Source organism: Tetrao urogallus (genome assembly GCF_951394365.1).
Source record: "Tetrao urogallus genome assembly, chromosome: Z".
Lineage (NCBI taxonomy): Eukaryota > Metazoa > Chordata > Aves > Galliformes > Phasianidae > Tetrao > Tetrao urogallus.
In genome coordinates, this window is record NC_136816.1 from 2,192,786 (window position 1) to 2,336,964 (window position 144,179).

General features: G+C 42.0%; 1 protein-coding gene across 1 annotated transcript; it reads right to left on the reverse strand.

Moving 5' to 3' along the window:
• Positions 1 to 11,121: 11,121 nt before the first annotated feature.
• On the reverse strand, positions 11,122 to 71,267 carry SEMA6A (semaphorin 6A; the record flags this gene model as incomplete). The annotated part of the gene is made up of 19 exons (XM_079548592.1): positions 11,122 to 12,311; positions 33,909 to 34,073; positions 40,834 to 40,884; positions 41,030 to 41,050; positions 42,554 to 42,612; positions 44,475 to 44,555; positions 44,649 to 44,789; positions 45,479 to 45,655; positions 47,122 to 47,277; positions 49,928 to 50,059; positions 53,190 to 53,407; positions 54,287 to 54,375; positions 55,365 to 55,484; positions 58,039 to 58,129; positions 60,220 to 60,321; positions 61,147 to 61,209; positions 63,137 to 63,197; positions 68,561 to 68,678; positions 71,168 to 71,267. 19 exons carry the CDS (start codon positions 71,265 to 71,267, stop codon positions 11,122 to 11,124), a joined length of 3,135 nt encoding a protein of 1,044 aa, XP_079404718.1.
• Between the last annotated feature and the right edge of the window lie 72,912 nt (positions 71,268 to 144,179).

Below are 144,179 nucleotides of genomic sequence, written 5' to 3' on the forward strand. Positions count from 1 at the left end.
CTAGTGCTAGCCCCCCAGGCAGGAGGCAGCTGGATGCCTGCAGTTCTCCAGCCTCTATGGAAAAAAGGAAAAACTTTGCTGGCTCTGTGGGTTTTTCTCTTTGGCACAATTTGGAAACAAATCACTCATAATTTTTACTGTTGTAAATGTTATGGGTTTTTTTTTTTTTTTTTTTTCCCTTTATGTGAGGCAACCTCTAATTAGTTGCATGAGTAAGACCATTCTGTCTCTTAAATGACTTAAATTCCAGCCTCATAAAGTTTGTTTGTTTGTTTGTTTGTGGAAAGAGAGACATTTTTAGTCCCATCAAGTCCTACCCTCCTGCTCCCCTACAGCATCGCTTCCTTTGTGATCGGTTCTGCTGGACGCCTGCACGCTTCACATCTCAGGGGTAGGTGGCACTGCCACCTGTATCCAAGCCCTGGAGGCAATGGTGGTCCCTGAGGGGCACCCAAGAAGCCCTTGGCTCTCCTGACAGAGCCACATGCAGCTACCATAGGACCAAAGGACTGCTTTGCACCAGATTCCTCCACCACTAGAAAACGTCGTTTTTGAAGGGCCTAGGAGAGGAGGGGGAAGGACTGGTGATGGTCAACCCTTGAGCAACAAACTTCAAGAAAAAATACTGCTGAGAACCACTTGCTGTACCAAGAACCGACTGTACGCAGTTAATTTGCAGTCCAGCCTCAAGCTGAGCATTTTTGTTTGCTCTTGCTGTATGGTTCTTTTTCTGTTGCTGGTGGCTGTGGGTGGAAATGCAGGGGTGAAGGGCTGAGACCTCTCCCTTGGGCACATGGTCTCCCTCTCTTGCTCTCAGACTTGGATGGGCTTTTCCTTTGTTCTGCTTCCACCCTGAGGGAAGGGACACATTTTGTTCCTTTTGCTTGAGACCAGACTTACATGCAGGCTTGCCCTACTTGGAAATTCTTCACAAAAGACCATTCTTTTCCTTTGAAAACCCTTTTTTCCTCTGCCCTCTGATGCTGCAGATTCTAGGACTGCACCTTCCCTCTGAGCTGCTCATTAAACCAGGCACTGAGGAGGAAAGGGCAGCTCCTCATGGACATCAGTGACGGGCAGACTGCACTCCTGTGGCTGCCCTTGTCCCCATGATCTGCAGGTGGCTGGCAATAAGCTGGCTTCAGTCCTCATTTTGCCTGCTCACAAAATGGGCCATTCAGCCAATTCTCCTGTACCACTACCACCAGCACTGAGGACCACAGACTTCAAGGCAGGTACTACAACAAGAGTTAAACTCTTGTTTTGCAGAGCTGGCCCAACAGGCAGATTCCTCACCCCATGAGGTTGCAAGTGAAGGTCCCAAGTGCCAAATCCTGTCAGTGATGACTCTAGTGTTACAGGGTGCTAAAGGCTGTGAAGGCATCATATCTGAGTGCTGCCTGGGTGACTGGTAATGTCCAGCGGCCTTTCCCCTGTTTTGTAGGAATCAGAAATGGCCATGTAGACCTTTATGGTGGGGTCTGTCCTTTCTCTGGTATCTCCTGCTTTAAATTCAACAGGATGAAGTCACAGAATCCAAAGACATGTACACTGTTGGTCTTAGGCCAATTATTAGTGGGCTTCTTGGCACTGTAGCTAGTAGTTTGATCTCCACATAGACTTATTTTGCTTACTTTTGTTGAAAAACTACAACAAAGAATTTTGAATTGCATTTGTTATGCAGAACGCCATGTTCATTTAAAATCAAATAATCTGGACACTCTTCGATCTTCTACCAGTCAGCCTAATGCACTTCACATTTCAAGTATTAGGGAAGGCATTTTAATCCTGCTAGAAGATCAGAGCCAGTGCACAGGCTGCATCCTGCCACAGGATGCAGCAGATCCCATTCCTCCATCCTCAGTGCTTCCAACACGCTGGTGAGGACAGCCAATGAGTGTCACTGGGAAGCCAGTGCAGCCATGCAGGGCAAGTGGCACATCTTCAAGGATGATGGGAGTGCAGTCCTGCAGCTCTGCTGGGCAGCTCCTGGTAGATTCCATCCTGGAATGAGGGCTGTTCTCTTGCAGGAACTGTGGCTGTCTACCGTAGGTTGGTTTGAGGAAAGCCCAGTTTCCATGTAGTTAGGAAGCTTTATTTAGGAGGAACCTGCACAGAACAGCAGCTGTTTGGGCCCAATTTTACAGCCAGGAGTTCAGTAAACCATGCCAGGAGTTCAGAAACCATGCCTAAAAGGTCAGTGCTCTCTGAGATCAGTGCCCTGTTATGCTGCTGACAGGAATGCATGCCGAGGTGCTCTGTTCTCTGCCCAAACACTCTGCCATATCTAGTTCCCTAAAGTCCAAATTTCTGCAGTGGCAGCAAATGTTGACCCTTAATTTGCCAGCTGCTTGGGCTCTGCTGGCCTTAATAAGGCAAGCTGACATCTGAAGAGGTAAGACTTTTTTCCCCTGTTGGCTAATGGCAAGATATGTCAGAGACCATTTCCAGGACCCAGGCATGTAACTGCGTGTGCTCCATTTTACCACTGTTCCCAGCCCTGCTATCAGGACAAAGGAGGAGGGAAGGCAGCAGTGAGAGCAGCCTGGCTGCTCAGTGCTGCAGCTCAGCTTGCTCCTTAGAGATAACCTCTAGCTAGCTGGGGACAGCTAAGGAGACCCAGGATAGCTGCTGTGGCTGACATTCTTCTGGGTCTTTTTAGCCTGGCCTTCCAGAAGCACACCCATCCAGGACCAGCATCAGCACCACTGGGTGCTCCTTCCCTCTGTATCGTGTAGTACACAGATGAGAAAAAAATGTTGGGGTAGGCACAGGGACTGTCTGAAGACTGAAATTTGGCTTTGCGGACTCAGAATTGTTGCTTTTCTCCTCCTTAGAGTCTTGGTTTGGATCAACATTTTTCTTTTCTGTTTAGAGAAAACATTTGATTATCAGAGAGAAAAACGTCCTTGAGATTGTGGGTTGCTGTAGTATGGAGCTGTGCTATTCTTGTCGCCACCATCAAAAGGTGAAGTTGGCCAGCAGTACCAAACACCAGAAGAGAAGCGCACACACGAACACACATGTCTTTGAACTTCTACAAAGGGATGGAGTGTTACATTTTGCAGTGTTTCCTAGGAAACTAGTTTAGTGTAAAATGAACTCTTTGTCTCCCCTTCGCAAAATTGTTTGAACCACCGTATCTCACAAAAGGCTGCTTCGCTCGCCATAGAAGGAGCATTACAAAAAGCTCAATCTGCAGTTTTCTGCACCAACAGAGGCAGTGCTTTTTTCAGCAGCCTGAATACTTCAGCTTGTATTTGTCGAGAATTGATAAGATTATGTCATCATTTCTAAAACCAAAGAAATAAAATCTTGTTCTCTTTTATCTTTTTTTTTTTTCTTTCTCTTTTTTTCTCACATTTTTTTTTTCCTGCAGTGCTGAGTGTCTTTCTCTACACAGCAAGGCAACGTTAAGAAAAGATCAGAGAGGGCCTTTACACTGCACGTTGGCAGAGGTGAATGCATGCCTCATTTTTTCTGCCTTGACTGAAGAAGAGGCTGGACCAGCGTCCCCACAAGCTTGCCCTGTGCCCCTGGCCAGGGTGAGGCAGAGCTTCCAGAGAGCAAGCTGGCAACTTGCCCCTGTCAGATCCCCTCCCCCAAACCCAGCGCACAGCCTCCCCTCTTCCTTCTATGACGGGTGTGCAGTGGGGCACACAGCTGCTGGCTCCCTGTGCCCCCTTGCACCTTGCTTCACAGTGAGTTTGGTCCCTCACACAGTCCTTGTCATCTGTTGTCAGAATTTCCTGTCATAGCTGCTCTTTTCCTCCCCCCCTTGCTGTACTGCAGGGTTCAGCTCAATGGCTGATGTGCTTTTACTCCAGCCTGCTAGATTTTTCTTCGTCTTAATATATTATTTATGATGCTATTATTCCTTGCAGCGGACTGCCAGCCACATTCTGCCTACAGTTGCTGCCCTTCCAAAAGCATCACGGCCAGCAAAAGAAAACACTGATCTAATTGAATTAACAGTGGTGCTGTTAGCCTTAATAGAGTTTGTCATGAAACGCTAAACAGATGTGACAATGATCTTGGTTAGTCATATTTTTGTCCCTGCTCCCAGACACGGTAACTGTTAGCCAGATCAGTGGGGAGGTTAATTCTCCTTTGCTGATCTGTAACTGTGCTTACCTGGACATGTGGTAACCGCTTTGGACCGATGGTTGAAATAAGCCAAAGCCTTGAGCACCAGAAAGTTTTACATTCTGATTATAAACTTGGCTAATTAAAACAAGACGCAGATGGAACTGCCACCGAGCAATTTTCACCTCAGTTACTCTGACTCCAATTATAGCCTTTCCCTACCAGCTTACGCTGTTTAAATTACAAAGTCAGGGGACAGACGACTATTTACCTGTTTCTATTCGTGCAAGGAAGTCTAACACATCGTTTTTCTGCACAATGCATGTGATGATGGTTTCAGGGCTTATTCTGAAAACAAAAGCATCTCCATTCCTTAAAAAAAAAAAAAAAAAAAGGGGGGGGGGGGGAAGTAATAAAAAGACCACTTGGAGACTCGTTAGCAGGCACACACATTAGCGGGAAGCATATGCATATTACTTGCACAATGTGTTCCTCTAACACTTGTTGGTTAGAGCAGGTGCCGTACTTCTGGGAAATTAACTTTAATTGGATAAACAGTAGAAAACTGGCGTTCGCTAAGCAGGTCCAACACACTGTTTTAGCTTATTATTTTCTTTAGATATTCAGAAAAGTTTGATGATGCTCCCTTGGTGGCTTTTGCTTCTTCCCAGAGCAGACTGCATTCACAGGGTGGGGCTGGATGAACAAGCTGCCAAGAATGGGTGAGCTTTGTTTGGTCCTGCTGTAATGCAGGTGGGGTAGACACGAATGCTGGCTGGGCTCCTCTGCATTGCTCTAAATGAGATTTGCAAGCAAGCTGTGAAGTAGGAATCTATGGAGGGGAGCTCTGCGGAAAGGGACCTGGGTGTCCTGGTGGATGACAGGTTGGCCATGAGCCAGCAGTGTGCCCTTGTAGCCAAAAAGGCCAATGGCTTACTGGGGTGCATTAAAAAGAGCGTGGCCAGCAGGTCAAGGGAGGTGATCCTCCCCCTCTACTCTGCCCTGGTGAGGCCTCATCTGGAGCACTGCGTCCAGTTCTGGGCTCCCCAGAACAAAACAGACAGGGATCTCTTGGAAAGAGTCCAGCGGAGGGCCACCAAGATGGTGAAGGGCCTGGAGCATCTCTGCTATGGGGAAAGGCTGAGTGAACTGGGTCTGTTCAGCCTTGAGAAGAGAAGACTGAGAGGGGACCTGATCCAGGTCTATAAATATCTAAGGTGTGGGGGGCAGAATGGCGAGGCCAGACTGTTTTCAGTGGTGAGTGGAGACAGGACAAGGGGAAACGGCCGGAAACTGCAGCATAGGAAGTTCCGCACAAACATGCGCAAGAACTTTTGTACAGTGAGGTGACGGAGCACTGGAACAGGCTGCCAGGGAGGTGGTGGAGTCTCCTGCTCTGGAGATGTTCAAGACCTGCCTGGATGCTGACCTGTGCGACCTGCTGTAGGGAACCTGCTTTGGCAGGGGGTTGGACTCGATGAGCTCTGGAGGTCCCTTCCAACCCCTACAATTCTGTGATTCTGTGATTCTGTGATCTACATCCAGCCCTGGAAGAGAGTGCAGAGCAATCCTGCCCTGGCTGACTTTGTGACAAGATGAATGAACTGGAGTCACACCCCAGATTTGGACCTATTGGCCAAACTGCTGTATTTTCCCCAGTGTTGGTGCATCACTGTTGTGGCACCACTTTGCATGTAAAATCATTCGTTCTGCTGGTGAATTCTGCCGCTGAACTGCCCGTGCTTTTTGTGGGTTAGAAGCAGGGCTCTGCCTACTCCTTTTCACCTGAGGATCTTTCAGTTGCAGAATATTCCCTGCTATTGAAGCTATGATGGAGCAGGACTTGCAGAGTTGTCTTTGAAATTACACTCTGGAGCAGTGTAAAATAAAGTGTGGGAGAGTGGGGAGGAGGAACAGGATTTCTTTACGTTGACCTATTGCTTTTGAGTAATTCAGCCAGGCTACATTTTGTGTAAAAAGATTTTTTCAAATTAAAGCTGATTGTAAAGGAATTTCTATGCACCCTCAATTAGATGCTAAATGAGATCAAGATGAGTACCATTACTGTGATGAATATAGTGACATTAGCCTGTTTGAATTGCTCGAAGCACACCTGCTCCTCCTGGCTATTTTCCTCTTTGACCAAGCCAAACACAGTGAATTTCTGTGGAGTAGTACGAGTAGCTCCTTCAGGGGATGGATCTCAGCATCCATTTAATGCAGGGGCTTTTCTCCCCTGCAGAAAGCCACAGCACTGGATAATCTGGAGTGCTGTTGACACCTCTTCCCTGGAAGAGCTGTTGGTGCTCAGCAGAGGGATCCATCCTTGGCAGCATCGTGCTGCTTTGCAGGCCATAGCCCCAGTGGGGCAGTGGGATCTGACACCCTGTGTCCCTTCCTTCATCCCTGTCCTGCATTCCTTCCTTCATGTCTGTGTTTTAACATGACTTCCCTCTCACCAGATGCAGGGGGATGAGCTTTGCAAGAAAGCCAGCCAGTGCCACTGCTGGAGGCTGACTTGGTCACTCCCATTAAGTCTGGCATGATCTATGGGAATAACTGAGACCATCTGGCAATGAAGCAGACAGCTGGTGAGCACCTTCAGCAGGACCAGGGAGTACTGAGCTTAGAAAAACAACAAAAAAAAGGAACTGGGAACAACAAAGCATCAATCAAAATGTTATAGAATAACATTAATAGTAGTACAGAGGTATTGTCACTGCTTGGGTGATGTGTTTCAGAACTAGCTGGACAAAGTAATATCAAAGGGGCCAGCTGTGGGCTGAAGAGCACCTGGAGAGCTTTCCCTTTCCTGTGTGGAGCACTCAAGCCTCATGCACGCCTGCGGAACGCTGTGAGGCAGATGCAGTGTCCTTGGTCTCCAGATTAGGGTCCATTGCTGTGGGAACATCAACCCCACGTGCCTCTGCATGCTAGCATGCCTGGACACCTCTGCTGGAAGGAAAGCTAAACCTGAGGTGAAAATAGAGATGTCTGTGGGTGAAGCACTGAAAAATTTTGGTGAGTCTTGGCTCTGGCTCCTCTCTGCTGCCCCAAGGCTACCAAATGGTACTGCCTTGTGACTGCTGAGTATCAGGGGAGAGAATGGGAGATGGAGCTTTCAAAGGCCTCCTGATTTCCACTGATGAGAGAGAGTGCCAAGGCTTTGTGAGATCTCTTTTTAGATTCATGGTCTCCTGCTCCACAAGCAATGCTACTACTTCACCACCTTCTGCTAAGCCTGCGTCACACCATCTGCAGTGTGAGATGGGTGAAGGCATTTATGAGCAAGGAGCGCCCTGGTCATGCAGCAAAGCCGGTGTGCAACCTACAGAGTACAGGGGGTAAATTTTTCAATCCAATCCCTTGTTTCTAGGTGATCACAGAAAGCTTGTGTCACAAAACAAAATCATGAAGGCCAGCCACTGTCAGAGCTGAATGTTCAGCTGCGGTGTGTAAGCAGTCCACACACGCACAAAATCAGCTCAGAGAATAGAGGTATGTTTTAATCACTGCCAGCACTAGAGAGATAGTATGCACTTTTGTAATTTATCTGTTTACTAACATCTTGCAGACTTAAAGTCTCAGGCAACATCCTCTAAATTAGGCCTACAAAGTGCAATAGATCTATGCCTGCTAGAAGAAAACACAGGCTCTCCCGTTATTAATGTGCAAAATCTGGAGATGAAGTCACATCTATAGGATGATCTATTTTGGTGAGCCACGTGTGCTTAAATCCCTGCCTTGATCTGTTAAACCACCAAGTCTGCCATAAATATTTGATGATGAACAAGCTAATAAAATGTGGAATATCAACAGAGGGAGAGCAAATGTGTGATTCAATTTTTAATTACCACCACTTTACTGTAAAGACAAGTTATTTTCTGTTAGAGACTGAAAACAACAGTTTTCTTGCTTGATTTTAACAAAAACGATGGATCCTCACTGAAACAAAGGAACTAGGGCACAAGAAATAAGGTAGAACAGTCTGGTTTTATTACCATAAGTAATCAAGAACTTTTGTTTCCCCTTTTCTTCATCTTCTTTCCTTCCTTCTCTTTTTTTTTTTCTTTGCCTTTTAATTTTCTTTTCTTTTCTTTCCTTTTTTTTTTTTTTTTTTTTTTTTTTTTCCTTTTTCTTTTTTACAACGTACATTAAGGTGTGAATCTGATGTTACGGGGATGTGGAAATGAAGGGAAACCGGTGACATCACAATACTCTACAACTTTACAGCAAATGAGAGTCTGAATCTGTTGCATCTACCAGTGTATAGCAAGGGTGGAAAGCAAAGGCACACATAGGCTTATGAACCCCTCGAAAGAAAGGGTGAAGCAGGAGAATGAGAACAGAAAATCCATTGAGTACAAAGCGGGCATTTCAAGGTCAAACGAGCAGCGGATGCAATGTATGTTACAAAGGCAGATCGCCATACGAGCTGTTGCTGTGATTATTCATTTCTGTGTTTTGACAGAAGACTCTGCCAAGTCATAGCAATGGACCTGTGCATTTTGGTACTCGGGGGGATGGGGAGGGGGGGGGGTTTGGAGCCTGGTGAAAAGGCTGTGAGTCGGTTCTTTCCAAAAATGACCTTGCTACCTATGGTTTTTAAAGTTCTTCTTTTCTGTTTGCTTTTATTAAATCAACAACATTGCTTTGGATACAGATCTACCTAATCCAGTCTGCATAGTTCACTAAAGGTGAACAGGTGTCGTAAAAGAAACCATGATGAAATGAAATCACATGCAAGCACCCTTGTTACACACTTTGGTCTAAACAATTCAGACTTTATATATACCATCTATAAGCTAACGGACTTGAAATCTGTCTTTTCAGTCATTCAGAAACAAAACCAAAATCCTGGAAAGCAAATTGAAGTATAAAATTTTAAAAAACAAATTGAAACAGAAACAACCACCTTACTCAAACATACTGTTCAGTAGATATAGATATATATATATATAAAAAGCTTAGAAGCGATCCCCATCGTTTGTCTACAGTATGTTGACACAGTTATCGTAACAAATTTAAAACACATCTACTTTTTTTTTTTTTTTTTTCCTTTTTTTTTTCTTTTTGCATAAACTGAAAGAGTGGAAAAGGGACTTACACGCCTGCGCGCGCACACACACACGCACACGCCTGTGCGCGCGCACACTCCCACGTAGCTACATGCACAGTCGCACCAAAGAAACAAAGGAAAAAAAAAAAACAAACAAAAATGTGTGGGTTTTTTTTTTTTTGTGGTTTTTTTTTTTTTTTTTTTTTTTTTTTTTTTTTTTTTTTTTTTTTTCCCCAGGGGAGTACATGCAGCATCCTTCCGGAGCAGCAGGTCGCTGCAGCAGGAGTCTGCCCACCCGGCTTAGCTCCGCATGCCCGGCGCGATGCAGGATATGCTGCCGGGCTGCTTGCAGGCACGGCCCCTCTTGCCCCGGTGCCTGTCTGCAGATGGATGACAACGCTGTCCCCAAGGACAAGGTGTTGGTGTCTCCTCTGCTGCCACGAGAGCGGTCGCTGGGCGGGGGGAGGCACGGAGCTGCAAGGCAGCGCGGACGGAGAGTGCTCTGGGGAGAGGGCTTGGCACGGCTGGAAAGTGGAACCGACCCAGAGGGGATGGCACTGGCTTGGTCTAGCAACGGTTGTGGGGTGATGCTGATAGCCGCCGCATTCTTCTTCGAATGCCTTGCTCCAGTTCTCGAGCGGGCGCGGAGGAGGGAGGACCAATAAATATTTGCATTACTCCGAGGGGAAAAAGAAAAAGGTTTTTTACATACTACAGCTCACAATTATACACAACTGAGGGTGTAAGGCACAAATTTACATGTGGAAGAAAACAGGCTATTCACAGATATATTCCCACGAAAAACCCGTGTGATAAGACCATAATTTATGCATGGTAACAGCCGGCATATTAATTAGTTCACACTGTTTGAGGATTTCGTTTGCCGTCTCACATGCAAGGTGAAATGAGATGGCAATTCACAAGCTGGTGCCGTCACGGAAAGAATTAGCTACTGACAAAGCTATGTTGATAGCAATGGCGCACAAATGTGCAGCTTTTAAAGAGTTTCTCTTGCAGTTGCGTTACAAGTTATGAACCTGTGGTATTTGTTTGTCGCTGTCTTAGGTCAGAGGCCAAGCCAGCTAATTAGCTGAGAGATTTAAATAGATATCCCCGTTTTTTTTCAGCTAATCAGGCAGTCCAGGCACAAAGTTCAGAATTCCAGCTCCAACTTAATTAACTCAGTGAATTTATTGGAAAAATAAAAGTTTTAATTACTCCAGTTAACGGGTTTCACGTTAAATAGGTATAACTTTCAAGGTACTTCTCTGAAGAACTGCTCACAGGATGATATGCCGAAGTCATTTCCTTAGGAAAAACAAAAGTTGAACAATAAATAAGAGGAGTTACTTGCGTTAACAGTCACGTTACTCATTAAAAGAGAAAGGTAGCAGAAATCTATGACATAGTTTGCCCAGCACGGCATTATAACTGCTGTAACCAAATGGCTGTAACACTGATGGGCATTTCACAGTACCTGCATTTAGTAAACTTCTGCCATTGTTAAGTCAGAGTTAGCTTTATCAATGGATTCTTTTTTCTTTCTTTTTTTTCTTTTTCCTTTTTCTTTTTTTTTTTTTTTCTTCCTATTTTTATTTTGTTTTTAATTACTGGTTTTGCTTTCCAGAGCACTCTTTCCCAGTTCAGGAATGCACTGTGCAGTTTGAGGGGGAGGGGAGGGGTGAAATGTCACAGTCATCTTTCACCTGTGTGCTTTTGGCTCAATGTTTGTGATGGAGAGCTAGTCCTTTGAGCAAAGAACTGAAGGGCTGTGGGGGCGAGTCCTGCGATTGCAAACCTTCAACCATAGGTCATATGGCTCGGGTTAAAAAAATATTCCACTTTTCCCAGAGAGCAGAAACAAACACGTCCTCAGCTTGCAACAACCATCTTCTCAGAGGAGCAGTTGCAGAACACTCTCTTTCAAGGGCAACTTCTGCTTAACTGCCGTTCTCCCCCCACCCACCCCACTGTGATTATGTACACGCGTCATTGGGCTTCATGGACGTGGAGAGCGGAGCAAAGGAAGGTTTGGGAGGTACGTCTGGCTTTAGCGAGGGCGTGCGTTTCAACCCTGACCTGGTCAGAGAGTTGTACGTGGTGAGACTCGGCTGCCGTGATACAGTCATGGCCTGTGCCTGTGCAGCGTGGACTTGTATGGAGTCCACCCGCTGCGGAGCTGGCGGTGGGTTGTCACCCCTGCCGAAGCTCTGATTTCGAGAGAGGTGTGATGAGTTAGAGGAGTTGGTGTTGTTTCTTTTGAGGGTCGACGCCTGGTGACTTCTTGTGAGCGAGTTTGTAGGGTAGTTTCTCTTGTAGTCCACGTTGTAAGCAGAAGAATGCACGTCTAGCCGCTTGCTCAGGCCACTCTGAGACAGGGAGGTGCTCGGCGGCCCGAGTGAGGCTTCCCGCTGAGGTACCTTTGGCGGCATGTTGTCAAGATTTTCCACCAGGTTAACCCCATGGCTGGGGCTTTTGCTACTGAGATGGTCCTTGATGGTTTTGTACTCAAGGGTGGCATTCTGGTCCTCCACAGACATCTGAGCCCCATCACTTATTTTTGGCTGGTCAACATACTCGTGTTGGTAGCCTTGCTGGGCAATGGGCAGAACCATAACACTGGGAATGTGGCTAGGAGAAGCCCTGAGTGGCAGGTCAGTTGGGATCACGGGTGAGGCCATTGGGGGGATATCTTTTGTGCAGGCATTGATGAGGTTCTGGTTTCTTTCCCACTCTCTACTGCCACGGCTGGGCTTCCTTTTCTGCTGCAGGGTTGGGGTGGACTCTGGGGTTGGCAGGGCAGCCAGGTCCAGATGGTGCTGGTCAGCCTTGATTAGCATCTTGGTAGTGCTGCCTGGTGTGGCCAGCTTGCCATTGTGCATCAGAGGTGTGAGGATAGCTTCAGGCTTTGGTTCTTTGGACTGAGCATCTCCAAAGAGGCCACTGAGCTTGGTAACACTGCTCATGGAGCCGCGGCGGGAGTGGGTCAGTTCCTTCTCCTTTCTCTGCACAACAGCCACATCTCTGCGGCGATGGTCACAGATACAGTACACTACGATGCCCGAAAAGACGGCCCCCATTACAAAAGCTAGAATTACTGCAATGGCCAACAGGGTGACCGGCACCAGCTGATCATGACCCTTCAGGTAACTCTCACGAATCACTCCTGCAATAAACAGCATTACAGTGGTTAGGCCAACCAAGGAGAGGGAAAAGTCACTTATCTTTAACTGCTTTATTTGAAGGAGGTTTGTTCATGTTCTGCAAATGATTTCTGACCAGCTTGCCAAAATTTAGAGATATACTGTACCTGCCAGCTACTTCTTACATGAGCAGCTTTGGGATTTCAATTCTGGAGCTGAATATGAAGTCCAGGAGGGGAGAGAGAATTCACTTGCAGGGCATATGGAGTCAGTTTGAAATCCATGCCCTGGGCAAATACACACTCACTTTGAGAGGTCAGAGCTATTACTGCTCCTCCTCTGACATACTGCTTATTCCTCCCTTCATTCAATCTCTGTTCTGCTAGTACCATCTTATTTTTACTACTTATTTTTACTAAATTGCTCACATTGAAAATCCTGTGAAAGAAAGAGAGAGGGGAGAAGCTCTGCAAATATCAGAGAAGCGCATCCCACATTGTTTAAGGCTTCTTTCTTTGAGTGTCATTCTTTTATCTTTGTCATATGTTTTAAAAGTCAGTGTCACAGGCCTGAGCTTCAGGAGGATGCTTAAATAACTACGAAAGACAGAGCACTGCAGGAATGTATTGAGCCTTCTATAGGACTGTCCTTGCTATTTTCATTCTTAAAGCTCTTCCTTGTTCTGGACACATAAATAGGCTTACCTCTGTGCTGAAGCTTATGCTTTTCTGCTGAAAGCTCTGACTTTGAGGGTCTCTTTTTTATGCCCCTGTGCTGTGGTCACGGATTATAGTCAGATCTTACTTGGCCCTCCAAGCCCTTGCTGCCAGAGAAGGCATCTATGGCATTTCTCCTCAGTCTGAAGACGCTAACACAGCATTAATCAATGCCCTGAATTTCTAAAGAAAGAAACTTCCTTTTTTTTCTGACATAGTTGGGCACCAAGCCAGCAGCACTAGCGAAAGACAAGCACAGCACATCTAGTTTGCTTTCTGATTTCTGGTTTTGTTCTTCGTGCTTAACAAGGTGCAGCCATTGCCTTACAAGGAGCTGAAGGAACATCTCTCCCAACTCTTTATCCAGAGAGTGTGCAAACACCAGGGCATTAAAAGCTCCACGAGCTCTAAGGAAATGCCAGCCATGTCCCATTACAGGAGAGACAGCAAGACAGCAAAATTACCTGCAAGGCACTCCTGAGTCTTTGCAAAGATACAAAACTTCCATGTCACAAATCACCTCCTCCTAGAGAGGCACCTTTTTACATACTTGGCAGACAAGATATCAGTGGCCCAGAATTAGATTCAAATGCAAAATACTCCTCAGCAAACTATGGTAAAAAAAAAACACTGAAAGGCTGTCCTCATCTCAAGGAAACCTTTGACAAGCATTTTGGCTAAGTAGAGCACTATTACTATAGTATGTATTTTCTGCCCCCATTTAGTTACTGAGTTTAGTTGGACATGAGATATTTATTGCAAGGTAGAGTCTTTATATTTAATACAGCTCTTGAAATCCTAAATTCCTGTTTGTGACATCACAGGCAGTTGCCATGGAAGTTATTATGCTGTCACCAAGGACTGTGATTTCATAAGAATAAAGAGCAGGAACAGATGATCGCTCATGAAGCCCAGACTCTGCAATCATACAAATCTTCACAGTCAAGGAGTAAGGGAAGTAAAACAGACCTCTGGAAACAATGTATAAGTAGAAATCATCTTCAGATCAAATGTTCCTGAGAACATGTTTTTAAAGCACAGCTGCTTTTCCACAGTCAGATGTTTCTACTCTTTGTCATGAGCGCTAAGCAAAAGTTGGTAGAGCCTAACCCTGTGATTTAAATCCACACACAGAGCTCCTGTATAAAACCCAGAGACACAGTGCAGCGGTTACAGTACTGTCAGTAGGAGCAGCATTTCACTGCTCTGAAGTCTTAACGTTTTTACAGTAACAAGGCTCAAAATACCTGATCAGCAGCTACCTAAATAGAGAAGTACGGAGAGCCACTAAGCTGTGTCTGGAAGCAGAAACCATCCATGTCCCTAGAGGATGGACAAGACTTTTTCTAGCTTAAGGATTTCTGCCTCTCTACCCATCATATGCAGAAGTGATACGGAGGCAGAAAATGGGAGCTGTGCATTCAAGCCCCAAAAATGGTTCCATAGAAGGACTCAAACTCATGTGATTTAAGCTATGAGAATGTTGCTCTGCTTCCTACAACAGAGGAAAAATGCCTAGCCACTGGGATGGAGGTTTCCTTCAAATGCTTATAGGTCTTTCAGGATGGAGTTACAGCAGAGAAACCAGTTTGCTCTGTGGAAGCTGTCCTGCTCTCCTCAGAGCCCAGTATAACCATGGGTGGATGGGTGCTCCATGCCTGGCACTTCCTGCAGCCTTCAGGCTGAGGGCTGTTCTGCAGCTGACAGCTATGAATCACAATCCCTGCATAAAAGCAGCATGAACTCTTGCCATCAGTTTTATATAAATGATGGACATGAAATCATTACAATGAATGTGTCAAAATTATCACACCGTTCAGTATGAGTGACCATGCCTGTTCAAGAAAAGGGTAGCTGAAATGCTGCAGCTCATTCTGCAAGTGTTTTACCAGCAAAGATTTAGAGGGGCTTTAGATCAGCCTGATTCCTGCTACTTCCTCTAGAGCTCAAGCCCTCCCAGAATTTATCCAAGTTTAGGTTGGATATCAGGAAGCATTTCTTTACAGAAAGGGCTGGTAAGCACTGGAATAGGCTCCCCAGGGATGTGGTTGACTCACCATCCCTGGATGTGTTTAAAAACTGTTTGGATGTGGTGCTCAGGGACATGATTTAGTGGAGGGTTGTTAGGGTAATATGGTTAGGTTGTGGTTGGACTTGGTGATCTTTAAGGTCTTTTCCAACCTGACTGATTCTATGATGATATGATTCTATTATGTTTCCTATACAAGACAGAAAAGACATTTAACTTTGCTAAATTTAATTAAATTTAAATTTAAATTAATTTAAATTTAAAAATTTAAGTTTGCTAAACTTGGCTTTGCTCTAAGCAGGTAGTTCTTTGGACACAAACTTAGGTTAATGAGGTAATTTACTTCTTATGATATAACCATCCAAGTTTTTTTTATGAAAGTCTTCCTAACAACTTCAAATGAAATGATTAGGATGGGCAAGATCTGACCTGCATTATGAAACTGAAACATGATTATAAAACTGAAACAATTATTAAAAAGTATGAGGAATGTTCAGCATCCTACTATCAAGATTGAGGGAGTGAAACCTAGTATTAATATCATTTTGGAAAAGGTCTTGGGGGTAGAATAGCAGTAAAACTCAAAAAGCTTCAAAGACATATATGAGGTTAAATATTTGTATGTTCAAAGATCAGACTTTACCTGTAGGTAAGCACAACAAATACACTGACACTTGTCTGTCTCCCTGAAATTTCCCACTGAGGTTAAAGTCTGTCTATTGCAAATCATAGCTGGGTTTAGCACTGCAGGCTTTCCCACATGGGATATACTTAGTTCTGGCTACTGAGAGGGCCAGGCTAGTCACCTGATATTCTCCACTTTTCATAGCTCTTGTGATTCCAGCAAAAAACACAATCCTTCCTTTGCCACTGACTTTCCATAATTTCATCCCATGTCCTTTTGTTTTGCATCTTCAAACATTCTTCATTCATTTTCTCAGTGTATTCAGTACACCCTGTACTATCAGAATCTGAAACATAAAATATCACTTCTTACCCATCTAACGAGAGAGGAGATCTGATATATAATTCACTACTTCAAGCAGACCTTACAGGTAAGATACAGAGAGCTGGCTGGCTGGTTGGTTAATTGCAGAATCACAGAACAGCCAGGGTTGGAAGGGACCTCAAGGATCATGAAACTCCAACCCCCCTGCCACAGGCAGGGCCACCATCCTCCATGTTTAATACCAGCCCAGGCTGCCCAGGGCCCCATCCAACCTGGCCCTGAACACCTGCAGGGATGGACGGGGCATCCACAGCCTCTCTGGGTAGCTGCTCCAGCACCTCACCACTCTCTCTGTCAAGAACTTCCCCCTGACATCCAACCTAAATCTCCCTCAAAACCATTTTCCCTTGTCCTGCAGTTATCAACCCTTTCAAAGAGTTGACTCTCCTGTTTTTAGGCTCCCTTTAGGCTGCCTTGAGGTCACCCCACAGCCTCCTTTTCTCCAGGCTGAACAAGCCCAGCTCCCTCAGCCTGTCTTTGTAGGGGAGGTGCTTCAGTCCCCTGATCATCTTCGTGGCTCTCCTCTGGACCCTCTCCAACAGCTCCCTGTCTTTCTTGTACTGGGGGCTCCAGACCTGGACACAGTACTCCAGAATGCTAAGAAAAATGTTTCCAAAATTCCACAGAGTTTCAGTCTGAAATGACTTGTTGAATGTCTGTGGGTGAAAATAAGAGAGAAAAGACTGGAGTTGATAAAATAATATGGATCTACTGTATGCTAGATAATCGTAAGCATGAAGGAGACGAGGTTTCTTCTTTTCATTAACTAACAGAAGTATTCAAGGGTTAGGACTTCACCTGGACATCTGCTAAATCTGCTAAAGCAGTACAGATGTGCACGGCGCTGAAAATGTCATTGCATCAAAATGCTGATGTAACTATTCTGTGCACGTTGTGGTTGTTCTAACAGGAAAAAATATTCTGAAGGCAGAAATGTAATTAGGATGAAGTAATCATATTAGAATATAGTTCATCATCCTAAAGAATACATGACATGTGCATAAGGGAATGGGAATAATGAATGCCAGTACTGCAAATTTCAATAATGGAGGACAAATAATAAATATATGGATATTAAAGCATTTACTCCTTTCCTTGCTTCCTATTTCAGCAAAAACTGTGGTTTGCTGAACTGTAGCAAATTGTGGTAATGCAGTTCTATCAAAACAGAGACAAGAGACAAGGAGATCCTATCGAAGGAGAGATCTGACACTCCAATTTTCAGAATGAGAATGACAGTATAACAAATGATTAAGCTACCAATTTCATAATCAAGTATAAAAAAGTGAATATAAATTTGTCAAGAATAAATTACATTAGCCTAGCCAAATTTTCTTCCTTGATGGGATAAATGGTTTACTTTTTATGGGGAAACTTTAAGTGCGATACATTCTGGCCCATTTTAGCAAAAGCAAATTTGAAAGTAAGCTAAAATCTGCAGAAAAGCTGTTGAAAAGTATTGGTGAAATGTTTACCTGGAAAGAAATATGAAGTAAGAAGTCCTCCAAAGGATTCTCTGTTTAGAAGAATGGAATATCTAAATAAACCTCGCTCAGCTGTGGTAAAGGGCTTTGAATGTACTGCGTTATTTCTCTTAACTGATGAGGAATAGAGATGGCAAAACTTCAAGAAGAGCTCCAGTGTCATTTTCCTCCAAGTCTGCTTAACGGTCTATGCTTTACAATGAGCACAAACAGTAATTTTATAACCCTCACAACTTCTTGATGAATGAAAACAAGTAACTACTTCCTAGTTTGAATAGCTGGAGTCTGATTTAGTGATACAACAGGCCAGATGCTGCCTTCTTTTACAACCAAGTTAAAATCAGCAAGAATAACAAGAGCAGGGCAGAGAGCAATCTCTGGTTCCATAACCACAGGTTCCTGTACGTGAATAACCTCATTACCTGTCACTAACTATAATGCATTTCTGTTTGAGTCCTACAGTTAACTGTGGTATGGATACAAAGACCCTCTGTTCCAGAAATGATTTATGGCCTTGAGAGGTGTACACTGGACAATGAGGCGACCACATGCCACGTGCATCAAGAATGCTCTGTGATCAACCCTGCAGGGAGCTGTCATTGTCTGTTTCCCAGCGTTGCCACTGACAGATGGTAAAGTAATAACCCAAAATGGTGGCACGCATGAAATTGAAACATGGAGGTGGGAAATGAAGAATGATGTTTTGGCAGAGGAATGGGAGAATAACTACCAGGGAATAAGGTAGCATTTAAGTCTAGACCACACATTTACAGAAGTCTGGGAGTGGGTGTCTTTGTGACTTAAACTTCACCTCTCCGCCTAAATGGGAATCAGCCCACTTCCATCTCCAACACCTACAAAATCACTTGAGAGTTTCTACAGAGCAAGTCATTGTTCCAAAAAGGCACACAATGGTTTCTTTATTGCTGTTATTTAAGGAGAAAACCTTGCAGTTAATTTCTTTCTTCTGTGTAAGCTTTTCTGTCTGATGTGTGACTCCCTCTGCTTAGACTTGCAGGAATGCTGGAATAGGCTTGTAGTGGATGGAGGTTTTTATGGGCTTCTGAATGTCTTTTTAAAATGCCATTGAAAAGGTTTTCAACATGTGTCTCCAGGTGTTAGAACTGTGTTTACAGACAGTCTCATGCTGCTAAAAGACTATTTCAGCCTGGAAAATCCCTGCAGGTATTAACAAGCCTTCTTCTTCCTATTTAACCAGAAACAGGACTAAAAAAAAAAACAACAGATGAAGCAAAACTGGACACCCAGAATTAAAGTGATAGCAACGACTAGCATGAACGACTAGAGTTTAGCATTCTGAGATACTATTATTTTTCTCAAAGAGGTAACTTCTAAGTTTGAAATAAACCAACCACACCGTAAGGCCAAAGATTTGATATTATCCTCATTATTGGAAGTACTTTGCTGGAAAAGGCAAGTAACTTTTTTTCTTTATCTACCTTCTAGCTGCAAGGCCTTGCTCTACAGACTCAGTGCAGGTCTACCCAGTTTCCTTTTTTTCCTACCTACCTTTTTCTGGACTGCCATTGTTAGCCCATAGAAAAAGTATTAACTGAAATACTCATCATTAAAGCTGCTGGCAGATTTTTTGTTTGTTTGTTTTGTCTCCCTCATAGTAAATCTGTATTGTTGATTTGTAAAGGTCTGTAACTATTAAATTTGCATGACTGCTGAGAAGACTATCCATCTCCTCGTGGCTCCTGTATCTTCTTATGGCTCTCAAAGATAGCTACCTGAAGCTGGGTGAGATCTTAAGCAAAAACAAAACAAAACAAAAGCAGAAGCAAGTGGCCCAATGATCACTGTAAGTATGAAGAGAAAGTATACTTTAGAACTTTGAAAAGTTCTAAACCTGAAAAGGATCAGCAAGCCTGAAAAGGATCGATGCAATCAAGTCAGCCATAGTGCCCTCTGTTAGTATGCTCTGGACCTTGAGCAGACTTATTTCAGAAGTATTCCAGGACAGGTTCATCTATTGATCTCTAAGGCTGGTTTTATTTTTCTGTTCAACTGCTTCAAATTACAGTACTTCTCACACCTGATAAATGACTGTCAACATGCTCCCTATAGAAAAAAAAACCAAAAAACCCAAAAAACAAACAATTGCAACTTAGTAAAAGGGGAGATAACACATGCTCACTTCCCAATGGGAAGATGGAGAATTTTAATTCCTGCATTTTTTAAGATATATAAGCTACTAAAGAAAGGTTAAAGAAATAACCACATGCTTCAGTAGAGGCTAGGGGCTGACCTCCTGGAGAGGAGCTCTGCCGAGAGGAACTTGGGTGTCATGGTGGACAACAGGCTCATCATGAGCCAGCAGTGTGCCCTTGTGGCCAAGAAGGCCAAGGCACAAGGTCGAGGGAGGTGATCCTCCTCTGCTCTGTCCTGGTGAGGCCACATCTGTTGTACTGTGCCCAGTTCTGGGACCCCCAGTTCAAGAAAGACCAGGAACTTCTAGAGAAGGTCCACTGGAGAGCTACAAAGATGAGAGGAGCCTGGAGCATCTCGCTTTTGAGGAAAGTCTGCGAGACCTGGAACTACTCAGCCTAGAGCAGAGAAGGATGGAAGGGAATCTTACCAATGCTTATAAATATCTAAAGGGTGGGAGTGAAGTGGATGAGGTCAAGCCCTTTTCAGTGGTGCCCCGTGACAGGACAAAGGGCATGGGGCACAAATTGGAACATAGGAAGTTCCATCTGAACATGAGAAAAAACATCTTTACCTTGAGAGTGGCAGTGCACTGGAACAGGCTGCCCAGAGGCTGTGGATTCTCCTTCTTGGGAAACACTGAACACCCTGCTCTAGTGAACCTGCTTCTTTAGGTGGGTTGCACTAAATGATTTCCAGAGTTCCCTTCCAACCCGTACAATTCTGTGAAATTACTCCACCATGTCCATATGAGAAAACATGTCTTGAAATATTTTTAAAAGACTTTACGAGACTTTGTGTTCTTATGAGCCTGCAACACAATTTTTCTATGTACCGCAGCTGCCAGACAAAACCTATACCATGTCATATGTGTGAATTTTCAGCAATTAAAAGGGAGAAGTTCTTCACTGAAAGTGATTAATATAGATGGAAATCACAGGCACTAAACCAGCAAATTCATGCCCAGACATCTTCCCTTCCCTACTGAAATGAAGGGGTGGGAGAACTGAAAATGATTGGAGCAGCCAGCTCTTAGAACTTATAAAATTGTGCTACCTTATAAGCAATAACTGCAAATAAACCGATTTATTAAGTTTTCATGCATGAGAGCAGGTTTGAGTTACACAACCTCCTGAATCTACGATGCAGTGATGAGAGCCATCACACTCTTGAAGGCAGCCCAATGTTATTTGTCCCACTCAATATGAAGGGTAGCTCTTGCACTAGGAGGAGCTTGAGAACCTTAGTCCCACCAGCAGGCAGCGTGCAATGGCTGATCATTTTGAACTTTCCTGATTTCAGTACTTCCCTTTACCTTTCATCCTTTCCCAGTGAGCAAAGATAATTTTAGACGCTTCTTTGTGATGGAGAATAAGCAGATATAGCATGTCCCTTAGAACAGTAAAACAGGCATTTGCAGCAGATGAAACAAGATGTATAAAATCCAAATGTCAAGGAAAATTAATTCTTTTGTAGCTTGTCTCAGCAGAGGCAAGCTTTATACTGCTTTGCATCTTAAAAACACAAGTTTCTTTTAAAGTCTGCTGTATTTCCTCTAATGACGTAAAAGAAGCTCAAGTGCACATTCTGGGACCTTTCTCCTATGCCTGGGATGAGCTTAAACATACCCAGCTGCTCTTTATTAGTTTACTTCAGGGATTTTTCACAGCTGGATTAAACCAGATTTACATATGTTTGGCTGATTATGCATGAATTCAAGACTCCAGAGAAGTTGTTGTAGCCTGCAAAATGAATCTCTCTCCTTCACAGTTCCCATTTCACTGCATGCAGTTTCTTTGAGGGCACAGAACAATTTTGTTTTCTTTTTCTCTGGTCATTATGCATTTCTGGGCATTATGCATTCTGGGCAGCCTAGTGCCTTTCTGGAAGACGTTTTGTTACATGCCGAGTCAGGGAAAGAGAAGCTGTCACTGAGACATTCTGTGGTTTTGCTTTTCCTTTCTTACAGCCTGTTTTGAACTATGACCTTTCTGCACAACAGGGAGAAGTGAAGTTTGCTGAATGTCAACAAGAGCAGCTCTGATCAGCAGGCTGAAGCACGAAGCAGCCCCTTACTGGGGCTGAACTCCAAACACTATATACGACACAAAACCAAAAATCTTTTCTGCTTCAGCTCTGATATTTCAAGACACTAAAATGGAAATGCCAGTTTTAAGCTACTAGGGTAACTAAGCACATCACAGCTGAACTACTGAAGGAATCATCTGTTAAACATCCAAGATTTAACTAAGATTATGCCCTATATATACATGCCCTATTTTCTGAGGTACTTGATAAAGATTGTTCAAGTCATACAACTAGGTGACCAAACTAGCAATGTCAGGAATTAAAACATGCTCCCAGTGGTCACTGCAAGACAAGACTGATTTTTCTAGAAATATTTACAGGGCTGAGGCTGTAGCAGAAAATAGTTCATGTGTGTCTGATGTTAGGCTTATCTTTTTCCTTTTAGTCCCCATCGCCTCATGTGACTGAATAAGTTAAGTGACTGCAAAATTGCAGTGAGTTAGAAACACTGGTTATAACAGTCAGCAAGACTGATTTTACCTCTTTTTCTGTACATCACAACTCCTCCAATATAAATATCAGAAGCCTCATTTCCTCTCAGTTACGTTATTGAAATCTGCAGCACCTCCAGTAAAGCAAGCATGGTTACTCCAGCTACATCCTAGGTAGCAGGTAGCATTTCTTCCTGGACATCTTGTCCAGAAACTGTCATCTCTTATTTAATTTTGTATCTCCAGTCTTGGCTTCTTTCATGCATTCTTCCCTTTGTCTGTCAAATTTACAGTTCTCCGCATTTTTTTTTAACCCTATTTTTATACTATCTCTCCATCTCACAGACACTGAGTGTACATTTATACTACAATGCCATAACTTCACTGATGCTTCCCATCTGTGCATTGTTTTAATGCCTGCAGTGACGACTCTGGCCAAATCTGCTGGATGAAGCAAACTCCATCTCAGAGAGTACAGTATGGTGAGTAGGTGCTGACCTGCCTCCAAAAGCTGCCCTGGGGCCAGCAGCAATCTTGCCACAGAGGTGTGCCCAAACCCACTTCCTCTCCAGCACACCCAGATACCCTCTGACTGTCAGCAGAGGAAGGCAGATAGGCTGCATATCTGCTTTATGGAACATCTCACGGGCAGCTGTGTTCCTGCACTACAAATACATCCCCAGCATTCCGCTTGATTCTGGTACTGTTCCAAGTTCCCTTTTTTTTTTCTAAATTTACTGCAATGTTTGTTCATTTTCTGCTTGCACTCTTTTTAAGACAGTATTTCCCACTGCTCCAGGCAAACCAGGCAGCTTGCACAGCTAGTTAATCATCATGAAGGTAGGTGCTAGAACAAGGAGCTGACTGGCTTTTCTCCTATCTGCAGAGCAGTTCTCTAGCTGCGTTTACTGATCTATAGATAAACAAATTTCCATGTGAGAAGTTAGCACTTCATTTTTTTTCCCCTGGCACTTGGGAGTGTAAAAAAATTTATCACAACCTTTGTGATATATGTTTTCTTTTATTTCTAAAAACAGTGTAGCTGAGCCCAAACCTTCAAGGGAAGCACAGCTGATGCCATCAAGCTGTCTTGCCATGAGTAAACAGAGAGAAACTATGCTGTCCATCCAGGTCTGGACGCTGGGTACATGCAAGGGCCTGCTGATTTTGATATCAGTAGTTTAGTTCAACCATATACCAAACTGCACAAACACCCCTGGGGACCACTGGGTGTGGGAAATCACTGGGTCTTACTGGATGAGTGCCTCAGGGCACTGCCTGTAGCCTGGTCATATTTAGACAAAAAGCATACAAAGTGCAGCAGGACTGTAAGACCTCTTTAGGACACTGAATAGAGATGACTGTTTTGTAGAGATAAAGCTGAATGCTATCTGCAAAAAAGAGCAGGGCTCTTTATGTTCTATATTATGAGCTGAGATTGCCCAAATCTCTGGGCAGGCTCTGTGGTGAATGTGAGAGGTTCAATGGGGAGAGCACGCAGCAGAAGGGACAGAGGGCACTCCTGATCTGTGTCCTCCCTCTACCACCATCTGACTGGGAGTCATTCAGCAGTGAATACACACGGGGAATTACTGAACTGCTTGATGGGAGCTGTATGCTAATGGCAGAAATAGAATTTCCCCAGCGCCAATCACAGGCTCAAAGCAAATGCCAACAGCCCTTTCTGCACCAAATTACAAGACCACTTCTGTTGGCTTCTGTAAAGAAAAACAAGTGGGACTCAGTCTTCAGCCAGCTTTATGATCTGTGGTTACCCTGATCAGCTAGCCAGACCAATGACTCTAAATGTATAAGGGGAGAGAGGCAGGTGCTCTGTCTATTCTTTTCCATAGCTCTTTGTAAAATCAATCAATTACATTAACCAACATGAATGACTGTGTTTTAGACTGGAATTGCTTTTTCAGGATTACAGCTATGCTTGCTTTCAGATAGGAACTCAGTGAAGTTTTATGGCTTTAGGAATAAAGAAACAATTGGAAAATACATGCTTCTTGGAATACTTTATCTTGCTGAGGGCATTGGTGTATGGCCTTTCAGGAGGTGTTTCTGTGCACTCTTAAATAGACCGCCTGAGCTGTTAATGGTTGTCTGAGCAATCTTCAAGCCTCTCCAAAATAACCCTCTAAGAACATGATAGTGAATAATACTAGCTTTGTAGGGTTTTAAAAATGTCTGTTTTTCTTTTGTTGTTGTTGTTTTAAAAGCTCCTCTTTTATTTCTACCACAGTTGTGGGTAAGATGGGATGGAGCACAAATAAGATGCAATATTACTGTCAGCATGCATGTCGTGTTACTTTCCAATTAAAATAATCCTTGCTGGGCATATGAAAGAACTGGCTAGTTTATGCCAGTCATGACAACGTTACCAAGCTGCACTTCCATCTGAGATTTTATTTCACAGAAAACAGTCTTTGGTTGTTGTTGGAATAACTACAGTTTAATACTCAGGGCTGAGCATTTTGGTAGGCATGGGAAGCTGGGACTGATCTGGAGGCTATCCATTGGGACGCAGAGTTTCAGAGCACTGCAGGTATTTTTCCTGGCCGACACAAAGCTGATGATAAATGTGCTGTTGGCCATTTCAAATGTTTGCTGTGTTGTTCAGCTGTGCCAAATACGGCTCCTAACGCTCCCCAAGCAATTACTCTAAGAACTGCACTATGCTCTTCTAATGTCAATGGAGCTGTTAAAATCTACTTCAGCACAGACTTTGACTTATTCTGATCTGCTGGGGCAGGGAAGGCTGTCAGACTATCTGCTAGATGGCTAAACTGCTTATCAAGTGCAGCACCAATACTCAGTGTACATGGAGTTATCTGCGTATTTAGCAGCCAAACTGTGACAAGTCTCTTCTGGATATGAGCAAACCGAGATTTTTTAATAGCTTTTGAATAGAATTTGGTTGGTGAGGGTTTTTTTTTTTTTCTCACAGGGCTGTCAGAATACACGTTTTTGATACAGTAGTAAATTTACTCTATCTGCTTCAAGACTTCTCAGTAAAATGCCCGTAAGACTCTTTCTTCCTTCATAAGAACACATTTTCCCTCTCTTTCTGAGATACCAGCACAGAAAATCTTGGAACACGAATGAAACCAAGCAAAAGTCACAGCAAAGTAACTGAAGACCAAAGGCTATGTTGTCTCATTATTAGATAGCTCAAAGTAACACTTGTCTGGACACCTGGCTCAACTAGAGATATTCATAGAAAAGACAGCTTTCCAAATACGATGGCATTTGTTATCTGTATTGAATGTTAAGTAAAATTAACCCAGCAAAGTCTAAATTATGCCCTCTCCAGGCTTTTTTAATTAACAGCATGCTACTAATCAGTAAGCACCATCCTATTCCGATGGAAAAAAATATAAGCTAATAAGCTTGTTTTTTTTACACTTAGAACACTAAGTGAAAAAAGAAGAGAACCAGTCAGGATCCTACAGACAGAAAGGGATACCAAGCCTGTTCACTGAGAGGTTATCTACATGAGAAGAAATTATGTGGTGCTCTGTTACAGAAGCATGTAATTAATAAACAGCTTATAGTCCACAGATTATCTTGCAAGTGCTCTGAACCAGGACTGTCAGTGCTCAGGTTGTTGAAAAATTACTACAGGACATCTTACTACTAATTAATACAATTATTGAAGTTATGTACATCCTATGTAAGAAAAGATGAATTATTCAAGTATCTTTAAGAGCATATTGGCATTTTAATTATACATTGGCATTAATTTAACACCAAAAGGCACTTTAAGGTTCCTTTCGACTGCAAGATTTTCTGCTGTTAAATCCCTTCAACATTTCAAAGCTCCTTCAGAAATCTGCTGCTTTAAGGCCAAGTTCTTTCCTGCCCATTCAGCATGTTTGCATTGCCCGGCACCTCCCTGCACTCAACATTTATGTCCCCAAAATGGAATGCGGTGTTATTTAGCATCCTGTCCATCAATTATTCCTTGCTGCTTCCAGACAGAGTAGAGGCCCTGTAGGGCGAGCATAGCCTGGAATGAATTCCCAGCCCTTGATAAATATGTCAGTGCTACAAGAGTCAAACAAAAGCATCAGGCAGTCTGTGTTCCTCCTCCAAGCAGTCCTCACCGGGTGGCTGTGGCTGAACGCAGCTGGGAATGTTGTCTATCACACAATAGCTCCACTGCCCCGAACTCTGTGCAGCTGTCTTGACAAATTAGACATGGCCTCTTTTATTGAAAAAGTAGATCAAGGTTCTGGGGCAGCTTTTCCCTGTTTTAGCAAGACGGGCTTCCACTGTTCGTTGCAGCCTGTAAATGGATAGCCTGACTTGAAATCTATGCAGGTGGACAATTGCAGGTCAAGGATACCTGCTGTTTCCTACAGCCACGTTTGACATTTGATGGGCTCTGTTTTAAACTTTGCCCTTCTTTTATTCGGAGGATTCAGTAGTATGGAGATGCATTTACAACGAAAAGAACTGTTGGTAGTTTTCATAAAGGAGTTTCACATTTGCATTCTTCTCCTATTATCAATAATGTCTTCTTGTTGTTGGCATTCTTTTTGCTACTAAATAAATTATATATCTCTTGTCTCTCAGTTTAAATCCTGCTGCCTGTGTTTACACTTCTGCAAGTTAAATCTGAAACCCAAACTCTCAATGAAACATTGAAACATTTTGATTTCTGAAAAACATAGGCACAGTGATGAGGTGTCATCATTTCCTTAGACACTGTGTGCTGGAATACACTTTACAGTGCTCCTCTCCTTATACATTCTGTCCTACAGAAAACCTGACTCAAAGAACTGAAGCTTTTTTCTATGTAAGATTTGAAAGGAAGACTATCAACTGAGAAGGCACACTAAAGCACTGCAGTGCATTCTATTACAACCCCCCTTTTTAAGTTAAATTGGCCTTACGGATATGGCCATGCTAATGGACTTAGTTACTGTCCTTTTTTCCCTCATGCTTAGTCTACTCCGTACTTCCCTGCTCTTGCTCTCCTTAAAACTTACAAACTATGAAGGAAACGGGTTTGAAGAAAGTTTCTGTTTCTGTTCTCAGAAATGTTTCTTCCAGCATTACTTTTCAATGATTATACATATAGTTCCCATTTTATTAATTAGTGCTGTTTTTTCTCCTGCCCGTGTTTGAACTTGGGGATGCAACCTGAGATGATTAGCTGCCTCTGGCTCTGGAACTGACAGAGACATGCATGCACAATGGAATAGATGAAGGATCAGTGTCACTGCTCTGGACAGGTCTGGTGCATTCCCTTAATCCAGACTGCACAGCCCTCTTGTTTATGTCACAGGGTACCTGTAATTCCAGCATGGTGAGGTTATCAACCTTCTGGCTTATTTACAAGCAATATTAGCTTGGTCTTGTGATACAGATATCTGACCACTAAAAATTCTGCTGAGAAATCTGGTTTCATTTGACTGTTAACAGTAGTTATCTGTTAATGATCTGGTAAGGAGCTGAAGTGGCATCCTACAGCAGAGGCATGCTGTGATTAGTCTCTGTGACAAACAGATTCTGGACAAGTTGCTTATTATAGCCATTCTAGAAAAATATGCTTTTTAAAAAAAAAAATAAAATTAATATATATTTTAGCATTTCACCTGGGCAGCTAGAATATGTGACAAACATGAATCAGGTGTCCTGTAGAATCAGGTATGTTTACAGTAAGCTGATGATAATCACCTAAAAAGATTTAAAAAATCAAACCTATATGGCTTTGTTTAGTGTATGCTCATCCAATCTGCCACTTTTTAAATCCTAAGGGCAAAATAATTAGGTTTTAATCTAGATGTGAATGTGTAAAAATGGACTAAGTCCATTTAAGTCTTCTGTACATGCAATCCCTCTGCACAGCATGGCAGCTTCAAGTAAGCAAAGCCCTCACTTCCAATCTCAGCCAAATGCTAATGGATCAGACAGGGCAGATTTGCTACTCCCTTTCTTATAACACTCATCAGACTGCGTAGAGGAAACTTGAATGTACAGAAAGTGAAGAATCAGATCTGATTTTATCTTCATTGCTTCCTCAGTACTTGAAAGTGTTAGTGAGTGGCAGAGTACTTGCAATCTGTTTTATGTTCGTGGGGACAATGGTTTGAGACAGGAGAAAGAATAGCAGCATTTGTATAGCTTCCTCCATATGTTTTGTGTAGACAGGGCTTCCTGATCCTCATCTGGGCAGAGCTGACTATGGTACATTTCCTTCTCGGATCAGCCTAACCCTTTTTTAAAAGCGACCATTTCCTTCTGACCTTGGTGTAACTGCAACACAGACAAACCACAGACGCAGCATTTGCTTCACCTGGAAAATTCTAACCCTCCCCCTCAGACCTGCAAACACAGACTCAGAGTATAGTCATGGCAAATGCTGTGCTGCTTTAAATTGTCTTCTGAATTAATACAAACTGCTGGCAAGGTAACAATGAGCTCTGCCTCCCTCCTCTGATAAGACATGTTTTGAACCTTTTAGATTCTTGTGCATACCAGCACACAGTAACATTCTGTGCAAAAGAAAACCTCTGCAAATGAAGTTCCTGGTGCAAAACTTGGCCTTTCCACGATCGACACTGGCAGATTAACTTATGCCAAAAGAGTCCACAGCTTTGCTCTGCTATAGAATTTTCCCTCTCATTTCATGATGAAAGGATCTTGTTAAATCAGCACTTTGCACTTATTGTTGTAACCGTACCTGAAATTTCATACAATTCTGTCTCCCTGGAGCAGAGTCTGTCCTAACATTTGCAGACTCTCCAGATAGCACTGTCAGCACTTAGTAAATCTTTCAAGTAGTGATAACCTCAGTAAAAATTAGTAATGCTGCCACTTGTGTACAACAAAAAACATCATCTGGAGGCAGTTTTTGGAAGGATCAACCCATGGGCTTCCCAATTATACATCCCTCTCCAAATTATTGACTAGTGCTAAAGATACTGAACTCTGTACCTCCTGAGGGCTGCAATTATTAACTGTTTCGTGTGAAATAACAGACACTAACAGATACCATATCTACAGGAGCATTCTGGACATCCAAACAGCAGCTATTAACAGTATAAGCTATGTGCATCACATCCTGCTTCTAATCAGTTTTTTACCATTGGCATGCTAGTACTGAAAAAAGGTTTGGTTTTGTTATGAAAAGGAGATACCGTCTCATAATGAGCACTGACACAAATGAGAATACAAGCATTAAGGCTGCTAAAAATAATGCTATGCTTCTATCTGTCAGTGCCCAGGCAAACCATGTCCACCTGAATGCTGCAGAAAATAAACAGTATAAAGAAATCATAATCTAAAGCCAAGTTATGAACACTGTCAATAAATGCAGGCTCTGTACATTTGAGGAATGAATGAGAAAACTGAGCAGTTGGCTATATTTGTGCTAGCAAATCTGGTACTGGAAAAGCATGAAGCATTCCTAAAGGGAGGCAAAATGGATAGGAGACAGCAGAGAAGGGCCAGCAAGGTGATGAGAAAATCACTTTGTATTCTTCACACAGGCCTCTCCATTAGTGGTAGGTATGATGTACCTTGGTCCCCTACGGTTAGTAGAATGACTACAGACACAGCTACTGGGGCACTACTGGGTGTACAGGTAAAGCCTTGGAGCTCTTCGCAGGAGGAGCTTCATGACTGCCAAGGGTGGGAGGGAGGCTCAGTACAATGGCAGCAGAAAGGAAGGTTAGACTGCGAGGTTAGGAAAACTCTATCGACAAAGGTGAGAAACACACAATTAAATCAAGACCAAATCAATTAAATCAAGGGTAAAACACAGCAAGAAAGGAAACAAAACATAAACATACTCTAGAACATAGGTTGTTTTGTTTTGCTGTGGGTTTTTTTTCTTTTTTTTTTCTGTGGAGGAGATGGAGAAAAGGAAAGAGGGTGCGGTCTGCCCAATCAGAACTGTTTTTTTTTTTTTCCATTTGTTTGCAATGAGAAAAGCAGATTTCTTAATGGCAACAATGAAAATGCCAGTGGGATAGCAATGCATAATTCCCACTCTACGGGTTGCACTACACATTTCCATCTTAGCAAGAAATGTGAGGTAGCTCAGAAACAACAATCCCAGAGTATATTTAGCTACTAAAACTGTGGCACACAAATGTCACATTCCCATGAGTCAACCCTTTTAAAGAACCCCCCTCTTTACGCCCCCACAGATATTCCCCAAGATGCCTGCACTGAATTAAAAGTGAAGCATATGGATGGATGTGACATCATCAAAGCACCCGTGTTACAGACAGAAAAAGCAGCAAGTGTATTTTGTACTATTAGTACAATTGGTAACAATTATATGTATGGGAAAAGAAAGTAAACAGTGTCTGAAGGATTAGACAGAACCAATGAAGAACACCACAAAGCACTTTGCAAAATGAAGAGAAAATGTTAAAAAGAAAAAGAAATGTTTTTTTTTTTTCTGTGAATGTGCAAAAATAAAACACAGAAAAAGTGAAAACAAAACCTTGATAAAAGAATAGCAAGCTTAACATTTTCTGATTTAATTTTGTGCAAGAACTCTTTCCTTTGCCCTTTTAAAACAAATAATCAATAGTAATTTTAGAGCCGTCCAGCTTTGGCTCAGCAAGGCAAGGAGTGACAACACACAAGTAGATGGTAATGGCAAACAACCATGCGGTCACCTCTGCCGCCATTGTTTTGATTGCGTGTAGACTGCTTCCAGCTTTGTCAATATTAATAATTAGGCACTGAAGAATGCATGATATTTAAAGGACCTTGTCACGTGCTAATAGAGCACTTTGGTAACCATCAGTCCCTGAGGAGGGAGCTACTGAATTTCAGCCATCTCACCAGTCAGGGAATTGAAGCAAGTATTACTCAAATTCAACAGATGTACTTTTATTAATATTTTCAATGCATGCTCCTCTGAAAGCTGCTGCTGGCATACAAGATGCTTTTAAAAGACAGCTTTCCAGCTACTAAGCAGTGTTTTGCATAAGGTTTGAAAAGTAAAAATCCACACATAACAAATAGTGGCATTAAAATGCATACACTTTTCTGTGTTCTTTTGGGTATGTAAGGGGCCGTGCCTTCCACTATTGCTGGATTCTGACCTACAACCCCTGACTGACACCAGCAGAAGGGCTGGGTGCAAGGATCTTTTCCTCCCTTCCTCACCAAATCTGCCTAATGACATCTCAGGCAGGAGAAGAAAACCACCACTTCCTTTCAAAGACAGAACACTATTTTCTAAGAAATATCCTCTCACTTCAAGCAGTTTGAATACCAGGTGTTACTGAGACTGGAAGAAAAAGGAAAAAAAAAGAACTTTATTTCTTTGATTGTCAGCATTATCACTGATTTACTGCTTGGACAGAATGGAGAGGGAGGTAAATCACGTTGCCATCTCTAAAGAAAGTTTATCTGCTTTCTCTCTTCTACATATCCAACACCCAGAAATAACTTTTTCTAAACTGCCTTTCTGCAGCTGAAGAGCCAGGGCAGAGGAATAGGGTTCAGATTCAAAGAAATGAGGACAGTCTCGCAGACTGAACTTAAGTTTGAGAGTTTGGAATCTGACTTTTTATCTTCAACACCCACAGATGCTCCTCCCTCATATTATGGTTTTGAGTTGTAGCAAAGGAAGCTCCATTTTTTTCACAGAGGCTCTGCAGCCTCTGCAGGGTGCAGAGGAGCTCTGTGCTTACCTTACAGGTAAGCCTGATTGTTCAAAAATTCACATTGTTTTTTCTTTAGATTTGCATTTAATCTCCCAGAATGTCTATAGAATCAAGCTTAGAAAAAAAAATATCTGGGAATAGATTTTATAAAACTGAGCGGAAAGAAAAGAAGTAAATGGCAGTTTGTCTCTTTTTTTTTGCAGGAAAAGTGAATTGCTGGAAGGTGGGACACAAGTTCATATCTTCTCCTTGAGGGAATTCAGATCTTTGTGTTCCATTTCCTGCCATCAAGCCTAAACACCACGGCTACTAGATTAACGATCACCATGGCATCCCAGGAAAATTTACTGCATCTTCTGCTTAATTTCCAGTCTCCTCGGCTGGAAAACTGCTACAGGCTTTGTCTCTGCAGGGTCAACCAGGTGATGCACAATGCCCCTGTGGCCAGGAGCCGCAAAAGCTCCGTGAGGAGTTCCATGAGAAATCCAGGACATCCCAGGACTGTTGGAGACGCTGTGTATCTGGGGCTGTAGTGAACACCAGGCTCAGAGATCACAGTCCAGACCACTGTCAGCTGTTCCTGCAGCTGTGCTGAAAACTGAACTGTTTTCCAGTGTTAACGTGCTCATTACTCCCTGTTGGAAGTTTCTGCAGTGACGCAGAGAACTCAGGACTCAGTGGGTTAGACAGAGGGAAGGAGTATGATTTAGTAACCTACTAGTTTGGGCTGACAATTCAAAGCAGTAGGTCTGGCATGCCAGTAGCCTCTCCAGGAACAGCTGATGCTTTCATCTAATGAGTTTTTCATGTAAAATGCATGAACAATAGAGACTGGAATCCACATTTCAATTAATATTTTAAGTGTTTTTTATAAAGTATTCATAGTAGAAAGGCCTGAAGCTCATGTGTGCTTCTGCTCCCGGTGAGTGCCCTAACCACACAGCAAGTGACTTTTGCTTATACCCATCCTCCTCCTGGTCCACTGAGTACTTAATTAGTGCATACAGAGTGAAACATCTTGGGCAGAGAAGAAATTGAAAGAAGAGATCTAAGAACACCCTGGAGAAGAATAACAAAGACTCAAATCTCTCTAGGTAGAGGAGATATTTGAACCTAGGCCCCCTATTTACAAAGGCACCATTTTAACCTCATTCAGATAGGAATGGGAAGCAGTGAGAAGAATTTTGGAGGGCCATGACAGAATTACGAGGCACCACCATGCTCGCTCAGAAGAAAAGCTTCTCTTTCACAAAGCAGGTTCAAGTGGCAAGCTGAAGCAACTCTCTGCTTAATACTTTACATGCACAGCAAAGTGGGATTAGAGGCCAAACAACAGGGCTGCCCCTTGTCTCAGGCACAATGGTGCTTCAGCACAGGGCTGAACATGGAATAATGAACCTAAAGCAAAGCACCATTTGGGGCTTTAAAAACACAACAGAGAAATGCTCTTCACCAGCAACCACCCAAGTATATTTTGAAAATCACTAATGATGATCTCAAAGGTGTTTCATGCTCAGGTCCCACTGAAGACGGTGGGACTATGGGTCCAGTGGCTAGGACCAGTGTCAGCACAACTCCACCAGTTAAACGGGCACAGACCTCAGAGCTTCAGTACCTCTGATGGCCAAAGAGAGATGGAAATAATGTGAAATTAAGCTGAGGCCTGCTGTGCTTCCCCAGGAATTCAGGAAAAAAGACAGTATGAAAATACACCCTTAGGAACAATGGCAAGCTGTGCATCTCCCTTTGACAGACAGTGAGGAAGATCAAGTTTAAAGAGAGCTAAGTCCCCATTGTTTCCCATGCACTGGCACAATACACACAGCAAAGACACACATTTCTATTTGTTTTGTGTGGTTTCCTCAGGCAGTGAATTATCTAGGACTGAGTTTGAGATTGGCTGTTTAGTTTCAGACTTTACGATAAGCTTTTAATTATAGCACAGGAGTTTTATTATATGTTGCTCAGAGCCAGCTGGAAGCACTTACACTTCAGTCCTCCCCCCCTCCCTCCTCACCACAGGAAGTCATTTCTAAGGCCTTACCCTTCTTGTCTTGATGATTATGGGATGAAACTGCCACATATGGATCTGTATTTTCGGATGAACCAAGCGGATCCTTCCAATCCAGCATGCGTCCCCTAGCATCATAACCCTGTCGAGCCCAAGAGTCGGAAGAGGTGGTGCTTGGAACTAGTGAACTGGAATGTCCTGTTACATTATAAATACAGGTAGGGAAGACAAGGCTCAATTAGTCACTTACCACGCCACCTTATGCTCAGGAGCACAAACTTTGATCTTCCTCGTGTGAACCTCTTAGGCTGAGCAAGGCTTCAAAGTCCTTGCAAAGCACTGCCCAAGGAAGCACAGAATTTGGACCTTCCCCAGTGGCCAGTCTGATAATGTCAATGACTGTGCATATTCAGTTGGCTGCAGCTTAGTTCATGGTTGTTTTTTTTGCCCAGCAGTGTTAAAGGTATGCAGAGCATCATGAGGATGCTTTGCTTTAGTCAAACATCCTTTGGCTGGATTCTGCACATGAGCTTGAACAATGCCAGAGTGCCAGTTCACAATGGCTGGTAGTGGTTTAGGTTGAAAAACAGCTTCAGAGACAACTTAAGCATTAAAATGGAACAACTTCAAGTATGGCCCAAACCAGAAAGGTATGCCAGAAGAGCTGCAACATAGATGTTCGCTAAGGGAACAAGAGGCTGCCCAGAAGTAGCACACTGGTGCTGGGGCATCAGACTCAGGGTGGGGCTGCAAGATGTGCTGGGTTCATGCCCACTTGCACCATCGCCACTGGTATTGTCTGAGCTGGCGTTGTAAAAGAGGTAAGGACTGCTAGCATGAAGCTGCACATTATTTCTCACATTAACAATGAAGAAAAGAGCTTACTATGTAAAACTGGCAAAGAACCCATAACTACCATGGTCTCCACATCTCACTTGGCTGGTAGACCTGTTAGGGAGAGGCATGGCATTGCTTGCTTGCTGTAAGCCCCTTTGAATGCCTGCATGCTCATTCTGAAGAAAATTTAGGATGTGATCTGCTTTGCATTTATCACATAGGCTGCTGGAGGTCAGCACACACCTCTAGACCAGAAGAGAGGATTACAGTCCAGCGATGATGAGTTTTACATCTGCTCTAGACTTTGTTATGGCTGAAAATGGCTGAGGAATTCCTCACTGTTTGAATAGATCCTAACAAACAGCACACAAATAGGACATAAGCTGCTGTAGGCACCAAACAGCATTAACACTGGTTTGGCTGGGGCATAAATATATTTGCATCTTTGTAAACCTGATCCCAAGAAGTAGGTCAGCACCCAAAATGCAACGTGCTTGAAGTTTATGGTCTCTGAATGCTGGCTCCAACCAAGATGTCTCAGTGGCTTGTTTGCTCCTTGGCTCCTGGGAAAGAGGGCATTGAAACTCCCTCCACACCACATTTTGACTTTAAAATCACTTGCTTCTGAGAGTTCCCTTTCACTACGTGCACCAAAATGTCTTATCTTCAACAGGACTCAAACTGCTTCTGTCCTTGATATGGAGTAACTCAATATTCCCTTACCTGCTTTCCTGAAAGAGTAGAATCAGATCATTCAGACAAAAAGGCAGATAATATCTTTTTAGATTACACTGGACAGACAAAGAGTAGTCCTCCATTCTCCTGCCTCCTTTGTAATAGCCTAGCAACCTAAATTAGATTTCAGTCCTCTCCATGGGGAGGAGGCCAGTCGCCAGACTACTGACTGTTCTAGCAAGGACTCTTCCCCTCTCCTTCACCAAATATTACACTTCTCAGAAAAAGCATTTGAGGTTGGGGCAGAAGTACACAAGGAGCCCAGATTTGGAGCTGAGTTTACAGAGCTTGAAGTGAGGAAATTGTGCTTGTCATTTTTAAATCATCACTGGACATACATAAAGCTTCATGATGCTGTACCTTGAAAAGTCTGCTTTAGGTGGATTTTCCATCGGTGCTTCAGCTCATGCTCTCAGAGCCATGTGCACAGAGAGCTAATGAATCTAAGGTTCCCAATTCTCTTCTAGCCATCAGAAATCTAAATCTTGGACACCAGTGAATACTAATGATTTTGGAAGGCAAGAAAATACCTGTAGCTCCTCTGCATAATTTTGAGGAGCACTTTTGAATTGCTACACACTTCAAACAGGACATGGACAGAACAAACTCCTGTAACTATTATGCTTTGCAGCGAAAGTTGGCCGATTCAGTATTCTCACCATTGAGTCTACCTTCAGATACCATAGCAAATCATAAACATGATTAATTGGGCATTGGACCTCAGTCTGAAGGCTTATGTTGACCAGGGAACTGTTCTACTTTCTATCTCTTGTGGTAGGAAGTGTGGTCTCTCTAGCCGTCTTTCTTTAACAGCAAATCAGGGGCTGCATTTTGTTGAAAACTGAGGTTTAATTTTGCTTAAATAGGAAAGAGAACCCAAATATTATCCACTTTTAAAGGTTCCTATAAGCCACAGCATAGCTGGAAACACTGATAACCCAGCTAGATGGATGACAGACCGTGATCCAAACTTTATGCTTGCATCACCGAAGGTCTGCAGGGCTGCCTGTTTCCAAGAAGACAGGTAGAGGCCCCATGGGCTGAAAACACGTGCCCTTCTGAAGCAAGGAAATGCTGGAGCGTGAAAGCTTTCACTTCTACACCATTTCACGCTTGTCAGTTCCTGTGCTCATTCCCAAGAAAGAAGAAGAACAATGGGACAGAGAACAGGCCAGAAAACGGCTATGAGATTTCCTTGTCTTCTTTTTCCTAAGGACTAAGTCGCATCTCCAAATTAATACCCCATTAAATGACCACAATAATGTGTACAGTATTTGATCAGCCTACAGATAACACTGCACTCAACATGAGAAAGCAATTAATCAGAGCTGGATATAGAGGTAGAAGAAAATCTTGCCAAGTAGCAATCATATTTTATACCTGTCTTTGATATGCATTTTTATGCCTATTTTAGATGTGTTTGAGGGTCAATTTTAAGAAAAAGCTGTAAATATGTTTAAAGAAAAACATTTCTTAATACAGCAATCTAGAGGAAATACATGCCCAAGGGACACATTTTCCAAAAAAAAAAAAAAAAAAATATCCTCAACCATATGCTGCAAATACATGGAGAATTTCTCAGTAATGGAAAGCTAAAGCTTTGTGAAGATACTAATGTGTGCCAGATGGTAGTTAGGTAGTGAAGGGTTTCACACAAGCGGAGAAATCAGTCTCTTTGCTCTGTTACTAATGTGCAAGTATAGTACACACTGAGAAACAATCCTCCACGTGAAATCAAGATAAACTTTCTTCCATTCGGTAGAAGCAGGGAAGGAGCAGATTAAGCTTAACAACTTTCCTTACCAGAGCAAGATCTGCATTCTGGAAGCGTTTACTACTGGGCAGCGCTACCATGCTGGATACCGTAAGCAGTATCACTGAGTCTCGTAAGCAGTCAGTCCCACTGGGTGAATTTCACCTTTGAACCGAGCGGCACCACAGATGTATTAGGTAGTTAAGTTTCTCTCATAAACAGAGAAAAGACTGGAGTGGCCGGCAGTGTACTCCTAGCCCTTTCACATTCAGTCACTATTAAGCCTTTACAGTGTACGGTATAGTTTGCAACACTGAGAGGATCTTGTTTTCCTTTTTCCCATCGCACCATTTGTACCACTCTGACTGTGTAAACTGGTTTTGCTACAGTTTTAAGAGTCTTTCCCTCTATAGCCAGCATCTCTGTAGCTGGTACCTCTATGTTAGTATTAGCTAGAGTTTCTTATATATAAAAACCACAATCCCGCCTTTGTTTTAAAACAATCCATCTGAAAACTGCAGAGATGGTCTTTTTCAAACCGCTTTGTTCAGAGGAAATATTCAAAACTCAAAATAGACACACTTCAAAAAAGATCTGTTTTAGGTTGCTTCCACTGTTTGCAAAAACTCTTCATTTGGAGTGCTGTAACCAAGCATAAAACCATAGAACCAGCATAAAAGCTCCTAAGATCTACAGGCATGGGTAATGATTCAACAGGGCCGTGCTTTTATAACTACAGCTCAATTGGAAGTGCACTTGTAAAACAGAAAGAGATTTTTTCAGCTTTAAAACAAAGACAGGATTCAATACGTATTTGATGGTTGCTCTAATATGCACAAGTCATTAGGTTCTCAGAGGTTAAGACGTCCGCACACTATTCTATTAACAACTATAGCAACCTAATTAGACAATTAGTAGAAAAGGCTAAATCAATACTACAAAGAGAGAAAGGGATATGGCTAGGGGGTAAGATAAGGGCCCAATTCACTAAGAACTGAATGTTTTCAACGATAATTGAAGCTGCTTACAATTTTATGGAAGAATCTAGGCTAATCTCTTTGTTTAAACATGCGTCTCTTTCACCATTCTTCTCTGACCTTCTGCAGCAGATCTTCAGCCTGCTATCTTCTTCTTGAGTGTCAAAAGAGATATAATTGAACAGCCACCTGACCGGGCTTTGCGGTTTCTTACTTGTTTACAACCGACCATGGGAGACTGCCCTAGAAAAAGGATCCCACCTGCCAAATTCAGGAAGAGGCTAATGTCAGGAATACAGCAATAAAGGGCTTGATTCTCCCTTCAGTTACACTGCTACAGATAGGCAGTAAGTCCACCAAAGCGTGATGATTCATGGTGGTGTAAATCAGCTGAAAGAGGTAATCAAGCTGTAAGACTTTTTTTTGCACCTGGAGCTTCAGATGCCTTTGGATATATTTAACCCAGCAGAAGCACTCTAAGCATTCGCTTGATTGGCATCCTGACATATCGCAGTTCTGAGGTTTAATCTGAAATACCGTTTAGTTACATGTTTAACAGTAAAAGGCACCATTTATAAAATTTTAGTTTCCTCAAGAAAAAAAAATATCACTCAGAGCAGATGTAATATTTAGCAAATATGAGCATGTCTACCTAGACTGGTTCACTGTCTAGTGCTGGACTTCTTTACACTCCTCATGTGGAAGATCAACAGAAGTGACAAGCTCTTTTAGTATTTTGTCCTCATAGGTGAAAAGAAAGACTGACTGCAGAAATAGCAGTATTTCAACTGGACCCATAATGGGAAGAGCTGTCTCGCTTAGTGACTGTGGATCAGGATCTACCTGTGAAGAGTCACTGAAAAAATCTGTGAAAGATGCCACGAATGGGAATCAACGTTCATGTTGGGTCATCATTTTCAACTCACATTTGGCAGTGGGATCCTATTTTATGAGCTGGATTCATTCATGTAAGGACAGTAGAATGGACTTCTTTTGTAACCTATGTTACCTAGGACTGCAGCTTTTTTTCACTTTGTCACTCATTCGAACCATTTTTTTTCCTGCCTTCTCAGTCAAACCAAAATATCAACTTTGGATGAAGTTTGTATTGATATGGTAGCTGATTGGGATACAGGTTTGCTGCCTACAGCTATAACTGTGCAGCCTTCAAGCATAGTAGCAAAAATGCTAAGACACTTCTGGCATATTAACAATGGGCTCAAGGCCATTTTCTTTTTCTTTAGATTCAGCAGTATGGATTTTATTATTACTACTTGTTCTTTAATTACTGCTCTGTGCCTTGGTTATATACCAATTTCAACTGCAAGCTGTATGTGCAGACGAAACAATCGGTCTTTCACGCATTATGAAGTCTCAGCTTGCCTTTGATTTTGTATATTTCCCTAATTGGTTTTCATTATCATACTTGCAAACAAGTTTCACTTGCACATTTTCTATTTCCTGATTAAAAACAACATGGGAAATTTTATTTATTTCTTTATTTTAAATGCTGAACAGTACTGGTGTACCTCCAGTTATTTACATTCTGCTGCACTGAGTTATCACTGGTTCTGTTTGTACCTACATATTTTGCATGCATGAGGTGAAGGGATCGATCTAATGTGCATCATCGCAATTTCAAACTAGTCTACCTCTATTTATGTTCTAAACATATAGTTATTTTGCCCCAGCTCTAATGAACATTTAGTCTTGAACAGCCTGGAAGTAATTTCACAAGTAAGTTCTCATCCCACATGGAAATTCACCATTGACTTCATTGCAAACAACATCACACATCCTTGTGAGCACTTGTCATTGTTCAGGTTGCCGATAAGGAGAAGCTATTGCAAGATGAATCTAGGTTTGAATTTGATTTCATCATTTACTCTTCAATAATTCCTCCAGAAGACACTTTGCACTCCCAGTGCCAATGTAATCCACTTTCAAACAAAGAACAAAGTGGTGCAAAGAACTGCAACTGCAGATTAACAGCTGCCTGGAGGGAAACTGCTTCCCTAGGCTGGCAGAAATGCTTCTTTTCAGCTTTGATCACCTAATTTGTTGTGCAAATTCCATTTTTTACAGACCAGGCACCATGGAGTATTGTGATACTGCAAGAACGGATAACATAAATGATTCACTGCAGAAGTGACCGAAACTTTCTTAACTCAGGGTGTAACCCAATCTCAACTGACATGGGTAATGATTAATTTTTCTTAAGAGAGGTCTCTCTATCACCCAGGGACAGTTCTGATCCTTTCCCAAAGCTATCGTTGACTAGCTGCTGGAGCAGTCGTGATACCAGCCTGAATACCTCATGAGTGGGATGTGAGCTATCTTGTTTTTCCCAGGGAACAGATAATATGCATCACTGTATCCAAGTCTTTCTTTGTCTGTGTATTCAGATGAAGCAAGCTCTTAATCATGCCTGCTGGAGTGCCAGTAAAATAAACCATCTTAAGCAGTTTTGAGAGAGGACTAGAAAAGAGGGAATGCAAATGAAGAGGCATTACTTATTTTCACTTGTGATTAGTGAATTAGGCCCTCAGATGGAAGACAAAACAAATAAGAAAAGGTTAATGGCTCTTTGACTAGAGGAACTACTGGTTAACACAAGGTTCCAGGGAGACTTTTTGAAAAACACCCATAAACTGACCATACACTGTGTTGTAAGACATTTCATGATCAGGTGAAGCAGTTGAAATGTCTATGAACAAAATAAATTGGGAAAAAAAAACAAAACAAAACATTAAGTAAGACAAAAAATATGAAAATACTTAAAAGTTAAGTAAAAAGTAATTCCTCCAAAATGGATTTGTGTCGCTAAATAAAAAAACTATGAACTTTCTTACCATTCAGGGCTACGAAGGAATCTGAAAGACAAATAACAGAGAAAAAAAGTCATTATTTCTCTCTCACTTTTTTCCTTTTTAGTACTTTACTGCTAGCAATCTTTCATGCTTCAGCTGATATCTGTATGTATGTGATTATTACACCAAAAACCTGTGCAAAATGAGTATTCAGAAATGCCTGAAAACAACACCTGACTTTAAACTCATTCATGGCTGGACCCACACAAGTAACACCAAACAGGAAGCCCAGCTTTCTCCCTGGCATGCTTTTTTTTTTCTTTCTTTTTTTTGCAAGGTCAAGTCCCGTTCCAGTGTAAGGCACCATAAATGATGCAGCCAGTATCATGAGTTGATGAGGACGAAACTCACATGATCCAAGACCTCATGAAGTAGTAAAACCAGCCAGATGAACATCCACCCCTGTGCAATGTCAAGGTTCGGTGTACCATTTAGAGCTCAAGAGCTATTTAAGCAGGGTATTTGCTCTTTGCTAGCTGCACAGGGATCTTTCTCCATGAGCACAACTTGCCCTTTCTAAATCACTTCTTCCCCTTTTATGTGCAGCTGATGTTTGATGGACTCCACTGCTGTCTAACCTATTTGCCCAAGAAGAGCAGAAATAAGTTGATAGTTGAAAAGGGCTAAGTTGTACCAGCTGGGAAATGACCTAGTTTTGGTGCTATACTGTTTCACAGGGAGGACAAGAGGGATTGTGTGTATATCTCCTTCAAAAAACTTAGAGACAGTGTAAGTGACCCTGTCTTAGGGGACAGGCAGAGGGAGGTGTAGCTGAGACAAAGGCATGTAGTGGCAGAAATCCTTGTAAAACCACAAGCACAATTATCACAGTAGTAACTGAGGCTTGAACAAGGACAGGTTCTTTGTTCAGTACTTGTAAGCATTTCAGTGCCAAACATAAATGTTTATGCTTCCAGCTCTTGCTGTCAGTATGTAAGGTTTATCATTAAAATTTCTTAGGCAGAAACAGTGGTGCTTGACTCTTAACATTGCCACGTTTTCCAGCCTATGTGTAAAATTCACTAATATTCACAAGCACGGCAACTCCCACTTACTGATTCAGAACAAAAGCTGAAGATATATTTCATTGTCTCCCTGATCTGCATAGGAGTGCAATTCAAGTCACAGTCTACACCAAGAAACCAAGCTCCTTCTTCACATCTACATAAACAACCCAGCCACCATGACTGATAGAGACAATGAACAACCAATTCATTATTTCGTTGCTGTGATCAATATCCTCTAGAACAGAAGTCTTCTCATTATATAAAGTCCAGAGTTTGAATAAATCACACCAACTGGGCTATTTAAATACATCTAAACAACAGTTTCATTTCTGTCATCTTTAGCTTCATCTGCATCTGCATCTTTAACTTCAGTTGCAATCCCTGCTGTGGCTTACACTGCTATAAAGGAACATCCAATGTCTAACTGGTAATGGTGATTTTATGGCATTCAGAAAGATGCTGTTACACATGGTAAAAAGAAGGCAAAAGCTTTACTTACTTTGGCAGTCCCCCAGGCCATCTGTATTGCCATGTTCTACGTCCTGCTCAAACACCAGCCTAAATAATAGAAAGAAACATAACAGCATGAGTAACAACTGTCACAGGACTACCAGAAAAAAAATTGTCGCATCTGCAGCTGAAATAAAAACACATCATGAAACTGGACATTTCTTTGAATCTTTCGTAAAGTGTAAAAAAAAAAAACAACACACAAACAAACTGGAAACTTAGGCCTTCAAATTGTTTGTCATCAGGAAGTGATTCCTCGGCTTCTTCTTTGAAAACCCACTGTGTATCTTTTTGTCAAGGAAGGCAAACATTCATATCTTTTTAAATTGTTAACCATAAAAAAAAATGACATTGTCAGGAGCAATTATGATCCCACCTTGACTTGTCCATACAGCACCAATACTTTGACATAAGAAGGAAGCTAACCTACGAGTTAGGTACTGTGCTGGGGCAACATAATCTGCATTTTCAAAATTATTTAAGTATTGCATCGGAAAAGGTTGCAGGTCATAAGGTCCAGAGATCACACAGTGAATTACAATGGATCTAAGGGCCTCGACTGATAAATATGTATAGGCTTTCCTAGCTGGCATGCCCAACTTAGGCTTTTAACCTGTGCCAGACATTTTGTGAAGCTGCTTTTCCAAGTTCCAAATATGGTAAAAGAGGAGTGCAAGAACCTTGGAAAACATCCAATACAAGCTTTTGTCTACATCAGTTAGGATCTTGCTGTTGAGGCATAATTATCCCTGCATACACATAATTCCCAGAACTGTGTTCTTAAAACTCCTGCTCAACTGTCACCTACTCCAGGAAGGCACCTGTTGTCTTGCTGGGTTTTTAAATACTTCCAGTGAAGGAGACTCCATAACCTCTCTGGGAAGCCTGTTCTAGTGCTATGTCACCCTCAAATAAGTTTTCTTCTCATGGTCAGATGAAACTTCTCATAAAGCAGAAGAGCCACTTTTGATGGTAAGGTGTATAAGCCCCCTAAAACTTGTCCTGGCCAAGAGCAGAAGTCTCAAGTACTTCAAGAATGCTGAGAAACCCTTACATGCACTGAAGTGCACTTTAATGTTATTCTACAAAAGGACCAGTTCCCACTTCTGTGATAAAGTATATTCAGACAGATAAAGCTACAATATCCACAATGGACAAAACAACTGGAATTTAAACAGCTAATTAAGACCATGGAATAAACAAAGGAATGATAACTCATCCAGTACAGAAGTAGGCTTAAGTTGGATTGGCTGTGAGGCTACTGTGGTTGTGCAATGTTTGTGCTACACTGGAGTTAAGCTGTATTTTCAGAGTGTCAGATGTAGCCCAGGAATATGATGTTTGAAACAGATCTGCTCTCTATAAGGAGACTTAGGTAATCGTATTTAAACAAAACTTCACAGAGTTTCTATTATTATGAAATAATTAAATTCTACTGTTAAGCAAGGGGAAATCCAGCCCTTCTCTGAATCTACTTCAAGGTTTTTCTGTGTCCTGTGATTCCTCTTAGTAATGCACAGTAAATTAGAAGGACTGGTTTTGTTTCCAGTGGACAAATTGCTACAGTAATCTGATTTGGATTCTATTGCCTCTTTAATCAGCTGTGATGGCTCCAGTGTGGGCTGGTCCAGACACAGCCATCCAGTTCCCTCTTTTCAACAACACGTGGGCTTTAGTACAGCTCTTTCATTTTCTTCTTCCTCTTCTTTCAGCAGTTACCAGTCAGCTGAGAGTTTACACCAAAAAAAAAAAAATAATCGTGAGAAATTTCAGAGAATGCAAACCGGGCAGGAGCTAACACTTCACACATTTTTCTTCCCCGAGAGCCCCACATTTCAAAAAGCTCAGTCCAAGTCCCCCTGGCGCCACTGCCACTGCCTCGTACTTTTCCAGCAGGAGTCATTACTCACTTAGCACCAAGGACCAGCTGTGTGCACGCCCCACTCTCCTTCACCCAGCCGCAGTAGGGGTCTCTGGATGCTATGCAGGCCCTTGAGAAAAAAGCAGAGGAAGCATTTTGGATTGCTCTCATGCCTGGCACGCAGGCTTCTGACAAGAGATTAAGTGCTGGCCAAAGTACGTACTTTTTGCATTTGCCATGACGCTCACATCGCCCCAGGGGAACCTTGATGACACAGGTGGAGAAGGCAACGTAAAGGGCACTGCTGGGTTTGTCAAGCTGCATGGCCACAATACGCTTGTCTTCCATGCCATCGTAACTGCACCTGATTTGACACAGTGAGAAACAGTCACAAAAGAGTTCTGCTGGGAAACCAGATGAAAAACTGACGGTTCCTCAATCAAAGGAAACAATGACCAGAAACAGAACCTGAACAAGACAAGGTGAAAGAATAAACAGCCACTAAAAACACTAATAAAAAGACATACAACTAAGTATTAAAGGGCATGGTTCAAGGGAAGGAGGGGTGGAGAGAGACTGCAAACCAGACATGCTTTCTAAGAGCCCTTCAGTTTTTCAGTTTATTCTTCTCCAGCACTCAAAGTAATTGAAATTTCTGCATGCTTATGGCCCACTTCAGTGTCCCTTCAGGCATATTTAAGGAAGGTTAAAATGCCAGAAATTTCCCTTGGAGATTATCTTGCTGGTTGATGAGTTATTTGGAGAGGAATCGTGCTTTTTATAGGATTAGAAAAATAATCTTCCTCTGCAGAATTTCTTTCAATGATCTGTCAGCTGCTGCATAGGATAGGCTATTGTCTGTACATACTGGGTGAAAAATATTTTATTTCAATGTAGAGGCTGATAACCAGACATCCCTCCAAACAATTTAAAACTACTCAAAAAAAACTTGGCTTCTCTACCTACTTCCCTTTTCGTGGGACAACTTACTGTCCGGGAAATCAGAAGTGTCAAAAGTTACCCATACACGAGTAAAAAGAATCAGATACACACTTTTCAGGATTGTAGATGTTCATCTCCTCCAGGAAAAGGCTGTCATTTAGGAAACCGCTGTTTCCTGTCCGTGCCAAGAACTTCAGGATGATTCCCTTCTCTGATCCCAAGAAAACCACAGTGTAGTTCTTATATGGCCCCGCAGCAGAGTCGACAGCAATTTTGGTCAGGCGGTATCTGGAATAACAATACAGCATCTTGCATCATAGGGATTAGACTGCTGCTTATTTTATCACTTTTTCCACTTAAAATATCTGTGAGACAGCCTTTGGGAGATCATATAACATATTTAAGCACTTTTTCTAGCTGAATAACCCTGTAAGTCAACACAGACTGCACCAGTTTGGCTGCCCAAATGGTAGGGAATTTCCATGTGCTTGTGTGCATGTCCAGATGTCAGTTAGCAAACATATCTGCAGCAGCAAACCTCAAGCAGAAGGCTGGAGAACTGTTGAGAGGCTGAGGCAATTTAGGAATTACCCTGCCAAACAAAAGCAAAGTACCAGCTTGATGTCTTCTACAGGCAGGGAAAGAAAATCAGCATTGCGATTTTTGTTTTAAATTTTTTAATTTCAAGCTCCACCACATTAAGAAGAGGAATAAGTATAATGGATCTCCATTCAATTTTTTTGTCAGGAAAAGTTGTGTTAGTGCAATGCTGAGAAGCTAAATTTCATTTTCTTTGACTAAAAATAATCACGTAGCAACCACTAACTGATTGTACTGCCAAAATGGTATCTAACTATGGGATCACAGAATTTATTGAGAGTGAGTGCTGGTGATTTGATACCATTGGTTACCTGGTACTGGAAGTCAAAAAAAAGCACTGTGCAGAGCATGTTGCCCTCACCTTTGGCCAGACACACATAACTAAAATGCAGCATGGCAATATTGCATGGCAATGCAGCTGGGTAATATTGCATCAGGGCTTTGTGAACCCCATTTCTGTATTGAAGTCTTGATACAAAATTCCACCCTTGTACAGAGGAAGAGAGGAAAATAGGGCAAATTTTTTCGAATTACTCCATTTACAACTGAATGGTAGGTAAGTAGTTTAGTGATCACAGCATGACATGGGAACATATTTACAGAGGGAGAGTATGGAGTATTTGAGGCTTGCTGATTTATGAGTCTTGGTTCAAATCTCCTCTTCATTATTTTTCTGTTGTAATAGAAAGGATACAGATTTTGTGGTTAGTTTTCACTGTACACTTCTCTAAACAGTAATACATACCAGTATATAACAGAACAGACATCTTCATATCCTGTGAACATATCCTGGCAGGCGTGCTTGTATCCTGTATACGTATCCCTGGGCTATCTGTTGATCCTTGCCTGAAGTTTTCTACAGAGCTGTCTCAAACACTGACCCATAAGCCAAGAGGCAGGTCAACCTTCCCTGCGCTGCATTTCCTCCACAATCCAGTTTTACCACAGAGTACTTGGAAAGGATTAAGTGTTTTTCCTATCTTGGAAACTGCTCAGGGAGTTCTACAGCATCTGCTCAGCGCTACCATCTTTCCTATCTGGAGTCATGCCCAGCATACCATGGGTGTCTGCAGCATTTGAGAGTATTGTAAACAAGACCATTAGCACAACCTGACAGCCACAACTGGAAGAAGAGTCCATTTGGTGGTACTTACCTGACCATCGTTCTCAGGAACCAGGGTCGATTGATAATGGAAGGTACAGCCTCATCCATCAGTGGGTGTGTTTTGATGAAGTTCAGAGTATCATCTGGGAACTCACTAGAGGATGAGTATTTTTCTAATGATGTAGAACCAGCACAACAACCTGGTCTAAATAAAACAAGAATGTAAAGTGAGAACACTTGCTTGATACATGTGTAAATCTCCTTTCTGTAACAACTGTCATGACACCCTCAGTGAAATCTGGAGTGCATTGCAAGCGTTTAAATGAAGGATTGAGAAGTATGTTGGGCTTGTTCTGACCCTCAGGGAAACCCCAGACCCTGCTCTAACTGCCACTCAAAGGTACTTCCAAGATGCACAAACACACTTTTTTAGCAGGAGTTTGAAACACATGGATTTTAGTCTATTCATTCACATGGAGCCTAGCTACTGTTTGTTTGTATTTGACTTGATGCTGTTTACTGGCATAGATGTTCTCTGATCTGCATCTTGCCTACCTGACTGTTCTTCCATAAAATAAAATTAGTCTTCAGCATACAGAGAGAAATTGCTTTTATAAAATGGGTGGAAGGATGCTGCCTTCAATATTGTCTGGTAGAAAGAGGTCTTGAAGAACAAAACCCAGCAAACACCCATGTGAGCATCAGTTTTATCCTTTAAGTAGGTCTGGACAAGAGAACTTAAGTGTTAGAGCACATGAAGGACTTCCACTGAGACACTGTTGAGTCATTTTGGACAATTTAAATGCAAATCTAGTTGCTGCATTCCTAAAACCTGCCCTCCTCTTCGAGCCAACTTAACCTTCCTGCCTCAACAGGTAAGCCTCATAATTCTTTTGCCCATTATTAAGATTTTGTGGATTATTTTCTCCAATTTCATTTGATCTAATTTCCTGGACCTCAGCCTTTGAACCGCTGTGAGACGAAAAGACCAAAGATGGGTCATCCATGTGTAAACACTCTGCAGAGTTCAATCTTCATCTGATCTAAAGTGGGTAGAGCCATTGACATCAATGGAGTAATGCTATCTTGAACATATATGCCACTCAGATTTAGATGAATGTTCAAACCTTAGGTAACTAAACGTTATGTGGGTAGGAAGGGACTAACTTCGTCAGTGCCTTTAGTCCTGCACTGTTCTGTGTGCTTGCCAGGTCCAAAATATTCTGATTATTTTGTAACTACATATAGAATTTACAATAGGGGATAAATCAAGGTCATCACTAGGTCCTTGCAAAGGCACTGATTCAATAGGTGAAATTCTCTAGGGAGCAGCATATGCTTTCTGGCACCACAGTGCCTAGACTTTCTCCATATCTAATCTAGAGGCTTATTTCTTCCTAAATCCTAATCACATGATTGGATTAACCCTATTTTAATCTCAAGAGTGGCTCAGTTGAGTAAACATAAAATTGAGTAAACCCTCCTCTTCATCTCAGCAAAAAAGGGAAGCAAGGCCCCTGAAATTTTCCAGCATGTCTCTGAGAAATGTTAGGATCAACAAGAGCATTAATGTTTCTGCATCATCTGAAGATATCCAAACAGAAATGACCCTATTTCAGAGTCATCTTTTGCCTCTCTTCTGAATTTCAACATGAATTACAAGTAATGATTATTTTATTTAGCAGACTGATGGCCAAGCACTGTATTAAACATTTCACTCATTCAGTTCACATTATCTCCTACTGACTTAAAAGAAGCAGCACTATCCCATCTTCAGCTGTTAGCATGCCATTGGACTGTTTCACAAACTTTCTCTTTTCCCTTTCCACTGACAAGAAGGAACATTATTCTTTGTCCTTGTCCTTCTTCCTTGCCAATATTTTATGCAGGACTACCATGTTCAGGTAAATGACCTTAGAATTCTCAAGCCATCTGCTCTGACAAAGAAAACCATCAAGTCAGTGAGTTATTGAAGCACAGCAAAAAGGAGAAGAAAACCAATGCAGGCAGGTGCCTTTCTAGGGTTCAGACTGAAAACAGACACAGAACTGATGAGACTTTTTCAGGCACTTCCAGGTTCTTCTCCTGACTGACAGCCCCAGAATAAGCACAGCACAGGGACAGTATACTTGACAAATCTCGAACATGATGGGCCAAATCTGGACTTATGTAGAAGCCTAGTTGCCACCACAAAGCTTTAGATTTTTTTTAAATTCATGAAAGACATCATAGATGATATAAAACATATAGTAAAGTGGTAGCACTACTCTAAGTTAATTTCATCTATTTATTTACATCATATTCTCAGAGCAAAATGCCACTGGTGAAAATAGGTTAACGAAGGGCTGTCAATAATAACTAACAAAATGGATGCACGTAGGAAATACGAAGAGAGTATAAAAATAGATCTACATGCAAACAGGAGAGAAGTGAAATTGGAAAAACAGCTCAGAAGGAATGAGATAAAACAAGTCTCCATTCTAATGGAATGCTGCTCCTCCTACTCCTGTCCTCCCAAACCAGATACATTTTCTGTGTCAAGTAAATTGTATGTTAGACCAGAATTAGTGCAGCTTTTCTATGAGATACACTCTTTACTGAACCAGTATGCAACAGGTAACTTGTACCACTATTCAACTGGCTTTTATTCTGACCAAGTGCATCCAAATCTGGCTTGCTTTACATTACACAAACCTGGCTTTAGTGGGAAAATTCTCACTTCTGCACAAATGCAATTTAACTGATATTTCACTTCCACTATATGTATCTTCATCCATATCTGTACTTTAAAAGGCTATTCAGATTGTCAAAGACTCTGCACGCAGCAGCAGAATATTACTACACATAAGGCATACCTGGGTTTGGGCACTCTTTCATCAGGAACCGGTGTCCATGTGGAGTCTGGAGACTTTTGTTCCTTGAATCTCCCAGTGAATACACTGGCAATGTCAAGCATGTCATAGGCACAGACTGCAGAGCCAGGGATGCTGCAAAGTGATATTTTCCAGAAATTGTTACTCACTCTGCAGTTATGCATAAAATCCTGAGAGAAAAACATGCTGTATAGAAGTCTTCCTGTCACAGGCTACTCAATTCTGAACTCTGTAACCTCTGAGTATTGACAGGAAAAGCCAGCTCCATGGAAAAGACTGAAATGTACCAATCAGCAGACAGCTCCTGCCAGCACAATTTGTTTCAAAGCCTCTATAGAGAGAATTAATTGCAGCAATCTTGAAAAGGGAACAGAATCTGGAAAACTCTGTGTATGAATGGTAATGCATGAGGAGTAGCAGCTACTCTCATTGAAAGCCCATTATTTGGAAATTTAAGTTCTTGTAAGTCACAACATTTTCTCAGTATGAATTCTCACAGTCCCTGTCATGCCTCAAAAGTACCTTGTAGACAGATCAGAAGTTGGAGCTGATCAAACTGGAAGTGCACTGCACTGTGTAATTTGCATTTCCACATTATTACTCCACCCTCTTATAGCCTCATCTCCATCAGGTTTTCCCAGTGGAAAGAAGTTAACTGTGCTCAGCAATTTGCTTAACTCAATCACTCAGTGAGGTGTAAAGAGCTTGTAGAAGCAAACACAATTGTATTTTTAGATGATAAAGTTGTAAATTTGCAAGCAAGTGCATGGTAGCTTTGTCTAAACATAATTACAACCTTACCTACTTACTTTCTGAAAAGCTTAGGATTTTCCCATGGTCACTCACTTGGAAGCATGAATTATTCATTTATCCACCTTTCATTTTTTACACATTAACTACTATATTCATGTCTGATTTCTCTGCTTGATTTTATCAGATAAATAGCATGAACCTAACTGGCTGAAGTCTTTCAATCCTGCTTTTAGCTAGTAGGCTATTACCTACCAAAGAGAAAACGTAGGAACTGTAATACTGTTTCAGAGAATAAAGTTAAACTTATAAGGGCGCAAAAATTGATAAGGAAATGATTGTTTGAATATTGAGAGATTCTGAAATGCTTATTACTGAACGAAACAACAGGTAGGGAGACAATAATAGTACAACTTCGATCTCCACAGGCTGGGTGCTTATATGGAAGGAAACTTACTTCAAACCTTTTCACTAACGTGATACTAAACAGCGATAGTTATAAGGAGAGGCAGCCACTTGTATTTTGATGTAAGGGTTAGTTGGGGGTGTACTTGGCTGCAAACAGGACCACATCCTAAGGCACAGCAACACCCACTTCTGATAGGTCTTGCATACTGTGAATTTAGCACTAACTCAAAAACAACCCTCCAGGCTTAGTACTTAGATGTGCAGAGAACTGTCCTCAACACGTTTCAAAGTGATGGAGGGATCACTACTGAGAAGGCTGCAAAATCCTTTTCTATGGGGGATAGCAATTAGCAAGTTCCACGGCACCATTAAACAATGTGGATGGAGGACTGTGGGTCACAGCCAAGCAATTTCTTATGCACTAACTACAAGCCATCACCAGCTCCCACCCTGGCTGATATCAGATTGAATTGTGGGATCTTTTCCAGATCACTTTAGGAGGATGTTCTTGTTCTAGAGATGAAAGGCATGTGCTGAAGCTTTTCCTCAGACAACGAGGAATGAATGAGAGAGAAGTGTCCATGTCAGAGGTAGGTCTGTTTTTGAGATGCCCCCAAGGCTACGTGCCTTTCTGTCATTTCCAATGCCTGGCAAAAAATGGTGCCCATAAATAGGATCTTGATTTTAGAACCATGTGCTTAGATTCTAAAACACAGGATTTAAAGTAAATGATTGTTCATGACACACCACAGGAAATACTAGCAGAGTAGAAAGACATCTCAATTTATAGGTAATCTCAGGATACAGTATATTTGCTGCTGATGATTCTCCATTTGCTTGTTTTTATTAGGAAATTTTGCACAAGAAGAGATCATCTTAATTTAAAATTTTATTCCCTGTGACTTAATTTTTCTCTTGAAGTTCCCATTATTTTCATGTCAAGAGAAGTGATTAAAAAATAGAGGGCTAGGCTTACTCTCATTTGAATTCAGCTTTGTGCATGATCTTACTATGGCCAGGCTTTGACAAAAGGTGGCAAGTGTGCAGTAAAACTAGATGAATTTCAGCAATAAAATTCCCCTTTCAGCTCAAGCATTACCCTGTGAATCAGCAATATATCTCTTAATTAGACTATGAATGCTTTTCTAACTTCTCCATGAGACCTTGATAATTAAGATAGTTACTACTATAATAACTTCTGGAGAAACACATATAATGTATAACAGTAATAAATTCTTAACATGTGAACTGAAGCATTTGGAAACCACATGTACAATGAAACACAGGTGCTTGAGGAATTACTCCCCTCCCTGGTACCTCTTTGCTGTGTTACGGCTCTGCTTAAGCAAGACTGGGACTCCTGAGTGTCAATTCTGCAGCATGAAGACATGCTGATGTGGTGAGCAAAAGGAATAGTCTTTTTGTTTAGCAGAGCTCCTCCTTCCCTCTTGCTCTCAAAAAAAACATCATGGGTGCAGCTCCAGGGAGGTAAAAACTAGTAAGACTGGCTGGCTAAGCGTGAGGAGTTCAAGACATCCCTCTATGAAAATAAATTGTCAGAGAAGGAATTGACACACTTTGAAGCTCTATCCTGCCTCTGCTTCTCCTGTTCTGATCTGGAGAACTTCCTCTGCAGCCTGCAACAAGGCTGAGGTCCGTGGCTTTCCCAGGGGAGAATACAAGAGCCAATAGAGATCCACGAAACACAGAGAAATAGGATGCAAATGAGACAGACCCAGTCCTCTCTTCGCAAGAAAGGAAAACTGTATTTTCTCTTTGTATTAACATTCTGAGACTTACGCTCTGCAAAACTTCTTGGCAGCTGGTCTGAATTATTCTCACGTAAAGAAAATGTCCAAGGAACACGTCCAGACAGTAAATGTTTGAAAGCTGTTCTAAATTATCAGATATAAAATGTAGTAAGCAATGCCAGGGTATCTTAAAATGAAACACAAACTATTGGTAAGTGCACGGTACATAATAATTACATTGTATGAGCAATTGCTTCTTGGATCTTTATAGAGTAAGAAGAAACTGCAATGAAAAGCAAAACGTAAAGGAAACAAAAGATTATTGCTCCTATTACCTGTTATATGGAGTGGAGAAGGTTGCTAAAACAACATCCCGGCCATTGAAATGGATAACATCTGTAACTGCCTGCAGTATGTTGAAGTAGAAGTGTGAATCACCCGGAACTGAGCAGTTCAAACGAGCCTTGAGGAAGGAAGTCCACTGTTTTTCCAGCACTCTCTGAGATCCTCCCATATCATTTTTGCAAACCTGAGCCACCCTCGGGAAAACTACCTGGAAGCAGTATAGCAAGAATATTAGAGAAAATGAAATGTTTAACTCAAAGACTGTAGGAATTCTGCATTTGAAACATTTGAAACAACACAGCAAGGTGCTTAATTTAATCCCATGTTTCCATAATCTGTGGCAATAAGAAACTGAGAAAATTCAGCTTTGGAACAGCATGTTATAGATGATAAGGCTGTGGCATTTAATACACAGCCATAAATCCTTCAAGAGATCTGTTCTCAACCCAAATAAAACTCATTTCCATACAGACTGCTTAGCTTTCTATTTCCCCAAACAATAGCACATTTTATATTCACAGTCTCTGCAACCCACACTGCCTGCTCCGACTCTGGTATTTTCAGCACTTAAAAGCTATGCAAATCTTGCTGGGCTTTTATTCCTCCCCTTCACCTTTCTGACCTTGGTCAGTTTCTCTGACTGCTTAGTCAGAAACCTATTGTGAAATTCACAAAAATGCAGTAAATGTTTAATTATTTTTTGAAGAATGGCAGACCACAAAATTTCTCCCCTCGATTACTCAAATTCAGATTTCTTAAAGACAAATACTGCCTTGCTTTAGAAGCCATTTTAAAGCACACTGAAGGTAGCACATTTGCCTTGTGCTTTTTATGACTGGGAAAAGAGATTCCAGCCTAAGTCACCACTGTCAGAAACCACCCTGTTTCCTTTCAAGACAGTGCGATGTTTCACTCCTGCCCACCTTTTGGCTTGAGCAATAGGAAACTTCTCAAAATGATGACCCTGTCATCATGATTTATGGTTTTCATTTCAAGGTCATTCCTAATAGCACCAGTCCAAGAATAGCATATGTTTTTCTCCTCCTGAATGTCACTAAGTCATCTGAGGCAATGTTTTCACCCTTACCTTTCCCATGCTGTTGTACTCCACTGCTATTTCCCGGAAGAAGAAGTAAATATAATTGCCGTAGTCCACTGCCTGGACAAAGTATGGTTCTAGGAAAAAGACAAGACATTCCATGTGCAGCATATAGCATGCAAGCACTATGTGTGCAGAAAGAAGCATTCACATTAAGTGCTGAAAATTTAAACCCCACGTGAGGCAAGCCTGTCTAGTTTGCAGAACTGAGAGGAGCTCCTGCTTGGGACGCAGCACCATTGGGGGCCAGCCTGCAGAAAACTTCTGCAAGGCTGTCAAGTGTTTGCCACTGCACATCTGCACAGCATGGTGGGCAAAGAAAGGAGAAGAGGCAGTGTGTAGTGCATGCCTGGGGCTTCAAACACAGCTCTTTATGGCCTGCAGGCTGTACGTGAAGGGAACAAGCCATGTTAGTGTTTCTGCTCATACATGTCTGCAGCAACAAGCAAAGTGGGACTGCTAATGTCAACACCTGGCAAAACATTTCTGCATGCAGAAAAAGCCTTCAAACTATGGCTTTACTCACTGTTAAGATCACTCTAAATGTTAACTATTCATAACGCCTACGTGAAGCTAAACAGCACCATTCTTAACAATGAGGGCATTTAGAGCACACATTGCCTAATTCAATGGCAGCTGCACAGTACCTAGGGAATATAAAAGGAAGGCTTTGTGCAATATTCCTATAATTTTATTTTTCACTGACGAATCTTAATGTTGCAGGACAAGTTCTCCATCCTTCACGAAGCCCAGACTGGTACCTAATATGCTGCCAGGGAAGGGAGTGCTGCAGACACAGTCTGAGTACATCAAGCACACTGAGCCCTGAAAATTCCAGCCTTTGCATCCAACAGCTGTAAATTGATGACTTCAGCCTGGAAAGCTCTTTGGACTATATTCAGGTCAACTACGCTCTCATTTTATGTCAAGTCCGATAGCTTGGGGTGGGGAGAAGAGGAAAAACAGATAAATAGATCAGTGTAAGAGATGCTATTTAGCTCCTCTTTCAGGAATCCAGGACTGTCATCAGAGATGCGGCTTTTCCTTGTTTTGTTTGTTTATCTACCTTTCAACCACTTTGAGTCATGTTTCACTGTCCGCAGAGTTGGGCTTTCTCCAAGGCTCCGGTATATGACTGCATCTATTGCTAGGAAGTCAGTCACTGTGGCAGAATACAGCTTTCCCTCTGGGGAGGAAGAAAAGAAGAAACAGGGTGGGGAGTGACAGGAATACTTGACAGGAATAATTACTTTTGCTCAGTAATCAAACGAGAATCTTCTTTAAGAAAACTGACGTGAAAGAATCCAAATAGGTAAATGGGATTGAACATAAATTTTTAAACAGAGGTGTGTTGTGGGAGAAGAAACCTCATGAAGCAGCTCTTCACCAGCTTAGCTAAAACATAGTAATCTGCCCTCTCCAATTTATCCGCAAATGTCTCTAGCTCAGTGCTCATAAATTCTGTCTGTGCATGTGAGCAAAATAAATATGGAGAAACCTCAACAGAAATTAGTTTTAACCAGGAGAGAAAAGCAGACAGGTCTTGGGGATTGCCAGCTAACTCGCACTTATTTGAGTTTTTCACTCTGTGAGTACTTCTGGGCCAAAGATCACTAGTTAAAAATTCAGTAGTGTGCAGGGAGCTAAGGCAAAGCAGAGATGTGATGAAGTAGGACTGCCTGTCCATGTTTCTCTTCTAAAATGGTGTCTTAGGTCATTTCAACACGATTTATCAATTTCTCTCTCTTAAACAATACTGGAGGACTAATGGTAAGAAGGGGACTACAGACTGGAACCCCAAGGACAATCATAAGATGCAAAACTATCTGAAGGTAAATGCATGAGCTTTATCTGCAGTTTAAATTGATACTGATGGTCAGAACTGTTCACAGGTCATGATAACCTGGTACTGTTTCCCCTTACAAGGCAGGCCTTGGAACCATGGCGGCTGGTAGGAGAACAAGTGCCAGGGCATGAGGCCAGCAGCTTGAATCTCTGTTGTGTCTACAGAATATCAGAACAGCACACATCTAAAGTTTCCTGGGGCCTTGATGGTGCTTACTGCATGTGCAGAGAGTCCTTTGTGATAAGAAGCTCTTCTCACTGCACCTACAGTCAATGTTTAATTTCAGCTTGGGATTTAAAAATCATGACTGGTTTTTGCTAGCAGGACTTTTCTGCTTGTTCTCACCCTGCAATTCCAATCATCATTTAATAACAGCCCATTTTTTTTTTTTTTTTTTTTTTTTTAGCAGGACTTGGAAAAAAAAGGAAATAAAGGCAGATACTAAAAACAATTTAAAATAGTATAAAAAGCTGAATTGTTTAGCTGTGGATGTCTGAACTCATGTTAATACAATCACACATTTATTTTTTTTCGTGACAAGTTGCAGGAGACCATGTGACTAATTACAATTCACACATATCAGCTAAAATAGCTACAAGCTGCAAGAAGAGCCATATTCTTGTAAGCGTTCCCAGCAGACTCAGATGAGCTGGATTTGTGCCCTAAACTGCTCTGAAACAGCGTTCCTCTGCACTCTGAAAAGTTATCACACAGATCAGTATGTATGCTGTATCAAACCAATTTTACGAAGCTAGGAGACTTACAGGGTATATTCAGTAAGAATTTATCGTGACACTACCATTTTCAGACCGAATCATCCTAAGAGCTAGAGAATTTATTTCTATTAAAAATACTATTTTCAAATAATGTGAGGACTTCTACAGCCACAGGATGGGACTCATCTCACCCGGTTCAGCTGCATGTAGATAAATGTTTGCATTACATTGGTTATAAATGCCTTTTCTGGCCAATGTAGTGAATAAGGCATGCCTGACAGCTGACTCAGACTGCCCCAGAGACAGCAATCTGAGACACTTGGGATGCATCTTGTTTTGAAGGTGTGCCTCTTTCTCTGTGGGTTACAAATCACCTATAATCAAAGGATTTCTAGTTTTATGATCTTCCGACTGTAATTAAGAAACTACACAGTATCACTATCATCATGACCACCATTGCTTTAAAACAAAAGGACCCACTATATACCATAGAAGGAGCAAATAATTTTTGTACAACCAGCTATAAAATCTCTCCTTTGTAAAGCAGACCATGCCAGCTCAAATGCAGTAGCAGCTAATGCAGCAGTTATGCCATGGACATGATCTTTAGTGGCTCCGTATGTTCAAACTCCTACACCTCAACATTTTGGGAGGAATTGCTAAAGTACTTCCAGGTACCCAAGCCCTGCTTGCAGTACACCTACTGAAAAGGACAGTGACATTATCACAGGTGGCTTCTGTATTATCTTTATCATCTAATTTTACAGCCAAATGTAAGAGAAGATCAGAACGGTTTGCACTAATAGAAGTAACTTTAGAGTTGTTAAACAGCATATCCTGTCTCTTCCTCATCAAAGTTCACATAAGTCCTGCCCTTGCCCTTCACAGAAGCAGGATGCAGTCAGAAATGGTGCCTCACTCTGGTCTGACATTGTATTATTATGACTCCAGGAAATACTGAAATACCGAACCAAGAAACTGAGGCTTCACGCAATGCTGTTTGTGGTAGTGAAGCCAGTCCCAGACAAGGCAAGGCTTCCTGTGCGTGTGAGTTCCTTATGGCCCTTATTTTTAGTCATTATCCACTCCCTATCTGCTACCTTGGCATTTGGACTCAATGGCAAGCCTGGGCTGCAGGAAGGAAAGCAAAAGAGATTATTTCAGTCATTCTTCTTTACCCGCGAACAATGCAACGTTGGCATGCTTTGCATCGTAGGGGCACCTGGCCATTCCACTGAACTCATCACCCAGGAACTCCAGTGTATCCACCTGAAAAACAAAAGGGAGCTCCTCAGATACGGGAGCAAGACTTCTTACCCTGGACCAGGTTAATGGTAGCTTCATTTCTGGGCAGGGAGCAAAGCCCTTTCTGCAATTGCCCTCCTGGTTATGAACGAAGAACACGACAAAAAACACAGCGTTAAATAAAATCAGGCTGAAAAATGTGCATCCAGTAAGTCAGGCACCCTCTCAGGCCTAATCACTCTCACTTTTTACACACATTTTACAAAAGTCTTCAGTCAATATTTTATCTACACACAAGCTTCCTGTTGAACTGCAGCAGGCTACGTGGTCTGTGGTTCTGGCATGGGTTCAAAATATATCCTCAACAGTGATCCAACAGAAGCGCTTTTATACACAGCAAAAGACTGCAAGCCATAGCAGTCAGAAGAAACAACAGTAGGACAATTATGTGTATGTGCATTTCTCCCCCCAAAGTCCGGAGATTCTTCTGGTCTAGTCACAAAAGCAGTGCCTCTTCATATTCAGAAGGATGCCCTCCAAGCATCAGTTGAGGCTGTGTTATGGAGAAATCCTCTTACCATCAGGCAAGAATTAATCTGTGCAGAAATTGTAAAATCTAAGGCTTAAGTGTAACTCCTGGGAGACAAATTCACCCCAAGCACTGGTAATTATACAAATACACAGATCAACTTTACAGTAAGTTCAAGAGGGTTTAGCAAGCTTTGTGGGAAAGGTACAGCTCTTACCTGCTTAAGATTCTTATACAGCAGTATTTTGGGAATAAACATCTCCCTAGCATAGTCAAGGAACATGATGAGCTCACGCTATGCGAACCACACACAGATTCACAGAGCATGAAAAATAACCCATCTGGCAGCATCAGCTACTCCCACCAGCTTCTAGGTTGAATGTTACAGCACCTAAGTCCTCTGGTGGATGATCTGTCAGCATTCGTTTTCTGTCATGTGCCTTTTCTGTTCAAATCCATTGTGAAGGGAATTAGTTGTGCTTCCTTGAGGACGGAAAACACTACAGATGATAGGGAGGGGAAATGCAGTTCTGTGCAGCCTTCCCTATACTGAGCCTTGTACCGCAGGCTGGTCTACACTTCCACTTTGTGCGTGGAAGGATAGCCCTGTTCTCTGTCAGGCACAACTTTAGTGATCTCTCTCTGTAACCCAGTAATAGAGGAAAAGCCTGAGGAGGTGTCAAGGTGACTTCCTCTGACTGCCTGGGTATGAGGCAGCTCAGTGACAGATGAGGAATCCTGAAGGGGCCATGTGTCGTGAGGAATGAAACACCTGCAGCAGGGGTCAGGAGAGCCATTTATGCCAACGAAATCTGCATTTGTGTTAAAAATCAGCTTTCTAGCAAAAGCAGTGTGAGCAGGGGCCATGAAACAATAAAATGAAACAATAAAACTGAATATCACACTGAAGCCAGGAAACCTAGTTGCACATTAGGAGCAAGATGCAAGGAGAGGAAGAAAAAGAGAGACAGAGGTTTCAAGAACATCAGCTACCTGTACCAGATGCGTGATGCAAGCTCATACATGAATAAATCTGATTCTTCCTCTAGAGACTGAAATAAAAGACTATGCTGAACTTCTCCAATGCACTTCCTAGACTATAGACAATATAGTGGCTAAACAAAGTAAATCAGCACTGCAGAAAAAGCATTCACAGTGAATACCACTACGGAAGCTGTTTTCCTCAGTGTTAATGTCTTTATACTGTTTTTCACTTTGACAGCACTGAAGAGAATAAGAATTCTCTGCTGTGGTTTTGTCAGAAGCAGCACTAGTGAAGCTGAATTTTCTTTTTCCTGAAGGATAAGAAATAACCTGTGGGACATTGCAGTGCCTGAAAAAGCAGAGCCCAGATACCAAGGCCTAACTGAACTAATTTCACAGCTACTCCAAAGACATCCGCTGATGAAGGCTGTATGACATAGGATTGCTGCAAGCCTAAAAAAATGGGAAATATTTGAATAGATGGGCTACGGAGTTGAAAGATGTACTGCTGAACAACACACTTCATGCTGTGCCAGCACTGTCACAATAAATCCAACAGAAGGAAAGGTCACAAATGAAATCTCACTAACAGATCACATACCTTGTAGTTCCTGCAAGAAGGGTTGAATGCATTTGTTCCACAGATAAACAGAGTATCTTCGTTTCTTTTTAGGAGAACCTTAATGAAATTATGACATTCATCCTGAAGAAAGACAACAGAAAGTATTTCAGTTACTCTACTTGGGTGTCTGGTTTTATTTTTTTCAGTGTGATCTTTCACTGTCAAGTCTAAAATGAAATTGGCTGGAAGTTACTGTGACATTCTAGGCTTTATTTCAACTGTGTTTTACTGACAATGAGTGAGATGCAATTTATTTCTATTCTGGTGGTTAAAAATGATTACAAAGAACTGAGGATATGATTTCCATGTTGCAGTTCAGATTTTGCTGTTCACCTAGAATTTTGTTTGAACACTGTTGCTTTCCTCAGGAGTGAAAAATCTGATCATCTCACCTGTGCTGCTGTAAAACAGTCTCAGTGTATCTGCATGAAGCAGCTGGAACAAGCAGGGGAAGCTCTACGAAGAATCAGAATCAACATCTAACTCTGACCTCACGCGTGTTAGTTGTGTGTTACACTAAGGGAAGACTAGTGTGAGAAACAGTCCTCCCTCTATACACACTGACACGTCATATAAACTTTTCTGTAAGCCCCTACAGGAGGATGGACCACAGCACTTAGCTTTTGAGATGATGTTAACCTAAAACACTACACATGGCATGATGTTCAAAACCTCCAGTGCTCTAAGCTTTTCGGGATGTTGCTGTGCCTCCTGTCGTAATGCTTTATCACATTTAAAGTAAACTATTTTTTTGCAAATTAAAGCCTTCACTGGGCTGATGGAAAAAGCAATTACTAGCAAAGAAGTGAATGGCATGATCCATTCCACATCACAGACAGCAGCCTGAGATAGTAGTGAAGCAACTAAACTAAAGTGGCAGATGCAAAAGAAATGAAAATTGCCTACCTTATGTTTTCCCTTCATTCTGCATGTGTCTACATCAGCTTGTCTAGACTTCCACGTCAGTTTCTGCAAGGATCAAGAAAGAAATCAATTAGAGCCCAGAGGTTGTTGCATTTGATTTCAGAAGTAGAGGTCCCCTGGGGGAGACTAGCTGTTGAACATATACTCATTAAAAGCATTCTGCACCCTTTCTCTGTGATTAATTTGCCGTAACAATGAAAGATCAGTGATGTGAACCATTCACTTAATTTTGTGTTGCTATCTATTCATTAAACCAGAAACCTCTCCCTTTTATTTTTCTTCTTTTAAATCCTAATGCAACTCAATTTTGCAATAGGCTAAAACTTATAAGTACTTTTCCAAAAACACTAGATGCTCTTTTCTTTTAATTTAATACTATTGCGCAAATCAAAATAAACATTTATGGACTGTATATCCTGATTGGAATCTAAGTGGAGTATCTATTCCAGGACATTTCACATTAGCAAAGAAATTATAGTGAAGGCAATTCTATCATTTCAAGTTAGCTAGCATTCTGAGAGAGTGCTCTGTTTATCAAGATACTGCTGATTTCATCTACCAGCATTCTTTCTCTGGAATGCTTTCAGGTAAATTCCAACAATGCTAACCTCCTTCTTTTCTTTTTTCCAATGAATTCAATAAATGGTTTAATGTGGTAGGTTGATTAACGAGAATAAATATTTATTTAAAATGTAGCTTAAGATAGTAGTAACACCTCAGACACTACACTTCTTCTGACAATATTTCCTAGTAGTACACTGAGTCACCCTCCATTCACTAAGGGCCCCAAGCTGAATAAATGAGCATGAATGTAAGAACAGCATTGCTTTTATTTCCGTAACAAGCCTATGACCTCCCTTTTTTGAAAAGCAACAAGACATAAGCTAATCTTCAGCACCTTTCACAGATGTATCAACAAATTCTCCTCTCCTACGGTGGAATCTATGCATTGGCCAAACTGATATGGTCTTCTGCTGGACCAAAGGCTATGTCTGTCACTTATTACACTACGTGACGAGGAGCTGAAGGGAGATTATTTCTAGAAAATTTATGCTAATTTGCAATGCAGTAATGCAGATAAAGCTCTTCTTAATTTGAATTCATCTTGCCATGGAGATAATGTGGATACATCTACAAAGTGCTGCTATGGTAAGATTTTATTTACAGATTTATTTACAAATTTCTGTGCAAATATGTTAATAGTGTTTGCTTTTTATGATGAAAGCTTCAGTGTACGTAATTGGAATAGTATAGCCATTATACATAGGTTGCTCCTAAAGTAATGCCTCCTATTTTTTCCATGGAAACAACAGATGCAAACAGCTCAATAAAACTGTTTGATAGAGCAAATTCTCTGCTACGAAACACTTTTTGTCAACACAGTCATCAGCAGTAAGTGATTCACATCAATTAGATGATGAAGACACTCTTCATTTTGCGGCTTGACAGCTGCACGTGGCTATCTAGAACATGGCTTATCTTTCATGTCCCTGTTTGCCATTGCTGAAACACTCCATCCTCCATCTCACTGTGCTGACATCCACTGTTTGGTCTCCATTCATGTTCAGCAAGTGCTGATGAATGCCAACGGGTGCTATTTTTTCTGCGTGGAGAAATTCAATTCCACACCCTTGCTCTGCACACAACTCCATATCAGACGCCATTCTGTTAGAGTTCCCCTCTGCTGCGATTCGTCAAATGGCAACAACATGGAATGGAATATAATAATAATGGAATATGGAATATTAAATATAATGGAATATGCACGTGGCAGGGGGGTTGGAGATTCATCATCCTTGAGGCCCCTTCCAACCCTGGCCATTCTGTGATTCTGTGAATATTGGTGGGGAGGTCCAGCCTCTACTCCTACACCACCACCATCTTTGACATTGTGGGCCAATATGATAAAATAAAAAGCAGTTACTTTTGGACCATTGCCTTCTGTTTCTGGAAGATGATAAAAACTACTTACTTTGCTAAAATAAATTTCTTCTGTATGTGATGTGTCCATATCAACTGTATAAATATGGTCCCTGTAAACAAAAGCAAATGAATGCAGAGTCAAAAGGTGTAGTAAAACCATTCATTTTCCATGAGGAGACCTACTTGACAAGATAATCCATAATCCTTTCAAAAAAGGATCACAGGTCTTACCAGGGAACATTACTGACAGCATTACCTGTTTCTCCCAGAAAAGCACTTCCATATATAAACTGTATTTCCTTTCTTTAAGAAAAAAGAAAAAAAAAAAAAAAAGGAAATTTTACAATACTTCAAAGCAAGATTATTTCCCGAAATGGATTATATGAATAATTAAAATTTTGGATGGAAGATGAGCCTTATATAATTTTATAATTTCTGCTCAATGGGACTTAGAACTAATGCCAGAATGCAGATGTTTTTTCTTTATCTGAACTCAGATGCAATCTGTGACAGCCTTTGTCGCCATTCCGGGCTAGCACTCACTGTGCAATATTTAGCCACTCAGGGTTAAAAAAAAAGGTTAATTTTTTGTTTTTGTTTTTTTCTAATTTCAGATGTGATAATTTGGCTGACAGTATGCTAGCCAAAAGGCTGACAGCCACACAGCTCTTCCCAGGAGTCCTCTCTTCACATACCAATAGCCAAACCAAATTGTAAAATGCTCCTCTCAACAAAATCCACATTTCTTGCTTGCATTTACTTTCCTCAGAGTGTTTTTCTCAGAGCATGCTTCTTCTTATAATTAGCTGCCAATTTCTCTTAGGAAAGAATAAATAGACTCAGTCACTCAGGTAGAGAGATATTTTTAAACATCCTCTCCTGCTAAGCTGAGAACACAGACATTTCTATCTGGAGACTAAAAAAAAGCACAACCCACAGCACCATACTAACAGCCACATGAAATTGGGAATGGAGAGAGAAGAATACTGAGCAACACTTTTTTGTTGTTGTAGTTTTTTTGTGAAACAGCATTGACTTTTTTTGAGAATGCAGGAAGCTATGCAGATGGAGATCTGTGGCACGTGAGAGGTCTATATAGGAGTCTGCAGAGAGCAGCATACAGAATGCTTCCATTTTGGAAATTTCGGCTGTTAAGCCTAGCTTCACTTTTTTGGGTTTTGTGTAAATAGTGTTATCTCTCAAGCAAAGAAAACACAAAACACTGCCATAATAAGAATTAGCAACACTTCCCTCGCATGGAGAAAAGAGGCAGCATAGTTGCAGGGAACCTGCTTTTAAAAACCTCCTGCCTGCTATGACACTTGAAGTTATTTGCTGCATAAGATGCCAAACTGAGGAGCTGTGGGTTTTCTGCTCCTCCAGACTCTGAAAAAACAGAACTGTCATTTTCTTTCAAGATGACTTTAATGCCTCAGTTTATTATTATTATGATTTCACTGACATAGCAGTGGTCAGGGCTGGACTAAAATTACCTATTAGTGTGGTATCAGCTTCACAGACTAGCACACAGCTCCCTTCTAATGTACATCTCTGATGCTGTTACTCCTACTACATAAAAGTGGGAACAAAGTCTCTTGAATTGCAAATTAGGTGCTGCTGGATTTCTAAAAACATTCTTCCAGCACAGCTCTTGATTGTAATGATCAGTCTTAGTTTACATGGGCTATGATTTTTTCTTTTGAAACAGGACAATTAAAAATACAGTTGGGGTATTCAAAAAGAGGCTCGAGTTGCTTAGCTCCATGCTCCATAAAACATCTCCCAGGGGACTTACTTTCTGGTTTAAGAAACAGCTGAAAGGAAAATCATATGCTAAGTTATGGGATCATCGAAAGGAGGGTCAGTATCAGGCAAATTACCTATTACTTTCTCATGCTGCATTTGAAATAAAGCTGCTGACAATGCCAGCAGAGAAGCAAAGTGCTATGAGATGGTGGGGAAGGTTCTCCAGCCACAGACAATACAGGATTGTCCTTGCTCTCTTTTTCCCACTGCTGCCCAAATCCTGCTATCTACTAGCTGTGGTATGTGTACAGCTCGTTGCTAATTAAGTTATTCTAACACAAATTGACCTAATCCTTGAGCTTCCGTTTTTCCCACCTCCAGTCAGCAGAACTGAGTTTTGTTGCCATGGCATGGACTTGCAGAGGAAGGGAATTTAAATAATGCCACCGGCTGTGGATGACCCTTGGCCACTCAGAAAATGTGTAACAGCAAATGAGGAGGGAGCCGTCCCGATGCTCCACAGGCTCAGTCAACTCTTTCGTACACACACATGAAGGATGACAGATAAAGTGGACAAAAGCGGCCACCACACAAGGCAGTGGGAGGAGGTGGCATGGCAAAAAAAGCTCATATTTCTGAATGTGTGAGAGATGGCAAGATGTTAGCCTTCCCATGAGAAAAAAAGAAAACAGCTGCTCGTATACAGACTGTACCTCAGGCATCCCAGCTGAAAACCAACATGGTTTCAGGAACTTTGGTTGACTCATATTAATTTATCTGTCTGATAATATGAAGTAAAGCCTTTCCAAAGTGACACAGAATTATACTTCAGAGCAGTCAACACAGAAGTTGCACACCCATATGACAGAAGTGAAAAACAGACAGAAATTACTCTCTGTCTCAGTCAGTCAGAAATAAAGTTCCACCCGAGTCTGTCCTCCTGGAGGAGGCTGCCTGCAAAGCAAAGCTGTGCTTTCTAAAACAAGCAAATAAACAAGGCAAAAAAAAAAAAAAAAAAAAAAAAAAAAGTCCACAACAACAGAAACACCAAAACAAAAACTGTCAATGTGTAGCAGTTTGTTTTGACTGCTTTTCAGATAATGGTACAAATGTAAATTTATGACTGTATTTTGACGAGTGAAAAAATGATATGAAAGCAAGACCTGGTATGATATCTAGGGGACTTATGTTAGCTGCAATTATCTTGCTATCAAACTCTTCGAGAAACACCTTTGATTGTGTACATGCTTGCTTCAACCTTTGTATGTATGTAATCTCTAGTTGTATTACTGCCTCTGAAAGAGATCCAATATTGCAGTTGTAAACCCTCATTCACACTATCAAAAGATGATTCATTTTCTGAAGTTTATAACTTCAGATGAAAATTACCTTAGAATTTTAACTTAAATCACACAAGTTTCTCAGCCCAGCAGAGATCTTATTCAGTAGCATGTGGAGAGGGAAAATAACGTACCAAAGGGTGCCTGAGTACCAAAGGAAAAAAATGTAAGATTTTTTTGTGCGTGTTTAAGTACAAAAGAGATTACATCTTCATGATTTTTTGTAGGTCAGAAGGCCCAAGGAGTATAAGAGCATTCTCATTAAGGTATACAAATGCATAGCTACAGAATATGTAAGAGTGCATAAATGTACACCAATACACATATTCTCCTTCCCTGTATTTTCATTTTTTATATAACCCGTGCAACAGTTTCATATACCAAAATGCTTATGTGTGTTTTCTTGCTGTAAAGCTGGTTGCTTGGGCAGTGCAACTCTAATTGTGTCAATCTTTCATTCTGGGAACAAACTATGAGTATAGCAGGGCAAAATCCACTAAAGCAGATTTACCACCTTCTCCCGGCGAATGATTTCCTCATTTAAAGGAAAACAAACAAGGAAAGCAAAGCAAAATCAGCCTTGAAAAGGAGGAAATCCTGCCACCACCTTCCAAACACTTTCAGCCCACTCTCTGCCCTTGTGTGCTTGTCATCACACTGGAAGCGGTAGAAACGCCATGCCCTGAGCTGGGGCCTCACAGTGGGGTCAGCACTCCACTGCAAAGTGAACCTGAATCCCTCTTGGAGGAGAGGAACCACGGTCCTGTGTCCTACAGCCAGCTGTGGTATTCGACCTACACACTTTGCCAGGATTGAATGCAAGGAGAAAACAAGGGGTTGATCCTGGTCGCCTCTGGGAGAAGGGAGCAGTGTGACGGCCTGTCCGGGGACACCAGGAAAAAAGCAGTGTTGAGAACAACGGAAAACAAACTGGCAGTAATCAGAAAAAAAGAAAAAAGTGTTCTCTGCTTAAAAACCTCAAGCTCTTCAACACTTTGGTTTCAAATCCCTATCTCTTGCTGTTGCTTTGTGGAATAAATGATATGGTAGGGGAAACTGCAAGGAAGCCAGCAGGGCATGGTATTAAGCTACAGCCCCAAACTCTGGCACATGGATGAAATGTAAAGTGAAGCTTGTGAGAAGCCTGAGGAAGCTGTATTTAGCCTGTAGGTGAGCAGTTAACAGCGCAGTTTTCAAGCAGCCAAAGAAACAACCATGTAAAAAGAGCACCAGTGACTTGGCTGCTGTACACAGGAATTACTCTCTACCACAGGCCACATCTGATTGCCCAGAAAATGGGAAGGAACTGCTTGATATGAACAACAGACAGCTCCTGGACCTTACTCGGGGCTCTGAGGACAGGCTAGTGGTGAGGGGCTGCCTGTTCAGCAGCTGTTCCCTCACCCCCAGCCATCCCACCCACCACCTCTCCCATCTGCAGAAACAGCCTGGCCTTCTGTAGCTCACAGAAGGCTGCATGTTTCTGAGGAGCAGAAGGACCAGAAAAAATGAGAGGAAATAAGGTTCTCCTGGAGGGGCAGCTTTCCCAAACAGGATCTGGGTCCAAGAGCACCTGAGCTGGGCTTCTGACCCTTGCTAATCTTGGCCCTTCCTGAATTCATCCTGTTTCCATCAGGTAGTTCCCACTTGGAGATTGTCAGCCTCCTTTGCTAACAACAGGAGTGGAGAGGAAGTTACTGTTGGGTCTGTGCCAGGCAGGCAGCTGTATAAATCACTGTAGTGCCACCGAAGCTGGTCGTGCTATGCTGAGCTACACTAGCTAAATGAGTGGCTTGACATGCAATTTATATAAAGAGGTATTTGTATCCGCACAGAGCAGCAGTCCAAAAAAATCCAAAACACCAAATTCAGTTAACCTTTCTGAGTACATCAATAGAACAGCAGCAAAAATGTGTTTCTTCTCCACGCCCAACTTTTTGTTGCTGCTTTGTGGTACTGAAAATAAGCCTAAACTAGCAACATTAAAGTTTAACAACTCTTATTCAAACATGCATTTGTGCACTAACAGAATCATTCTCTAAAACATATAACTAATTGTGTGCACAAGTGAAATTACAGAATGAAGATGAATTCTCTCCTCCATGGCACCAGTCTTGCAAATTCTCTCTTCCCAGGCTCAAATGGAGGTGGAGCAACGGGAAGGAAGTCCTGAAAGGGATGGCTCAGTTTCTCACAGAACTGAGCCTCAGCTGACTGGCTAACAAGGTGTCCAATACATCTTACTAAGAGCCTGCAAACCTCTGTATGAGTGTGAGAAAATCCTAAGAATAACATGCCCAGCAGAGGAAAACTCAGAATATCCTTCCTCTTCTCCCTCCCGCTCTGTGCAAAGCAAGTAAGGAGTGGTGAAGCAGAGGACTACTGACCTAGCAGCAATGTAGAGGGTTCTGTTCATGACCGTGACCAGCTGGATGTCCAGCCGGTGCCTCTGCGTGGTGTTCCGTCCCGGCTTGTGACCCACAAACACCGGATACTGTCTTGTATCTGTGTGAAGTGAAGAAGAACAAGGTTCCAGAGAAAAAGCAAAGGACAAAACAGAATCACATGCTAACATGGCAACGGCTGAAATCTGTGGTTTCTCTTCTTCCCCGGCATCACAGCCTAGGGCGGGAAGGTACTCGCACAGAGGGCTAAGGCTGCAAAGGAGAAAGTCATTTTTTAGAAGACAAGAACTGTGAATTTCTTTAGAATGTAAAGCTGCTCTAGAGCTGTTGGCACAGAGGTACATGGCACTTTCTCACAGTTTTTCTTTCACGGCTTGCAGACTTTAAATGCTGGCTCCTGGCTGCCAAAGTGTATCTAGCAGGACAAAGCAGTTTTACAGTGGCCCATCAATCATCACAGTGACTGGATTAGTAGTGGTTAAAGCAAAAGACTTGGCTCTGAGTGGTTCGAATTGTCAGCTCAGTGGGTCTCCTACAGGACTGGACTGATATTGTAGAGCAGCTGCGGGGATTTCTGAGAAACTATGGGTAACCACTACTCAAACTTCTTTAAAATTAAAAGTCACTGCATATTATTTTGGCAACCAGTCTGATACTGCAGTTCTTCTGGAAACTGAACAACAGTACTGACTGGAAGCCTTCTATTGATCTTACGCTATCATCATGCCAGCTTCTTCCCCCTCTTTACGAATCAGCACAAGCATTTAGTCTCTCTCTACAATAATAGCGAATATTTTTGACCAAGAGCCACTTCGCAGTTAGGTTGCAAATGAATGCATGATCATGATGTCTAGATGCACCAACTAGGGAGCTATACAGGTAAATTCAAAGACAAGAGGACAATAAATCTCTGATGAACAACATCATAATACAGAAGTGCCACCTCTGTATATTCACAGAAGCACAGACTGGCTGAGGGACCCTTGAAGGCCATTTGGTCTAATTCCCTGTTCAAACAGAGTTACCAGAGCCGGTTGCCCAGGACCACATCCAGGCAGCTTTTGAACATGTGCAAGAAGGGAGAATCCAGACTGTCTGAGTAGCCTGTGTAGTGCTTAATCCTTACAAAGATCTGACTAGCATCAAGCCATACACGAGCCTTTTCCCCATCAATATGTTTTCCCAGAAAACTGCAGCTATTTGAGGGAGCCTGATTCTTCAGAAACTCAATTGGTGTTTTTCAGTTACTGTCCTCTAAAAGTATTCTCTCTGTCAAGTTTGGTTGAAGCACTGACTTTGGCAGTACAGCTTTGGCAAAGCACTTGAGAACATCATGTGTGAGAAACTCTGTAAATCAGATGCTGAGAACTCTTTGGGAAACATATTAATAGAGTCCAGCCAGGATTTACGTTCAGAAGCCCAATGTTTCTGACCAAGACGTGCAAAATGCCAACTTCTAACTTTCAGGTTCTTCTCTATTCGGTTCTGTTTCCTCTATAGGAAGTCACAGATCTAATAGAAGCTGGGCTTGCACATTCACATGCATTTCAGCACGCTGTGCTGGAGAGAATTTATCCCATGTTTCACACAAACAATCAGCATAACCATTTGGAAGGTAAAATTTTGCTGCTGAGAGCCCAGTGGTCACCTTAAATCAACTTCAGTAGGGTTTTCTATAGAGTAATTCTGCCTTGTTCCAGTACCATGATGTCAAAATCAAATTCCTGGTCCAAAGTACATTTAAATATGAGTTATAATTGCTAACTTGCTGTTTCTTAGCACACTTCTACAGGCTCACATGCTAAATACTTCCTATAAAATATCTCAAATTTTGGGACTTCAGAATTCTTTTCTTTGGAGTAATTGCAATTGAGCTGTGGCAAATGTGAAGAATCACTTATGTCAAATCTGACTTGCATGGTAAAATCCATAGAAAGCTCTCCACCTGTTTTGTCAGCACATCTCAATACTGATTTGCAGCTGTCTGTGTGACCCTTAATTTTGGAGAGTTTGCCAACAAGTGTTGGTAAGAAAGAAGAGAGTTTCTGTTACAAAAGATACTTTGTCTTATTAAAAAAAAAAAAGAAAAAAAAAAAAAAAAAAGAGAAATAAAAGAATCTACATTTCTAGCCAAAAAGGCCAAATGCTGAAGTGGAATACAGCAGATTTTGAAGAACTAAGATTGGTTATTTGTACTAGCTAAACCAATTATATTTTTAAAGCTCTTGTTTTAGTATGCTACTAAGATGAGCCACTGGTTATCCAGACCTACAATTTCACAGGGCAGGCGAATAACTATTTGATAACAGATAGGGAAAAAAGTTTCCCTCACCTGCTTCTGGATAAAACAAATATGTGGTCTAATTATGCTACAAAAGGATCTGTTTGAGGAGGAAAAAGGCTATGGCTTTGGAGAATCAAACAGCCCACCATCCGGCTGTTGTAAGTCAAGAAGTTCTTGTTCTTATTATCTGAGAATGTAAATTGGTTGATCTGGGAGGGATGAGGAAAAACGTTATTTATTCGCAGCATAACAAAATACTGTCAATTTGAATTACTTCCAAGCAAATGAAGGTCTCTTATACTCACAGTTGCCATGCGAAATACTGATTGGCTCAGAATCTTCTGGGAAACCAGCCCCAGCAAAGTGTAGCAGTGTGAAATATAGCAGCAAGGCTTCTGACCTCATAGTAGTTCAGCTGGGAGACTTCTTCACTTCACACTGTGAAAAATAAACAAAGGCTTTAAGGGATCCAGTTTCAACCAGTGCACAAAGAAATGCAAAAAAGCATCAACAGAAAGAATCATTACGTTTGGAAAAGACGTTCAAGATCATCAGGTCCTTCCTCCAACTATGTTTCTCAAATACCTTTAGGGATTGGGATTCCACCCTTGCCGTCAGCAGCCTGCTCCAAAACTTGCTTACTACCTCTCTGAGAAACTCTTCCTAACATCCAGTCTGTACCTCCTCTGGTACAACTTAAGACTGTTTCCCCATGTTCTATCACTGGTCAACTGAGAAAACAGACCAAAAGCCTCTTTTCTCCTTTTGAATAGATGGAGAGAGCAATAAGGACTCTCCTCAGCTTCCATTTCTCCAGACTAAACAGCCCCAGTTCTCTTGGCTATTACATATGTCTTGCTTTCTCTTTTCTGCATGCAATTGAGCAACTCACTGTCTTTCTTGCAGAGAGGGGCCCCAAACTGAAGACAATATAGAGAGAGCTTTCCCTCTCCTCAAGCCTCTTTCTGTAACTGAGGAGCTGTGATGAGTTACTAAAAAGAAACTGTCCAAGCAGGCCATTTCCCCTCTAGCCCATGCCCCAGTGGGTTCTTGGTTGAATACAGGCTTTAGCATCTGTGTAAGCTGCTCATATGCAACAGAGAAACTTCATGCCCTGCGCTGATCAATAGCCAACGTGAGTTTTACAGCAAATACTGAGACTGTACACTCTTTGGTTTGCATAATTAGATGATGACATACACAGTAAATAAATAAAAAACACAGTACATTATTCTGGTTAAGAAGAGATTGAGGGTTATGCTTCAGGACTGATTCATATCCTGTGGAGCAGTGAATCAAGTGAAGAAACACAGAAAGAGCTTGATGGAGCATGCAGAACATGTCAGTGGGCTTTGGCAGAAAAATATGTAACCATAAATTTAGATGCCATAAAACCAGTACTCCAACTCATGATAAAATAAGGGAGAGCAGAACTGTCCAAAACCAGCATTTTTCCCTTGCGTTCCACCAATGCATTCACTCATTCACGTTTCATGTATAAAAATATCCCTAAATCTTGAGTGTGAAAGGAACCACAGGAGCCTTTAGAAACAGTGAAAGAAAATAGTGCATAATACAGTAAATAGCCCATAATTCCCAGGCAAATTCACACAGGCATTGATCTGCAGGGAAAATCAGGGTAAAAGTGGGGTTTTCTTTTAATCCCTCCCAGAATTTTAAACCTTTGATGCTATCTGCCCAAGATTCCTTTTTGAATAAAGGCATTTTTACAGTAGTCTGTCAGTCACTCCACATTTACAGGCAGAAAGTCAGACTACATAACCTACACAGCCTTTGAAACTTAATTTGGAAAACGATGTGCTAACTTGCTCTTCTGAAGCATCATTTAATATTAGATAACAATGTCTCCTTTCTCTATACCAAAAACCAAACCAAACCAAAACACCAAAAAGGGCTTTACACGTCTTCAGTGTTACATTTTCATTCGCAATTTTGCAGGCATATTTCTCATCTCGTATCCAATTCAAAATGTCACAATAATTAATTTCCCTTATTATATATTTGCTTTTAAGTAAATTTTCTGCTCCTCTAACTGCACTGGAATAGAGAATCTGTTGCAGTGCAATATAGTTCATAAGGACAAATGATTTATTGTATTCTGTGACTATTACTCAAACACAAATTGGAAACTTGGCTGATTCTCTATGTCTATTAACAAAATAACTGAGACTGAGTTAAGCTGAGACTAAAGAAAAAAAATATCTAACGTGAGGCAATGACTGACATGAGCAGAGTGTCAGAGTGATGGCAAAGAATTAAAACAGCAACAGTAAATGCAGCACAATGCAGAAATGTCTATTATACCTTGTGTGAGAATGCGTGGTGGGAGATAGCACATTCATGTCCCAAGAGAAGCCTTCCTATCCAGCACTGGCTGGGTGATAGCTGTGTGTGATTACTGACACAGTTACACCTGCCTGCAGATGCTTTCTTTGCCTTTTTCCTCCATTTGTCTCTTTAATCATTGTTTACATTTTGCCTTTACTGCACTCCAGTGCACTAAGTTTCTTTCCATTTCCATGCCCAGTGAAACCTCACTTGGGCTCCTTGGGGATGCCCAAAGTAGAAACTAGGAGAAGTAAACACAGTACTTTGAATTTGCAAAGGTATGAATTAGAGCAAAGGCCTGCATTAGGTGGATTAATTTCTTTCTCTTCACGTAATTCTTCGATATGTAATTTTGCCACCTTTAAAATTCTGTCACTGGAAAGTGACTAAATAAGGTATCCAGTATTAACACAAAAATAAATTTGAATTATTTTCTTGAAATTGTTGCATTCCAGTGAAAAACTATATTCTGCAATGCACATGACCTTATGCTTATTTAGCAGGAAGAAACTTATTAAGCAATTCAGTTCTTCCTCTTGAGCCTTATTCACTCACAGCATCAGCCTGCAGGACAACAATCCAGACCACCTGGCTCACAGTGAGCGTGATTTTGGAGCAGAACAGCTGCTTGCTGCTACTCCCTGTCAGCACATCCTCTGTTATCAATGTGTTCCTACCAGGAAGGCATTAAGGTGCTGTATGCATACTGTTGCCACTTCACCTTAGAGCCTGAAAAACTTTTCTTGTGGGTGATTTTACACCGCCACTCTCTTCTGCCCATTAAAACATGCGTGCTGTTTCACATAAATATATACCAGAGACTGCTGACAGGCAAATGAATGGCATGTAACAAACTTATGCTGTCATTTTATGTACAAGTTACTGGACCAAATCTTTTTTCTTTTAGCTGAAAACTGTTAGCTCACAAATGAGCTGTTATATTGCCTTCTAACAGAGATTAGATCAGTAGGTTCTTAGTGTGGAATTCCCTGTCACTCTTAGGGGTACCTCCTGTGGAGGAAAAGAGAGTAGGAGACAGAAAAAGAACTGCAGTTCTCTGTTGCTGTAGTATTAACATCCTTGTTGGAATTCACACAAAACAATGCAAAATGCCTGCTTCTATCTGTCTGCATTTGGAGTAGACTGCAAATCTCTATCAATGTCTATGCCAATAAAATAACACTGAATAGGACACAAGCTACACCTAAGGTAAGTTTTTGGAAGAAAATTCAAGAGTAGTGTTATTTTTGCTGTTCTTACAGTTGTGGAAAGATCTGCATGGTCAGAGTGGGATTTCAGAAAAGTGCTGATAAGAGAAGGCTACACTTATATTTAGGACAAACATCCTTTTCAGCAATTCCTGAACCCTGGTTGGGCTCTTGGGAGTGATGCAAACGTTCTCCAGTGCAACTGTGCTTAAGCTACTTCTAATAAAAAATACTTCTAAGCACAGAGGTGGAGGAAGCAAGAGTAGATATGTGGTGATGCTGGGTGAGTGCAGGTACCATCTCAAAATAAACATTTTGTAAATGTCCATGGAGAAAACTTCAGTCAGTGTAAACCACTGTAGTTCACTTTGGCTTTCACTAAGCCATGGCTGCCCAACCTTTGGGCTTGCCTGGGTAAAGGGAAATTGTCTTGGGCTGCATTTATGTAATGCCTCCTATTCATTTCCATGGAAACTGCAGTTACAGTCAAGACAGTAACTATTTGATGGAGCACGTTCTCAGCTACAAAACACTATTTTTCAGTATAGTCACCACCATTAGCTACGTGCTTTTTGCCACTGATGAACAAGAGCTTGCACGGCATACTCATCAAAATCTGCTCCAGGGGAGCTGAAACACGATCACTGTTGCCTCTGCTGAAAGGTGCCGCCCACCACTATTGGTCTCTATAAAAACTCAGAAAGTGTCAATGAATGTCATTGGGTGCCACTTTTTCTGCGTGGAGGAATTCAATTCCACACCTTTACTTCATATGCATTTTCATGCCAGAAGTCCGTCTCACACAGCAACAGAATGTAATGGAATACTGGTGGGAAGGTTCAACCTCTACTGCCATACCACACCAACATCCACCTCTGATTTTGCGGGTCAACATGATAAAATAGGAGGCATTGCTTTTGGAGCAGCCTTTGTAAAATATACTATGCAGTTAATGCACATAAGTGATAAAATTTATTTTAACTGTTAATATTTTAACATTAAGAAATGAGAGCAAAAAAACCACAGAACTATTGGGACATTTGACCATGTTTTGGTGTAACTATGACATCAGTCTGTTCCATTGGCAGTGGTTCCAATTCTTGGTGTGTTCTCATAATGTTCATCAGAGATTTTTGATGAAATTTTACTCTTCCTCTACTACTTTGTCCTTGATAGTAATTACTCAAAACGTGCACACTGCTAAAAAGTGATGACATGAATAAGGTGTGACTGTGAAGTGAGGGATATCTTTCTCTGGTAAGACAGGTCTTGTACAAGTCTAGGAGGGAGACAAGAACAGAGAGATTTCTGAGCAGAATATCTGATTGCAACTCTACACATTCTATTTGAAAATTTGCAGGTCATGTATTCAGTCAACTGAAAATGGTGTTACAAATATAAATTGATGATTTATTCAGCAATCTTGAAACCTATTCTGAAATTCCTGTATCAAAACCGAAAGCAAGGCTGCCTATTCTTTGTTCACAGGAATGTGTTCAGACAGTGTATCTAAGTGCATACAATTTTTTGCCATAACTTGAACTGGCATTGCACTGCATCCTTTCTGTGCTCTGGTTTCAGCCCAGACAGTGCCAACTGCACACCACTATTTGGTTGTTGTTGAGCAATGAGTGCATAGCGATGACAGCACAGGGCTGGGGGCAGCTGCACTGTGAGCTGTGATGGTCTGTTTATGCCCCTGGTCTGTGGGTTGGACATGCCTGCACTAAGCCACATAAACTGAGAAAGAACTGGCCCTCAGAAACCCCATTCTCTCTGTTCAAAATATGCTTATTCCTCCTGTAAGGGAAGCTAGTAGTCAAAAGAAGAGTGAATTGTGGCACTGTTCTTTCCTTAGCAGACGTCTGGAATACAGCCTAGGCAGTAGATGGTTTATGCCTAGTGCATGAATTGTAGCATTTAAGCTGATGGCACAGACCAGATTTCTTCCAAAAAGCCAACCACTCTTCTTTTTCCGTTCCTAAGACCAATATAAATGCAACCTCATGCAAAGTACTTCAGTGCTCAGATTCTTCTTACTGAATTTGGTGACTTCAGATATTTATGTAATATGACTTTTTCTTGTTCTTCTATGTTCCTTCTTTTTTGCCATAGTGTGGTTAAGTATTAATAAACTATAAAAGCTCTTAATACACATGGAAATCAAAATTCTGCCTTCTTAGTTATAATATTTTCCTACGTGTAAGTGCAGCCCAAAAGGGAATCAATCAGCTCTGAGTAGGATACCAGTACAGTGCAATTGCTTTACATTTACTTAAGCTTACTAAAAACTTCTTCAGAAATATGAATTTACACATGTATATATAGATACATATACACATATATGTATGTATAAATACAAATATATATACTGTTTCCCAATGTATATGCATGGCACAACAGTATTAATTCAGTAAAAATCATTCTGCTGACATGGAGGAATTTCTGAAGTTTCATGAAAGCAATGATCATTCAAATCAAAGAGAAAAATCTGATTTTTCACAGCTATACTCCTTGTCAGAATCCATGTCTACCTGAGCCAGTGAGAAGTCAACACAGTGAGCTCCTCTTTCTGCTACCTGAACTTTTCAGCATTTGTAAAACAACAATCTGCATGAAAACAGATATAGAATAACTGCTTGGCTGACGAAATGAAGGTATGGCTACTTCAAGCCTAGTCTCACAACAGGGCTATTGTATTTGCAGCTAGTAAACTCCAGCAAGGTTAGATCCATCACTCAAAAAGCCTTACAGGGAAGTGCTAACTCTCTGGTATATTCTATAAAAGCATACATCCATATTTGATCTCAAGCACAAATTCAGCAGCAACAGCAATGACACATCTATAAATAACTATCAGAAGAAACACTCTTCCATGTTAGAAAAACTCCCATCTTTCTGCCTTGGCCTCACGCTATGTTCTGCTACTCATGTAAAACCCCAAGTAAAATCAGAGTATGTAACCGTGTCAAAACTTTCCCATGACACACTAAGCCTGATCAGTAATGGACAGATCTTGTTATATTCATTTATCACAGGCTTTCTTTATACTATGATGGGATGTGTTCACGCAGAACAGCTGCACTTCAATCCACAAATTATTAGGCTTAATGTGAGAATTACCAGTTAAAATAGAATGGTCTGTGTTAGGCATGAACCAAGACCAGAAAACTTAATGGCCATGAAAAACCATGACAGTCTTAAAATCTTTTATTTCCACAAACATGTGGTAATAACTTACCCTCCTTCAATAGCCTGGAAGCATAGTAAAAAGGCACAGTATTTAACCAAACAGCAAGGAAACAAGAAAACTGAAGCTTAATGAATTTGAACTACTGCATAAGAAAAAACATACGACCAGAAAAAGTAGCAGCACCTGTGAACTGACCCACAAAATACTCAACAAATAGCCCATCTTATTACATTCATCATTGCTTATACATTCATCATCTCTTACACTAGGAAAAGCAAAATGACAGCAAAAAAAAAAAAAGACGAGAGAAAATGAGTTGTGTAAGAGGTAAAAAATAAATGAGATTTTCTGGCAATAAGAGCTTTAAAAGCATGCAAGTGAATCAGACACTGTCTCACTGTAAGAGACTTACAGATCTACCTATTCATAATAAAAAGCACATACTGATCCACACACATGCACACACATGGTTAGCCATGCCAAAGGCAGGGTGCAGAAACCAGCCACCCAACCCGAATTCTATTCCCTACTTCATACAGATCAGCCATCTGACACTGACAAGAAGCCTTTGCCTTCTCTGGCTTACAGAGCCTTTGAAAATCTGAGTGGAGGACGCTCTTATTGCTATTTACCTTTTTACATTCACAGTTCCTAGAAAGTGAAAGACAAGAGTTCTTTGCAAGTCAGGGAAAGGGATTAGTAACAACAACAACAGCAGCAGCAATAACAAGACAGGAATACAACCTGCAGGCTGCAGCTTTCATACAACAAGGGCAGCAAGCGCTGTGGAGCTGTTCTGGAGTGCATTTGTTGTCTGTGCCTTTTGGGCAAGCACCTCATGTGGCTGCACCTGGCAGCAGAAGGGATTGTGCAAGAAGCCCAGGCTTAACAGCACTATGGGATCAGGCAGATGTGAGTGAACAAAAGCTCAGCAAGTGCTTGGGGGAGCTCTGAACACAAGAGAGACAAGTGGCTAACAGCAAGATACACCACGGAGTGCCAGACATGATAACTGAATTGGCACGTGGCAAGGCGTTGGTCAGGTTGGCCAACTCAATTTCTCTTGTCGTTGCCCTAACTAGTCATTGCTGCTCAGCCACCTGAATGCTGGTACAGATGGCCACAGAGACTTCATGCCAGCTCTGTGCCCATCACCACCACCACCATCTTTTTGTGACCAGCAGTGCCACAGTCATTCATCTTTCCTTTCCTATCCCACTCCTGTTGTCTCTACAGCTGGCTGTTCATTTTACGTGGCCAAAAAAGCACTCTAGCACTCCAGGTATCTGGCCCTTACACCAACGAGACTGGTGTGTGAACATATTGGGCGATCACCACATGGTAGCTCAGGGCCTTCCCTGAATGCTGGCAGCGACCAAGGGAGGCTCCCACCCCTCCAACATTCTTTTTGACCCTTACTTATGTGTTGAAGCACATCCTCCCTAACTTTCTCTGCGTATCAGGGAGTTTTCCCCAGCTGTAAGAGGAATGCATGGGTGCCCTCTGCTATACATGCTTTACTGCCATTTTAATTGGATTCAACACTGCTTACTCATTGCCCAGCTGCTGTGGGCTGCACGCCAGATGTGACAATTAGGCCCAAGGGAAAGACACCAATGAGAGTGATTTTGCCTCATATAGCAATCAACAGCATTTACCTTTATTAAAAAGAATAATACAAACTTTATTACCAGTTGGATGAAACAGACACAGGGGCCATGCAGAACTTCCCATTAAAATCTGCCAAATTTATGCAAAGTAAAGTACTTTTTCAGTGAGTTTCAGGTATCTGCTTATTTTGTTCAGGTCTATGCAATCATGAGTTCTCACCAGCTTTCCTCTCCCATTTTGCAGCATTACAAGGCCATATATCAAGCACCGTAATGTCAGCTATGATATGTAACATCATTACCTCCTGCCTCAGTAAGTGATAAACTGAAAAGATTTGGACAACCCTCAGGCAGAACTGATGAGCCTCGGCCTGCAGAATGGTAGTAGCAGGTGTCAAGTCAGTAGGCAAAACTCAGCATGCCTAATGCTATCAACCTGTCTTGTCAAGATCAACATTACTGTTTGATCCAGTGCAGTATGAAAAGAAAACACACAGAACAAATGGAGGCCTAAATAGGAGAAATCTTCTGCTGACCTGGGCAAGACATCTCTGATGAATGCAGCGTTAATAGGATGCTGTTGTTCAGAGAGGGAACAGTCAGATGGAAGATGAACATCTCCCAGATGGAATTAGAAGCATCTCAGGCCTATCGATTTTGGTTGTAACCTTCACTGTAAACAGTCCACGGGGGCCTCATCAGCCACCTGTTCAGTGATATTTGCATTGAAATATAGAGCCAAAGCAAATGAGAAAATAGCCACGGTTCCTTGCTGAAGCATCTGCTCCTTTCCATTCCTCTTTCTATGCATCACCAGGAATAGCAAAGGTGCATGTTTTAGAGGAAAGGGTAACAACAGTGGCACAAGCTCTCTCAGGCAGCACCAGAAACAATGAACACACCATTTGTTACGATGTTGATGGTGGTGGTAGCAGTATTATATCATGCAATATTTCACTTTCTAATAATTGCTCAATTTTATACTGAAATCATGCTTGCCAAAACTGGGAGGAAAGCCATCTGTGCTTGGAAGATGACTGCCAAAAACATTTGCAATTTTATTTTGGGGTTATAAACCTGCAGAATGGAACAAAGACAGTGCCTAAATAATCCTTCTCACTCACCACCCCCAACTACATACAGCAACAGACCTAACCCTGAAACAGCTTAGCTTGTCTTTTCAAAGATGTCTTTATTATTTTTAAAAGCTTCATATTTAAGGGACAAAAAATTGCTCTATTGATTATTTGTGGGACTTCAGCAAACTTCTGTCAAGGTTTCAAATAGATTTAAGGGTTAAATGTAGCAATCACTGCCTTTTGAAGGGAGAAAACGCCATCTCTAATATATAATCTGCTGTTTCATCTCAGCACGCTTAACAGAAAGCAGATACACTACCAGCAACACCATTACTTTCCCCAGCCCTCACTTTGCCTGGGAAATATCAGTGCCCATCAGCTGATCTTCCATTCTCTCAGCAAACAGATGGAACAGAAATTACGTAGCTATAGGTGATCCAAAGCTACAATGGGAGTAAAGCATGGCCTCCTTTTGTTTTCCTTTCCTTTTAGATAACAAAGACAAAACATGGAGCCTGCTGTATTTTCACAGCAATACCGAGAACTGCCAACGATTAAAACTTTGACACAGCCCTGCAGACATTGTCCCAGCTGCCATGTGCCTGCTGTAAATGTAACATCAGGGTCATGCAGTTCTCCTAAATCAGTTTCTCCAGCTCAGCCTGCTCTTCAGGACAGGTTTCCCCAGATCCTCAGCATTTGCCTCCTTTCACTGCTGGTATGTACTTAAATGGATTCCAGGCCTTCTTCATCCTCTGACCAGAAAGAAGCCTCAAATTGAAAATCCTCTTATGTCTGTGCAACAGATCAAATTGATATAGATATGAGATAAGAGCATCTTATCAAGATAAGATAATTGATAAGAGCAGAGCTTAATACTGAAGAATAAGTTAGGATCCTGTAGAACACATTGCTGGGCTTAAAGCACCTAATTGCTGCTTATCATAACAACAGAACCCTATGTATTGCTTTTGTTGTTTTTTTTTTAGTTTGTTTTTAGAGCAAGAAATGTGATGCTAACTCTTCAAGCATGATCTCCAGCTGTGTTCTTCAAGAAACTTATTTGGAATGAAAGTGATGGGCACCATTTTAAAGTGACAAAACAGAAGAGAAATGCATATGGAAGTCAGCTGTTAAATAATCAGACTACACTGCTTAGCTTTGTTGCAATTGGAGTAGCAAATTCTGCCAGGCTGTTTTCCAACAGGCACCAGTCCACCTGGGTATGAAGCAGTTTGATACAACAACAAATTGTTCCCCTACCCTCAAAACGTGAATGAATTCTACTGTAACGCTACAAATGCTAAGAATGGACATTGACATCCATAGATTAATTGCTCCGGCAGCCAGTGCTACGCTACCCAACAGTGCTTTGCTCAAGAGGAGCCTCTGGTCAGCTCAACACTGCTCTGCATTGCAGCATTATAGTCATGGCAACAGCGCAGTCTAGGCCAGACCTCAGCATCTCCTGCCGTGAAGGCTACTCAGCACAAAGAAACACAAACACAGTGGCCAGCAAGCCGACTCTTGCAGGGAAAGAGAACAGTCAGGCTTTTCCCCTTGGAACTCAGGCAAATTCGTCTCAGTAAGAAATGTTTGTCCCTGACAGATAAGAACTGTAGGCAAGCAAAGAGCTTGCAGTGTATATTTTTAACTTTAGCCCCCAACTTGTTTATGAAACCAGCTTTCTCAGGTTTCTCTGCACCTTTCAGTAAAACACGAGATTACTGCAAACATGAATAATGTCCATGAAATGAAGTGTTATCTTTGAGGAAAGATTTAAAAGAGCCGTTGGAGAAGCACACGCGCACAGGGAACAAAACCCACAAACAGCCTGGTGAAGGAAATAAGCAAATTGAGTGGGAATACTGTAATTCAACATGATGTGCAATGCCTCTCTCCCTTGGACATCCACACATCCATACACTTCTCCGTGTGCTCAGGCAGTCATCAGAATTTAAAAGACTTGTTCTTCATGGGAAAGGGTCTTTACTAAAATGTTAGAGAAATTTCACAGATCTCTGTCTTTTGCGATTATTCTTCATTGTCCACTTTTTTTTTTTTTTTTTTTTTTTTTTCTTCTGATATTTCTGGAAACCTTATAAAGTAAATCTGACTTAGAGACAAAAAAAATCTATTTAGTTTGGTTTTCCTCTGAGATGAGCACAATGCCTGCTCTAATCCAGTTCCTGCAGTTTGCTAGTAATTGCTGGCTGCAAGTGGAAGTCCCTGGGCTTTATTCTGCCTAGATTCATGCCCAAACAATTCCCAAATTTTATATCATAAATAACCCTAACAGCTTTAAGGACAAGTTATATCAGGGTTATGAAAAAGAAAACAGAAGGTAAAACAAGAAGCCACCAGATACGTTAAAGAATATCCTATTTTCAGGATAATGCTGAGACAAACTATACAGTCAGTTGACCTGGACATAAGGTTAATTACTGTAATTCAATTTATTTTAAGGGAAAACGCTATATGCAGATATCATCAATTAACCTCAGAACATAAAAATCACAATTCCTGTGATTAATAGAGCAGCGTGAGATCACTTTAATTACTGGGAGTCTGTTACTGAGCGGAAATAGAGAATTATATGATGTGATTTCAAGGGCAAACTTAGAATTGAGGCTTGTGGGTCAGAAAAAGTAAAAAAAGATCACAGTTAGGCACAGATGAACCCCTGCACACACAAATACACTGCTCTCTTCTTCCAACACACATTCACTCACATACTGAAGAATACAAGCATCCTTACATGTTCAGTCACACCTGCTTCTTGGCACATCATGAGGGAATTAGAGCAGCACAGAAAAGAGAGTTCAAAGCAGCATTGACAAATGCCTGTACTACAAGTTACAAGAGCAATAGCTCTGTTATTATGTGCTTTGCTTCTCTGGAAAAGCTGTGGAGAAAGAGGTTCAGTGTAGCAAGAGAGAACAAGCCCACCGAGTATGACTGCCTGAATAGGGTGTGATGGATGAGCTTCCTCACAGATAGGAAAAGCCTCTAATCTGTTCCCTGGCTCACTGGTGGAGCATGGCGAAGCCATTCTCTTCTTCTCCAGGAAATATTCTCTGTCTTTTCAGAACCACGTGCAGAGTTTTTTGCAAAGGACAATCCAGACTGTCACCCACATGAGGCAGCAGTCTGTTTCCAGATCCCGTGCTAGGGCAGGCTCAGTGACACAACATTGAGACAAAGACATTTCTATACTGCTTGTGATTCCTACAGCTATTTTAGGAATGATTGGCTGCATTCAGATTCCAACAGCAAATAAAGAGATACATGGGAAGATGAGCCACTTTCACAGCACCAGCATTCAGCTGATAATTGATGCTGGAAACATCGTTATTGATACTCCAGCCAGTTTTGGAGAGCTGAAGAAGAAACCCGCCACGTGCAACAAGCAGAACGTAGGCATCATCCTCATGATAAAACCACAACCGTGTTCCCAGGACAGGTGTCTTGTCCTGGGATTCACTGAAGAAATATCACTGTTTGCTTGGGCAACTCAAGACCTATTCCCAAACTTCCTGCTCTTTTCTCCCTCACCCCCAAACTTCCCTCTTTAAAGATGGGGAACACAGGAAAAGCAGTGGTTCATTCGCTGAGTGCACTGATATGAATTTAGCAAGACTGCTTGATGAGGAGGCACACACAGTTATGGGTTTTCTGCAAGTCTGCCAGGTGTTTTTGAACCCAGATGAATTCTTCATATTTTGCCTGACAGAACAAAAATTCCTGTGTAGCATGGGGAAGAAGACAGCATAGCTGGCAAGCCTCTGTTGTTATTTCTTACTCTGCAGTTCTGCTGCTTATGTGATTTATATCAAATGCTGCAGTGAGAGTTTCCTCTAACTTTGAGTTGGCCTCAATAACATGGACATTCCGCTGATCAGCTGCCAGGAGCTGATCTGCAGCCAAGACACAAATTCCTGCCAGAAGAAAGAAGAGAAAAAAAGTACAGAAAGACATTAGACCAGAAAATCAAATTATTTTCTAATGAGACTGAAGACTGAATGCACACTCTGTGCCTGTAGAGATCCAGTTTGCCATTGAGGTGTAGGCTCCAGTCTGTAAATCCTACATCAAGACTTGCCTACATCTGAGATTATGCTTCCTCGTACCACAGAGCACCAATTCTCCAGCTTGCAGCAGAAACACACAGTTAGCAATTACAATTAAAGGGCATTGACTTGTTTTTATTTATACTACTAGTAATGCTGACCTTGATGTCTGCTGGATTGAGGGCAGCAATTGGAAGTGATTCCCACTGGATTTCAGAGAAAACTGTAGCTGCTGCTCAGCGCATGCCATTCACGTCAGCTCATGAGTGATGTTACTTTACCATTTAAAGGCCTTACACCTACAAAGAATGGAATTTACTGACACTTGCAATCTTATCAAAGCACACAGCCTTACATAAAGACTCATACTGCTAACATCATGGCTTTTGGGCTATGCCTTTCCTCTAAAATGGGGGAATGGAAATACTACATCCAAGTTTCCTGTGGAATTTGAGGTTATCCTTACTCTGTCAGAAGAGTAATTGCCTTCTTGGAGTAACCAAATAAGATGCTTTTGGTTCTACTGCACACTGTATCTCTTCTTATTAAAATTTGCCTTTGAGCAATTCAAAATAGAATTTCGTGGGGATTACTCTTCTGTGGTAAACATCATCACATCAGCTTCAAGTAAAGGACTATTTGCACATGCATGCGCCAATTGTTAAATCTGTGCTTGTGAGAAAATTTCACAGCATATATGGCTGTTGACAGTTGTTGTCTATTGACAATTTCTGCTATTCTGAACAACAAAACCACCTATGAAATGGTACGTGACAGCTCACCAAAAAGCTTTCTAATCCAAATACAGTACATACCACACATCTACCGAAGACTTTTAACACTGATGCTGGAAAAAAAAAAACCAAAAAGATGAGCTTCAAAAAGATGTAATTGAAAAAATGACAACCTGGGCAGGAGTTTCCCAAAGCAGCTTTTAGGAAGATCTCTCAGTGGCTTGGCATCCAAGCCACATGAAGGACCTCCTTCAGGCATTTGCCCTCTTCTGATGGAAAAAAACTGGTTTTAAAGAAAGCACTTAACCTACAAAATCTTTACTGGCAGCTCAGAGATGTTCTATTACCTGACATCTTTGTCACCTCAGGGTTCTCACCAACAGCTTTTCCTAAATAACTGTCACATGAGCACAATACAGGGAGAAATAGCCCAGAACTTCCCCACATTCTCAAAAACTTCAAGAAAGGAGGCTTTTTCCTCAGCAAATAACTGCACTTTTTTCCCCCCCCTGTTTGTGTTTAAAGGATTCCCTCTTCAACATGAAGAAATAACCTGCACAGGACCTGCCTGGCGGATCATGCAGTTGTGAGAGGCAGCAGGAGCACATGGCTAGCAAGACTAACTTTACAACTGAAAATGCTACACAAAATGTTTTCATAAAGAACAAAATGCATTTGTGAGAGGGAAAGCTCTGATGCCTCACTGACTGAAGCTGCAAGAAATGACTGTATGCTTCCTTTCTTACTTTTACGGAGCTCTCCGCAATCTCCTTCCTTCACCACAGTTATTTCCAGGGACTTTCTCTTGTAAAAAAAACTTGGCTTTCCTCACACAAGAACAGATTTGGCTTTCCTTACACAGAACAGATTACTCCCCTTACTCACACACATCCTTACGTTCCCCAAAAAACTGAGAACGTTATTTCTGCTGCAAGCTCACGAGGACAGATGGTATCTTTCCTCCTTATTTTGGGAGAACTGTAAGAAGATCATTAATATAAATATTTTTTAAAAGAACAACTACCCAGCTCTTGATGATCATAGGATGATTAAACTTGGAAAACAATTTTTAACATACATTTTGATAAAGCTGCCTTACGACGTTCTCTTTTCTGACTGTTGCTCAACCCTGAAGCAAGGTATTATAGAGAAGAATTGGGATGAAGAGGTGCAGTTGGGTAAAGAAGGACAAGAAGCTGCTTCCTTCCAGCAAGCTCCCTGTTTTTCCATCATAGGAGACAGACCAACTGGCTGGCTTGCTCTTTCTCAATCACCCTGTTAGCACCCTGTTTTCCCTTGTCCCATCCAACAAACAAAACCATTTCCCTCTGCCAGGAACCAAGCACATAGACCCTGCTGTGTACTCTCCAGGGGCAGGACACAGTGATCCAGAAGAACTCTGCCTGACTAGAAATGCAAATAGTCATAAAAATCTTTTCATAACAACTTCCACTGCTCTCTCATCCCTTGCTGTGCATGCTTAGAAATGCACAAGGTCAAACATCTTAGAACAAAAGCGCTACGCCAACACATGCTCCATAGGCTTTTCCTGCCTAGATTTCTCTCAAACAGGATTCACTGTGCTGCATGAACCAAGAGACACAATTTCTCTTAAAATATTCCTTTCCAATATGCTGCTTTCAATTTATCTCTAATGTAAACACAGACATAAAAGTACGCTCTGTTTTGCAGCAGGCCTGAAACAAAGATGCTCTAATTAGCAAAAACAGATTTGACTTCAGGGGTATCAGAGTTTTGAATGCTAGAATAAGAAACCCCTCCTTTCAGCTTTTCAGAAGCAAGCGATCTTCCACCTTTCTTCCTTCTTACATCCTTTCCTCTTTGATTCTGCAAATCTATACAATTGATGAATTGATGATTCCACACAGAATCACAGAATGGCCTGGGTTGGAAGGGACCTCAAGGATCATGAAGCTCCAACCTCCCCACCTCAGGTAGGGCCACCAACCTCCACGTTTAATACCAGACCAGGCTGCCCAGGGCCCCATCTAACCTGACACTGAACACCTCCATGGATGAGGCATTCACAACCTCTCTGGGCAGTATGTTTTACCGCAGGAATGCTATATGCTGGGCAAAATTTAAGGGGGGGGGGGGGGGGAGAAAGGCCTTGCCTTGAAAATGTTTACAATCCACACAGACAAAGGACAGAGGTTTTTTGTTTTTGTTTTTGTTTTTCCCCCTCAGTTTTTACAAGAAAAAGGTTAGATGCAAATATAAGTCTTTTTTGACATCGTTCTTTCTCTAAACATTCTAATTACCAGAATGTAAAAAAAAAATATAAAAGTACTGATTAGAGTTTCTTTAGCATAACATCCTCCGTAATAATTGACTTCCAGTATCCTAAGCTGCTGCTCAGATCAACAGAGTTTTAGGCCTGAACAAATGCAGTGAGTTACTGGCCTCCACTCCAATAAGAAATCCTTCAAAATTCAACCACCCACTCACGCACACGCATGGATGATCCTCAAGATAGATGAGCTACTGTTTGCAGTTTCTGTTTCGGCAGGGACAAGGCTTTGGAACACTGTTTTCCAATTCAGAAAGCACAAACACAATTCATCTCTGGCAACTGGCAATATTCAACTCATAATCATATATTTGTCTAGTGCTTCCATCATTATCAACAGATTAGTCAGCTGCCATTTTTTTTCTAGCCATAGCTACTGAAGTTATCTAAGTAGCAAAAGACTTGCTAGATCTCTTTTGCCTGCAGAGCAGATTGCAGAATCATTGGTGCTCAAAAAACCGGGGCAGGACCTGGGATTGAGATTGCACAGTTCACCACTCTGGGTTCAATAACAAGATAAATGATGCCCCACATTTTTTCAGTCGTCCTATTGAAGTTTTCCTTTGTTCTGCCTAAGCAATCATGTTAAATTGCATTTCATTATTAGATTCCAGCAGCTCAATACTCCAAACATCATAACAAATTCTCACTTAAAAGAAAAACTCTGTCACAATTCTAGGACACATTTGAGGTTGAACACGCAGTTACCTGGTGACAGAACTAAAAGAATGTGGTTTCAATCAGCAGCCATTAATTTTTCAGTTTCAATTCTAGCAGCAATGAGACAATATTAAACAATACTTTGTTGTTTAAAGAAAACACCAGAGACAAAAAAGAAAAGAAAAAATACAATCCTGCACATTAGAGCTTTCAGTTAAAGTCAGCCAGATCTTGTATGATATAAACAGCAGCAGCAGTTCCCTTGAGACTGCAATGTAACACACAAAATACTTCCTTGATGTCTTTGAGGAACCAAAGGAGGATGAAGGTCTATTTTATCTAACTATTCTAATCCTCCAGTCGCTTTCTCCATAATCAGCACTTAGCTGCTTCTTTAACCATTGCAGCAGCTAACAGCCCAGCTACTCACTGCTTTGACTCGCTCTGTAATTTTCACCTCCAAGTATTTTCCTAAATTCAAAATTATGCTAAAAATACACTTTATGGAGCATATTAATCTGTGTTTTTCATATCCAAAGGCAGTGAAAGCTTCTGAAAGACGTATCTCAGAGGCAAGGAATAAACAACACCTGATCTCAGTCTTACACTGCTTGCTATTTACCCTTCCCCCTCCCCTTATTTTGCTGACAGCAAGATGGACAATACATGAAAATTTGATTCTTGGTAAGCTGAGTCATGCAAATTAGCCTAATGAAATAGGTGACTTTTTGTATGTACCCTCAATACCAATTAAGCTCAAGTATCCACTCAGGTAATGACTAAAGCAATACCATGAGAGATCATGTAGAAGAGTCATAGCTATACTTGTCTTTCTGAACAGCCCTCTACTCAGCACTTAGGTCTATCTCAGATGCCCCTGGCCAGGAAAGCAGGCCAGCTTCCAAACAGCAGACAGAGGCAGTTAACTGCTTAAGTCACAACTGAAGCAACACAAAAATTTGCTGCTACTTTACACAGTTTGGACCTCAACATATAAAGGACGTAGGCTTTTGTGCTTCCAGTTTTGAAGACAGCACACCAGTGCACTGCAAGAGGCTGCTCTGACTCTGTAATTATAGCTATCTTAATAATGATCTGTTAGATGGCTGCCTACTGCTCATGCCCAGACAATTTAATCACTACGCATTCAATTGTAGAGAACTAGCTATCCTCCCTGTCATGTGAAACATGGGACATGTTGTGTGAAGGTGGTGCAAATGAGCACCCCCTGAACTTGCTAGCTAATATACTTTCATTATTTAAAGCCTCAACTATAAAACAGATCAGTGCTGCCTCTTACTACAAAAAGATGGCTCACCTCAGCCGTATTAGATTAACAGTCACATCGTACCAGGCCTATACGTACATTATTTATTGAGCACCAGCTGTGTGCTCAGCACTGTACATACACAAAGGGATGCACTCTCTACATCTGGGAAGCTTTTACACTCTAAAGTAGTGGAATTTGGCAGTCGTTCTGCACACAGGCAACCTATTAACTTCACTATGGGGCACAGTTGCAGAACCTGGCAGTAAGCAATTCATATAAGCCAGTACAGTACCCAGTGGTAGATGAAGTGAGAGATGGAGTGCTCCTGCATGGGCTTGTGGGCTATCAGGTCTTGTGGAAACTACTTCACAGTAGTTTCCTTTGAAGATCAACACAGAAGAACTATGAATATACCTGAGCATGTGTGAAGATGCAGAAAGTAGATGCAGTACTACAAGCTCCAGCACTCCTTTGTGCTGGTGACAGCTGCTTCTCTCCGCATCTCACCGCTTGTGCTGCCTTAATCTGTCCTCATACTGCAATGTTTTCAAGGCAGTACTGATCCAGCAATGTACATCAACAGAAGAACTGATGTGCAATGCTCTCCAGTGCCAGGGAGTTATAAAAACTCTTAGGTAAACACTAGGAGCTGGTCTAATGTGGGATGGTGGCATGAATCACCACCATGACCTCCAAAATGCATTTTATACTTGAGATGACATCCTACCCTCGGATTCCTACAGTGAAGAACAGAAGTGTCTGAAGGTATAATTACACTTGCACACAGTGAACAGAATACTGAAAAGAAATGGAGAAGAGCAAAGCTGAAGTGAAACTTCAGTGTGTAGGCCTGAGTACATGAAGAGAAAAACAAAGCTAAGCTGCAGGTCCAAATAGCTGGAGCAGGCTATAGAGGGAGGGCTTACATGTCACCTGAGTGTGGAGGAAGAGAAATGTCTGGTGGTGCAAATAGGAGATGGGGAGAAAAATACAAAAATGAGAAGGACGTTTTAAAATAAATGTAGCTGTAAAAAGGCTGAGAGGAAGATGGACGGATGCAGATATGTATAAAGGAATCTTTAGAAGTGAAGGAAGGCAATTATAGGCAAATGGAGAAGAAAGGGAAAGGATTCAGAGGAAATTAATGAGAAAAGAGGTGTAGGACAAGGACATCAGCTGGATGGGCAGAAATTATAGAAAATCATTAGCGTTACTGTTGTACGTTGTACTCATTTTCATTTCGAATCTTGGCTTTGAAATTGGATGTCATGGACATGAGCTGTTTTGTTCTCTTACTAACTCATGAACTTTTTAATCTTCCAGAAATAATTAAAGAAGGACGGACACAACGCATTATTCTGCATGTTGACTGATGCCATCAATTAGCTAGGCAAAGACACTGCAGTCCTGCAACTGGTTCACAGGCAGGTCCCAGCACCGCTACTGCATACAAACACAGGTTCACCAGAAAGCACTTTCTCATTGTTTCTGTCACCTTCTCTTTAGTCACATGCCAGTGCCACTCCTTTTTGTCAGTTTCTAAACCACAGAAATACATGGAAGCACATTAAACAGCTCTTTAGATGCGCTCTTCCGCAATCAGTTATATTTTGATAATACACAAAAGGAACAGCAGCTTTCAGGTAATGACTGGGAAGGCTGGTCATCCACCAAATAACTAACTCACGTAACTTTTGAGACCTAAAAAAGCTGGAGACTTACTGAGCTGACTTAATTTTGCCTGTGATGAGAATTGTCCTCATGTTTTAGAGATGAAGAATTTGGAGTCTGGGCCTAGATCCATGTGTGCCTTGTTTATACAGTAATTTTGTCTGCTGCCTGCAACACATGGTCTTGTTATAGAAGCACGGGAAAATATCTTCCCATAGAGTACTATTGTCCACCCCCAATCAAGGCTGCATAGGAGAGGACTGACAAACAGCCCATGAGGAGGGGAACAGACTGCTAAGCCTCCAGGTGGAATGGAAGGACAGAGATGGGGAGAAGCACAGAAAATGGGAAGGGAACCTGGGAGAAATGAGGGGGATGAGAATAGAAAGCCCAATACATCATGTACCTAACTTGTCTCAAGAGAGCTAGGAAGATAAATCTAAAGATAATAGACCTCCATATTCATACAGCTGCAAAGATAAACTTCCTTCCCATGAAACCATTATAAATCCCTAATCCTCAGGGTTGATTTAAAAATTGTAACTCAGCTGTTGCAATTCGTATCAGACTGGAATTTGGCATTCCCAGACATTAAATCAATTCCACATGAGAAGGGGACCAACAATACACCATTTTATAGCCTGAAATTGCACTTTCAAGGGTTTTAGATGCTTTCTACACTATTCCACAGTGAAAGAAGGAGTAGGATAACTTTTAAAGCTAGCGATCATTTCAGTTCTTAGTACAGGCAAAGGGAAGATTCCCACCAGATTTAAAAGGCTCAATCAAAAATACAGGCTTAAAAGATTGTTCTTTTAAAAAGCAATCAAGTGAATAAAAATGATGCACAGATAAATAGATTTGGGTATCTAACTCCAAAACACGTACAATGGATATTAGGCATCGATACATTGCTTACCAACCTGGCACACAGTTACACACCACATTGTGTAGCTTGCATGCAGTCATTCATTGATTTCCACACATTTTTACTTGCTTTTTTTCCCTAATACCGCCTCAATTTAACGGGGCAACATCTCCTTCACAGGGTTGATATTTCATACAGCAAACATCAGGAGCTCTGCACTCAAACTGTTACAAACATACAAACCCTGGGTCCGGATCCTGAAAAATGTAGGCAGATGTAACGGCCATTTAATTTAATAAACTCAGTGGAAGTGTAGCCAGCAAGTCAGACCTTAGGAAATTAATTTCTGCACCAGCTAGTCTGCTAGTTTATATTATAGGATGTGTAGGGCACTGCAAAACACAACGTACCAAATTCAGCCTCGCACAACCCTACAGCAGGAATGCTCTGTTTATTTATATGGAAACGTTACTACTAAACAAGCACTGGAACCAGTGAAGGCTGGTGTGCTAGGAATTTGTGTCTTGACGCTGATGTCTTTAAAAGGGCAGAGCTCCCCATGTTCCCTTCTCCTCTCTGGAGGCACCAGGGAAGCCGTACTCCTCTACCTGTCTTCCTGACCTCATGAATCTCACAGCACGTTGGAAAATCACCATCTTGCTGGCACTGTGGGCTAAGTCAACCCAAGCCCTCAAAAGTTGCTGTGGGAGAGCTGATAGCCACACGTGCGCAGACAAAGTGATAACAGAAGCCTTTTTCCTTAGGATGCTAAAAATACAGCCATTTGCATTAATTGCACAGAAGAATTTCAGCCCTGAACTACAGTGGGAATTGTACCCATTGCTGCTCAGAGCCAAATTTAGCCCTGGAGACTGAATGAGGCTCAGCTTCTCTCTGAATCGCCTCAGTTCTGTGGGCTTTAGACACTTTCTTCACGCTGTCCTCACACAGTTGTTTGCATTTAATGAGAAACAGTTGAGTTTCCTGTTAACTTGTAAGCAGAGAGCCCTCTCCATGAGCTCTGGGGTCCCTGCTTGTCTGCCTTTAAATAGATGGAGTTGACCAGATACTGGCTGCCACTTGGCAAAGAAAGGGCTGTTGTGCCAGAGCATAGCCAGGAGCCCAGCAGCACAACGCCCATTGCCATTGCAGCCCTGCTTGGTGTGGGGAGGTGGGCTGAGCACACAACAAGAGCTGGCTGTCAATGTCAGGAAGACATCATCGTAGAAAAATCCTGCAACAGATGCTGGCGGGTGGACAAAAATTTGTTACTTATTTACAGGGATTTTTGAATGGGAAAGGCACAGGGGGAGAAAATACCTCAACTCTACACAGAGGGATCTGGCAAAATCCCAGAGTTGGTGAGCTCCTCCTAAAAAGCTCACATTGCCAGTGCTTCCTTCAGGTACTACGACAGTGTTGACAGCAAGATGTTCTCAGCAGCTAAGTAACAGCTGCACAATACAAGCAGCAACTGAATGGTTGAACAGCTCTTTATAAAGGCATGGCGTGATAAAAACCTGGTGTTCTTTTGTGCTTCATAAAGCCTCTACTTTGCTGACTTGGAGTTCAAATCTCATGGGCTATTAGGAGAAGGAAGAAGGACGATGCATTAACATGCAGGGGAGAAAAGAATATGCTGGAAGCCAAGCCTGCACTAAGAGCTATGTTACAGCCTCAATATCAAGCCAGAAGCAGTTTTCATGTCAACTGGAAGTATTCTGGCACAGTGATCAAGCCTTTAGTCCAGTACATCGCAAGCCTGATTACATGATGAGAAGAAGCAGAGTACTGTCCCCTTACTAGGTGTGCTCCCCAGGAGCAAACATGGGAGATGCAAAGCAGTCACCAAATGGCAGTCTTACAACTGTCTAGAGGTTGGAAAATGCTTTTTTTCTTCTTCAGGTCCCAATCTTTCTTCTCCATAGAACAAATAATACTCGTATAAATAAGAAGTGGGAAATCCCAACTAGGGCAATGAGTCAAACCTTGTGTGAGCAAAGGCAGGTTACTTCTGACTTGTTTCATTCGTAATACACGTAACAATAAGGTGGAAAAACAAAAGTTCCAGGAGACTATGACACCGTGGCAGAACAGGACTGGAGTGGCAAGCCAGAAGCCAATGGAAAGAGCTGGTAACCAAGTTTGTTCTTCTCAGGAGCTCTAATGTCATCTTCTTTACACTCAAGTTTTCTCCAGGAGGGGGATGTCAGCTACCATACTGAATTAAGATACCGCATGGATGCCACACTGCTAGATTCCAGTCCAGAGCATGTTAGCTTGTGTTTGTTTTCATCTTCCCTTGAGAATATTGATGAGTTTGCTGAGAATCCCAGCACTGCACGAGGCCTTTATTAATTCACCTGCAAATCAGCATCGGTGTACAGTACCTGCTCACAAAGAAGTTACAAGGGAGGCTCCATTGATTCTCGTAATGCACTTCAAGATAATCAAATGAAGGACAATAGGCAAGCCTATGTTATTGTTCCCTGGAAATTCCTCCTTTTCCTAGTTGGCACAATTCTCCCTCTTCCTGCTTAATTTTAATCTCTTTTAGCCCTTGAGATACAGTTTATTGCTTGGTCTCTAAACTTAGGCAAAACCTCTTTGCAAATAAATCTCCACTAGTACAGTTGAGTCAGTGTTTGAGTTTTTAGTGTAAATTATGGGAATTAAAACAAGTTATCCTGTAAGTAATATAAAAATCCAGTTCTCTCATCCCTGTTGCAAAAGCTTTTTATAGAGCTCTCTAAAAGAAGACTAAGTGTTTGAAGGTCAGCAATTGGTTTTGTGCCATATGTACTTAAAGCTGAATATCCCTATGAACACTTGCACAGATTAGCAGGGGGAGGGGCAGGTGCAGGATCTAGTGAGAGAAGGTCCAGAAGTTGAGGAAAGCTTGAATTACATGCTGGCCTTGCTAGAGCAAACCGTTAATTAGTAAGAATTAGCTTAGACTAAAAATTCCATGCGTGCTGGAAACAAAATCAAACACTGCAGCCCTTCCATCTATCACTCCTGTAAAAAGAATTTTGATAAGGAAAAGAACATCTGCAGAGGTTTCATCTGAAAGCAGCAATGCTTTGAATGAATAGATGGGGTACTAAAAACACAGTTAAAATAACTGCTAAAAAAGAGATTACCATGGATGCAGCAGAGGGTTAATAATTATATACTGAGGTGATAGTCCATCCATATCGCTTTTGTCTGCAAGTACTTAACACGATGTTGTCATTACAGATTCAAACACAGCAATCATAGCACACTGCTGGTATCTTACACGTGGCTGTATATCTGTGACATGAAAATCTCTACGTTCTATAAGCCTTAAAGATTGATTTATCTGTGCAGGAATTCTCAAGCGTAACTGTATCATGCCCTTGTTAGCATGCTTTTTGTTTTGTGTAACCTCCATTACTAAATTAGCATTTTCTTATTTCACTGAGCTAACTGCTTTACTCTGCCAGATTTCATAAAGCCTCTTTAACCTAAAGAACTGCAGCATCCAAAGATGCACAGCAGACCTGAGACTGCTGTGCTGCAGAAGGTGATCCTGGCTGACATCTGCTCACCACCACGGAGTGACTTGTGGTGAAGCTTCAAGCTCCTAGTTTCTGACAAATATACACCCTGGGATTTGCAGTGAAGAATACTGTGCTAGTAGTTAGCAAAGATATGGTGTGAACTCCTGCTGTTTAAATTTTGCTCTGCAGGACAATTCCATCCTTAGCTCCCACTGAAACAAAGGATACTTACCCACCTGCCAGCAGCTCAATTCATACTGAACAACGGCGTTGGTTTCAGCAGTGCAATTCCCTATTTCCTCTGATGTGAGAACAAAACAAGACACAGTCTTCTTTTTACTGGAAGTCAATGGACAGCTAACCTCTAAGGTTCTCATTACAGAGCATATGTTTTTAGCCTCTGAAGTGTTTTGGAGGCCTTTTCTCCGGAAATCATAAATAATGAATACAATGTAGATATCTGTAGCCCTTATGTTCCATTCTATTTGCTGTTTTTCTCTTGGTCTAATGACTGGGGGAACATAGTTTACAAATGACTAAAGTGCAAAAATCAAGTGGAAAGAATTTTTTTTTTCTTTTCCAGAAGCACACACACAGAAGTTATGATCCTTCTCAGATAGAGGAATGTTGATGGACCAGCAGTATGTTATTGCAGCCTGGAAGGCCAACAATACCCTCAGCTGCACCAAAATAGGGGTGCCCAGCAGGGTCTGGGAGGTGATTGCCTCCCTCTGCTCTGCTCTTGTGAGGCTCCATCTGCAGTACTGCATCCAGGCCTGGGGCCCCCAGCACAGGAAGGACATGGAGCTCTTGGAGCGGGTCCAGAGGAGGGCACTGAGATGAGCAGAGGGTTGGAGCAGCTCTGCAGAGAGGAAAGGGAAGTTGGGCTCGTGTGGCTTGGAAAAGAGAAGCCTGTGGGATGGCACCATGGCCTTCCAGTGCTTGAAAGGAGCTTATAAGCAGGAATGGGAGTGACTTTTACATGCTCTGATAGTGAGAGGACAGAGGGGAATGGCTTTAAACTAACAGAGGGTAGGTTTAGATGTTAAGAAGAAATTCTTTACTCAGAGGGCAGTGAGGCAAGAGGAGCTGTGGATGCCCCATCCCTGCAGGCACTCAAGGCAAGGTTAGATTGTGCCCTGGGCAGCCTGAGCTGGTGAGGGCAGCCCTGCCCATGGCAAGTGGGCTTTGACTGGATGACCAGTAAGGTCCCTTCCAACATAAGCCATTCTATGGTATCTGAGAAATCACAGCATCGTGACTACAGACCTCTTTGAGCCTAAGAGGCCTTTTATTTGCTTGAAGTTTATAAAAAGTTGTGCAGATTAAACAAGAGGAAAGGCATACGCCATCACCTTTTAGCAAAATGTTCTTTCAAAGGCAGTGAAGGTGATGACAGGTTTGACTAAGTGCCAGCTGCAACTGGCACAACTTTAAAGAATGCAAGAGAGTGTGCTCGTTATTATTATTTTTTTTTTTTTCTGGCCAGACCTGAGCAACTGTATCTTGGATACACTCCCTGTTAGAGTACTGAAACAGCCCTGTCACCAGGGATTCCAACCAGACCGCCTTGGAGAACCACTTGCCAACTGAATCCAGAGCATGAAAGGTGATCCAACTCTTCCAGTTTTTATCATTCTGCATTTCATTTTCCCTTTTGACAATTTATCTTCAACCAAAGGACTAACTCCATATTCACTTTCCCCTTTGTTCATCGTTAAAATCAACAAAACAAACTGGGAGTTATTGAAGCGTCGGAGTTAATATAAAAATGCTTAAGCCACTACAGCTTTCCAGATGGAGAAACAGTGTGTGCTGCTCTTAGACACACACCCCATCTCTGCACCAGCACTTTTTCTGACTTCCAGGTTTCAGAAGAGGAGAGAAAGTAGCCTTGATGTAGATCAGTAAGCAGTGGTGGGTCTGCATCAGAGGCAGCTCTGTCTGCTACCAGTTCAGAGGGCTGTGAGCACAAACCCTGCTGACAGGGAGCAATGACGGAGACCCAAAATGTTTCATCCTCTGACAATCAACACTGCTCGGAGTGGCTGAGCTAGATCTTGGGACAATGTATAAGTCAGGGAGAGTTTTGTCACTGACCTCACATGTGCAATTATTTCTCTGTTGATTTAAGACTGAAGCTTACTCTGACGCCAACAGGAAAGCACCCAATTTTAAAGGTAAAGAACAGGAAAGCACGCCTTCTTTTTAAGATAAAGATGCTCTTGTTGGTATTTCTGCCTATTTTATACACAGGCCAACACTTAACAACCTGAAATAAAGGAAAGGTACATGTCTTGCAGCTAAGACCTGTAAGTAACTGGTTCCTTAGTGTGCTTCTTCTCAGACATTATAGCTAACACTTGATGTAGCTGCAAAGGCAGGAACCACCAAGAATGAAACTACCAAAATGGCTCTGCTCTGTGGTTTTGATATTAGCACATTCTCGCCAAAGTATTTTCAAAAACATAGAAAAATGAGCTCAAGTCTCTTCCTTCAGTGCAAAAACTTTTTGGTTGGATTAGTGGTAGTTGCCTTTGTCTTGGAAAAAAATGAGAAACAGCTGGAATTGGGATTCCAGCTGGACCTCATCCATGTTTTTCTACCATTTGCAAAAATAATGCCTCATCTCTATGCCATGCTCATTGTTTATGAAGAAAATATCTTTATTAACTCAAAGACTGACTGTGCAACACATCAAGGAGCCTGAAGATCAGACCTCCGAGTGGAAGACAAAGGCATGCAGACAACATAACAAGAGGTAAAGAGACAGAAAGAGCAAAAGAAGGAACAATACAAAGGAGCAGGCACCACTGCAGTCAAGATGTAGAAAGGAAGACAGCAGCAATTACAGAGAATAAAGGCTTTAAATGAGAATTCTTCAGAGGAAGAAGAGATTTTGTTGAAATGCAATAAAGATTAGAAGCTTGTCAACACTGGGATCCACGGGAAAGTGAAGATAATTGAAGAAAGATGTGAATAAGAAGTTTATTCTTCAAATATACTAATCCTCCAAAGCATGCAGAGTTAAGCTGAGGTAAGGCCACTTCAGAGTAAGATCATACACATAGGGTTCAACGGATTCTAATTAAACTTGATTGTGAGTCCTGTCTATGTCCTGAAGAACAAGCAGATACAGAGAAACGAAGATATAAGAAGATGAAAGATACAGCGAAAAGTAGAGACCTGAGAAAGTGTGGCTTGGGAAAAACAAAATCCAGATCTTTGACATCCTCATCTATACTTTCTCCAAAATATTCACTGGTAGAAATAACATTTGGCACTGCTGGCCAATAGTGAGAGTTTCTGCTGCAGTTTCAGCAGGAGCTCGCATCCTACAAGGTTCCTGTGAAGATGATGAGGTCTGCTGTGCCTAATCAGCTCAATATCCTGTGTGCTACTACAGGAAACAACGAAAGCAACAAAAGTATTTCAAGGAAGGGCACAGGATATTCCACCTTCCTTGTTCCTGTTATTTAACAGTTTAGCTGAGGTGGTAAGATTGCAGGACACGCACTGGGCTGTTCCTTCACTTACAAACCTGCCTCCCACCCCAATCCTGCCAGCAGCCATTTGTGAGTTCCGCTGTTTCCTCTCCAGCTACCATTTGACATCCACACACACAAGCTGTTTGCTTCCCTTGCTCCCTCTATATCAAGGGAAACTTCAAAAGCTTCCCGAGATCTTTTTCAGCCTTATAATCACAAGATGTCCCTGAGCAAATAAAACTAATTTTTCTCAAATAACTGCTGTTGATGACACTGGTAGGGGTAAAGCTATTACAAACAGCAGCCTGATCTGGGGTAACTCTTCCCACTGCTTCCACTCAGCAAAGTTTGGAGCCTCTGTTTACCCTGATGTGTTATGCCTCTGGTCACATCAATGAAGAACCCAGTCCTTGGGAGTGCAGGCATGTAAAAATGCTGTAAAACCAGCAATTGGTTCTCAGATGAAGTTTTGAATTTTGAGCGCAATGAGTAACAAAAATAAACACTGCATTCTAAAATTAAAAGGAGTTGAAAAAAAAGGCACACAGAAGAATACCTTACCCTTTCTTGTTTCACAATAGGGAACTATTCCAGCTGTTAAACTATAAGCACAGCTAGCCTGTTCTCAGCCAGTTCACAGCACGTGGTTTTTTGGTTCAGACCCTTTCAGTGCTCTTATCCACCTTTCAATGGCATACCACAGACCTGTACAGTTGAGCTGCAAAAGGACATTCTCTGAAGAGGAATCTTCTGATCTGTGGGCAGAGCTGACAGGCTGTGTCCTTAACTATTGCTTCCCAAACCACCACGGTATGGGAAATAAAGGGAAGAAGCAGTGAGCAGCACGTCTCTGTACCCTACTGATAGCTAGGCATAGCACAGCCAGCCCTTGGCTGCAACATGGATCTCACACACCTCTTCCTAGCGCATCCCAAGCTAGGCTCCTGTAACCAGGGCACGCTCTGAATGCCACATGCAAGACTCCCCCAGGTTTCTGCCAGTATTGGAGATATTACAAGCTACTGAAGGCAACTGAAACTATTTTGTATGGAGTCTACAGTCAGCCTGTTGCTTTTTTCCCTTTTCTTTTCAAATCATGAAAATTACAACATTGCTACTTTGCTAAAGCAAAGAGCCTCAGAGAGCTGCAAATTAGCTGTGTGAGAATATATTCAATAATAGCTACTAACCATTGTGATTTCTGCTAAGAAATTCATTCCAGCTAACTGACTTTATTTCAGAAGTGTCCACACACAGGAATGGCGGGCTGCCAGTGGTTTCTATGTAATATGAAGAAGTAGGACGTTTAAAATGACAAGTAATTATTGCATATTGTGTTCTATAAAGAAGAGAGATTCCGCTTAGCACCGATTTAATATATCTACTTTATCTGAAGGCTATATACTGTTTTTGAAAGCAGGAGCAAAATGTTAATTATCCCTAAAATCCACAAGCCCGTCTGATTCATTTGTGATCATCACCAGAATAATATTTCTGTTGGCAGTTTTTACACTCCTTTTCAGGCTGATCCAGAAGAACTCACGTAAATGAGATAATTTCGTACGGTATTCCACAGGAACATTACTACTACTGACTATTCCTGGTAACGAAATACATGAAAACTTTATATATGTTGATTGATAAGGTAAAAAATCAGTGGGTCTACCCCAAACAAAGGAGTGTTTACGAACCCTGGCAGAGCTCTGTGCTAACAGAGCTGTAGTGCTCTTGTACAAATCACTGGGAGCAAACTGATGAACTTCGGCATGCTGAGCCATGACAACTCCTCCTGCCTGCACTCCAGAGCCTGCACACACAGGGCTAAAGGCGCTGTGCCTTGTCAGTCTGCTCTACAAGAGCATCTAGTTGCTGCGGGCACAGAGCTGCTGCAAATCCATTTAACAGACAGTGAATGTATTGGCAGTGAATCTGCTGGAGAAATCCCCTGCTCTTTAGCAGATTCTTTTTAATAGGGCCACTGCTAGATGCAGTGGTGACTGCACAGCCTACTCGGACTGACCTTCCCTTCTCCTACTTTTTGTTCTTGGTCAGCCCTGATTTAGCAGCTTTGGTTCCTACTTTCAAACGTAATTGGACTGACATTTAGACACAAGATCTCAAGATTGTGCTGTCTTTTTCTTTTAAAAGAAAGAAAAGGGTTCTCTGCAGATGATACTTCCCAGAGAGAGCCTGATTGCTGAACGACAGCCTAAATTACTGCCCTTCAAATGCTCCACAAGTTGTAAGAAAGCTATTTCCCAACAGTTGAGCTCTTCCCAAATTCCCTCTCACACTGCCCTAGCACTCCTGAATTTTTAAAGTTGTTCTCAGACCCCTCTCATATGGACACATTCAAGGTAACACAGAGAAATGCAGATGCTTTATTTCTTCTTACATTTTGCTTTTAAATAAAGTACCAAATGCTTGTTTGCATTTTCCAACTTCTGCTTGAATGGCCACGGGGCAGATTCTGCACGGACCTTGCTTTCAAGCCCCTCAGCCTATGAATAAAGCTGTTTAAAACATAACTTAGATCCCATAGCTGATTTGCAAGAAAACCCTCACAAAACAAGCCTGGCTCCGAAGTCATGCCATTCATTCCATGCTCTGTTTGCTCACAGGGAATGTCTCCTCGTTTATTCTGAGATTGCTGACAATGAATGAACAGTAACACCAAAGTTTAAAAAGTCTTTATTTCTCTGCTCATCGCATCATCCTTTGTGTTGATAGCTGACAAAAAGTGACATCTTTTCCAAGGTAACTTCAGAATCACCAGAAGATCACTTGCCAGTTCCTACAGGACACATTTATGTCTTTACAGTAAAGTTTTCATATGTGCCAGTACTGGTAGCTCCTGCAATTTTTATCTCAAGGCTGATGACAATGCTTTCCTTGATGCTCTGGCTCTTGTAATTGTGTTATTAAGTGATCTTCCGGCAGTAGGGGAACTCTGAACACTTTATAGGTGTCCTGGTTTCAATATATGGTAGATCTGGACAGTGGAATTTGGCAACATTTATCTCATAATACTAAGGACACCAAGAAAATAGCACTTGCCTGCTTTCATGTCTAGATGTTAGGAAAGACTGTACTTGACAGAGTCTTTATGGAACATCAAAAAGAGGATAATGGCTCAGATTACTCCTTTATCATTTTAATATTCCTCCCAATCCAAAGGCAGACAATCCCACAGCCTTTCTCCCCATTTCCAGAGGTCTACAGGGATTCTGGATAAACAAGAGCTGCAAGATCTTCTTAAAGGGCAGGCTTCTGCTGCCTATCCTTGCAAACAAAAGCAGAAATCAGTGCTCTACCTTTCAGAAGCTTGCTGCACAGTTGCCAGATTTCACCAAGAAGTCTTGAAAATTCAATAGTTCTGACAACGATGACACTTCCTTTAAACCTTCACACATACAGACAAAGCTAAACTGTAGGAGCAAACCCCTGGGAAAAGCAAAACATAAAAATCTCTTCATATGTAATAGCACAAAAGTTATCACATGCATCTCTAGCAAAACATTCCCTTTAAGTCTTAAACTTGATTACTAAGCAAAATAACAAAACTGATACATTTGAACCATCTGTACTACAGATACAGAACAGGCAACTAATATTACACTTCTTCAAATTCCTACAAGAATAGGTATTTTTTTTTTTTCAGGGGGGAGAGGGAGAGACAACTTCTTGGGACTAAGACAGTGCATTTAGTCACTAACCCCAAGCCAAGTCTGTAACTGAAGAAAGCAGAATGAAAACAACCTACAATGCTTTACCTGCCAGTCCTACTCTCCCATGAACAGCATGTAAACGGGTCTCTGATAAATAACTCAGATTCCTCCTCTACATAATCCTACAAGGAAAAATTACTTTGTTCTACCTCCATTTTATTTATTAGTTCACATACATGCTGTTGTTAGTGAACTACCAAGAAACAACCAGACAGCTCATCCTGCACAATGAATCTATTCCACAACACCTTTCCCCAACACAAATTTTCACATCTGTAGATTTTCATTATCTCTAATACAAGCTGCTCCTAATGCCAATTTCTAAACCTATAATTTTCTCATTTAAGACTTGGACATAAACACGCAACTGAAACGAACCTCCAGTCTGATGGCCACCCCGAATTCAACACTTGCAAGGCTTGTCTAAAGATTACATGGGGATCTACTCTTTCAAGTGTTAAATGATACCAAAAACTAAGCAGTCCTTTAGGTTTTGGGCTTGAAATTAGCTCTGTCAACTGGGAGAAGCCACTAACGGTGACATCACAAAAAGTCTCTGGAAACTACTGTGTTGCCAAAGTGCCACATGGTTACCTCCACTTTTCTTTGCTATTTTGTTGACTTTATTCTGTTAAAGAGCCAGAGTAGCAATAGAGATTTTCTTTCATTCAATCTGCATAAAACATCCTCAAGAAACCCTTTCGTCCACCAGCAGACCAAGGCCCACATCCCAAACTGTCCAGTCCACCACAGTATTGGCATGACCAGAACATGAAGTCCACCTTCTGGGCTATCCACATCAACAACCATCCAGACAAGAGCCATGAACAGAAGCACTGCTGAATGCTTGTGGCATTTCATGTTTAAACTAGCTTCTGACTGTACAAATTTTTACACGCTTTCATGAATATCTACAATACTCTAGCAAGATAGCATCTGTCAACAGAGGTGGATAGAAAGGGGAAGAAAGGAAAAAACAGTAGCTACCTAAAAGTTCTAAGTCTCAACATGGCTCAGCCTAGATTTTGTAGGTGTATTAATGCTTTCCATTCTGATACCTCTGAGTCACGTAACAAGGAGAGAAGCAGTCTGCTTCCATTCAGAGGCATTAAAATCTCCTTCTCTGAGCACTGCAAAGTGCAGATGCTTGATAAAAGAGCAATATGCATACACAAATCACCTGGCCACCAGCCCTTAATTCTACCAGGTAACAGAATATCTTTTAAACTTGTTCCCTCCCTTAGAAAAAAGAAAACAACCAACAAAACAACAAGTTTTCCCCTGGTAAACGTGCATTTGAGTATGAAGTTCTTAATTTGCTGCTTAAAAAAGCCACCTCCCTGGCTTAACTGCTTAGATTTTGATTTTTGTTGCTTTTTTTTTTTTTTTTTTTTTTTTGCCCCTATGAGAAAATGGCAGCTGCCTGCAGCTGTTGAGGATAACCAAAATGGTTAAAGTAACCTCGAGGGAGAATTGAGGAACAAAGTGTAAGTAAGGTGGCTATTTAACTTGTGATTGCCAGCCATCATGGATGTCTCCAGATGCCACACCTGGCATACACAAAAGCAGTAAGAAATGTCACAAAAGGACTTCCTCACTTTTTTTTTTTTTTTTCCTTTCTAATTAGTAAATTTGGTCTTCGTTCAGCTTTACTTTTTAAACTTATATTGCATTATTTGGCTTGGATGGAACAAAAGAGCACTTTAAAGTGTTGATTTCAGTGTTTTATTTCAGTGTTGATAATGTATAACACAAACTCAGCAATTGCTTACCAAACCTCTTCCCTCAGGACCACCCTGAAAATCTAAACAAGTCAAAAGGGCCACACTGAAAACCAAATATCAAAGGCACTGCCAACTTTGTATTTTATTTAATTAGAAGTCAAGCTCATTAGAAGAGCTGCATGGCAGCATACTGTGCCTGCAGCCCTTGCTCATGTCAGGAATTGCACTGAAGGAGGCCGCAGTCGCACATGCCAAAAGCTGCTTGGGGGAGCTGGGAGTGGGGAGACCTGTCCTCCTAACCCAGCTGGAATGCTGCAGTGCGCTGCCCCAGCAAGTGAGATTTAGCACCTCTGGGTAAAAACCAAGCTGCAGAAACCACAGCACAGAGGACATCCCCACTCCTTGAACTAGGGCTGCCTCCTGCAAGCCTCAGTGCCCAAAAGTTGCCTTCTTCCACAGGGCACCGTGCTGGGAGTAAGCCAGCTGAGCTGCGAGCCAAACCCCACCACCAACAGAAAATACGTGTGAAGTATGAGATGTGGTTTAACTTACAATGCAGCAACGGCAGCTTAGTTCAAGCAGCCTGACACCCAGCAACATCATTAACAAGTAAGCTAGATCATAGCATGTTTGCAACACACAGCAAGCAACACTGTTCCCATGTTCCCTGAACCATAGAAACTATCTGAAGACAGCTCTTTGCAGCCTATTCAAGTACAAGCACATATATCTGATTAATAACAGGACACTTGGGCAAATTTTAGCTTAAAATAAGAACAAAATCTTCACTTAAAATAATTTGAGGACTCCTTCAGCACTTTTCTTTTGGGGAAAAAATCCCCAACAAAACAAACTTTAGGGGGGAGGGGCTTGAGGAGGCACAGCTGTTGCAAATCAAATTTATTTTAAAGATAATCTGAAACAGCATGTTTGTGAAAGCTCACAATCACAGCAGAATTAAATCATTTTTACAAAGCATTTATTTGAAGAAGTTCTGTACACAAACTTTGCATACGGCAGAGAGTATCAAGCCTCATGGTTGAGGTTTGGTTTCATTCCTAGAAACAGCTATAAAAATTTTTTTGTTCACTTGCACAAGGGTGCATTATTTATGCTCGGTTTTAGTTTTAAGACCTGTGACAAATACCAGATTGCTCACGTCCACCACAAGGCAGGCAGGCAGCCATGCAGACTGCCCTGCTACTGCTGGCACACAGCACTCCTGGCTGCCTCCAGAGGTGTTTCTGCTGCAGTCTTCCAGGACCTGGGCTGGAGAACAGGCTTTGGATTGCACTCATCTGGGCATGTAAGGGCTTAGGGTGTTATGCCTTGAAGTGAGGATGCTGGCCACGATGCCCTTACCCCACCACCAAGCACAACCCCACGCTTGTCATCTGCTCTAAGACAAGCCCTGCTCATTGCAGCAAGAAGCTCAAGTCTACCAGAAATAACAAATAGTGCTTGGGACCTGCTGTCTTCAGAGACACCAGCTTCGAAACATAGGATATGTTTTTAAAAAAGGCATAGCACATCAAAATGTCACTTTTAGGGAGTTTAACCTTTGTGCTGACCTAGGCTTCTGCCTCCCTGCTGAGGCTGCTGACTGTTTTTTTCCCTAACAGTGCCAGGTGCAGCACTTTTTTTTTTAAAGAAGTTTTATTAGTTCAGTGGAAACTGGATGGAAGCCATAAACTTGTTTCACACAGCTGACCAGCCAGCTGCACAGGGTGATGCCAGTGCCCTTCCCACAAGGCTGTTGCTGCCTAACCTCAGCATTGGCCCAGCAGCAAGAAAACCACACAGCCCTTCAGATACTCTCCTTGAAACACACATATTGCAAAGCCTCCTTCTGCCTCTTTACTAATTATAATTGCTGCATACCAGTCTCTGCCTCATAGAGGTGCCCATCACTAGAAAGGCTTGGCAATGATGGAAACCCTTTTTCTTTTCTCTACCACCAGTCTGAGAGAGAAGTCATAAGATTTTCCAGTGCAAGGAATGGGCACGGGGACACAGGAGAGTCCCCTCTGGGCTTTATCCCCATCACCTACCAAACTCTACATGAAAGAACAAGAAATTGGGCAGAGGGACAAACAGTGTCCCTTTCATCTCTGCTGTGCCATCCACTTTTTCTCAGTCTTAGCTTTGCATGTACTCTTAACAGAGACTCTTATCACAAACGAATCACTCCACTGCAAACTGCTGGTCGGTCATGAAGGAAAGCTTTTCCACCCTTCTCTTCTTCGCCAACCCTATCCTGCAACTTTTCCCTTGGACTCTCAGTTTCCAGAAACCTCTTCCTTCATTAAATTATTTTGAGCGAAGCTTGAGCCCAAAAAATATGGTCAGGATAGGAATACCTCGACCACCTTTGCTGTTTTGCTGTGGAAGAAAGAAAGAAATCAATTTTCTGGAAATTATTCATAGCTTTCTTGCAGTTTTTCCCGCAAGCTTTCAGAGCAGGCATTAACCCAACATACAAATTTTTCCAAGCATTATTAACACTTCAAAGACACCACAAATATTGATGCAGATAAATTCTGTATTATTTATTCTCCTCCAACATATCCTTCAGCAGGACAACACAGCTTCCCATCCTTTAGCCTGCTGAGTTAATGCAGAGAACAGCAGTGACTTCTAGCAGATTTAATTTAAAGTGATAAAATGTAAGGATTTTCCTGCAGGTCAGGGAAACATCTTGTCCTTAGTTTTCCATTTAGTCTTACCTGATCAGAAAAATATTTAATATTTTTGTATCTTAAACTATTACACAAAGGTATGAGGAGTTCAAAGAAGAGAATGATAATAGTGACTTCAAGATTGTTTTTTAAGCCATAGCCAAACTCAATGTCTGTGTTTCACACCCACTGTTGTCAGTGGAAGTACTGCATATGCTCCCAGGAAATTACAGGTTCCAGCACAAGTGTGCTACATTTTGTGGAGTGTCCCATCTCCTTCTTAAAAAAGTAATGGCTAGTTAGAATTAATCCCCTTGTCACTCAGTGGCTCCTCTGTTTCTTCTCAACGCCATAGTTACAGAAACCACCTTTTCTTATTCTCCGAATCTGTGAGCCTTTCTCACCTTGTCCTGGTCCCACAAAAAACCCAGTGTCCCTTCCAGCACACATTCTCCCTATTTCACAAGCTATCCAGTATCTATTGAGATGAGCTTGGGACAGATGCCAACAAAGTCTATGGTGCATAGTGGGAAAAACTGGTTGCTTTCAGTCTTCTTAAAGAAGTGAGACCTAGTCAGATGAGACCAAACAGCCAGGAGCCTTCTTTATGCACACATTCCCTTTTCTCCTATACCCTACGCCAGTTGCTTGACAACAGCTTTCTACCCAAGGCTTTGTCTGAAATGACTGCAGGCTTGCAGATCTACTACTGAAACACAGATTGAAGACAAGAAGAGGTGTGAATGTGGCTCAGAAGCAAGAAGTTTTCTCTAAATCATCTGTCCATGCAGCAATGCAGCATGTGGATGCTAATACAACAGCTTTCCTAGCCGATCTTCCACCATGGACAACCCAATTCTGCAATTGCTGGAGCAGCGCCCAGAAGATTGTATCAGGCAAAGCAGATTCAGCAGAGGCACGAGGATAAAGACAGAAGGCAAGTCAACAGCCCCCAAATCAGCATGAGCGTAGGCAACTTGACAGTCAGCTGTACCCTTCTGCTGATTCCTATGTACGTGTAGATCTCAGAGATCAGCAGGAGTGGGAGCAGAATTACTTCAAAACACGCAGAACTCCCTCTGTGGATGTTCTGCTTTGAAGTCGAACAAAACAAAGCAAAACACAACAAAAAATCTCATTCCCTCCAAGTTCTAATTGTTAAGACTTGAACGCTTGGGATTGAGTCCATAATGACAGAAGTCACCGCAAGATGGCTAGAAATCCCTTCTGCAACGTGCATTCTACCTGCTCTGGATCCACAACACGACTATTTTTTAAGATGAAAGCTGAAAGATGCAGTGTCTCAGCAATACACAAATGAAAGAGCTCGAAGCAAGCACTGAACTCACACTGGAACTGACCTGAGGTAAATTCCAAATGTGCATCTTCTCTCAAGAAGTTAAAAAATTGATCGGAAAATTTAATAGCCTTAGATAAGTTTGGTCCACATATTTCTATTTGATCCCTAAAAATAAAGAATTACGTGAATTACTACTTCTTTTAAACACTGGCACAGCATGAAGTTCTTGCAGTTTGCTCTTCATCTTGCAAAGACTTTTTATATATTTCTAAGTTCTGGAGGCTCTTTAAACATGAGAGTATATAAAGACACTTTTAAACAGCATAAAATACACTTCATACGAGTAAGGGGAAGTGCGAGGACTAGTGCCAGAAACTATTTAACAGCTTGGAGCAAATTCTACCCTCTTGTTTGAGCAGGAGAAAGAAAAAATACAGCTCGAAGGAGAGGAAATCTCTTTCCATCTTTCTTTCTCTAAAAAATACAGCTAATCTGTCTTACCACGACCTGTGCTTTCAGCAACCTTTCCCTGTGGCTGTTAAAAAGCCAAGCAGGAGGAGGACAAGGTAGAGCAGGTGAATGTTAAGCTGGGACAATGTTTTGCTAATATTCTCAGTCATGGTTTCCGCTCAGCACAAATTCTATTATTTTACATTCAACTGGTTGCACTTGTATAGTTTGATTCTCTTAGCAGTCCTATAGATCTGACCAGAACAGTGCAACCACTGAAACTAAATATGAATTTATGTTCTGTAAAAGCAGGGCTAAGACATGAAAAACATGAAAGAACCTTGTTAGCAACTCCCTGTGTAGGCAGCGTGCCTTGCTTTAATCAAATGCATTATGGCCCTTACCCACTGATGCAAAATGACTCCTAGGGCTTTTCTGTACACCAGTTTGGATAATCCACTTTCAGACACCTCTGTGTCTGCACAAGAAAGCTGTACAGCTTCTTATGCTGTAAAAAGCAAGAGAAAATACACACAAAAAAACAGTGCCTTTGAAGAGTGTGGCTTGTGTCCATCATTTCCTGTTATTGCTCAATGTTTTTCACTACGCCAGTCATCATCTGGATGCCTGAAGTGTCTGCACTGAGATTTTAAAACACAAGAGGGCAGGGTACATGCAAAGGAAAAAGCAGAGTGTAGTCCTCCTATTAGTTTTCACAATGAAACAGCACAGCTGAACAAGCTGCAAGAAAGCTTTAAAAGACGAGCATTGCCCTCTTTCATCACAAAAGCATGTGACCAAGCCCAGATTCTGTTTCTTCAGACTGTGTGCTATTAGTTAGCTTTCCCCTGGATTTAGAAACAGTGTCAAAAGGTGAAAGGCGTTTTTCTCTTGAAGACTGAAGCAATTTCTAAGGCCACTGTGCAACAGCAAGGACAGTTTTTCAGTATTTCAAACATATAATCTAAGGAAAACACGGCTAAGTAAATGCCACATGCTGCAATCCTTAAGACCCATCCTTCTTTGAGTAAATGGATTTTTGTTCCATCTTACACAAGAATGTATTCTTTTAAATGCAGACAGTTGTTACAGTAGGCTAACACAAGCAGTTGTCTGGGAAGCACAGCTGTGGAGCAGTAGGACAGCCTGGCGACTGCGAGGCTCTCCTCTTCCGAAAAAATCTCCTGCAGCAGATTCTATAAAGCTACAATATAGGTGCCATTACATAGCAGAACAAAACCTTATTGATATTTTGATACTAACGTGAACATGAGTCCACTTTACCCCCACCCAAGATTTTAAACTTCAGAAATTAACAGCAGCTGCTGAAGTCAGCAGGAGTTATGTCATCACGACACCAACGACATCAACACAGACATGCACAAATGAAAACATCCAAAAAGTGAGCTGGGAAAAAAAAAAAACAAAACAAAACCCAAACAGACAAAAAGTGGTGCTCACAGTACAAGAAAGACATGGAACTTTTGGAGCAGGTCCAGAGGAGGCACTGAGATGAGCAGAGGGCTGGAGCACCTCTCCTGTGAGGAAAGGTTGAGGGAACTGGGCTTGTTCAGCTTGGAGAAGAGAAGGCTGCAGGGAGACCTCAGTGTGGCCTTCCAGTGCTTGAAGGGAGCGTATAAACAGGATGGGAAATGGCTGTTTGTGAGGGTGGATAGTGACAGGACAAGGGGAATGGTTTTAAACTGAGACAGGGGAGGTTTAGGTTGGATATTAGGAGGAAGTTTTTGAGCCAGCGGGTGGTGAGGCACTGGCACAGGTTGCCCAAGGAGGCTGTGGATGCCCCATCCCTGCAGGCATTCAAGGCCAGGCTGGATGTGGCTCTGGGCAGCCTGGGCTGCTGGTTGGGGACCTGCACACAGCAGGGGGTTGGAACTGGATGGTCATTGAGGTCCTTTGCAACCCAGGCCATTCTGTGATTCATTCTATGATTCTATGAAAAGGAAATAAAACGTGTGCATCAGGGAACTGACTCCAATAGACAATGTTTTTTAATTGTAGAGTTTTTATTTTTCCTCTGTAGATGCTTTAATACTGTTGTATAACACACTCAGAAAAACATCCTGACAAATCAAAACTGCATTATTCTCACAGTCACCAGCCTTCACCTCGCCTTCAGGCTATTAGACCCAGGTTGGATATATATGCCTTTTGGACTACTCATACTGTTGAACAGGAACAGGATTTATTTTATTTATTTTTAATCTTGGGAAAGGAAGCGTTCTGGCAGTATCTCTAGTCTTAGGCTTAGAACAGGATAAAGCAAAAAAGACGACACCACCCTACAATACACACGTCTCGTGACGGAATTAATCAGCCTATCTGAACATGCTGAACTTCCCTACAACAAAATTAAAAGGAAACACCTTGCAGATAAAAATGAAAAAAGTGTAGTGGCGCATGCAAAAAATCTTTCCTCTCCCACGACGGCTCTTTAAGGATTCAGTTCTTGAGTTCTTTGTAAAGAAAGATATATTACTACTCAAAATCAACAGTAATTTTACCAGGTGAGACAAAAAGCACCCCTAAGAAGCATTAGAGAAATGTCTGTCCTCTTTCTTCTTTGTAAAAACCGAAACTATTCTCCTCCAAGTAGAAAATGTTATGCCTGAAATGTTTCTATAACAGAATACCTTACTGGTTGGACACAGTTCTTAGAATCATGTTACATAATCACCTCCCTATAACAGATGACAGTGAATTTTAAAAATCCTTTTTTAACTTGGGCCATTTCTCACTGTTTGTTGAGGTCATAAAAATCACAGAATGACCTGAGTTGAAAAGGACCACAATGATCATCTAGTTTCAACCCCCCTGCCAGCCTCCAGACCAGGCTGCCCAGATCAGTAAGTTGCAACTGGCAAAAGCTGAGTGCTTGTAATTAAGCACAAATTATTCAGAAGTAGAATGAGTTAATCCCTACTGGAAGGTTATACACATAGCAAGAAATCCTGTTCATATAAAAAAAAAATTCAGAAGTTGATTTTGATACATTATGAACTTCTTTTATTAGAGAGCTATGATGACAAGCCATTACTACAAAAACTAATACCCAAGGTCCAAGATAGCAGTTAAACAGCCCGTGTTCCACTCTGTATAATAAAAAAGGCATTTTGAATCAAACACCAGACAGCATTTAGCCATGCTCCTGGAATTCAGTACTGCTGAACACATATGATCGTGTGGGACTCAATCTGTGCACTGCCTTCAGATGATGGGCACTGGGCAGTCAGTAGCTGTGCTGTGGAGGACCTTCCCTCCATCTTGTCCCTGCACTACTATCCCACTCAAATCAAGCCTTAGTCTTTCAGAAATACTCAGGCACTGAGATGCGACTCAATACATGCAAGATTTCCAGAACACACTAAAAAAAATTGCTAAAAAAGGACACAAATATAACACTTTTCCAATAATAATCATCTTATTTCTTTGATGGAATCAGTACTCTGATGCTTGAAGACGTTAAACAACTGAGGCCAACCATAAATAAAACTGACAGGGCTAAGCTGGCCTGTGAGTGGACTAAGGATTTGCTGCTGAGGCAGGCATTCAGTAGAATTTCTTCTTTACTCTCTTATAGGCATAAGACTGAGCCTCTACACTGAGAACACAATTACTTACCATTCACATATCAATATTTCAGGGGCAAAAAAATAAACAAGCAATATACTCAGAGGGTGGTGAGGCACTGGCACAGGTTGCCCAAGGAGGCTGTGGATGCCCCATCCCTGCAGGCATTCAAGGCCAGGCTGGATGTGGCTCTGGGCAGCCTGGGCTGCTGGTTGGCGACCTGCACACAGCAGGGGGTTGGAACTGGATGAGCACTGTGCTCCTTTGCAACCCAGGCCATGCTGTGAGTCTGTGAAAAATCTTTAATGTTAATAAGCATTCAGTGGTACATTACAGATCCGCTTAAATTAATTTCCATACAGATTGATCCTATGCCTAATCCGAAACTAGCTGATGTGCAACAAACTCTTAGGAAAAGAGGATAAAAAAAAAAAAAAATCCCAACAATTGCATTTGTACCTCTACAGCTTTTGACCTCAATGTTTCTCAGTACTCAGAATTTTCTAGACAGTCACAAGCTCCCTTCTAAATGCAACTACAAAACGCCCAGGGCATATCATTTTGCCCTATCAGACTGTCAGTCTGCTAGATACATATCCATTTCGGGTTTAACAGGAAAAAATGTGGGATTCATTTTGTGTAAAATATGCATACACAACACAGTATGCAAAAGCCAGACTGCAAAAGAGAAACTACGTGAGAGTTCAAAGCTGGAAATACAGATTTTCTGTACATCCACCACCACACAAACTTTATCATCATTAAAATTCATGCAGAAGTTTTGGACTTCAAAGTTGCTCAGCTGGTAGGAGTCCTGAGGGTGGATTACAAATAATAGGCACATGTTCTCAATCTGCTTGTTGATCTCACTTGAAAAATTGACAAGACTGGGTAGTAAAGTCCCAGAATGAAGCTTTAAAACCTCTCTTTGAAGGGTAACTAACCATTTGAAAGTTTTTAAAGTGGCTAATTTTCAAGATTAGTTCAAATTATACTGTATTCTTTCACTTAAACTGCACAGCTAATTTCAAAAATGATTCTTTGATGAGAAATTTTAAGGCTTTTCTTGTGAACAGAAAATATCTATCAAGCTTATCTGTGCAAGAACCAAATAGTTTCATTAAAACTAGAGGGAAATCACTTAATGCTGGAGACATTATTCTGTAAAATGGAACAGAAACGGATTTGAGATATCTACTCACACATGTGCCTTGTGGAGGTGATGATTTTCTTTTCTTTTCTTTCTTTTTTTTTCTTTTCTTTTTTCTTTCTTTTCCCCCTCAATGGGAAAAGAAAAAGGTCTCTGATTTCCTTGTGAAAAATGTTTGCATTTTCATACTATCTGCAGCCAACCACAACTGCTAACAATTAGCACAGGATGAAAAGTCAGGGGCTTCCAGCTACTTTCTTGCTAGATTAATTCTTGCTATTTACTACTTTACCACTTTTCTCATTTGTCAGAAAAGCCATTCTCAACTACTAACAGCTCTGCGTTTCTGAAAATATGCGTGTTTCAGTGCTGAATTTGTAGACAGATACCGAAACATAATTAAAAAAGTACAGCCAATGTCAACACAGAGCTGAAAGAACACCAGCTCTGACAGATTATTTCCCCTTCGCTACTTTGTAAGCTAACAAAAGCGCGCTCGTTGTCATTTTATTAAATTTAAGGTAACAATGGAAACAATACACATTAACTCAGTCTCAAACATGATGTCATGTTTTATGAAGACAGGTCAAGAGAAAATGTAGAACAAATTACCTTCATTGCTTAAGAAACCCTAAATCCCTTAATTTACCCAGCCGTTTGTCAGCAAAACTAATCAAAAGCCTTTCTTGCTCTCACAGGGCATAAAGGTAGCCATTAAGTCTCTGAAGTGCACGGTTTTACCAGCAAGACAAAACAGAAAGCAAATCTTGGGAGTAAGTATCAGCTGGATGTTCACATAACAAGGTCCAGGGAGACATATCCAGAAGTTTCCTCTTTTAATCCAGCTCTGAATAATGCTGGATGCTGTTCTCTGTTCCTTCAGAGCTCTACCACTGCCAAAATAACTGCAAGGCTTGCAAGTCCAAGTATATCTCAAGCCTTTCCCAAGGCACCCCAACACTATCTGAGGCACTGAAACTATGGCAACCGAATAAAAAAGCAGCTTCCATGATTAATAGATGAAGATCCCAGAGACAGTGCCTCGCTAGGCCATATTTCAGGAATGCGAAAGGAATTAGCATAAAATCCATCACATTCTACCAATAAAAAGTAGATTTCAAAAGGCATCAACAAAACCACACTATTTTTCTTCTAAGAGAAAATATTCGACGGAACTACAAACTGTTCAAATTCTCATTAACATCTCAATGAAATGCTGCCCCAAGTGCACGCAATGGATAAACGTCCACCAGCAACAGTGAAGGAACCAACACAGCACATTTCCAGTCAGCCTGTCAAAGCTGCACATAAAAATGCTCAACGTATAGAACGTATAGAACACCTGAGGGAAGGTGAGCAGACAGAGATGAACTAGAAATAACGTTTGCTGCAGTCAGGCATACATTTGGATATAGTTCTTCTCATTGTGTTGAGGATTCATATAAGAGCATACTTTTTCCATCTGCTGAACCAAAACCCCCTTGTGCATCTGTTACGTTATCTACACATTTTCATTACTAGAAGGCCCCATGAGTCTGTCAGGGTCATGGCAAAATTGATGAGAGGTTAGGAATACCTTTTTTAGAAGCAGACAATCAAACTCCCACTATTATCTCCAGAAAAAAAAAAAAAAAAAAAAGAAAAAAAAATAAATCACTCTTACACTCCCCATCTACTAGATGGCTCAGATTGAGGCGAAATGATGTAATAAGAACATTACTTATTTCCAATTGCAACATTAAGTTTCCACAAAAGGCTACAGAGAAGTAGAGGAATATGTTTTTTGCCCTTATCACTAAGGGTACGACCATGCAGCCAAGGCATGGCTTCACCCAGGGAGTGAAGGAGACGAGGAGCAAAAGGCTTCCCAATGGGGAGACAGCGCACACACAACACTGGGCACCTGCCCTGGAGGTGCTTCCCTTCAGTATGCCAGGAATGGTGTAAAAAAAAAAAAAACAAAAAAAAAAAAAAAAAAAAAAAAAAAAACACCAAAAAAACAAAAACCTTCTATGTGAAGTTCCTCATTAGCAGTTCGCAGTGGTTAAAAAAAAAAAAAAAAAAAAGCATGGGGTAGTCCACAACATACGAATTTCAAGGAATTTCAAGAATCTGTTATAAGTATTGTATACAGAAATGCCTATTATTAACAATACTTTTAAAGAAAAGGTCATCACGGAATGCAGCAAATTACCATATGTCTTCATTCCAGAGACACAGCAACTGGCAGTTCTGCTAATAGCTGGTTTATCTTCTTCATCTTACATCTCCATTTCAGCCAATGCAGAAACACTTTGGGGACTGGGGGAAGAATCTTTCCAGACAGAAATGGCTCTGTATTTGCAGAGTATAACACACCCCATCTTCTTACTGGTAAATAACTACAGTTCCATACTGGCTAACAGTTAACTATCAGTATTTCGGCAGTGAATCATGAGATAATTCATGGTGGTTTTTCTTACCGATTTTCTTCTTTATTTTTAGAAGCTATTTTGTAAAAGGTGACATCTGCTTTTCTTTCTTTTTATCTACAGTGGACCTAAACTTTAAATTCCCCAGGACATAAATCGTGCAGCTTCATTTATGTTCTTCTGGCTCACGAAAGCCGAGAATATGATAAATTTATGAGGTGTGGCATAGAGCTCCAATCCCCTTTTTTATTTCTTGTGCCCCCACCATTAACTCATAGCCTTAATGAGTCTGAAGTGACAAAAATAGCAAATGCAGCCATGGATGTCTTTTAATAAACCATTTCCACGACTTTCTGAATATCTTGATGTTTTAGGATATTCTATTTCTTTTTTCCAGATCCCATATCACTATGAATTTTTAATCTTTTCCTATCCAGTTGCTAAAATAAGAGTGGCAGGTGGACACCTTGGGAACTCCTGAGGACATGCAGGACATGCAATATGTATAATTACAACACAGTAGGTGGCACTCTTCCCTTTAAATCTAAAGCAGTGCCTGAGCCGTGCTGCCATACTTGTCGCAACCCAAACTCAAAGACTCATTTCCTGAGACCAGTTAAATAACCCTTAATGCTGTATAAACATCAACATCCAGCTATTTCCATGGCTTCACTCGTTCAGAAGATAGCACACAGAGGAAATAAAGACCCTGGGCTTTCGGTTTGCACTTAAACCGGGACGAGCACTTCTGCCTTTGCAGACCCTGTCCAAGCTGTTCCTTGTTCAACAGACAGACGCGTCAGCTTCAAAATGAACACATTCATACACAGAGGTTTTATATTCAGGCTTGGGTTTTCTTCCAGCTGCTTATTTTTGCCACTAAACCGTGATTCTGGTTGCTTCGTGTTGCTTTGCAGGAACTGACACAGCTGCTGGCTGTCTCTTATTCCCTACCACCCTACTCCTCACCCACCTCAGGGTGGTCTGATGCACACAATTAATGGTGCAGAAGAAAAGCATTGCTTACTCCTCTCTTTTTTTTTTTTCTCTCCTGTTTCCCTGCCCAGGCAAGGCTTGCCACAGTCTGCTGTAGGTCTGTGTTGGATGCTGCCTGCTCCAAAAGACGTGGACCAAAGTCCTGAAGGTTGACCCACAGCGAAGGGAATCAGATCATAGTTTCAGGTCCTCACTAAGTATAGATTGCCACCAGAAAGCAGGGGGAAACACACAGCGGAAGAGTGTCCTATTTGAATAATATTTCAGCAACTGCCTTTAATTTCATCCAATTACTCCAACAAGCAGAACAGAGCTGGGCAAGCAAGACTGGAAAGGGCAAGGGCTAAAGATTTACCTCCTTAATAAATTAATAGTAGGAGGTAAAATAGTGCAGTATCTGTATCAAATGAAGATAGTGAAAACTTCTGATCTAGTGTAGTTCAACTTTACTCTAGCATATGCTGTGCCTAACAGAATAGAATTTGGTTTAGCAGAATTTACCCCGTTGCTTCTTTTCAGCACTCTGGTATAGTGCACGGCAATCAGACACAAAGCATTTGACCGGGAAGTGCCACAATGCGTCCCTGCAAACAAGTTGGATGCAAGACATATATTAGCTCAGGTCAATTTAATCCAAAAACATTTCATGTCTCTCCTGCTGCAAACCATGTGAACTCTTTTCATGCGTATTTATGTATGGCTCTTCAAAACAAGATGACAAGTTTCCCCTTCCCTTCACAAAACACTCACAAGCAAGTTCACAATAACCTACTTCCTTTTTAATGCAAACAGTTCCATTCTGGATTTAACACAGGTCATTAATTTGATCTTTCTGCTTTTCTTTTTCTTTCCCCCCCCCCCAAAAAAAAAGAGCAAGGACAACTCCTTCTCCCAAACCCGACCCACCTCCTTCCTCACTCTGACTGGAAATAAGTGCATGCCTTAATTTGCAAACATTACAAACGGACTATGGTTGGTACTTCCACCTTCGAGCAGCTGGAGATGTTAGATAACGTATTGCTTGCAGACGTTAGAATCCAACTATTTTTTTTGTTCAAGAACGACAAGTTTATAAGGTTGGTTTTGCCACTAGAAGTCAGAATAACAGTTTTGATGTAGGCTAATTCAGAATACACAGAACATCTGTGACCATATGATTCGTTTTCCTTTTAAGTACTCATCCATGCTTCAAGCACTTGATTCCCACTACAGGAAAAGCAAACACTGCAATTATACTTTATGGTATTAATTGCTATTTTAAAATTCATTTTGCATTCAGACAGAAGCTTCATCTGGGCATTCCACTCCTGAGATAAACTTACTCAAAAGCCAGAGATTTTATTCAGTGAAGAGTGGAAGGGAATCAAGATAAACATTTTTATGCATAGGAAATTGTTGGGCTTTAAAGAGAGTTAGTGTGTTTTCTCTTTGCATTATATCTTCGGATAAGCTACTACATGAAAAACAGGATCCTTTCAGACAAAATTATACCCTAGACATTGAAATGTTCAGGCAACTGCACTTTTTTTTTTTTTTTTAATTGGCAAACCTCTCAATCTTACTGACTCTATAGCATTTCCTTTCAAACACATATGCAGCAATTCCGTGAAGAAAAAGGTTTGCTGTAGGAAACCCAATTTTCCTTACAACACACTAAATCAGTCTCATTAAAAACAAACAAACAAACAGAAAACCCACAAAAGTTAACCAGAGCATGATCATTTTGCAGTCTGAGAACAAATGGCAAAGGAAGCCATGAACGTTACAGTGGCTGCATAAATCCTACTGTCAGAGAGCTGCCACAGACTTGTCAAAATCTCTACGAGTTCTGCGATAGATCCTCACTCTCCTGGACTTCCTCACGTTGATTTACCGAGCCAGAAAAGCTTGCTGACATGAGAACACTGAACTGCACATACACAATGTTTGCAAAGACAGCGTAGCAAGAGGCATGATTTCCCCCCTGTCTTCGAGGTTAGCTTAATAACTAATACGAGTGCCAGATGATACTGAATAAAAGTCACCTCAATCTACGACAATTAGTAAACCTCTGCACGCAGCCCTGTGGCAGAAAATGGTCGTGGAGATTCAGCTCTTTATTATTTACTACATCTACAGTCCATGTGTCCACCCCTTCGGAGGACCAAGTGTTCATCTTGCGAATCCTGGAATTCGCGTGCTTTGCCACGGACCACTTAAAGCCTTTGCTTTAGTCGAACAATTTCCCATCCGCAACAACCAAAAACGCGTGCTGCACAGACCTCGGTACACGAGCGCAGGTTTACAAACTTCCAAAGCAGCAGCAATTTGCTCAGGAGAGGGGAAGGGGAGCAAATTTCCCTCCGACCAAGCGGTCACGGTTAGCAAAGACACAGCCGGCTGTCCGCGGAGCTCAGCCCGCACTCACCCGGCTCAGGGCTGTCAGGACATCGTAGTGCCAGCGGACAGAACGACACCGCCGCCTCGGCGGTCCGCGCTCGCAACGCTCCCCCGCCTGCAGCCACCCCAGGAAGCGCCTCCCTCGGGCAGGAGGGGCCGAGCTGTCGCAGGTACTTTCTCTGGCTCGAAGACGAGCCAAACTTTCCGTCACCCTCCTCGGGGACGGCGGCAGGGCTCGGGGCAGTGCTGACCCCCTGCCTCGCCCCGGACGGGGGAGAGACGGGTTCCTAACGCCTCGCCCGCAGCTCCTACACGGGCTGGGCTGGGGGGAGCTAAACCGCCTTCTTCTCTTAAACAGCGGTACGAAGCTGCCCGCTGCCGGCCGCTCAGAGCCGCCTGCACGGGGCTCCCCGGACTCACGCCGGGCCAGCTCCGAGAGAGGCTGCGGCAGCTCCTTCGTGCCGGCTTGCCCCGCTCTTCCCCCTTAGAAAAACTTTATCCGCCGTTTCTCGGCTCCCCGAGGAGGAGAGCGAACGAAGGAGCGGCGGACAGAGCCCTCGCCCTGCCGAGAAGGGGGCGGGGAAGGGCTCTGCCTGGGACCCTCTCTTCTCCCCGCCGCGGCAGCCGGGCAGCCCGCAGCCCCTCTGCGGGGACGGAGGTCGGTGCGGCGGGGAGGGGAGCCCGCGGCCTCAGCCCACCCTCGCGAACAAAGCCGCTGTAGCAACCGGGAAACCGAAGTTTTCTCGGTTGCCGGCCTCTTCTTTCAGCCTTTAAAATTTAAAATAATAATAGTAATGCCAACAAACAAAAATCCCAATCCCGAAACACCGCCAAGCCCACGAAACCAGAAGGCACCACCACAATCCCGCACTGGTGAGCGGAAACCGTGGGTTACGCCTCTGCACGGAGCTCCCGCACTGTGCCTGTAACAAAGACCCCGGCAGCTTATAGCCCCGCGCGGTGACCGCAGGCAGCGCGGATCCGGCCCCGCACGAAACCCCCCGCAGCTGAGGGCAGGGAGCGGAGCTGAGAGCCGGAGAAAGCGGACAGGAGTCCGAACACCGTGCATGCAAACGGTGCCGGTGGGCCGGGGAGCGCCGGCGCGTTCAGCAGCCTAGGGGTGGGGGAGAGGAAAAGAGGAAAAAAGGAAAAGAAAGACGAAACCACGAGATGCCTGGAAAGTGTCAAGGGTGAGCGCAACGCGTGCACTTGCGGGCGGCTCCTCGCCTAATGCCATCAGCGCTGCCGAGGCAGCCGCAGCCGCCGCCCGCCTTCCCCGCCGCTCTCGACCGGCCGGGCGAGGCGGGAGCCTTCCTTCCACGCAACCCAAAACATCGGAACGGACGGGGAGTACTGTACCTTTTCGGTGCATCTATCTGGGCAGCTAGAGGACAGAACTAGCTGATGGTGTGTCCCATTTAGTAATCCATTTAAGGGGATCTCTCTGGGAAACTGGAGCCACTCTCTCCTTTGCAATCCTTTGTCATTACTACATATGTGCTTCCCAGGGGATGGAATATTTAATATTTCTACTTTCTGAATTGCAAGTGCAATTTGTTCATTTCCAATGACGGGCGAAAAGAGGGAACAGGAGTGGGGGAAAAAAAAAAAAAAAGAAAAAAGAAAAAAAAAGAAAAAGAAAAAAAGCGTTCGCAACTCCTCTCCAAACCCAAATTCCACTACGACTCCACTCCAGTAAGTCCCCTTCAGCCGTGCCTCGGGAGGTAAGTCATTTCGGGGTCTTGTCCTGCTCCCTTTCTACCAAAAGTGTTCCCGGTGCGAAAGCTGCTCCAGGAAAACTCCGAGGCTGGCGGCGCTCGCCGTGCCGCGGCAAGAAGGCGCAGTCGCTGCTCGCCCCCAGGCTGCCGGGCATTGGACTGGAAGCCGCTCGCCCGCCGCCGCTACCCTGCCTCCGCCCGGCTCCCACTCCCAGCCCCTGGGACGCGGCTCCGGAGGCGGAGACAAAGCCCCGGACTGGATCGCACCGGGCGGCCGCGCCCCGCCCCGCCCCGCCCCGCGGGCTCGTGCCCAGCCCTCCCGCCCCGCCGTGCCGCGGGCGGTGCCGCCGAAGGGGCGGCTGCGGTGCCGCGCCTCGCGGGAGCGATGTCCCCGTCGGCACCGTCGGTCGCTGCCGCCGCTGCCGCCGCCTCCGATCGCTCTCTCGGCGTCCACGCCAACGCTGCCCGCCGCCGCGGGATGCCCGCGAGCGACTGGAGCGTCTCGGCCTGGCGGCGTGGGCTCGGTTCCGGGCGGCCCGGCCGGGGACTTTGTGGCTCCGCGGCGGGTTCCGGGAGCGGCGGCAGGGACGGCTCGGAGCCGTCCGGTGCTGTCCGGCAGAAAGCTCGGCAGCGCCCGGTGGCGGCGAGCGGCGGCAAATCCCCCCCTAGTCCCCGCGGGGACCGCGGCTGCAGCTGCCGCTGGCACCGATCTCGGCCGTCTTCATCTCTTCCTTTCCACCGTTCCTCCAGTCAAATCCCGCCCCGGCAGCCGCTCGCTGCGTTAATCCCCGTCTCGGAGCCGATCCAGCGAGAAGCAGGAGCGAGCGGCGCTAGTACGTTAATCCCCCACCCGGCCCCGCGGCCGCGCACCAGTATCAGGCTGTGGTCGTTCCAGCGCTCCGGCCGGGTCGCGCCTGGCTGCCACGCTCGGGTGTGGGTCCGACCCTCCGTCTCCTGTCGCTGACCTCTGCTGGCTCGGGGCGCGGAGACACAGCCGTTCCTTGGCCGTGGCATGGGATTAACAGCGTTTTGTATGCTGTAGGTCTCGCTGGAGCGAGGCTGCTAGGAGAGCCTCTGGTGTTCCGCATGGAGGTATCTGCTCCCCACAGGAGTCGCTTACAAGTGCAATTGCTTGAACATCATCTCTATCTATCTATCTATCTATCTATCTATCTATCTATCTATCTATCTATTTTTCCTCCAAACCAGATAAGTGAAACGACGGATAGAGCAAAGGGATTTACTGTCAGGCCACAAAGTGTGTCATTAGAATTAAAATAATTCTTTGTTTATTGGCAGCTGTTTCCCTCGCCTTTTATTTTCAGATAATGAAAGGACTCTGAGAATTTGGTTTTGATTCAGTATTTGATTTGGGATCTAAAATTACGCACGTTCATTCAATTTCTAGTTGTTAGATTACAAGGGAAAACATCCATCTGTGTTGAGGAAAAGTTTCTTCTTTCAGACAGTTTATACTGAATGTATACTTAGGATGATTTTCTAACCAAAGGAACTAAGATTTCATGTGTATTTTCTTCCTTCCCTAAAAATCTGAAACAGAAGAGGGTTCTGCACTGAAGAGAATAATTGCTGGGAACAGATAAATTTTAGTTAAGCAAACTTACGCTAGATCTGAAAGCAATTAGAGAAATTGGACTAGTACAAATAATTTCTGGGTACCCAACCATGTGTCAGGAGGATAAACCAGACTGAATGGACCTTGATTTGCCAAGAACCCTAGCCCTTTATCTTCCCAAAGGAGGCTCTGGATCATCTCATACTGCATCTCCCTGTGTCAGGAATTGAGAACAGTGATAATATGGTCTGGATTTGTGGGAAGTTTCCATCATTACGTTGTCCTCAATTGCTACATACATTTTGAGGTGCTCAGGACTTCACTGACTTTGTTGTGGTTTGAACTGCAAGCAGATCTCAATCGAGCCCTAGTTGTGTGCTTCACATACTTTACAAGTATTTCTGCAGTAGTGAGCAGTTTATTTTACACTTGGATTTCCTTATTAATCAGAAAGGCTCTCCAACAGAGAATATTTTTTTCCCTATACTTATGGTTTTGAAAAATACATACCAGATTTTTAGTTTATGGAAGAAGCAGAAACCATTGAAAAATCCCGTGTTCCATGCATTGGTATGAGCAGTGGCACCAGTTGTGAGCAGTTTCTGTTGAGGTTCCTTTACAAAAGTTCTTTTCATTCATCTACTTTCTTTCCCCGTATTTAATTTCCAAGCCTGCGCTGATTTATTTCGTCATTTAAAGCACACGCTGCAACCGTTTTCACTTATCCTTCTGCCAGAACTTTAGTCAGCTCTCCTGTCCTTTATTCCCCTACTGCTCCTTCTGCTCTTAACTTACTCAAATAACTCTGCAAAATCAGACAAATGTTATGGCTTAAAGAAACAACCCTCTTTTCTTTTACCTCACTCCTCGTCCTCTTTCTCACTCTGTACCCGGTCTGGTAAACTATTCTCCTCATGTTTTCTCCCCCACCAAATTATACTGGGCTGTTTTTATGGAACAGTCTCAATTCTCCATGCTGTCAGATTTTCTGAAAACACAACACAGCCTTATCTGATTTTGCCTAGACTACTTAACAACTGTGGGCTACTCACACTGGCCTGAGGAAGGGAATTATTACTCTTATTGATGGGAGCATATTTTTTCAGTGGCTGCTCTTTGGCAGCTGCATCGGTGGATTTTCCAGTCTCCATCTGGTAAGGCATTCTTGGTCAGGTCTCTGTGGAGCTGTGCATTATCTGAAAAATTTGCGCAAGCTACAGAGCTCTTCCATCCACTTCAGCTCCTCTTTGGACAGGATCTCTACCAAAGCGTTAACTTGAGTTGACGTGAAAATATTACCTCTGCTTTTGCTTCCTAGTCACAGAATTATAGAATGGCTTGGGTTGGAAGGGACCTCAAGGATCATCAAGCTCTAACCTAATCACATACAATACAAAGTTATGGGCTGCATTAAAAAAGGGCTGAGGAAAGTGATTGTTCAACTCTGCTCAGCTCTTGTGAGGCTCCATCTGCAGCGCTGTGTCCAGGCCTGGGGCCCCCAGCACAGGAAGGACGTGGAGCTTGTGGAGCGGGTCCAGAGGAAGCACTGAGATGAGCAGAGGGCTGGAGCAGCTCTGTGTGAGGAAAGGTTGAGGGAACTGGGCTTGTTCAGCTTGGAGAAGAGAAGGCTGCAGGGAGACCTCAGTGTGGCCTTCCAGTGCTTGAAGGGAGCATATAAACAAGAAGGGGAATGGCTGTTTATGAGGGTGGATGGTGATAGGACAGGGGGGAATGGTTTTAAACTGAGACAGGGGAGGTTTAGGTTGGATATTAGGAGGAAGTTTTTCAGCCAGAGGGTGGTGAGGCACTGGCACAGGTTGCCCAAGGAGGCTGTGGATGCCCCATCCCTGCAGGCATTCAAGGCCAGGCTGGATGTGGCTCTGGGCAGCCTGGGCTGCTGGTTGGCGACCTGCACACAGCAGGGGTTTGAAACTAGATGAGCATTGTGGTCCTTTTCAACCCATATTCTATGAATATGTTACTTGATGGGATGCCTATACTGTGCTGGGGAAGGGCACTTGAATCTTTTTGTTTGCAGGTAGCTATCTCATCTAGCTGGCTTGTGTGAAGTTTGATTCCAAGCAGTGTGTGAGCCCCATGCTGAATATGCACTGATTTTCTACTCTACCAATTCTGTGGAAGTTCTGAGGAGCTGGTGTGTCACAGTGATGCAGTGATGCGTCGCAGTTGTTGAACACATCCACATTCATTGTCTTCACGTGTCACATTCTGCACTTCCTGTATTAGTTGTTGTGACTAGATTCAGTTTATTTCCTTCTTGCCCCTATTTCAGAGGTTCGAAGTACAGCAGAGTTTTGCGTTGACAAGAAACAACTCACAGGAGTGGTGAAGCAGAGGATTTTGACATAGTCTGAGTAACAGGAGAGGCCCCAAAGAAGGTAGGAGACGGCTTTGATGTCCAGGAGGCACTCAAAGCATGTAATGCTAGGAAGAACTCCTTTTTCCATCTCCAGGCAACATAGGAAATGCCTTTATGGGGGGGTTATATCTTAGCATTTTTATTTTTATTTCTGGTAAGGGCAGATATATCTTAATATGCAGAAGCGCTGACTTCTTTAGTCTCACAGCACCAACAAAAGCTCCTCAAACTGTAAATATGATTTTTGTAGAGGCAACATTATTGAAAGCCTGGCAAAGTAATTTCTCCTACGCAGAGAAAAGATCTTTATTTTAATCGCTTCAGAGGAATTCACCAAGCTCAGCTGTACTCTGAAAATGTGGTTGGAAGTGGGCAGTATTTTAGTCTGCACATAGCTGTTCTTGGGCATGCAGTTAAAGAAAAACAGCATGGGCCCATTCCTTGGTCTCTTAGCATAAGAGAACAATGGCTCTTTTTCCCAAGCAGCTCCTGCAGGGTCAGGGACATAGTTCAGGATTATAATGTTTTCCAGACCACTGTTGACAAATAAAACAAGATTAGATTAAGACCAGGTAGGCCATGAGTTAATTCTGTGGATATGATTTTTAAAGGCTTGTGAATTCCTGCAAAAATCTTTCTGCATCCAAGCTCCTTACAAAAATAACTGATTTTGTATTGTAGGATAGGATGCACGGATTTACTTTTCTTAAGCTGTTCACACATTTTCCCAATAAAGCATACGTGCCAGATGACCATCAGCTGACTGAGGAAATACTCAGTAGAGACACCCAAAGTATGTGAAATAAAAGTAATCTGGAATATTCACCAGAAATCTACTGAAAAGAGTCTTTCTGTGCCAGTTCTGTGCAGGGTGGTGCGTACAACTATGGAGAATTTTGGGAAATGAACCAGGTTGTGGCTGCACTGGTCAGTTTCTGCTACATTGTGCCAGAAAAGTCAGCAGAAATTCATTTTTTACCTTAAGCAACTTTCACATTTTGCTGTGTCATCTGGTTCCCAGAAGAGACTGTTACATGACCATGAAATAAGAATAGAACACCATGGGTAGTGGCCTAAGTGAGGGAGCAATTCCTTATCAAAAACCAAAACAACTGAGCCTGGAGGATCAGTATGGGAAAGTGGTGAAGAATTTAGCACTGTTAAAGCTAACAGAAACTTACATAGATTCGTTATCAAATTACTTCTAACACATATAGGTCAGATCCTCCTGTGGTGTAAATTAACATAATCCTATTAATGTCAGTGCATCCGTATCCATTCCACCTGCTTACAATCTGTTTTGTCAAATCTCACTGGAAAAGGATTGTAGGATGATTTTTAACTACCCTATAGTGCTTTGTAACAGGAATGTAACTAATATGTTGAATTCCATGGGTGGGAAAATTATTTGCTATTGAACTTTGTCAAACTTTTCCGTAATGGGAAGCTTACTGTCTTCATGCAATGGATGTGGGTGATCTGTGGATGATGTGGGAGTCCTGGTGGATGACTGGGGGACTTGATGGATGGAAGGCTGGACATGAGCCAGCAGTGTGCTCTTGCAGCTCATAAGTTCAGCAGAACCCTGGGCTGCATCGACAGAGGAGTGGGAGGGGATTGTCCCCCTCTTCTCTGCCCTTGTGAGGCCCCATCTGGAGTAGTGCTTCCAGGCCTGGGGCCCCCTGTGTAACAGTGATAGGACGGAGGGGAATGGCTTTAAACTAAAAGAGGGTAAATTTGAGTTGGATGTTAGGACAAAATTCTTTACTCAGAAAGTGGTGAGGCACTTTGCATACATTGCCCAGAGAAGTTGTGAGTGTCCCATCCCTGGAGGTGCTCAAGGTGAGGTTGGATGGGGCCCCAGACATCCTCATCTGGTGGGTGGCAACCCTGCTCAGGGAATTGGGGAGGCTTTAAGGTCCCTTCCAACCCAAGCCATTCATTCTGTGATTCTATTATCTCACATCAGTCCCTTCTAGATAGAATTTCTGAGAGGAAAGTTAATTAATCAGAAACTGTCAAGGGAGCATATTAAAAGACTTTCCAGAGTACCTTTCCCATGAGTTTCATTATAGGAGAAAGTAGCATGATCCTCACTTTCTTCATGGTGGTTTAGTTCAAAGTTTGGTGCTCTCTTTATTTAATTCCCTTTTTCATAAATGCTTTCTAATACTTCAGCTTTTCCACCTTTCTGCTTAGACATTGCATCCATTCTGAGTACAGTGAGGAGCCAAACAGAGTAAACTACATTTCTCAGCTGCTGTTTCTCTTCATTAAGATTAAGGTTGGACTGTAACTCTTTAGCTGTCTTCAGGGCAAGGAAAGAGGTGTAGAGGGACTCCCTGAAAACATGCACAATGAGTATTGATTGGAAAGTTAAGCCAAATTCATACCGTGTTCCTGGGGTAAATCGTCTGTTCTCATCAGGACTCCACAGAATCAGGCTTTTGTTCAGGAGCTTAAGGAAAATGGTGAGAAAAGAAATTTACTTCGGCTTTGCCTGTGTTCTTACAGTGGGTGAACGTGGTGCAAATTGAACTACTGCCATGGCTTCCAATGCAGCAATGAATGCTTCAGATCTAGGTGGAGGAACTAAGGAAAATGTAAAATTACCATTAGTGAAAAGAGAGCACTGGAAGAAGTCAGTATTAAAATAAAATGTTTCAGATACACTTAGAGGATAAGACTGAAAGCAAATCCAATTTAAAATAATAAGAAGTGGTTAGTTTAATAAGTCAAAACCATTGCTTTCAGTGTCCTTTCAGCTGAACTGAGCCCTTAGGAGCATTCAGTAAGTGGAATTGCCAGGCAATACAATATTACCAAAGAGAAACCTTTAATGGTTTCAGTAGCTGAAAGAAAGGCTTTATTCCAGCCTCCTCCCCAGCACACACACTTTAATTCATAACATTAAATCTCATCCAGCTGACCTTTTATTGTTGTTGTTTTGTTTTGTTTTTTAACCCTCAGATTGATGGCAGTGGGAAGAAGAAAGGGTCTGCAACGGATGGAGGAAGGAAGAGGACAAGGAGGAATGTAGCAGCCAGGACAAAATGGAAGAGATGAGGAAAGGGCTCTGGCTGAGAAAATTGGTGAGTCAGGGTGTGCAGTAGGGGAGAGGGAGGGAAATCAGAGAGGAGTAGTGAAGGGAAGGAGAAAGGAAAAAAAGGGAATGAAGAAGAAGGAAAATATAAGGTTAGTGAGATGCCTTAAAGGAATTCAGAAAAAATGATGTTTGTTAAACATTGACAATGAGCAGCTGATGGAAAATGATCCGTTAGTCAGGCTTTATGCTCTGTGAGATCAATGAACTAAACCAGCAATAAATGAGAGGTTGAATTACTCTGTGTTTACACTTGCATTTAAATCAAAGTATATAAATATTATTACATTCTAGAGGAGAAATTAATAACAGGTACATTATGGCCTGCTAAGACACAGAAAAGTGTCTGAAGAATCTGCTGAAAGACAGACGAAGCATTTGGGAAGAAAAGAGCATGCCGAGCCTTTTCAACAGCAGCTTTCATCGATGTTGGTCAGCTATTCACACAGCCCAGTGTGCTATTTGGTCCTAATTTTTACTGGCAAAAGGGACATGGGGTCTTTATTCACGAAATAGAAGTCTCGAGGAAGCAGGCTGGGGAGTGGATTGGACTGAAAAGGCAGTGGGGAGACCCAGAGCTATTTTCCTTTATCTGCTTCTCCATAATCCTTTTTACAAGACCAAAGCTGAGATGATGATAGTTCTAGCAATAGTTCACCTAACTGGCACAGAGAGGGCTCTGTTTCTCTTTTCCTTGTATTGCATTATGCTAGGGAAATTAATAAGAAGAGTGCTAGGGGCTCAAATTCAGTGGTCTGGATTTTTCCATATAACTACTTGTACTCTGACAATGGTACCTGTGTGTGGCAGGGCTCTCTCCTCCATAAAAAGTTGCTCTGCAGATGGTATGGGTAGCTGCAGAGTTAGATGCTTCCTGCTGTATGCAAAGGTGGCTCCTGGCCCATTTTAGGATGACAGTGACAACAACATTACTGCTATGTAATGGCAGCAACCCCTCCCTCCCTCTGGGCTGATTGCAGTCTGGAGTTTCCTTGTGATTATTAGAGCTAAAAAGCATTGCCTAATGAAGCCTGCACTATTACCGGGGAATGAAGGAAGGAGAGTGGAGACTTCCTGTGTTTGCTTGTTCTTGGCAATCATTAGCTGCTCAGCCTCTCCTGGGTGTGACAGTCCCAGGTAAATCACAGCCTAGAAATTCCAGCTCTGCTCAAGTAAGTTTCAGTCACTCCCCTGTGCCTGATACTAATGCAGCAGAATGGAGAGGAAGTGAGTAAAAGCCATTTGGAAGATTTGTAGCTAATCCAAAATGAAGAGCAAGAGACCGTGCAGAAACTGCTTGGAGAAGCCTGCCTGACTCACCATGAAGGGGGTTTCCATTGCCAGGAGATTTCTGAATCAAACCCTCTTTCCTCTAAGCCTTAGTACCAAACATAGTGTATTGGGATGTACTTACCATTGCATGTTTGGCTGTGTAGTAGATAAAAAAGGGATACCTCATAGTTGCAGAAGTGATAAGATCGTATGTACTGAAGAAGAAATGTGGAGGAAAACATCTGCTTGTGTGACATAAACCACAGCTATTTTAATTCATGCGCTATCAGTGATGAAACTCCCATTAGCTGAAAAATAACTCATGACTTATCTCCAAGGCCATAATTTATTCTTGGTAACTAACTCTTTGTTCGGGATGTCCTGAAGACAGCATTACTCCTCATGCTTGGAGGAGACTTCCGGTGTGTTTTGCTTGGATTTTACATTTGACTCTGTGTGGAGTATGCAGCTGTGCTCATAGAAAATCAGCAGAAGATGTGTATATTTTAGTATCTGCTTATATCCTATGTCGAATACATAAATAACACACACATAGTTGTTGGTTTCAGAGTATTAAGCTTTTGCCCAGGCCTTTATTTTACTGAAATTTGTAATTTGGATGTTCAGTTGAGTTAAAATCAAAGTTGATTCATAAATAAGCTGTATATGATGAGGTCTAAAGTACGTGGGGTAAAGAACCCTCCAGAAATGTTTGGGCGTTTTGTCACTTTGGTACTTTAATAGGACCAGGATGCAGAATCCTTAGCACTAACCAGTTTACAACCATGCCTCTTAACTGGTTCAGCTCTCAGCCTCATCAGTGTCAGTGGAAGAACTGCAGCTGACCTCGCTCCGTGTGGTGTCATGTACCATGGACTAGACAAGAAGACACACACTACTTAACCTTTTCCCACTGATGAAATGAATATCCCATTCCTGCCTTTGGGGGGAAGTGTTTTCACAGTGGCTAGGGCTGGATTGTTTGTATGGTGTCAGACACCAATAGGTGGATTATTTATTTATTTATTTATGGTGCTACTCAGAATTTAAAATATGGTTGCATTACTGCAAAAAGCTTTTCGTGGCAGTTCGTGGTTATCCTTAAATTCTCCAGCAGTGTTATAGACCTCTGTAAGTAGGGGGCTTATAATGAAAACTCTACAGTGACCTTAATGATAGTGGCAAACGATAATATCCAGGTTGCTAAAATGTCTTGTTAATTAATGTATGTAGGATTAGAAAATGATGAGGGCACTTTTTAAGGTCTCTATACTGTGATAGATTTATATCACTAATAACAATGAAAGATGCACAGGAATCTATAGATACTGCCTTTCTCTTCCAGAAATTGGTGCCATCTCTTATTAATTAAATTGAATCTAAATCTCCCAGTGCTTATTCCACTCATTTCATACATGCTAATGAGGGTAGGCTTCTGAAGCTGGTGGTTAGAATCATTTATTTAGCAGTGGGAAAAATAACATCAGGATTCAGACCCCCTGCTGACCTTGCACACTGTTGTGCTAGATTTATATTGGTCTGCTCAGGTCTAATAATTAACTGAATACATTAAACAGAGTGCTTGTCGCTGCAAGGGTTACAAGGGACTTCTTGTTTTTCTTTCTGGTGTATTCTTTGGTGAGGAGATTAGGGGAGATGGGCCCATTATGTAAGTCTCTCCTCTCAGTATTTCATTCACCAGTTCAAAGTCCTCTTTTCCAAACAGAAACCATGCCAAAGCTCTCATCGATCATTAGAAGCCCCAGCAGTCACAAACTAACTGATTTTTACGTGAAGTGCAACAGTCCTTCCTTTTTTTGCATAAGAAAGTGAATTGCAGTGTTCTTAGCAGTTCAAACTCTACGTTGCACAGTATGCATGATTAGCAAGGACAGAAAATACAAGGCATTTGGCAGCCAGAGAAACATCCCTGTAGAGATTCTCTTTGGGAAGAATAGAGCAAGCAAGCTGGATATTCCAGTGCTGCATGTGTGGCTGCAAAAAAACAAAACAACTGGGGGAGTCCTGCAGATCCACATTTAACTTTGAACTGTTAGGCTGAACTCCCAGATCTGGGATGAGAAAACAGCGTGTGCTGTTCTGCCAGGCAAACAGCTAGTGTTACAAAGCTGAAACACCGCAGCCACTGCCACATGACAGCCAAATGCCCTGTGTCCCTCTGTGTTTGGTGGGGAAGCAGTGCTGTGTGGCAGTGGGCAGTAAATGAGGACTTGCCTGCCGCTGTTGCATTTTCTCCGTCTGCCATTTGTTGGATGATAAGCAAAATGCACCAGCTGTTTGGATCAGCAGACTGATGCCTCCTATGGATGACTTTACAGTGTGACACAGGAAGCTCCATTAGTCTTAATAGCTTGACCTGTATAGCTGCACAGGTGATTAAGTAAAACTGACCTTCTCCTTGAAAAACCCCACCTACGCTGTTAGGCTGCTCCCAGGTATTTGACACTTTTGCAAACATAATGGCTGATAGAAGAGAGCGCTTTTGAAGAACAGGCCTATGCTTGATGCACATTTTTGTGCAAGCGGAGCTCCCACCTAACTCTCCTCTGCAAACAGGCTGAGCATTTCAGCCTGTTTTTTAACAAGTTGAATGGAAGGTTCCAGCACACATTTAATAATCTTCAAGTTATATGACTGGAAGATCAGGAATGAATTAATTCAGTGACAAATGAGGAAGTTAAAAAAAAAAAAAAGAGATTAAGTATTCTGCTCTTGTTTGTAGCATGTTTGGTGACATGCTGGTGAAGTTTTTTGAAAGATTTTGTGATTTCTTTGAGTTGATTTTGTACACTGAGGAACACAAGTAGTAGCTGATGTTAGAAAAGTAAGGCTACACATTACTTCAAAGATAATGAGTGAATGCAGAGATTCTCCTTTGTAGATCATGAAGGAGATTTCAGTAAATTTACTTGCCTTTATTCCGTATTTTGAGCTTGATACATTTCCTTTCACCCGACAGCTGTTGTTGGTGACCCATTTTGTGAATAAAGCTTCTCTTTCCTTTAGAGTTGTAATTTGTCTTGGAAGCCCTACCTAGGAAGCTCTCTTTTTGTGTTAGCCCTAGAAAGAGAGTGGAGCGTGGGTCACCTGTGTGCATGGAGATAAATCACAGAGAGTATCTTTTACCTCAAGGACTCAATTTCGCATTACAACTTTCTCCTTGAGAGACGATGCTTTCACACATATTTTCTTGTTTCTGGAGCTTACATTCCAACAACAGTGCTAAATATGATTTGTTTATGGCATATAGTATGTCAAATGCTAGTGTGTATAAATAGTGAATATCAAATAAATCAACATTTGGAAGAAATAATTGAAACACGAAAACAGTCAAAACTGATAAGAGAAAGAGATTTCTATGTGAAGGCAGAACTTTCTTGTCTTATCTGCTTTTGTTTTGTTTTTCTGCTTTTCTTTCACCTCTCACAGGTAAGAAATGACTATTCAAAACTATGACCTCGTTGTTCAAACTCTGCAAGACAAAGTTTTTACAATGAATCAGTTATATGCCCATAAGAAAAAAAGTGAAAGAAACTCAAGAAACCTCTGTTACTTAAAGTATGTGTATGGAATAGGGAAATAGAGTCTTTATGTCTTTTTGGTCACTAATCCTTTCTTTGCTGTCTTAAGAGTCAGTTGCCCTATGTGTTTGCTTAAAGGTATCAGTGAATACACCCCTAAAGTATGAGGAGAGAAGGCAGCTCTGTGGGTGAATCAAAGACAGAGGTTGCTATGGTGAGTCTGTAGGAAGTTTTAGGAGCCTGAAGATGTTCTCTGGATGATATCCAACCTTGGGATGAAATTTTTTTTTCTGGCTCCAGTTTGCAGGATTCAGAGTCTAAAATGATGGCTGCTACTTAGGACATTAAGGTCGTACTGTAAGCTCCTTTCGTGTCAAATGTCTGACCCCTCTCGTTTTGGGCCACATCTAAGATGGCACCATTGCCTGCTCAAAATTAAATGGCATTCTCTGTTAAAAGAATGCCCAATGAAACTACATATTGCTTACTCTACATTAATTAGTTACACTTGCAAATCTACTTTTGTGCACTGTTTAACTTCAGCACCACAAATATAATGAGAAAAATGCTGTGCAGAGATTCGCTCCGCAAAATATTGTGTGAAAATGATGCATAAAATACGTATGGCAGCCAGGTGGAGTTAGATCCAGAGAAAGATGTTTATATCTAATATGCAATTAAGATGCCATGACTTTGTTTGTGACTCTGTATCCAAGGCTAATAACATACCAGCCAGTGTGATGCTGAATGGTGCTGGTTACCTCAGTATTGCTGCAGATGGGATTCAATTTACAGTGTTTCCTGCACAAAGAAACCATAAATTCTTCGTGCATTATGTTGTGTTAATGTGTTCACATCAGGTGTTGTGAATTCACCTGTTTATTCAAGGAACTGACCACTGCTGTTTTGCTGGTTTAGGTCTCCTCCTCCTCTCTGAGCTTTTTTCTGCTCTTACAGCATTCATACACATCCTAAAAAGATGAGCTAGTCTGTTCCTCTCTAGGCCCTCATCTTATTTCTCCTTTTATTGGGAAAGAGTAAGAGCATGGTTGTGTGTGTGATCAATAGGCCCTGCAGGAGGAGGTGTGTTTAATTTCCATGACATATGTGATGTCCAACAGCCCTGGGAGCTGGGATGCTGGAGCTGTGTCTGGCACAGAGGTCATTTAGATATGACCAGAAGGTCAGGAAGCTGGACTGACCTCTAGAAAAACATTTCTAAATGCACCTAGTAGCAAAACACTGTCAAACTTTCGAAGGGTTTAGTAACATTACTGTAGGAAACATTTAAAGGGGCAGAACCATACTGTTGTTAAATCAAACATTCCCACCGAGCTCCAGAGACATTCATGTCCCAGGTCTACAGTGTTTGGTTATTATACTTCTGCTGTTTGATGTAGAACCTTAGATCTTCATTTAATATGCAATTCAGGGCTCACTGAGACAATGGCAGGATCTACTCAGCATTTTGGCAGCTTGTGAAACTAAGATAAACTCTAACCTTTGCCAAATACAAAGGATGATAAAAGCACAAGTTGCTCTTTCTAGCTGAATTAAAATAAACCGTCTAAATGGCTTTGTAGTCCTCATCCTTTTTTGCTACTTTACTGTGGTAACCTTCAGCTGGCATTGTACGGTGCCTATAAAATACTGAACCCAGAATTAATAAATAGAACTGCAGCAGCAGTCAGGCAAGGTAGACGTGCAAGCAAGTCTGCCCTCGACCCCTTCTCATCCATTAAATTCAAAGGGAAGCATATGTTTCAGCAGGATTTCTCTAGGCTTCTCCTGGAAACAGGGAGGGAGCCCGTTGCTGCAGCAGTCTACCTTACCCTGCCTTTGAGTTCAGAGGGGCAAGGTCTCACTGAGGCTGTTGTCACAGGACAGTTCAAGGTAGCACCACGATGCATGTGCATCTCTCAGGGCTGAGGAGCTTCAATAGCCAGGAACAATTACTGTTTGGAATCTCTTTTCCTGTAAAATTATTTGAAAAATTCAATCTTCTGTATAAAGAAGATTAAATATAGGGTTACTCTTTACAGAGCAGTTGGTGCGTGATACAGAAAAAAAAACAAAAGAAAGCATCGAGAAACCAAAAGGCCTAAAACATGGTTTAGAGTTTTGTTCTCTATTTTATGAAAGCCTTTGTGTGTGGTTTTGACAGGCTGTGACTGGGTCTCAGGGCTGAATATCATCCATCTGTATCAGTTGTAGTGCAGGACAACATATTTATGATAGCTTTTCTCTCATTTTAGTAGACATGAGGAAAAGAAGAACTCCCATTGCATGTTATTTTTAGTCACAAAATCACAACAGTTCCACATTTCTCCTGCTTATTGGAATATTTTCAGGGAAATATTTTCTGGAATATTGTCTGGAATATTTTCAGGGAAAATAAGTGTGAAAGGCCCTCGTACACTTCTTTAAACAGTGTTTTATCTGAGTTAAACAATTTGTGTGGCAGGATTTTGCTAGCCTGACACATCCATACCAAAATGTGTTTGAGAGAGAATGACATCAACAGGTCCCCTTGCAGATCAAAGAGGGTGATAATGCAGGCAAGCTAAGCAAGGCTGGCCCAAGAAAGCTGGGGTGGGTAGTGGGTGTTGGAGTTTGTAGACAACCAATTAAGAACAGTCAGAAGAGGCTATGCATCTGGAGGTTAACATGGTTTGGGTTAAAGTCTGGATAAATAGGCTTGGGAGGAAAGAGGGGAAGATTTCACAAATCAAGAGGTGTGCTTGGTACAAGCTAGAGTAATGCTCTCTCCTTTCCTTTGGAAAGCTTTCAGAATCAACGTTTTGGTGCTGTAGTTACAGGGAACTTGGTCCCCTGCTTTGGGATGTGAGTTCAGCTGATGTGTTCACAACAGAAAGCCCTAAGCTTACAAGCCCCAGGAGAGCATAGCTACCCCTGCATCTCCACTGCTCTCTTATGCCACTGTTGCCCTTCAGTTGATCCGAAGAGGCAAGCACGAGGCTGACAAGACAGAAGCAGGGAGATGTATCACCTTGGAACTGCAATAAGCTCTGGCACGTTGGTAGAGTGGGTGCTGTGAGAGATGTAGGCTGCAAGTCTCCATAAGGGGAAGGAAGGAGCTGATGTCAGGTGAGTCCATGTAACACTGAGTTATAAGATGAAAAAGGCATAGATAGCATCCATATCTCTTCCTCAGTTTGCTGAAGCCTACTTTGAAGATTGCTTTTAAAAAAAATAATCTAAAATGATTTAGCAAGTATATAACTAGTCTCAGGACCACTATAGGAGGGTTACGGCCTAAAAAGATGGGCCCATAACAAGTTTCAAAAGAAAAAATATATCCAGACATAGTTCTATTACTATCTAATTCCTGTTGGGTGACCTCATCAGAAATCATGCTGCATGGAAGCCAGTGTAGGCCTACAACTTGTGCTGATTTATTTCCCTATGGTGATATGAAGTAAGGTGCAGGCATTTATGGAAAAATATTTTAAGATTATTTTTATGCAAACTGTGCATACTAACTATCTGTTGCATCCCCCCTGTAATCTTAAAGATGTACAGGCAAGAAGGAAAGTGACAGACCCATAATGAGAGGAGGCAATATGAGCAAGTCTCTGGCGATTTCATTCTGTTCACCTGTGCTCTGTTGATTTGTGGCTTTAATTTCCTACATTTTATTTCTCCAGTGATTTTAAATTAGCTCCTCTTCAACTTAAAAAAAGGCCAGATTGTCAAGCTCTCCAGTGAGTTTGCTGACCAGAAGAATCTCTTAAGAGGCTCACAGTAAATCCAGTGGAACAGTGCATTTTGTTTAAGTGCTTGTCGTTAAAGGTTGGAGTGCACAGTAGGCTTGAAAAGAATTTGGAAAACCAATTCAAGGAGATACATTATTTCTCACATGACTGCACCAAGCAAGTGCATAAAGGGTTATAAGAAAAAAATTGCAGCCATGGGAAACAATCGATTCACATTCTCATCTTTTTTTAATTAATTTGACTTATTTTTCTTTGTCACTTACACATTGCTGTAAGACACAGCTCGGGTTCCACTGCTTTGATAATTAGAACAAGGAATTCTTTTATAGCAGTGATTCTGTGTATATAGTATTGCTAGAACAGGAAAACAAATCTATGAAGACCATAGAAACAAGGAAAATAATTCATGCAGAACAAACAGGATATTGCTGGTTGACTGACACAAATATGTCCTGCATCCACTGCATTTGCAAGGCCTGAAACTAGTCACTGAGCACCATCTTGTCAGCTTCACCCTTAAGAAACCCTTATGACAAAGCTGTGAACTCTCCAGTACAAAGCATTACTCACAGAATTACCACAGTCCTCCATCCACCATCACGCGTTCCCACTGACATGAATGATATCTGGCACAGACCCTCCTGTCCAAGAGACCACAGCTCCCTGCACAGCACTTCGAGCGTGTTACTGCTGGGATGATTGGAGGAGCTCTGGCTGTTGCTCTGGTGATTTCAATGACAGGGTTGCTAGTGGGCCAGGCTCAGCACATCCTCACAAGTAAAAATTTGCCTTCCCCCTGCTCAGCCCACTGGCTGTCTGACTGGTTTTTTTACGCTTTCCCAGTGGTACTGTAAAACCTGCCTTCCCCTTCTGGCTTTTGGGAGTGATAGATGTGAGCAGCAAGAGCAGCCATAGTGGCAGCAAGAGGCAAAACCACGTCAAAACCGACACCACAGCCTATGGTTCTCAAACTGATGCCTTCAAGCTGTTCTTTCTGCCTTCCCTACGTGGCTCCTCATAGCTGACTGCTGCTAATAGCTGCTTTTCCCTCCCTCACTGCTGCTTTTTGAACAGCCATCGTCTCTTTTCTCCCTCTTCTTGTTCTTATTCTCACTCCTTCACTGTCTCTTCTTCATGCTCACCTTCTCTCTCCAGTGCTCCCCACTACCTAGGGAACTAAGGTTGCATGGCTGTAGCAGTGTATGGTACATCTATGGTTTCTCAGTCTTCCATTGCGGCACCTCCTGCCCACCTTTCTCTGATGGGCTGTTACTGCTGCCTCCAGCATTAAACCTGGCAGTAACCATGGGGATTACATGAAATGAATTCTAGTTGATATGAAAGACATTAAATATTGCCCTATTAGTATAGTATCTAGCTTGGCAAAGCTTTACACTTAATCAGAAATGCCAACATAATTGGTGGCTGTATATCTGTGTATTTATTTAGTGGCTACTACAAAACTATAAGAGTGTTGCCTTGTATCAAGGTACACACACTGTTTGATGATTCAGATTATGAACCTTTGCTACCTGACTAAATCTTCAAGGTTTAAATACTGCAAAATGGTTGGATTTGTAAACTGAAAGAAACAAAATTAAGTTTACCTCAACAGGGTTTCAGTCCTTCTGCTTTATTAAAAAAGCAACACAGGAAAGTATGCCTCCTTCTATTTCACTTTTTTAACCTGAATTATTGTTCATCAATTTTGTATGACATTTGTTTTGATCGATGAGTCAGTCAGTAAAACACAAATGATTCTGTAAAACAGACCCTCAGACAAAAAACAAAAAAAAAGGATGATTTTTTTTCTTTTTTGTCCTTTCTTGTTATCCAGTGTAGATGTATGACATAATGTCCAAGTACGAGGAGTCTAAAACAGTTTTCAAAAGCCAATTTGTTTGTGTGTTGTAGAAGGGTAAAATTGTAGCAATGGTGATAATGACAAAGCTTGAAGTACTGGGAGGTCTTATCAGAGGTTTTGTCATAAAATATTTTTATTGAAAAAGTTACATTATTGTAGGAGACTAATAATGTTTGGGAAGTGAAGGCAGGTATGAGAGACCTGGGAGCTTGTTGGATATGTGCAGAGTTTCAAAAGTAGAGTCTCTGGATCCTATTTTATAGAACATGGCAAACCTATTATACCTATTATAAATCTTTTGAAGCAGGAACCTGTATATAGCTAAAGCTAGTTTGGAAGATATCGAATGAGAGTCAAGAATAAACCTTGCACAAATAGCTCTAATAATGGAGAAGAATATATGTTGCATCTTAGCCCTTCATTTATGGATATTTTATACTCTCTGAATATTAATTATATAGTCTCCTATTCTGTTTTTCAGTTCTCATATAGAAAGAGTAACTTTGTCAGGATATACTTATTCTCAGGGGTAATTGCCTAGAAGAGAAAAACAGAAAGCAGATACGTGCAAGACAGAATGGATTACAAGGAAGGAAGGTGCTTGTAGACAGTGTATTTCTACATTGTGCTTCAAAAGAATCTTGTAATAGAATCACGTAATGATTCAGGATCTAAAACCAGCCACTTGTATATCTTTTTTACAGATAATCATTGTCTAAGGGACCTGGATAAAAATTAAGAGAACCAGTCACAGAGTCAAATATGATCTTTAAAGGCTCTGGCTGGGTGGATGGGGGGAGAGCAGTGGATGTAGTCTACCTTGATTTCAGCAAGGAATTTGATACTGTCCCCCACGACATCCTTATAACAAAGCTGAGGAAGTGTGGGATAGATGAGTGGACAGTGAGGTGGGTTGAGAACTGGCTGACTGGCAGAGCACAGAGGGTCGTTGTTGGTGGTGCAGAGTCCGGTTGGAGGCCTGTAAGCAGCGGTGTTCCTCAGGGGTCTGTGCTGGGTCCGGTCTTGTTCAACATCTTCATCAATGACCTTGATGAGGGGATAATGGCCACCCTCAGCAAGTTTGCTGATGATACGAAGTTGGGAGGATTGGCTGACACGCCTGAAGGCTGTGTTGCCATTCAGCAAGACCTGGACAGGCTGGAGAGCTGGGCAGAAAAAAACCGGATGAGGTTTAACAAAAGCAAGTGTAGAGTCTTGCATCTGGGGAAGAATAATTGCATGCAGCGGTACAGGATGGGGGATGAGCTGCTGGAGGGGAGCTCTGCGGAGAGGGACCTGGGTGTCCTGGTGGATGACAGGTTGGCCATGAGCCAGCAGTGTGCCCTTGTGGCCAAAAAGGCCAATGGCTTACTGGGGTGCATTAAAAGAGCGTGGCCAGCAGGTCGAGGGAGGTGATCCTCCCCCTCTACTCTGCCCTGGTGAGGCCTCATCTGGAGCACTGCGTCCAGTTCTGGGCTCCCCAGTACAAAAAAGACAAGGATCTCTTGGAAAGAGTCCAGCGGAGGGCCACCAAGATGGTGAGGGGCCTGGAGCATCTCTGCTATGGGGAAAGGCTGAGTGAACTGGGTCTGTTCAGCCTTGGGAAGAGAAGACTGAGAGGGGACCTGATCCAGGTCTGTAAATATCTGAGGTGTGGGGGGCAGAATGGCGAGGCCAGACTGTTTTCAGTGGTGAGTGGAGACAGGACAAGGGGAAACGGCTGGAAACTGCAGCATAGGAAGTTCCGCACAAACATGCGCAAGAACTTCTGTACAGTGAGGTGACGGAGCACTGGAACAGGCTGCCAGGGAGGTGGTGGAGTCTCCTGCTCTGGAGATGTTCAGGACCTGCCTGGATGCCGACCTGTGCGACCTGCTGTAGGGAACCTGCTTTGGCAGGGGGTTGGACTCGATGAGCTCTGGAGGTCCCTTCCAACCCCTACAATTCTGTCATTCTGTCATTCTGTGAAGGGAAATCTTGATGTCAAAAGGGCATAGCTTTTTTATGTATAAATGTATGGGAATTCTGAAGGCTGGAAAAACCATACAGGAACTCTTAACATAATTCTTTTTTTTCCCTTTTATTTTTTTTTTCTTTTCTTTTTTTTTTTAATCTTCGAGAGGTTTTGTGAGCTGTGAGTTTTAATCATCATTAGAATTTTTGCTGAGTAATGCCACTAATATGTACTTTTCCCATCCCAGTATCCTTATTCAGTTTTACTTACAACCTCATAAATCAGGGGGTTACAGGTTTTTTTCCTCCTTAAGCTGAAACTAAAAAAATGGTTTGGCATTCAACACTGAAAGGAAAAAATGAGAAGTAGACTTGGGGGCAGGTATAGAAACAGGAGTGAGATTAAGTTGCTCACCCCAAACTTACATGATACCATGAAACATTACAAAGAGTGGGTTTCACAGGATAAATATCAGCAATTAGCCAAGGCACTCAGCGATTTTAGTCTTGACCCCTGCATTTCTATTAACCCTGCTAACGGTGTGAATGATTCACAGACTTTTGTGTAGAAACAAGGTACAACAGTGCAGTCGTGGCACAAAACTTGTCTTTCTCGGAGAAACAACATGAAGTGGCTGTTTCTGTTCTATGCATCCCAGCATGAGCTGGCTTAGCAGAACTACCACGTCACAAAGATAAGGCTGCACAAGCACTGCTTCTGTAAGGCTGTTCCCTGCAGTCCCATACAGAAGCCAGCTTCTCTGCTAGGTGCTCTCTTCATGAGTTCTGTCCCATAAGTGCCAGGCAAGAAAACACAGAACAAACCTTTGCATCAAAGTCCTTCACAGAATGCAAAGGAAGGCTTACTCAAACATTCTCCCTATTTCTAGGCATGGACCCACCACAAAACTCAGATTGCATTCTCGCAGTGCACACAGGATGCACAATGTGAGCCGTGTGCTGCAGCAGATGTTTTTAATGATGATTACTGTGGAAACTGGGGGGAAAAAAAACCACCAATGTTTGGGACCATTTGGAACCGAAAGAAATGTAGGTCTTGAAACATAGAATAGTATGAAGAAGATAGTCTTGCACTCTCAAATCTGCAAGGCCACAGCCATGGTATCAGCAAATTTAATAGGGCAGAAAGTCTAGAAGGCCAATTTTTCACTCAGGCACAAACTCTTGATGAAATGCAGAACTGAAATTACTTAACTAGGCATGCATAATGCCCCAAACTATATAGGAATATAAGACATTCATGTTGCTGTTTCTGAAGATGTTGAGCATGAGTTTAAATTCTGACACTTACTGTTACTTTCAAAATGATCTACTGCATTTAAAATCATTCACTTCCCAAAAAAGGCCAACATTCAGGGTTCCTAGATTTAAAAATATTAGAAATCTCCTAATTCTTCTGTCAATTCCAGAAAACATTCTCACTCTGCCTAACGCTACAGATGGTCTATTATCTATTGGTAAGCCTTCCACAGTTCAGACAGAAAGCCAAACAGTACCATGTGAGTAAGCAAATTGCTTCAACAGTGTGCAGGAGGAAAGGTATTCTGCCAACATTTTCAGCAGGAGACATCAGCAAGAGGGCCAGATGTCTTGCAAGAAACTTTGTACTTCATGCAAAGTATCTGAAAACATCAGTATCCTCAGGTGCATGAGTCAGCTAACCAGGTATTTTAAACTTCTATGTATTATTAACAACACAAAACCACCACCACCAACAACAAAATGTCCTTTCAACTACAAGGAATGGGAAGGTTTGTATGGTATAATCTGAAGAATAAGGGCCAAGTGGTAGATAATGCTTTAAGCAAATAAATAGATGAGATGCAACCACCCAAGACTATATATATTACCAATTATCTGCAGAGTTAGACCGTGCCAAAGAAAATAATTGGTTTCTCTTTAATTTGCAGCGTTAGTCTGGTGTGCTTATTGTTTAGGAGGCTATGAGCCCATAAATTTTCACAAATCTGGCACTATGCAGTTCAATCCAGTGCACACAAAGGAAAATATAACCCCCGAACTCTCAAATCAATAGGCAAAGGGATTTTACTAAGAGAAAGCAGAATAAGAGCACAAAAGCATTTTTGTTTTGGAAGTTCTTGTTTGAAGTTAGCAGACGTGGCCTGCACGATCTGTTCTGTTGCTTGCAGCAGTGGTGGAGCTAGGAACAGGAAATGACCAGGTGCTCAATGTTTTTTTTTGGCTGATTTGAGTTGTCTTCCTGCAGGATGCAGCTGTTCACCTCTTCTTTAGTGGAAACAGATGGAAAATGCATGTAGCTGATCGGTGCTACTGATGCAGGAGTCAAAGAAGTGTTGTTACTTTTTGACCCCCCTCCTTTTTGATTCCTTTTATTCAAGCTGAAACAAGTTGATCCGTATGGGGAACACTAAATTATTTAGAATTTCAAACAGAAAAGGTCTGAATGTTGATGAAAAATTCCCCTAAAATACATAAAGGGTGCTGAACTGAAGACACATATATTTCTTCAGTTAGCAATAAAGCCCTTGTGGTATTCTTAAGCAACTGTGGGAGTTCTGACTGAAGCATTCATTATTTCTGTGGATACCATTTCTGGATAAAAGGAAAGAAAAATCCCTAAATTAAGCTGCAGTGAGGTGCTACTTTTTAGTTGCAGAGGTTCTGGTAGCGAAGCTTTATATAAATATGCTTAATGAAATATTTGTAAAATGCTTTCTCAGTAGGACCCTAAGAGATTATTTTAATCTGCTGAGTTGGAAGTAAGACAGATCACTTGATTTCACATAGGGAGAAAATGTGAATTTATAAAAAATTAAACTTCATAGCTATGCTGTCTCTGGGGCTTATTGATAATGCCTTTCTCAACTGAAAAGATGTAGGAAAACTCAGAACAGTTCTAGAAATAAAGGGACATGATATGTCTGTCTCTCCATAAAGAAAAATAGGAATATATTTTGTTTTTTTTACAATACTTTGACTTTTGTTTTCCTACAAACCATAGCAGAAATTTGTGGAGAGCTTAGATCACAATGAAGGCTGCTGACAGCTGAATGAGGAAGGTAACAAATTTCAGTGCAAATGCAGTCTTAATTAAAAATGCTAAGAACTGATTGATAAATTAGACTTTCTATCTTTAAAAAACATTTTAGCATCATCATGTTGCACTCTAAAGCAAAATATCTTGATAAGATTAGATTTGCTAGGATCTCTATGGATCTCTGCTTTGTTCATTCAGACGAAAGTTGAATGGGACTCAAATGAAATAAAAATTAAAATTAAACAAAGAAAAAACGTGATAATTTTTTATGTGTTTTCCCTTTTACTAAAGCCTGGGGAGAAAGGCACCTGATACAATTATTGACAAAGCACCTGATATAATTATTAGCTTTAGTGACATCCTGTATATTCCTTTTAATTACTTGAAATCACCATCAAAAACAGTGAAATATTTTAGAAACCATAATTCATTTACAAACGATGGTCTGAATTGTTACCCCGAGAAACTTGAAATTAATTGACCTTTCATGTTGCATTATTTCTTTTTCTCTAACTTCGGGGAAATGGGGCTGTAGTCACCTTCCTCTTTTCTCTGTTCAAAATCTCTCTTCAAATCAGCTGGAGAGAGAAAATATGATTAAGAGACAGGACAAGGCAATTAATAGGAATGGCAGTGTGTCTTCCAGAGTGCTTTTGGGTTGGGGACGTTCCTCACAAACGATCATATAAACTT